This window comes from Microcaecilia unicolor, chromosome 8, assembly GCF_901765095.1.
Source record: "Microcaecilia unicolor chromosome 8, aMicUni1.1, whole genome shotgun sequence".
In the NCBI taxonomy this organism is placed as follows: domain Eukaryota; kingdom Metazoa; phylum Chordata; class Amphibia; order Gymnophiona; family Siphonopidae; genus Microcaecilia; species Microcaecilia unicolor.
Genome location: NC_044038.1, coordinates 170,876,314 through 171,020,492, shown reverse-complemented (window position 1 = coordinate 171,020,492; position 144,179 = coordinate 170,876,314). Strand labels below are relative to the sequence as shown.

The window sequence follows — 144,179 nt, the reverse complement described above, 5'->3', positions numbered from 1 at the left end:
GGTAAGGGCTCCCCCCCCCCCCCCCCCCACACACACACACGAAATGGCCGCAAGGCAAGTGCTTTATTAAAATGGACTTGGGAAAATCCACTGCTTATTTCTGGGATAAGCAGCATAAAATGTATTGTATTGTTTTGGGATCTTGCCAGGTACTTGCGACCTGGATTGGCCACTGTTGGAATCAGGATACTGGGCCTGATGGACCTTTGGTCTGTCCCAGTATGGCAACACTTATGAACCTTGCATCACGTAGCTATAATTTGGGTTCCTCTTTCCCATATGCATCACTTTGCACTTGCTTACATTAAACTTGGATGCCCAGTCTCCCAGTCTTGTAAGGTCCTCTTGTAATTTTTCACAATCCTCTTGAGATTTAACAACTTTGAATAACTTTGTGTCGTCAGCAAATTTAATTACCTCATTAATTACTCCCATCTCTAGATCATTTATAAATATGTTAAAAAGCAGTGGTCCCAGCACAAACCCCTTGGGAACCCCACTATCTACCAGCCCTATCCACTAAATATTTCCTGCCATATAAACATCAAAAGATAAGAGCTTAACTGAATTGGGTCCTTAGTAGCTAAGCATTTGAGTATCTTGTCCCTAGAAACTATGCACTATTTATTATGAAACACAAATGAATAAAAATTAGATTCCATATTTGCAGAGCACTATTTACTATAAGAAGGATGCTTACCCCCACTGTCAGCTTGCTGGCCCCAAATTATTTAGCTCATTATTATCTGTCTACATATTTGCCTTCAAGCCAGTATATTCATTATTTTTTCCCACTTTGTGCTCCATTTCATTATCTTTTAATCTTTACAGCTGTTAATTTCCATTTCATTTACTGTAATGGCAAAAATCACTGGTAGAAAAATGTTATGTTTGAAATATTAATGCAAGTCAAATGGTAATCCTCCGTGATCCAGGCTATTTATATAAACATGATTCTTTCTAGGTGTGGCATTAGAAGACCGTCTTGGAAGTGTTTTTAGTTTACTCTTTATTTACTTAGAAGAGGCCCTTTTACTAAGCTGTGATAAGCATTAAAGCATGCTTATCCGGGTTAAAATCCACTTCCGCAGGGCGTGGTAGTTTCCGGATCTGTGCATGCTTCCCACAATTTTTATCTTTTAATGTTGGGGGAGTGTTTGGGGGCAGAATATGCCTGCCCAGTGCTAATCGGTTAGCGCAGCTACATCACCGAGTGCTATGCAATTAGTGCCTGGTTAACACGGGACCCTTACTGCCTAGTAAATAGTGTCAGTTAGGGATCCCATGCTAATGGCCATGTGCTAATTGGGAAATTAGCATGTGGCCATTAAATAAGGAAATGGAAAATGTGGCCATTTTACAGCCCTGATTATGCCGATTTGGGCGACCCTGAGAGAAGGATGCCCATCTCCCGATTTGTGTCGGAAGATGGGCGCCCTTCTCTTTCGAAAATAAGCCTGTAAGCCACCTCTCCATGAGGGGACCCTTTTATTAAACTGTGCTAAAAAGTGGCCTGCGCTATGACTAGCACGTAGGTTTCTCATGTGCTGAGACCACTGATTATGCCGATTTTGGGCGTCCTCAACTGACCAGATGACCACCGGAGGGTATCGGGGATGACCTCCCCTTACTCCCCCAGTGGTCACCAACCCCCTCCCACCTTTAAAAAAAACTTTAAAAATGTTTTTGCCAGCCTCAAATGTCATACCCAGCTCATGACAGCAGTATGCAGGTCCCTGGAGCAGTTTTAGTGGGTGCAGTGCACTTCAGCCAGGCAGACCCAAGCCCATCCCCCCCTAACTGTTACACTTGTGGCGGTAAGTGTGAGCCCTCCAAAACCCACCCGAAACCCACTGTACCCACATGTAGGTGCCCCCTTCACCCCTTAGGGCTATGGTAGTGGTGTACAGTTGTGGGGAGTGGGTTTTTGGGGGGAGGGGTTGGGGGGCTCAGCACCCAAGGTAAGGGAGCTATGAACCTGGGAGCAATTTGTGAAGTCCACTGCAGTGGCCCCTAGGGTGCCCGATTGGTGTCCTGACATGTCAGGGGGACCAGTGCACTACGAATTCTGGCTCCTTCCATGACCAAAGGGCTTGGATTTGATCATTTTTGAGATGGGTGTCCTCAGTTTCCATTATGGCTGAAAACCGGGGATGATCATCTCTAAGGTCGACCATCTGTAAGGTCGACCTAAAAGTTGAGATTTGGGCGTCCCCGACCGTATTATCGAAACGAAAGATGGACACCCGTCTTGTTTCAATAATATGTGTTTCCCCGCCCCTTTACGGGGCCGTCCTGCGAGAACACCCTCATGAAAACTTGGGCACCCCGTTCGACTATTTATTTATTTATTTATTTTATTGCATTTATATCCCACATTCCCCCACCTCTTTGCAGGTTCAATGTGGCTTACACAGATTTGTTAACATTGTCATTGCAGGATTATGTCCCTCCACGTGGGTCAGTGCACTGGACTTTGATCCTGGGGAACTGGGTTCAATTCCCACTACGGTTCCTTGTGACCTCTAGCAAGTCACTTAACCCTCTGTTGCCTCAGGTACAAATAAGTAAATGTAAACCACCTTGAATGTAGTTGCAAAAACCACAGAAAGGCAGTATGGCAAGTCTCATTCCCTTTCCCCTTTCCATGCTTCTTGGAAAGAAAGCCCAAAATGAGTTGAAATCAAAGTTTAAATTCCACAATCCAAATAACACAAATAAATAACCCCATAATAGTAATAAAGAGAAATTAAATTATCCCACCCACCATAAAACCAATCTTGTTCCCTAAACATCTACCACCCCAATCCGCCTCATAACAACCCTCCCCAACTCCACAGCAGTCTCTTGTCCGCATTACCTCCCATTTCTAGTCCAAACCTTCAAATCCCAACCCACCATCTCCACCACAATCCCTCCCCATCTATCCCACTAAAACACCTCCAGCCTTATTAACCCCCGAAATAAAACAATTCACTAAAAGTAAGTATCTACGATATATAAAAATAACTTTCAAGCAGAACAGACTTCAGCCGGCTTTAGTTACTATAATATCCAGAGGAAATCATGTAGCATTGGTTCCGTTCTTGCATAAAACTGATGGGAAGCACCAAACCCTCAGTCTGTAACACAACATCTAAATTCTCTCTCCAATTGCCTGTGAGAATTTGTAGAATACATAGTAACATAGTAAATGAGGGCAGATAAAGACCTGTACGGTCCACACAGTCTGCCCAACAAGATAAACTCATTTTACATGGTATGTGATACTTTATATGTATACTCGAGTTTGATTTGTCATTGCCATTTTCAGGGCACAGACCGTAGAAGTCTGCCCAGCACTGTTCCTGTACTAAGTATTCTGAAGATTCCAGAATCCCAATTAGTAGCAACATTCCATGTAGAACCCCAAAGAGTAACATAATAACATAGTAAATGAGGGCAGATAAAGACCTGAATGGTCCATCCAGTCTGCCAAACAAGATAAGCTCATATGTGCTACTTTATGTGTATACCTGACCTTGATTTGTATGCCATTTTTGGGGCACAGACCGTAGAAGTCTGCCATAATAGAAATAGAATACTAGCACATATGCAGGTAAGGGTACAGTTACGTGTGTAAGTGCTATCTTAGGGGCCCTTTTATTAAATGGTTGCCACTCTGCAACCTGGAGCTACCGCTGGCCCAACATGACTGCCGGTGGTAGCTCCTCCCTCAGCACATGGCATTTACTACTACTCAACATGTCTATAGTGTTACTAGATATAGGCAGCGCTGTACACCTGAACATGAAGAAACAGTCCCTGCTCGACAGAGCTTACAATCTAATTAGGACAGACAAACAAGAGATAAGGGAATATTAAAGTGAGGATGATAAAATAAGGGTTCAGAACAAGTGAATAAGGGTTAGGAGTTAAAAGCAGCATCAAAAAGGTGGGCTTTTAGCTTAGATTTGAAGACAGCCAGAGATGGAGATAAAATTGCGGCATTGCTGGAAGTTTTGAAAAATGTATATACCACAGGGGGTTACTCGGCAGTAATCAGGCAGCATCACGTGCTGCCTGGTTAGCATAGGAGCCCTTACCACTACCTCAAGTTCTCCCCCTAAAATGTCCACATGGCAAATGCAAACTTACCACACAGCCATTTGTTTTTTCGGGCTTTTTACTTGTTGCAGTAAAAAAGGGCCTTGGCACGTGGCAAAAACCACCACCGCCACTAGCGCAGGGACCCTTTTACCGCAGCTTGGCTTGACAATTAGGACTAGATTCAGTAAGTGGTGCTCAAAATTCGGCACTGAAAAAAAATTGGCATTCATCACTGTTCTATAAAGGGTGCTCCGTGATGGACGTAGCACCGGGATCTGTGCCAAACTTTGGATGCGAGGATTTATACGAACCAGTGTAAATCCTGGCACATAAATTAGGCGCGGAGTTCAGGTACTCTGTAAAACTATAGTAATAGTAATCAGCTGAAATGAGCTAAACTAACCCAATGATTAAAGAGTGTGTGGTGACAAGTGTGTAGCTTTTCTTTTTTTCTGTTTAAAGTGGAGAAAAAGACCTCAGTAGTCACTGCTTGGCAACAATGTACTCAAAGCACTCAAATGCCAGCGTTGTTTTGACTCCGTTTTTATCACTGGTCAAAAAACTCCACTTTTATGTGTAGGTAAGAGCTACGTGTAGGGTTTACTACACCCTGTAAATAATAATCTGAATCGTGATGTTAAACAGTTGCTGAATCACGTAATAATGTTACTTGGCTTTTTTAATCATGCCCAACAGGGCTCACCATTTCACTATATATTGTAAGCTTCCTCAGGGGGCCAAGTAACTGGTGGCAAATCACGATGCCTAAAATCAGAACAATAGTACCACAAAAAAATCACAAACATTTATGGTGAAAGCTGTAGCTAAAAGAAAATCCACGGAGGTAAAAAAAAACCCACAAGTACTAACCTTACACAATGTCGTCCACCACTCATGCCCCTCCCATGACCACACCCCCTTTTCATTTGCTTGCTAAAAGATTTGCTCATGCATCTTTATAAAATGGTGCTTAACAAGATGCATGCGCAAATCCTAATTGGAGTCAATCAACTGCATTAATTGGTTATTAGCTCCCAATTATTGCTAGTTATGAGCTCATTACTGAATTACACACCCAAACCAGGTACTTTCTTGAAGCACTGTGTACAAAGTTTTGACACAGCTGAACAAAGGAACTTATGCTGCCTTGAAAGCACATTTAGATCACATCAGTTCAATACAAAATGGGATAACCTGCAAAGAGTCCAGCCTTGGGCACAACATTTGTAGTTTATTAAGGCATTTTGCCCCGTAAATTTCATTAATATTTTATTTGCTGCACTGGAGCATTATATATTAACTTTCATCTTGCCCATTTGCGTCTTTAGGATCAAAGGAAATTTGTCATGCTAAATGCATTCAATTATATCTTGCCCACAGTCTTCGATTTTTGCTGCAGTTTTGATTTTGAGGGTCTTTGTGGGACTAGACACATCGCAGGCTGTCAGTTTTTAAATTGTTGTCCAGTGCAGAGAAAGCGGAGTTTGGACATCAATGCTGCTAATGCAACATGTTTATTGAACTACATCAGGTTCAAACATTTATAGGAAAACACAAAAGTCAAGCATTTCTCAGTAGGATGCACTTGAGGCCATGATAAGAGAGCAGAGATGGGTAAACTTTGAAGTAACATGGCATTTCTTTTTGGCAAGAGCATTGGCTACGTTAAGACGGCCTCGACAAGAGCTGCTGGAGGTGGTGATGGCATCAGAATTCTAGAAATCACAGGATACGTTCACCAGATCCTTGGCACTGAAAAATTTAGGTGAAAGATAAGGGCAGGAAAGTCCTTCCACAGAAGTCAGTCAGCTAACGGTGGAGGGATGTTCCAAAGAGCAAACAGAGATAAGTAATCTTCCCAGAAAATGTTATCCTCCTCAAAGAGTCACGTATATCTGCTGGGTCCAGCTGGTTTTATTTGTAATTTTTTTAAAGTAATTTTGTAAGTCATCCTGACCTGTCTGTTCAGAAAGGGTGGTACTGCAAATTTTAATAAACATGAACATATGGAATCTGATGCCCAGAGGCCATTTTAGAATTCACGCTCAGTGTGCTGCATTTTGACACCTAATCTTTGGTGTCCTTTATAGAGATGCCCCCACTGCCAGTATCTCTGCTATCAAATACTTCCTGCTGGGTACAGATTATTTCTCTGTGATAATTGTATAGGAAGATCCAAGGAACTTGCTGCATTACAGTAAAAGAGCCCAAATGAGAAAAGATACGCTGACTCAGACCATCAAGCACAGCGTCCTATCTCTAACAGTGGCCAGATCTGGCAGACCCATAGCTCATTTCCATTGATAGGTAATGGTTTTCTCAAGTCTAACTGACTATTCATTTTGATGGACTTTTCCTCCAGAAACTCATCCAAACCTCTTTTAAACCTTGCTATGTTTGTTACTTTGACCATGTTCTCCAATAACTAATTATGCATCCCTGAAAAACTCTTAACATTTGTTTTCAATCAAGTGGTCATTAGTTTTATGGAATGTCCTCCTTCTACCCAAAACACTATACACCAGTGATTCTACAATGGTAGACCCAGGGTGGTCTTCAGGAGCAAGGGAGCTTGGTGAGGGGCTGATACCTTGGGAGAGGTTCCGGTGGGATTGGTAAGACTTCCAGGGGGGCCTTACCAATAGGGGAGCCCTTGAGGTTGACATGTGGTTGGTGGGTGGTCACTAGAGAAGCTTACAGCTTCAGGGGTGCTCTAGCCACTTTTTTAGGGGTGCTTTTACAAAGCTACTGCAAAAGGGGGCCTGCGCTGACTTTGGCATGTGTTTTTGTCGTGCACCAAGGTCCCCTTTACCGCAGCAGGTAAAAGGCAGGGGTTTTTTTTTTAAAGAAATGAATGTGTTGCAAGTGAAGCATTTGCCGTGTGCCCATTTCAGATGGGAGCACTTACTGCCACCCATTGAGGTAGCGGTAAGGACTCCCACGCTACCCTGGCAGTAACCGGGCAGTGATTACTGCTGGGTACACTCTGGTGCTACAAAAATATAAAGTTTTTTGTAACAACAGAAATGGCACATGCTGGAGGTGGAAACTACTGCCAGGCTACAGTGGTAGCCCAGTGGTACTTTCCTTTTAGCGAGCAGTAAGCCTACATTGGGCTTACCGCTACTTAGTAAAAATGCCAGCCCTTTGAGATGAAGTGGCTCACAAGCAGTGTTATTCATTTACTACAGAAGTCAGCAACCTGCAGTGCTGAGGTCTTCATTTTCTATCAAAAGAGACAATATTTTATGGTAGTGGAGTGTTCTGGGTTTATTCTCGTGTGATTTGGGTCCAACTCTAAACCATAATTTGCTTGTTGACAGAAACGAATGTGTGGTTATATTTCTCCGAGAGAAGCTTCACTGGCTCCCCATCAAAGAAAGAATTAATTTCAAAATCCACACAATGATTTATTTATTTATTTATTGCATTTGTATCCCACATTTTCCCACCTCTTTGCAGGCTCAATGTGGCTTACAATACATCACGGATAGTGGAAATAAGAAGAGAATAGACATTTGGTATTACAGAAGGATTTGGGGTTGCATGGTAATGGAATACATGATAGTAATATAACAGAAGGCATTATTAAACATTTCTGGATATATATGTGGGGAGTTTCACATGTGTTGATCTTTGTGGTATATCTTGTCAAAGAGATGGGTCTTCAGTAGTTTACAAGATGTTACACGGAGAAGCCCCCACCTACATGAATGACCTCATCGACCTCCCAACCAGAAACAGTTCGACATCTTCCCGTACTTACCTTAATCTACACCTTCCCAACTGTAAAAGTATTAAGTACAAATCCATCCAATTTTTCCTTTTTGGGTAGCCAGTTTTGGAATGCGCTACCAAGATCCATCCGAACAATTAACGGCCTTTTGCCCTTCAGAAAAGCATTGAAGACCCATCTCTTCAAGAAAGCCTACCCTAATGATTCAACATAACTAAAGCCTGCCCACATGATTCTTACCGATGACTGTTTATACACTGACCATGTCTCCTATTATCCTGTTACTATCCCTTATCTATTCCTTTCCATCTTCCTTACGCCTACCTCCTAACGCTTAATTCCTTACGACTTTGTTATTCTTTATATTGTTATGATGTAAGCCGCATTGAGCCTGCCATGTGTGGGAAAGCGCGGGGTACAAATGTAATAAATAAATAAACATACTGGTCTTTAACGTTACTGAAAACTTTTTTTGAGATGCAAATTTGACACACATAATTACTCAAGTGGAAAGTGTCAGTTCAATCTTTGGTACTTTACACAAACGACTCCAAATACTTGTAAAATAGTTGCCATCAATTGAACATAAATTCCTTCATCAAGACGTCATGCTGCCTTAGCTAAAAGTGTGACTTTTCCACTCAAAGTCATACAAATTTAAACTTGTGCAAAGTTGCTATAATTTCATGCACTTTACTAGAAGAAAAAAAATGAGCATAATAAGCCTAGACTATAATGTAATTTTTATCACTTACTAGTAATGGCATGTGAAAAAAAAATGTTTTGATGCTTTCGCTGCCACCATAAAGGTGCCATCAAGAAAATGGGAACTGATATATAGATAGTAAAGATGTTTCTAGTTACCAAGTGACTCGAAGGAACTTTTTAAAGCAGGTATTAAAAGAGAGCTTTTCCATCTGCTTCTAAAACACCACATCAATTAGCGATAGTACTTTCAAATTGACAGGTACAGAAGAACAGAGGCATGCGTAATGACAACCCTGCTTCGCGGTGTCATATTTTTCTTGAGTTTAAGGGGATGGTGCTCATTTACAACATTAGACCCTGTGATTTATGCACTTTAAGAAAGCTTACTTACCTTTAAATGTTCTAGGCTTTTCGCTCTTGCTGCATGTCTTGTTTCAATGTAATCAATGCACTTTTGTCGTGGGCTGCTATAGGAGAGCAGTTTGTGTTTACGGCAAAATCAATACAAGAATTAATGGATGCCAAAGAAATCAAATTGTAAGAAAGGGAAAGAGGCTTGTAAATGCTCTGTTCCTCTACTGATTCCATTAATGTTAGCTGGCTAAGCTGGGTAGAGATAGATAGATAGATAGATAGATAGATAGATAGATAGATAGATAGATAGATAGATAGATAGATAATTTTTTTTAATCTGATGACCGGGGGTGGGGGGCACCACTTTTCTGCATGGGTAGCTATCTGAAGCCATTGTACTTCACAGAAACATCTTATAGCACATTTCACTTATAGAGATCCACAGTACCCTAACGAGGGACATCTCCCTTAACAAGTTCAGACCTTCAAAGCTTTCTCAATCATTTCCCCGTTAATTTTAACAATATTACTTGTGCTCCAAATACCTCATGTGTAAATAAAAGCCGTGCTTAAACAGGTACTTATCTGGAGCAGCGTTGGACGAAGAGACCAACAGTCAAATCGTTGAAGGTCTGGACACGTTAAGAGAGACACATCCCCTAGAAATGTTCCTTGACCTGTCTTGACTACATGACTCACTGGTCAGTATCCAAAATGATTTAGCCAACCAACAATGGCCACTGACCAGTTAAATTGCTTTTTCAGGGCTATCCACTAATTTTAAGTGGCACTTAACCGATTATCAAGGTTAGCCCTTAAGTGAAAACTGGCTATTTTGGGTGCGTTCCGGGTGCAGAGTCAGCAGTTGGCTAGGTAAGTGGGAATGCTCAGTACTTAACTGGCCATGGTAACCACATAAATGGGACCACAGTACCCCAGAGCTGCTTAAGTTCTGAATATTGATTTAACCTGCTCTACATTAGGGGGCAGATTCTCTATGTGGCACCTAAAAATCAGTGCTGAAATCAGTGCCAAGCGTATTCTATAATCAGTGCACAGATTTAGGTGTCGATTATGAAATACGCTTAGTTGATATTTCAGCGCCTAAATCTGCGTGCATCCATTTATGCCAACTAAAACATGGAGTAAATCCCGGCACGTACATTTAGGTGCACTGGGCCATATTCTATAACTAGGCATGTAAATTTCAGGACACCCATGAAATGCCCATTTCCCCTCCCATAAGCATGCCCCTTTTTACCTGCGCATGCTAGAAGTTTGGCACACATCGTTACAGAATACGCTTAGCGAGTTGTGCACCTAAATTCTAATCAGTGCCTCATTAGTGCTCATTATCACTTGTTAAATGCTGTTATCAGTGCTCATTAGCTCGTTAAGTTACGCGCATTGTTTGGATCTCTAGGCACACTATATAGAGTCTGGGGGTAGCTGGCTATGTATAAATCAGGTTTTAGATGCCAAAGCCCAGACATGGCCTGGTATTGAATATCTAGGACAGGGGCATAGCTAGGTGGGGGCCTGGGGGCCCCAAATTTCATCCAGGCCCCTAGTTTTGCTGGCAGTGGTCCCCAACCCCCACCAGTTGAAGGCTTCTTCAGCGCTGGTCTCTGGCGTGCCGCATTCCCTGCCCTGTGCTCTTCCTTCCTCCTGACATCCTGCATGCTCCTTTAAGTGAAATTGAGCATGCTTAGTTTCACATAAAGGAACATGCACAGGATGTCAGCAAGAAGAAAGACAGAGCAGAGCAGAGAACGAGGCTGCGCAGGAGACCAGCGCTGAATAAGGCTTCAGCTGGCGGGGGTTGGGTATTTGCTTTTTCAGGGGGAGTGACAAGGCAGTGAGGGGAAGCAAAGAGGAGGTGAGGGGGAGCGGCGAGGCGGCAGGGTGGCAGACTAAAATGTGCCTCCCCACCTCAGGCTCTGCCCCCCCCCCCCATGACGTCTGGCTATGCCCCTGATCCAGGAATAGCACCAGTGAGGTCAGTAAAATGCTCACCACCGCCTAAAAAATTAAGGTCAATATTCAGCTGGTGGTGCTCAGCATTTTGCTGATCACCTCTGCTGTTATGCCAAGAAATTCAATGCCGTACCATGTTGGTATTGACTCCACCCCAGAACCCCCCCCCCCCCCCCCCCCAAAAACAAAATAGCCTATTTCAAGTTAGGCACTAACCTCCGGATTTTATATAGCTCACCTAGTGTTCAGCGCCGAAATACAGGCACATTCCATAACTACGCGCATAACTTTTTTGGCTTAATAAGATAATCAACGTTGTTGACAGCACTTAAGCAATAATGAGCACTAATTGGCAATAATTAGAATTTATGGGCAGAACTCCCTAAGCATATTCTGTAATGCACTGAGCCTAAATTTTAATGCACACAGGCAAAAGAGGGAGGGCATGGTTATGGGTGGGGAAATGGGCATTTCATGAGCGTTCTAAAATGTAGATGTGTTCTTATAGAATATGGCCCTCTGCGCCAGGATTTACGCCATATTTTTGTTGGTGTAAATAGATACACATAGTTTTAGACACTGGGATATCAACTAAGGGCCAGATGCACTAAGGTCCTCGGAAGAGCCCTTCCCTTACCGATTCCATAACAAATCGGTAGGGAACAGCCATGCATCAAGGAAATGGAATGCAAATGAGCTGCTCGTTGTAGCTCACTTGCATTCTCTATTCCCTCGGAAGCCAGTCAGCTGGTCGGCCGGTCGAACATGTGCAGAGCAGCCAAACATTAAGCTGGCTGCTCTGTGCATGCCAAATACGTCCAAAAAGGACGTCCCTGATGACATCTGCCTTTTCCGCTTTGCCTGTGGCTGTCCCTGCACCTCCCTGTGCTGCCTGGGAAAGGAAGACGCCGTGCTGCTCACCCCCTCCATGGCCTGCTGCAGGAAAGCTCCGATGCGGCTCGGGTTCCTCCCTTCCGTGATCCTAGCAGGAGAGCGAAGTTGAGGACATCCATTGTCCACGTCTTCGCCACCCGTCCATCTTCCACCCCTAGGTCTCTCTCAGCTGAGCTAAACAGGATCACACAGTGAAGGATGTCCAAAAAGAACGTCTTTTTGTAGTGGGGTTTTTTGTTACAGGCAAAGGACGTCCAAATAGGACGTCTTTTTAGAGGGCTTTTTTTTTTTTTTTTTTTTTTTTTTGAGTGAAGGACGTCCAAAAAGGACGTCCCCGACGACATTTTTTTCTTCCGATTCTTTCCTTTGCCCTGAGAGGTGTAGACTTCCCGTTAGGTTTTCCACGGTAAGGGGATCGTAAAACGGTAGTGCATCTCATTATAATAGCCTTGCAACGGTAGCGCAGCTCATTATAGCAGCCTTTGGATCATTTGCATTCTGTTTTCGTTAGCTGCTACCGTGACAAGAAAATGCCCTTTTGTGCATGTCCCCAGTTTACTACTTGTGCACTAAACTGGCTAGAACCAGTTTAAAACCCACGTTGCTGGCTCCTTAGGTTTAGTGCATCTGGCCCTAAGTGTACTCTATATACCGCACCTAAATCTAGGTGCTGCTCATAGAATACGCTTAGTCGGAAATCTTTTCCATGTGGATTTTTTAAGTGCCATATATAGAATCTGGCCCTAACTGGACATTTTCAGCAACACTAACCAGTTAAATGCTGCTGAAAATAACTAGTTAGCCCCAAACAAGTGACTTACTGGCCAGGAGCTTTGAATATTGACCCATTCAAACTTTTAAAAACAGAAAATAGAGAGAGAATATTTTCTTATGAATGTTTTCTTCATTCAGAATTAAATATTTGTAGTTGTTGCATAAGCATTTGTTTTTGGACTCTCTGGGGTTCTTTTACCAAGCGGTGGTAGGCATTACCACATGCTTCCCATGCACCAAAATGAACTACTGCGTAGCACGCTCAGGCACCCTATAGTAGTTCAGGAATCTGCACGCACTTCCCTGGTGTAAAAAAATTCTTTGTACTTTTTAGCGTCTGGGCCGTTTTGGGGAGCAGAGAGTAGGTATGCCCAGTGCGAATCAGTTAATGCAGCTATATTGCCAAAAACCAACTGATTAGTGCATGGTTAGCGCTTGAGCCCTTTTGCCTACTAAATAGGTGTTGGTACGGGCTCAGGTACTAATGTCATAAGAACATAAAAATAGCTATACTGGGTCAAATCAATAGTCCATCTACCCAGTATCCTGTTTCTAACAGTAGCCAATCCAGGTCACAAGTACCTGGCAGAAACCCAAATAGTAGCAACATTCCGGAATCCCATAGAGTAATAAGATTCCAGAATCTCAGAGTAGCAACATTCTATTCTACCAATCCCAGGGCTAGCAGTTGCTTCCCGTCTGTCTCAATAGCAGACTTTGGACTTTTCCTCCAGGAATTTGTCCAAACCTTTTTAAAACCCAGATACGCTAACTGTGGTTACTACATCCTCTGGCAATGAGTTCCAGAGCTTTTAACTATTCATTAAGTGAAAAAATATTTCCTCCTATTTGTTTTAAAACAATTTCCATGTAACTTTCTTGAGTGTCCCCTTGTCTTTGTACTTTTGGAAAGAGTAAAAAAAATCAATTCACTTCTACTTGTTCTACACCACTCAGGATTTTGTGGACCTCAATCATATCCCCCCTCATCCATCTCTTTGGAAATTAGCACCTGGCCATTAATGGGAAAAATGGAAATGCAGCCATTTTACAGCCACACTGAAAGTGGCCTCAGCATGCGAGGAAATCCAAGTGCTAAACAGAGCAACACTGAATATCCAGGGTTTTTTTGGGGGGGGCTGTTTTAAGATAACCAGCTATGTCGATATTCAGACATAGCCCATTATCTTTAAACTGGCCAAAGATATACCAGGGTTAACGTGGCCAAACATGACCGCCAAAACTGGTTTAAAAATCGGTGGATAGCTAGTTAAGTGCTACTTAACTGGTCGGCATCCATTCTAACCGGTTAAATAGCGCTAAATATCGGGCGGATGGTGACTGCAATACCCATAATGCAACAGTCAAAATGGTGGGCAAGACAAAGTGCATGAACAAGATGAAAATCTTCAATGCCACAACAAAGGAAGTGGATACGAAGAGCTCCTTCTTAAACTATAAGTACGTCTTCATTCTGAACAAGACTAGCATTTTTAGCAATCAGCAGTCTAAAATTAAACATTCAGCAATATGGATTTTGCAAGATTCTTGTTCAGTCTTGTACTTGCTTCACCCATTGTTCTCAGAACAACAGAATGTTTGATGTTTTCTTTTTATAAACTAGATGTGACAAATACCTTCATTTCCCAGGCTATCACACACTGCACAGCAAGCGGTATGCATAAAGAACAGTGCGCTCCTTATTTACAACCCTGATTTGTGATTCACATGTGTAAATACCAGCGTTTACACTTGTGTATTGAATAAACACTGAAAACCTAGAAAGCCAGGATTCACACGTGTATATCTGCTCTACGTGCAGACGGCAAGGGGATAACTGTACACATGTATTTCCCTATGGTTAGGAACAAAGACGTTGGAACAGACACAGTGATAAAAGAAACAGGAGAGTTTATTAGTAAATAAAATAAAAAGTGTGTCTGATACGGCCACGTTTCTCTCATCCTCCCCCCATGCTTCTCCCACTCCCTGATGCACTGGGGTCCATGAGTCCTAGTCTTGCAGTATTACCCAGCTGACAGCTAGGGAACATTGGCACCAGTTTGAAATTAGGTGCCAAACCAGACAGCAGTTGAGGAGGATCGCTGTCACCTGGCCCCATTGCACCATCAATGGGAGAGTGGGAGCTTGAGGGGACGGTTTGCAGTCAAGACAGGGATTTTCTTGTTCCTTAATGGATTTCATTTCCAGTTTTTATGTTATTTAGGGGTCCTTTTACCAAGCTGCAGTAAAAAGGGCCCTGCGCTAGCAGCGACCATTTTTGCCTTGCGCTGCAGCCCTTTTTACCGCAGCAGGTAAAAAAAATGCTGAAAATAGCCATGGTCATGCGGTAGTATTGCTCTTACCGCATGGCCATGCAGGAGGGAGCACTTCTCGCTGCTTAGCAAAAAGGCCTCTTAGTGTTTACTGTAAACTGCCCTGACCTGCTTGGCCAAAGAGGGCACTATAACAAATTTTAATAAACATAAATGCAAGACAGATGCATGGCACAACCTGGAGGAGTAGCCTAGTGGTTAGTGCAGTGGACTTTGATCCTGGGGAACAGAGTTCAATTCCCACTGCAGCTCCTTGTGACTCTGGGCAAGTCACTTAACCCTCCATTGCCCCTTGTACAAAATATGTACCTGAATATATGTAAACTGCTTTGAATGTAGATGCAAAAACCTCGGAAAGGCGGTATATCGTCCCATTTCCCTCTCCCCTGCATTCACTGAATGTGCTTTTCACTTAACACATGTTAATTTTTGTGGTACATGGGCAGTAATTGCAGGTATTACCGTAGTTTAGTAGAAGGGCCCCTAAGGAAGGAAGGAAGGAAGGTAGGTTCCCCCCCCCCCCCCCCCTTAATATTTCAAAGGTCTTTTTTAGCGGACATGTCATGGGTGGAGAATGGGCATTCTTGCAGTAACCAGTTAGCGCATCTACATTACCACAAGCTAACTTTAGCACAAGAAAACCACGTGAGCTCGTACCACCTAGAAAATGGGTGGCGGTAAATGCTCTCGTGGTAATTTTTTTAAATGGCCATGTGCTAATTGCAACACTAGTGCATGGCCATTAATACAAAAAATAGAAAATCGCTCATTTTATGGCTGCAGTAAAAATGGCCTTAGGAGTTGGCCTGCACTGGTGTAGAGACATGCATTGGACGCACACAGGTCCATTTTTCAGCACACCTGCAAAAATAGGCCTTTTTTGGGGGGCTGAAAATGGACGTGCGGCAAAATGAAAATTGGCACATGTCCATTTTGGGCCTGAAACCTCACGCATTAACCAGGTGGTAATCGTCAGCATGCGTACAATGCCGAATACTGCCCAATTAACACTGCGCACCGGAAAATAAAATATATTTTCCAGCATACATAGCAGACACGCGTAAAAAATGAAATTACTGCCCGGGCCACACGGTAGCCAGGAGGCGGTTCTGAATTGGCGTGCTTTGGGCACACGTCAGCGCCTTCGCAGTTTAGTAAAAGTGCCCCTTATGTGTGGGGGAGAGACCTATGTAAAGGAACGCTAAGGCCACTTTTAGCCACAACTTAGTAAAAAGTCCCCTCAAACAGGTAAAGTAATCTTTGTCAAAATTTTCCCTAGTGAAATAGAGTTGGTGATTCTTTAATCTTTCCCGATTGCATGCTTCACAGTACAGGGTTTTCTTTTTCTTTCTTTCTTTTTTTTCACGATTCTTGTAGCTGGAGTTAATGGGTCATACATTTTTAAATACCCAGGAGTTTGTGCAGGCATGCTTGTGTTTAAAGACAAGGTGACAGGGGAAGGTATACACTGCAGTGAGACAATAAAAGTCATCCTCCTTCTCTAGATCTGAATTTCAGTCAGTAAATGAAGTCTCACTGAAATCCTCATAGTCCTGAAACCAGTAGAATACAGCTATTTCTCCTTTGGAGATCTACAATCATAACCATCAACTGACAGAAAACAAATTATGTCAGAACTACGGAAAACACTCTAAGGCTTCACACAAGGAATATAAATACAAATTATATCACAGTGTTACACCATCATGCATTAAGTGTATAATTTTCTTGCGCGTGGCTGCTCTTGCACGAAATGTTCTCTTCATCAACAACTAGTCTACAGGGAGAGATTCACATATTGTAAACGTTTCAGAAGAGAAACACAAATTGGCAGATAAAGACCTGTACAGTCTATCGAGTCTGCCCAAAAAAGGGGCCCTTTTACTAAGCCATGGTAAAAAGTGACCTGAGGCAGTATAGGCGCATGTATTAGGTGTGTGTCGGGCCAGTTTTTACCGCATCTGCAAAAAAGGGTTGTTGTTTTTTTTTAATGTGACGGGAAAAGGGCATGTGGTAAAACTGAAACCAGCATGTGTCTAAAACCGGCCTGAGCCCTTAACGCCACCCATTGATCTAGTGGTAAGTATTCACGCGCAATAAGTGCGGTGACCGGTTGGCATGTGCCAACTGCCAATTACTACTGGAAACAGCGCACGTGAGAGGAAATATATCAATAATTCATCCAGGTGTTATGGGTGCATGTCAAATCTGAATTTACCGCCAGGAGGTGCGCTGGCCTGGCAGTAGTCTCATTTGGGCGTGTGCTGTACGTGCGTAGAGCCGACAGCAGCTTAGTAAAAGGGCCCCAAATTGTTTAGAGTTGTATCTGGCCCTTTGCACAAGTTCCGCTTATGTTCACCCAGTCCTTTCTTAAACCAATCAAAATACAATTGCCTGAGTTATAAATTGCAAATAGATTTACAAGAAGGCATGGAAATTTCCAGGGCATTTTGCCGACTGCCACTGGTATTATCTCTGGAAATTCTATGCCAAGGTCATGTCTGGATATACGCAGGAAGAGGAAACTTAGCTGGTTAAGGGCCTTATTTACTAAGGTGCGCTAGCGTTTTTAGCATACGCTAAACGCTAGAGACACCCATATATTCCTATGGGCACCTCTAGCTTTAGCACATGCTAATTTTTAGAACGCACTAAAATCACTAGTGTGCCTTAGTAAACAGGGCCCTTAGTGATATTCAGCAATTGAGAGGCCTTGGTGAACCGCTAAAAGATAGGATTGTGTTTTATACAATTATATTTATGCAGTTATCCTAGCCAGTTAAGGTGCACTTTTACCAAGCTGTGGGGAAAATGGCCCTGTTCTGGCAACGGGGGCCATTTTTCCTATGCACCAGGGCCCTTTTTACTGCAGTGGGTATAAAAAGCCCCCAGCACACATGGCCATGCGGTAAGAGAACTCTTACCGCATGGCCATGCGACGGGGAGCCCTTACCGTCACCCACTGAGGCGATGCCCAATTGCCACCGGGTTACTGCCACGCAAGCCATTTCCGGGGGGGGGTTCTTTTTTTCCCATGGAAATGGCACGCGCTCAGGGCAGGACTACCACCAGCATCGGGCTGGCGGTAGTCCCAAAAGAGCTTGGGCTTACCGATAGCTATAAAAGAGCCCCTAAGTGCTCTTGACCAGCTAAGTGCCGACTCCGCCCCAGAAATGCCCACAAATTAGCCAGCTCTGGCTTAGGTGTTAACCAGGCATTTTCAGTGGCACTGTTCAATTAAGTGCCACTGAATATGCTCAGTTTATTTATTTGCAGCATTTGTATCCCCCATTTTCCCACACACTAGCAGGCTCAATGTGGCTTACAAGACACCGTATTGGTGAACGCCAAGTACGGCAGGTGTTTAACAAATATAATTAGAAATAGGATCAGGGAAGGTAGGGACAAGTGGGTAAAATAAGTGACAAAGAAATAAGAAATAGCAATGTCCTTTGAATCAGTGCAGAGTCGAGCCAGCTAAGCAGAAGCAGTAGAGTAGGCCTTGCAAAATAGCTAGGTCTATTTCGTCTGAATTCTAGATGGTCATGTATCGTTTTCACACTTTTAGGTTATGCATTCCACATCTGCGTACTCAAGTAGGAGAAATTGGACGCGTAGGACGTTTTATATTTAAGACCAATGCAGTTTGGATAATGAAGGTGGTTCATATAAGTATGAGATGAGCTGGTACTATTCCTGGCCGGCAGATCAATTAGACCAATCATATAACCTGGAGCATCACCGTAGATTTAGACCCGCACAAGTGATTTAAACAGCCAGAAGCCATTTCTGGCCATTTAAATCGCTTTGAATATCTACCCCATAATCAGTCATTAGGTTCCACTGAGAATAACAGTTCATGCATTATTTAAACTGTATTAGATCACACTTGTGCATGTTTTCAGACCTCCAAAACATGAATAGAGCTTCTAAAATAAGGACCTTTGTGAATTTCACCTGGGTTTGAATTTGATGTAATTTTTGGCTTTTTCCCAGACTCATTTAGAGGAGTTTAAAGTTCCCACAGCAAACTCAGGAAAGCTCACCCAGATTTGCCACAGATTTTCTGATTCATTGGAATCTGCACTACTCAAACAGCAAAGATTTGCTGACTCAAGTGGCTTGTACTGGGGACTTATTTTATAAAGCCGCGCTAGTGATTCCTGCGTGGCAAATGAGAGGAAGCCCACAGGAAGGGTTTCCTCTAATTTGCCGCACCAAGAATCAGTAGCGCAGATTTGTAAAAGAAGCCCTGGATTTTTTATTCTTTAAAGTTCAACAAATTAATTCAGCCAACTCCTAAAACAATCTGTCAACATGTGGAACTGGTTCATACCTTTATTTTTAAATTATGAATATTCTATGTCTCATTATGGCACGGCACACAACAAGGTTGTAAATCTTTAGCATTTTTGTAAATGAGTTAAAAAAAAAAAAACAGAAAGCTGAAAGCAAAGCAAAGTAAATCACCCTGAGATAAAAATTATGTTTTACTTATTTTAATTTGGAATTCTGTTCTCATCATTTCCAAAAGTGCCCCTTTAATATTACACAATTTCATTATAACCAACTGCTATGCCAACATTCTACCTTGTTTAATATATTATTAATCAAGTAATATTAATTTCCTGCCTTCAATTAGGGGCCCTTTTAACAAGATGTGCTAAGCCCTGGCGCAGGCTTGGCATGCTGAAAAAGGTTTTGCATAAGACATGCTAGTGTCCTGTGGTAATTTCCCTGTTTGCATATGCTGATCACGCACTATTTATTTTTTTGTACTTCTTTTTTGAAAGGGAATGGGGGTGGAAGCATTATCCAGCTAGTGTGCTTACATTTGCAAAGCAGTGCGTTTCACAGCACGGGAGAATTTTTGGCACTTTTTCTCTCTACCCGCGCAGTTTGTCAAAGTCTTTTCTGTGTATCAAGATTTAACATTCTACATTGATTGTTTGACCATCTTGGAATTCGTGACCTTTGCAAGACTCCTGATGCAGGCAGTTTTGCTGAAACACAGACCGTGTTGGGTCTGATTCCATAAAAAATAGGACCCCTTTTACCAAGCTGCAGCAAAAGGGATCCTGCACTGGCATTGGTGCGTGTTTTTCACGCGCGTTGAGGCCCCCTTTTACCGCAGTGGGTAAAAGGGAAGTCTCTCTTTCCTGGAGGAAATGGCCATGCAGCAAGTGAAGCATTTGCCACGTGGCCATTTCAGGGGGGATAAGGGCTCCCGTTGTAACTCAGTAGTAAACAGGCAGTGCATGACACTACCCATTTACCACCGGGTACACTAGACCAGGGCACTACAATAAGTAAAAGAGGGGAGGAGTCGTGAATGAATGGACTCATGTGGGTGGAGAGAGGCAGAAAAATTGGGGAGGGGATATACATTGGGGGAGAGAGAGAGGGAATCTGGCTTTCTTTGGGGGAGTCAAAGTGACAGGGGTAGGGTGGGGTGTGACAGGAGGCAGGGTAAGGTAGGGTGTGACAGGGGTGGGGTGGTATGTGGCAGGGCATGTGTCCTTTTTTTTTCCTTAGGGCAAATGTGGTAACCCTAAGCTGGGATAAGGTCCTGGTGGAGCTTGTAATTGTCTGTTCATTGTGTTTCTCCCTTTATTTTCTCTCTCTTCCTTTTGTGATATGAATATTTGGCCTTTGTCCTATGAAGTATTTCTTCTATTAAATATTGCAAACCACTTTATTCTGCATGTCAGTGAATGGAGATAAATCACATAAAAATAACCTAACCTAATATCTCAGTCAGTTACATTTATCCAGACCGCAGGCGCTATTATCCAGATAAATGCTTTTGAATATTAATTCACACTTTTTCAAGGAGCACTGGAATCACATAGAAATCAGATACAATCTTAATTCAGTCAGAAGCTTGTTCCAAACAGCTGGCCACAGCCCTGCTAAAGGGACAGCGAAAAGTTGCACTTTTTCAATAATCCTTCAGACCAACATGGAACAGAATCGCACCCTTTGTGTTACGTCTCCTGGCGCCCCCACCCCATGTACCAGGACCAATAATTGAAGTCAATAGTCGGTGCCCCCATCTCACTTGTACCCTGTGCAGCTGCTTTGCTCACACAGCCCTCGGCAAGACCTTGCTTTAGATCTGGTACAGGATACAAAAAACCAACGCTCAACGCTATGATTTCCGGACAAACAGGCAGGCTGGCAAAACACGCCGAGTTGCCTGGCCATGTCCTCAAAAAGGACATCTCCGCGTAAAACCGGACATATGGTAACCCTACACAACTGCCAATTCCTCAGATTTAAATATTTTCCTCCAAATATACGGAGGGCCATTTATTTAAATTTCTATAGACAGCTGAGAGACAGAGCACTGTGACTTGAAGTTTGTTTACCAGGTGAATGTCTGTCCTCAAAGAAATCCATTTTCTCAACACTTTCACAGCTCTTGCAGCATTCAGGAAGAATAACAATGGGTTATTTCTGTTCCATCCAACAAAAGAGCGTCCCCCCCCCCCCCCCCCCCCCCCATGCTTTGATTTCCAATTCTCATCCAGCCATTAGAAGAAACCCATTAATCAAGCCTATCATTTCTGTCTCTGAAAACCTTCAGAATTTAAAAGCTTTTGACTAAGATATAACATATTAATAGGAGTAATAATTTCAAAAGGCCTCAGCTGACCTTCCTGTCTGAAACTGCTTATTTTGCTAAATGCATTTGCCACCCAGTCCTCGGTCAAAAGAGAAGGTGGTTTTAAAGGTCATAAATTGAGAGGCAAATAAATTATAATAAAAGTGTGTAAAAATAAGTTATTAATTCATAATAGCAATTGTACCCATGACCTAGCAGTGGGTTGTTTGAAGGAAGAACATTTGATTAGCATCCCCCTGTACCACAGAACTTCCCCAGTTGCCAGAAGTGCTGTTAAAGCCCTCTTCATGTTATACACAGCGTTTGACTTTACGTATGTGCTGCAAAGTGGGTTATATAATGAGCAAGCACTTGACTATAACAAGAACAAGAACTAAGGGTATAACAAGCAGTAGTTATTTAAGGATTATTTGCAGCTCCATGACGTCTGTGCTGCCTTTAAATCAATTACTGCTACATAAAACAGCACAGCCAGATTGGTCTGATGGTGTGAATTCCTCACATTCACCACCCTAGGTCTCCAAAATAATTAACAGGGCAGTAAACTGCTGTTGAGTGCAGGCTTTGGATTAAAACTGTGGTTATATTGATAAGTTGTTTTTAATCAGGTCTTATGACACATCTAAAATGAAGAAGGAGAAGCTTAAGCTAACAAAAAATCACCAAATCCAGCATAGGGGGTACAGAGGCCGATGCAGGACAGACTTCTACGGTCTATGTCCCGCAAAAGACAAGTGAAGCTTTGGCAACTCCAGTGTTGTAGATCACTTTGTTGTCACATGCTACAAATAAGGGTGCTGTGTAGCTCAGGGGGGAGGGAAAGACATCTTGACTGGTAAATTGAACATTGTCAGCAATACTTGGGAATAATGTATGGTTATAACCAAGACTCCCATCGTGTTTGGCTGTCTGTATGGTTGGCATGGTGGAAACCTGACAACCAATATTTAAGTACGAGTAGCTGGGACCCACACAGAGTGGCAGGCACAGCTCTGGTCACTTTTCTGGGCAGACTGGTTGGAGTCTGCGGGCATTTATCTGCTGTAATTTACTGTGTGAAGGATCATTCAATAACCTAGGTAGGAAGGTCAGCAGAGGCCCAAGTCTCAGCCTGCCAGTCTGACCTTGCTGCCTGGGTGTCTCACCACCATTTGAAACTAAATATGGCCAAGACTGTACTTATCATCTTTCCCCCTAAACCAACCTCTCCTCTTCCCCCATTCTCTATCTCCGTGGATAACACTCTCATCCTCCTTGTCTCATCAGCTTGTAACCTTGGGGTCGTCATGGACTCCTCTCTCTCTTTCTCTGCACGTATCCAACAGACTGCTAAAACCTGTCCCTTCCTTTCTGAACACACTACCAAAACCCTTATCCACACTTTTCACCTCTCGCTTAGAGTACTGCAATTTGCTTCACACAGGTCTCCCACTAAGCCATCTCTCTCCCTTTCAATCTGTTCAAAACTCTGCTGCACGACTTATATTCCACCAGTATCACTACGCTCGTATTAGCCCTCTCAAGTCACTTCATTGACTCCCTATTCATTTCCGCATATAGTTCCAACTCCTCCGCAGCTCCTCAGTACCTCTACACTCTTATCTCTCCCTACACTCCTCCATAGAAACTCCATTCATTGGGTAAATCTCTCTTATCTGTACCCTTCTCCGCCACTGCCATCTCCAGACTCCGTTCCTTTTATCTTGCTGCCCTATATGCCTGGAATAGACTTCTTGAGTCAGTACGTCAAGTTCCATCTCTGGCCGTATTCAAATCTAGGATAAAAGTCCATATTTTTGAGGCTGCTCTTAACCCCTATTCACTTGTTCAGTACCCATGCCTGTTTTATCATTCCCACCATAAGTAATTCCCTTATCCTTTATTTGTCCTATTTGTCTGTCTTGATTAGATTGTTAAGCTCTGGTGTACATTCGAAATCTGTCACTTCTGATCTCCACTGTCTCCAGTAACAGGTTATTTCTAGTCCTGTGAACATCAAGTTATATGCTAAAGGTATTAGCTAACCAACTACATAGTTTTTTTACTTTCTCTCATGGCACCAGATCAAGTAGAATTTATGGAGAGTAGGTGTTCTGCTATCAATATCTGGAAATGTCTGGCGGTATTGGAACAAGCACAAGGTCAAATGACAAGCAGCCGTTATTTAAGGGTAGAGTTGTAGATGTGACATCTGTGCTGCCTTCAGTGAACTTTTTGTAAAATACTTAGGGAAATATGCTCACTCCAACCTGGACATCCCAATTCCCTTGTCAGCACCCAGTGCGTAATTGGACATCATACTGTGCTACCTTGTAAGTTATTTACAGCAGTCCCTCTAAGCCCTGCCCATGCCCATGTCTCCTTTTCAACTATGCAACTTAGAATTTACGCACACCACATTGCAGAATACACTTAGCAAGTTGTATACGTAAATCTTAATGCCAATTGGTGCTGCCAATTGCTTAACATCCAATTAACAGCACTAATTAGCTAGTTAACCACTTAAGTTACATACATTTTTATAGAATACACTTCAATTTCCATGCAAAATTAAGGTGCAATATGTGGAGGGGGCATTTTCAATATGACGTCTAAGTCCAACTTTGGACAATTGGCTTAAGAGGGGATTTTAAGAATCAAAGTATAATATGTTCTCACTTGCAGATAACACCTGATGCTCATTTGGCTCAGTTCCTGCCTCATATAAGGATAGGAGCAACTGCAAAATAATTTTGTTTGAGCCATCAGAATTTCAATACAACCCAAGTGACAGAATGATTATGAAGTTGACGGCTGTTGGAACATTTGAAGCAGGTTTTATGATGGCAATAGACAATGGGGGGAAATGCAATAGAGAGAAACGTCTGCTACAGAGACATGGTTCCATATTAAATCATATTGAAAGCCACAGGCTGCACAGGCGATTATGTTCAAAATATCAAATTTCCCTGTTTCTGGGGGAGATTTTTATTTACACTTTCAGTTCTGATATTTAGTACTTACAGTGTATGAATGTACAGAGATAAAGGTAAAGTATCAAAACAAAAAGTGTTTTATTTTAACAAAAAATAAGATTGCTACTATCCTGTGTGTTGCTTCTGCATTTTTCCTTCACTTCCCAATTCCCCTAGGCTCTTTCTTTCATGAGATGATATGGTTCTGTCTGTTACTTATAGTAACTTATAGTATTACACACAACAAATACACTCCAGAGAATTATGTATCAAAAAAACAAACACACATAAAATAATGCACTGAAATACAACATATCTGTATTATGCTGATATCGTATTATATCTGTTATTTGAATGCTGTCAATTATGGTATTGTATTTGTTCTCACATTTATCATAGTTCTGTTATATGATTGTTCTACAGTGCTGTTAAACGTGTATATTACTGATACTATTTCATGTTATGTGCACTGTTTGCCTAATGTAATATACTAAAACTAGTAAAGAAGGCCCGTTTCTGACACAAATGAAACGGGCGCTAGCAAGGTTTTCTTCGGCTCCCCTGCAGCTACCCATGTCCAGCGACCCTCCTCCCCCTGCAGCCACCCAAGTCCAGCAACCCTCCTCTCCCCCTCCTCCCCCTGCAGCCACCCAAGTCCAGCGACCCTCCTCTCCCCCTGCAGCCACCCATGTCCAGCGAACCTCCTCTCTCCCCTGCCCCCCCTCCAGCCACCCATGTTCAGCGACCCTCCTCTCTCCCCTGCCCCCCCTCCAGCCACCAGTGTCCAGCGACCCTCCTCTGGACATGGATCAGCTGAGGCATGTTTTTTTTTTTTCCCCAGGTTCTGAAGTTGACATCATAATGGCTATGGTGATGTCAGCCTGATCTACGGAGCCTAGCAGACCAACTCGGAAGGAGCCACGGTCCCAGGCAAGACAGAATGTTGGAGGTGAGAATTATTATATAGGATATGCAACCTTCTAGAATAATTTCCTAAACCATAGTGAACCACCCAGGGGATACGACGGTATACAAATGATAAATTGATATAGATATTGATGCTAGTCCTATTATTAGGTTTCAGTTTGTCATTTCAAAGTTTACTGCACTGTTTATTTATGCTTATATTTTGTCATTATACTATTGTTATGCTGTTAACAAGGCGGTATACCTGCTGTTTACCGCCTTGGTTGAATCTCTTCATAAAGGCAGTTAATAAATGATGGGAAGAGTCTGGACAGGGTCCTCACAGAGATTAGCATACACAAAAAATATTCTGGCCTGTGGAAAACAAAATGCAGATTCTATTGGGGTTTTGTTTCCCGTCTACTAATCTGATTTTGCTTAATAATACTCTGTGACTCCACTTATGAAATAATTTCTAGATAATATTGTGAATTAATTATTTTTGTTTCTTTCAAAACTTGACTTTTGGCAAGTTATCTAGAGATGAGATTTTAAAGAGATGAGATTTTAAAACGGGAAAATGCCTCTGTATGTCAGCGGTCTGAATGTTTTTGTCTTAACAGATTTGCTGAACTACTGCTCTCCATTGGCAAAAAAAAAGCCCCGTTTTCTTATCTCTCTTTCTCTTTATAATTTTTTTCTCTATTTTTCTTATTTACTTTGTGTGCTGTTAGCAGCGAGTATAGCTGAATATAAATGTTTTAACCTAAACTTTTCACTTATCTTTAGGTCTTTGCCCGTCTATAGTTTCAACCGTCCAACGGGTCCCATTTCGCCCTTTTATTTATACAGGCTTCATCAGGGAGATGTTTCCCGTCACCAACATTACCATAAAGAAAAAGTTACAGAATTCAAAAACTTTCTAGCCTTTGGGGCTTCAGTAGGGCATCAAACCATTCAGTCTCCTACATCTAAATCCTATCTTTGGACCTTTCAACTGGGTGATCTTGGGCAGGTGCTGCCTTACCAATGTGGCATTTTTAAGAAAATAACTGCATTATTGCAAATGAAGCAGGTACTACTAAAAGGTGTACTTTTAACATTTTCAAAAGAGAAACTTCCTTCATTGCTTCTCTTAGAAAACTAGAAGTGCAAGTAATGCACTCATTAAAGGTGTCTATATGATTTTTACCTGCCTCCTGTGCAATCAAAAGAGGAACTCCAAATAGCACATATACATTGATTATGAGGTAAAAATACTCAGGGTTCCTTTTACAAAGGTGCACTAGTGTGTTTAGCATGCACTAAAAATAAGAATGTGTTAAATGTTAGAGACACCCATATATTTCTATAGGTGTCTCTAGCATTTAGCACACGCTAAAAACACTAGCGTGCCTTTGTAAAAGGACCCCCTAATTACAGACTATATAAATGTCAGATCAAATTAAAATCTCAGGCCTAATCTACCACTTCTAGATTGCTTCATCAACTCAAATCTAGGCCTATCCCATATAATTGTCATGTTAATATAAATGCTTATTTTGTTTTCTGTTCGGTATTCCATTTGGAACTTTGCTGAGTAGGAAGTTGTAAGTTTTGGTTTTTTTTTAAATAGACACAAATATTACAAATCATTTCTTTAAGCAAATCTGATGTACCCCAAGCTGATGTCTACATAACCTTCATCAACTACTCAGCACGGTTTTCACATGTCTCACTCCATAAAAATGTGGATACTGCCCAGCACATTATACTCAATAAACTGTCTTCTTGAATAATTGCACATGGGATTAGGCTTTCCAGTTTCCCTCTTAAGAAGAAACCTGTTCACAGTGCTATCCTTAATTCTGTTCAGAATTTCATCAAGAATGGATGGAATGAAGGAGGGTACTCAATAGAGCATAAGAATAGCCATACTGGGGTAGACCGCTGGTCCATCTAGTCCAATATCCTGCTTCAAGTAGTGGTCAGTTCAGGTCACAGTTATCTGATAGAATCCTAAAGAGTAGCAAGATTCCAGATTCCCAAAAAGTAATCTAGAATCCCAAAGAGTAGCAAGATTCCAGAATCCCAAAGAGTAGCAAGATTCCGCAATCCCCAAAAGTAGCAAGATTCCAGAATCCTGAAGAGCAGCAAGATTCCATGCTACCAATCCCAGGGACATCAGGGCTGAGTTGGTGAGCAGACAGCCTTCATTACTGTTGATGTGTCCCATGTGCCCTGAAGCAGCCTTTGAATTGGCGAAAAACTGGCCATCGTCAGTGGTGGGACCTGACATTCAAATTCTATAAAGCTTGCTCTTTTTGTGCAGTTCTTTAGAACTGTGATGCAGTTTTCTACCATTTAAGTATGGAGATTTTCTGAAGATGGATATTTTGAATTCCATATGAGATTTTAAACATTTAAGCATTTGAAAAATTAGAAACACAGTTTTAAAAAAACAGATTAAAAATATCCTATTTAAATACTGTATTCTTTAAACATATTGCATTCAGTGGAAGGTTTTTATGTTTATGAGCAGTCCCTTGCTAATCTGTGAGAACAGTTGAGTTCTTGATTGGTGTCTGAGGCTTTTCCTTCCTTCAATTTAACTTTATTAGTAATTTTGGTTCATATACAATGGTGGTTTTTTTTATTTTGATTGGACAGCAGTGGCTTCCCCCATTTCTATCTCAGAATAGACTCTCTCTATGCTATTGAAGCATGGTTTCAAAGAATGTTTCAGCCCAGGCGGGCTTAGTGTGCAAGAAAAGGCTTTTTGCAAAACACATTAAAGAATTTTGAAGTAATTTGCTTGTTTACATGTCAATGCCTGTATTATTTTTTTTTAATATTTTTAAACAGGGGGGGCGTGTCATGGCTGGTGAAGCATTAAGCAGCTAGTGCATTAGGATTAGCGCATACTGTTTAATGCTGTGTTAATACAAGAGGCTCTAAGTTTTCCCATATTACTTTTTTGCAGGTTTCACATTCCAATGGACAAATTAATTAAGGACCTAAACTCTGGAATTCATTGCTGGAGAATGTAGTAAAAGCAGTTAGCTTAGTGGGGTTTAAAAAAGGTTTGGATGGCATCCTAAAGGAAAAGTCCATAGACCACTATTAAAATGGACATTGGGAAAATCCACTGCTTATTTCTAGAATAAGCAGCATAAAACGTATTGTACTGTTTTGGGATCCTGCCAGATACTTGTGACCTGGATTGGCCACTGTGGGAAACAGGATGCTGGGTTTGATGGACCTTCAGTCTGTCCCACTGTGGCAATACTTATATAAAACGGGGGGAACCCCCAAAACAAAAGCCCTATTTTACTGTGGTGTTAAAAATGCACTAAGCCCATTTTTAACACATTTTAGGAAAATAAATATGCTATATACGTACGTACATAGCATCAGACAGCTTCAGATCCAGTTACCTGAAATGCCTGATTTGGGTTAACTATTACTCATGGGACCAGGCCTTACACCTTTGAAATTTTACTCTGTGCGATACTGTTTACTAGCCATTACATTCCCTACACAATTAAAATCAAAGTGGTTAATTAAACTTTTCTAATATTAGACAGCCCCCTCTAGATTTTCTAAGGGGTCCTTTTACTAAGCTGCGGTAAAACGTGGCCTGCGGTAGTGCAGGCGCATGTTTTGGGCATGCACTGGGCCATTCTTTACCACAACTGGGGAAAAGGGTTTTTTTTTTTTTTTAATGGGCCAGGAAATGGACTAGCACTGAAATTAAAACCAGAACATGCCTTTTATAGCCTGAGCCCTTACTGCCACCAATTGACTTAGCAGAAAGGGCATTATACGCTACCCACACGGTAACCATGCAGCACGCATCAACTGCTGATTACTGCCGGGAATGCCCCTGTGGTTGAAAATTGAAATTATTTTCTACCACAGGATTCGGTGCATGCCAAACTCAGAATTACCACCAGGCACACGCGTTACCCTTGCGTTAGCCCTCCCGCGTCTTAGTAAAAGGGCCCCTAAGTAAATTTAAAAAATAACTTTTAACAGGTTTCCGGAATTATTTATTCAACCTGCATTCACAAATGAAATGTTATTTGCTCATTCTATGGTGCAGCTACACTGCCCTCTGCTGAATATTTCAGTGAATAAGTAGACTGCATTGGAAAAGTATATTTTTTCCCCGTCATACAATGAATGCTGATCATGGCTCAAATAAATAAATAAATTGAAGGTAGTACAGAATCTTTACCAGAAAGCTTTGACGTAGAAAGGACCCAACCCCCTAGAGGAGAGAAGGAAGAGGGGTATGTTATTAAGTTCTTGCAGAAGCATATACAGTGGGGGAAATAAGTATTTGATCCCTTGCTGATTTTGTAAGTTTGCCCACTGACAAAGACATGAGCAACCCATAATTGAAGGGTAGGTTATTGGTAACAGTGAGAGATAGCACATCACAAATTAAATCCGGAAAATCACATTGTGGAAAGTATATGAATTTATTTGCATTCTGCAGAGGGAAATAAGTATTTAATCCCTCTGGCAAACAAGACCTAATACTTGGTGGCAAAACCCTTGTTGGCAAGCACAGCGGTCAGACGTCTTCTGTAGTTGATGATGAGGTTTGCACACATGTCAGGAGGAATTTTGGTCCACTCCTCTTTGCAGATCATCTCTAAATCATTAAGAGTTCTGGGCTGTCGCTTGGCAACTCGCAGCTTCAGCTCCCTCCATAAGTTTTCAATGGGATTAAGGTCTGGTGACTGGCTAGGCCACTCCATGACCCTAATGTGCTTCTTCCTGAGCCACTCCTTTGTTGCCTTGGCTGTATGTTTTGGGTCATTGTCGTGCTGGAAGACCCAGCCACGACCCATTTTTAAGGCCCTGGCGGAGGGAAGGAGGTTGTCACTCAGAATTGTACGGTACATGGCCCCATCCATTCTCCCATTGATGCGGTGAAGTAGTCCTGTGCCCTTAGCAGAGAAACACCCCCAAAACATATCATTTCCACCTCCATGCTTGACAGTGGGGACGGTGTTCTTTGGGTCATAGGCAGCATTTCTCTTCCTCCAAACACGGCGAGTTGAGTTCATGCCAAAGAGCTCAATTTTTGTCTCATCTGACCACAGCACCTTCTCCCAATCACTCTCGGCATCATCCAGGTGTTCACTGGCAAACTTCAGACGGGCCGTCACATGTGCCTTCCGGAGCAGGGGGACCTTGCGGGCACTGCAGGATTGCAATCCGTTATGTCGTAATGTGTTACCAATGGTTTTCGTGGTGACAGTGGTCCCAGCTGCCTTGAGATCATTGACAAGTTCCCCCCTTGTAGTTGTAGGCTGATTTCTAACCTTCCTCATGATCAAGGATACCCCACGAGGTGAGATTTTGCGTGGAGCCCCAGATCTTTGTCGATTGACAGTCATTTTGTACTTCTTCCATTTTCTTACTATGGCACCAACAGTTGTCTCCTTCTCGCCCAGCGTCTTACTGATGGTTTTGTAGCCCATTCCAGCCTTGTGCAGGTGTATGATCTTGTCCCTGACATCCTTAGACAGCTCCTTGCTCTTGGCCATTTTGTAGAGGTTAGAGTCTGACTGATTCACTGAGTCTGTGGACAGGTGTCTTTCATACAGGTGACCATTGCCGACAGCTGTCTGTCATGCAGGTAACGAGTTGATTTGGAGCATCTACCTGGTCTGTAGGGGCCAGATCTCTTACTGGTTGGTGGGGGATCAAATACTTATTTCCCTCTGCAGAATGCAAATAAATTCATATACTTTCCACAATGTGATTTTCCGGATTTAATTTGTGATGTGCTATCTCTCACTGTTACCAATAACCTACCCTTCAATTATGGGCTGCTCATGTCTTTGTCAGTGGGCAAACTTACAAAATCAGCAAGGGATCAAATACTTATTTCCCCCACTGTATTATGTCTTCTTGAGCCACTCAGGGCATAAAGTAGACAGACCTATCTTCCATAATTGTCGGTCTTCTGTTTCAGCAGCTGCTTCTCACCAATTGTTATCCAGTTCAATGAAGTCCTTGTCAACCAATTGATGCCATATTTCTCTTGGCCTTCCAGGACCTCTTGTCCCTTCTGGTTTCCAAGTCATAGCTTTCCTTGGTATACATTGTGCATCCATTCAGTGAAGGTACCCAAATCATCTGAGTTGCCGTTGCTGTATTCTCGTGTATACTATTCTGGTCAATGTTTATCTTCCTTCTGAGATGGACCCCTTCCAGGATCATGCCAAAACCAACCCTTTGGTTTAGACATTTTCCAGGTAACATAGTAACATACATAGTAGATGACGGCAGAGTTCTACAATCTTTACAATTTTAGTAATACGTGTGGATCGCTGTATCCACAAAAGCTCAGGAATTTCCAGGCAATCCAACCTTTATTCAATGGTTATATGAGTCCCTTGACTTACATTCTTCCAACGTATATCATCTGATATCATCTGTCTTCATTTTACAGTAGGTGGGAGTGGAACCAGCATTATTTTTAAGTTTGTTTCTGTGACATACAATCCAGAGCTGGAAAAACTGAGGAAAATCATAAGAGATCTACAACCTATACTCCAGGAGGATGAATTACTGAAAGAGATATTCCCATCCCCACCAGTACTGGCCTTCCGACAGCCACCCAACTTAAAACACAAGCTAATCAGAAGTAAACTTCCATCACAGACTGAAAAGGAACAGAAGGGCACACTTCCCTGTAATTTATCCAGTTGCAAACTATGCCAAAATATTTCACAGGACCCCAAAGTCATCCACAAAGGAAAGATATTCAACATAAAGGGATCTTTCACTTGCTCATCTTCCAATGTGGTATATATCATTCAGTGTAAAAAATGTAATGAAGGATGCTATATTGGAGAAACAGGCCAGATGCTTAAGCGAAGATTCAATTTACATAGACATCACATGAACAATACTGGTGCCAGTAGGGTTCCCACACCTGTTGGTCAGCGTTTTACAGGACCAGGACACTGTACCAGTGACTTCACAGTGAGAATCCTGAAAGGTAACTTTAAAACCATACAAGAACATAAGACCTTTGAAGTCAGAATGATTGAATATTTTAACACCCAACAGAAAGGACTTAACAAGGATCTGGGGTTCCTAGTCCATTATAAACCATAAAGCTGTATGTCTCTGTTGATCACCCCACCCCTCACCTATCCACACCCATCCTGTTAGAATATCAATGATATGCTTTGATGTCCCCATGCATACCTCCAACCCACCCCTACATCCTCCCACCCTGTCAGACTGTCATAGTAATGCTTGAATGTTTTCACTTATATACACTGTCAGCTAGCACATTTGCTTATTTCCGATCTGACAAAGAAGGGCAACCTTCGAAAGCTAATCAAGAAATATATTAAGTTATGTCCAATAAAAAAGGTATCTTATTTTCTTTTCCATGTTTTATTTTGTTTGATTTCTATTGATAACCTCAAGAGTGGACTAACACGGCTACCACACTCCTCTACTTTCTGTGACAGAAATTTCTTGCTGACAAATGCTTAGCAAGCTAAGGGGCCCTTTAACAATGGCACGGTAGGGCTACCGCAGCATTGCCACAAGCCAATCCAGCACTACCACCAGCCCACTGCGGGAACCGGCGGTAGTGCCGGCCCACAGCTTGCCATTTCTGCCACAACCAGAAACAAGGGCTCCTCCAGGAAATGACCACACAAGTTTGTACTTATCGCACAGCTATTTCCTTTTTAAAAAAAAAAAACCCTGCTGTGGTAAAAGGGGCCTCAGTGCACAGCAAATCTACACACCGATGCCACCACAGGGGCCCTTTTACCACAGCTTGGTAAAAGGGCCCCTAAATGTTAAATGTTGATAATATTAAAGGTTTACAAATAGTCCCTTCATTGCCATGCTAGTATGTTTTCTTTTTTATATATAGGTGGGTGGGAGAGGTTAAGTATATTAAGTACTTACCCCCAAATTCTATAGCGGTCGCTAAAACTTCTATGTGCAAATTTGGGCATGTGGCCAATAAGCGTGTGCAATGTAATTGAATAACGAGCTAATTAGCACCAATAATTGGCCTAATTGGCACAAATTAGATTTAATTGGAACTTATACATGTAAATTTAGGCATGGAATCTATGCCTAAATTTTATACACAAGTTTAAAAAAAAAAGTGTGGAAATGGGAGGACATGGGCAGAACAAGAGTTTTCCTAGCATTTATGCTCATTGTTATATAATAAGAGGGGGATACACACCCAATTTAGGCATGTACTTTTGCAGCACGTTTCAGTTGGTGCAAATGGCCATGCCTAAAGTTGGGAGTAAATGCTTAACTTTAAGTGTGGTTAACAGTACTTTCTGGCACCATATGTAGAACTTTCACCCCTTAGCGACCAACTGCCATAAGGATTAACACACGGGCTTAATACTTAACTCCCTAAGGGGTAAGTCTACTAACAATGCACTAGTAGATGGGCTCAGCATGTGCTAATGCAGGACTTTTCCCACACACTAAGTTTATATTTCCACTGCACCCAGAAAATAAGGTGATTTCTAGTATTTCGCTTTCAGGTTGTGCGTTAATGGTGGTAGCAGTGCCCATAACCTGAAAACAAATTGATGGGGTGCACTAAGAGCTCCAATGTTATGGATGTGCCAACCCGTTAGCACATAGTAATCAGAACATGCTAGGGTGGATAGTGTGTCCACACCCATTCTCTGCCCCCCGCCCCCCCCCCCCAATGCCCCCTGCAAAAAAATACAAAAAATTAATGAGATACCAAGTTACCCACTTCTAGGATGGTGATTTGGGGGCAGCAGTGGTGTACCGAGGGGCAGGGCGGTCCGCCCCGGGTGCACGCCACTGGAGGGGTGCAGAAAGCAGCCGCATGACTGTTGGCTCCGCTAGGTCCCTGCTCCCTCTGCCCCGGAACAGGTTACTTCCTGTTCCAGGGCAGAGGGAGCAGGGAATCAGCGGAACCAACAGCCGAGCGGCTGCTCCCAGCAGGTAAGAATGCACCCCGGGGGGGGGGGGGGGGTCAATGCATCGGGGGTGTCATGCTGCACCCGGGGGGACGGACTCCGCTGCACCCTGTGGGGGGGTGCGCAGCGGCAATCCACCCTGGGTGGCAGCCAACCAAGGATCGCCACTGGGGGGCAGTCTTGGTTTTTGAACTTGCATCCCAAAGCACTGTGGGACTAGTAATGTCTGGTCCTTGAGTACACGCTCCTATGCCTGAAGGCTCCATGTGCTTTTGTTGTTGTTGTTTTTTTTTTTTACTTTAGGTGAGACTTGAAATAATTCTATTGCTTCAAAATCCAAACTAGAACGTGATTATTTCTGTATATCCAATGCTAAGAATACAATGCTATGTTTAGCTACATTAACCATTTAATTAATTTACAAACTGCTGACTCGCTTCACACTTTTGATTTCCCTGATTTAATGTCCTCAGGGAGCTATATGACTCTTCTTGCCATGACTCACCTATAAATCTTTCATGGCTAATAACAGCAGCATACACTAGTCCACTAGTGTAATTGTAGCTTTGATTACCCAGCTGAGAAAGGAAAACAAAAATTAAAAAGCACACACCTTCTGTGATGCATGTTGATGGGGTTGTAAAGCAATCCATTCACCTATCCCTTTTATCTCAGTTGAGATCATCTCCCGTCTTCTGTTTCCTTTCTTCGCTTTGGCTGTACTAGTGTTTTGAAAGCAATAAAATCCGGTAATGGTAAGAGATGAAGATAAATAAAGGCTATAAAGAAGACATTTACTGTGTGCATAATCACAATGCTATGAGAACACTGCAAGAATCTTTCGTTTTAATGTACCGTGAATAATCTAACATGATTTAGCATCACGTTTATGAGCTTCCACTTTACAAGGCTACAATTAGCTCATCTGTGTGTGACTTATCCACTGATCATGCATTGTTAAAATAAGGCATTGAGTCAAGGTCACAATCTTTAGCTTTCAATAAACCCCATCACTTGAATTTCCAGATATAACATTCTCATTTCTCTGTACATATGCTCCTTTGGAAGGGCTTCAGTATCGGAGTAAAGGCAGATTTACCAAGACATGTCTCTTCTCCAAAATGATGAGAAATGTGCCTTATTGACAGGGCAGATAATTTCCAACACAGTACTTCAACATGTCCAGTTAATTTCTCTTGATACAATACTATTTTATTAACTTTACCTTCACTTTAGACACTCCAAGTCCCAGCATTGATTTAGTCATAGAAGTCAGTTGAACCAATGACAAGTAGCTTTCATTTTTCCAGCGCTATAGGGTTAAATTTAGTAAATGGTGCTCATTGTTGATGTTCAATGCTATTCTATCATCGACACTCAAAGATGAGCACCCATTATTGAATAGCATTGAGTGCTGATTTTGGTACCCACATTTGGGAACACATCCCCGGTATTCTAACACACTGCATGCAAATTTTAGGAACACCCCAAACCGCCCCCCATGCACCTCCCATAGACAAACACCCTTTTGTATTGCACGCTATGGCATTTGGGTATGCATTGATATAAAGAATGTGTACCCAAATCCAAATTGATGCCAATTAGCACTAGGACACACATCTTGGATTGGCATCCAAATATCGGCACCCAATTTTGGGTGTCATATATAGAATCTAGGAAGTAGTGACTAATTTTCTGGGAAATATATCCCTCCACTGAAGCACAGTGATCGCATTACATGTATCTTCACTGGCATTGCCTATACAGCTAGCAGTGCTGAACATTCACTTTGTTTAGTTTTGTCACCATGCCAGTTGAATATTGACCCTCTCAAAAGATTTAAGAATGCTCATATTATGGGAGACAGATTGGCTCAATGGATGATTACAGTGAAAAGTCATCTTTTCACATTAGGATCTGTCTCAAGGTGATAGTGACCCCAAGTGATTCTAGAGAAACAAATTGGTAGGCTGTCATCTCTTAAGTGGTGGGGGTCTGCCACTTGAGTGGAAGGTTTGAATCATTATATTCTGTACCATATTCCTAAATTAAAGCATACTTTATAGAATACGCTTCAATTTCCACACGCAATATATAGAATCTAGTCCATAATATATAACGTTTTTACACTTCTGTAGATATTTAAGTGGAGTGGAGGAGTGGCCTAGCGGTTAGGGTGGTGGACTTTGGTCCTGGGGAACTGAGTTCAATTCCCACTTCAGCCACAGGCAACTCCTTGTGACTCTGGGCAAGTCACTTAACCCTCCATTGCCCCATGTAAGCCGCATTGAGCCTGCCATGAGTGGGAAATCGCAGGATACAAATGTAACAAAAAAAAAAAAGTAACTTTTTAAATGGAATCTTCCCACAATCCTTCCCTTTGAAAATCTGAGAACCTGCAGCATCCCAGGTACCGAACATAGTAACATAGTAGATGACGGCAGAAAAAGACCTGCATGGTCCATCCAGTCTGCCCAACAAGATAAACTCATATGTGTATACCTTACCTTGATTTGTACTGCCTTTTTCAGGGCACAGACCGTACAAGTCTGCCAAGCAGTATTTCCCGCCTCCCAACCACCAGTCCCGCCTCCCATCACCGGCTCTGGCACAGACCGTATAAGTCTGCCCTCCACTATCCTCGCCTCCCAACCACCAACCTCTCTTCCCCCACCTGCTCCGCCACCCAATTTCGGCTAAGCTTCTGAGGATCCATTCCTACTGCACAGGATTCCTTTATGCACATCCCACGCATGTTTGAATTCCGTTACCGTTTTCATCTCCAATACCTCCCGCGGGAGGGCATTCCAAGCATCCACCACTCTCTCTGTGAAAAAATACTTCCTGACATCTTTTTTGAGTCTGCCCCCCTTCAATCTCATTTCATGTCCTCTCGTTCTACCGCCTACCCATGGACTGCACACCTGCTTTGTATTGGAGTGGAGGAGTGGCCTAGTGGTTAGTGTGGTGGACTTTGGTCCTGGGGAACTAAGGAACTGAGTTCGATTCCCACTTCGGGCACAGGCAGCTCCTTGTGACTCTGGGCAAGTCACTTAACTCTCCATTGCCCCATGTAAGCCACATTGAGCCTGCCATGAGTGGGAAAGTGCAGGGTACAAATGTAACAAAAATAAAAATAAAATAAAAATAATAAGCGTAAAGTCATAAGCACATAAGCACTGCCATACTGGGAAAAGACCAAGGGTCCATCAAGCCCAGCATCCTGTCTCTGACAGCGGCCAATCCAGGCTTCAAGAATCTGGCAACCCCCCCCCCCCCCCCCCCCCCCACACACACACACAAAAAAAAAAAATTAATAATGTTCAACGGACTTGTCCAAACCCCACTTAAACTCCGTAAGGCCAGCCGCTGCCACCACATTCTCCGGCAACTAGTTCCAGAGTCCAACTACACGCTGAGTAAAGAAAAACTCTCTCCTATTTGTTTTAAATCTACCATATTCTTGCTTCATCGTGTCCCCTGGTTCTATTAAGTATAAACAAACACTTCGCATCTGTCCGATCTATTCCACTCATTATTTTGTAGACTTCTATCATATCACCCCTCAGCCGCCTTTTCTCCAAGCTGAAGAGCCCTATCCTTCGCAACCTTTCCGTTTGACAAAGTACCTCATGAAAGACTCCAGAGAAAACTGGAGAGTCATGGGATAGGATGTAGTGTTCTATTGTGGATTAAAAACTGGTTAAAAGATAGAAAACAGACAGTAGGGTTAAATGGTCAGTATTCTCAATGGAGAAGGGTAGTTAGTGGGGTTCCCCAGGGCTCTGTGCTGGGACCGCTGCTTTTTAACATATTTATAAATGACCTAGAGATGGGAGTAACTAGCGAGGTAATTAAATTTGCTGATGACACAAAGTTATTCAAAGTCGTTAAATCGCGGGAGGATTGTGAAAAATTACAAGCGGACCTTACGGGACTGGGCATCTAAATGGCAGATGACGTTTAATGTGAGCAAGTGCAACGTGATGCATGTGGGAAAGAGGAAAACAAATTATAGCTATGTCATGCAAGGTTCCATGCTAGGAGTCACGCACCAAGAAATGGATCTAGGTGTCGTCATTGATGATACGTTGAAACCTTCTGCTCAGTGTGCTTCTATGTTGAATTGTACAGCGCTGCGTAACCCTAGTAGCGCTTTAGAAATGTTAAACAGTAGTAGTAGTAGTAGTGTGCTGCTGCGGCTAAGAAAGCAAATAGAATGTTAGGTATTATTAGGAAAGGAATGGAAAACAAAAATGAGGATGTTATAACACCTTTGTATTGCTCCATGGTGCGACCGCACCTCGAATAGTGTTTAATTTTGGTCGCCGCATCTCAAAAAAGATATAGTGGAATTAGAAAAGGTACAGAGAAGGGCAACGAAAATGATAAAGGGGATGGGACTACTTCCCTATGAGGAAAGGCTAAAGAGGCTATGGCTCTTCAGCTTGGAGAAAAGGCGGCTGAGGGGAGATATGATAGAGGTCTATAAAATAATGAGTGGAGTTGAACGAGTAGGTGTGAAGCGTCTGTCCACGCTTTCCAAAAATACTAGGACTACGGGGCATGCGATGAAGCTACAATGTAGTAAATTTAAAATGAATCGGAGAAACTTTTTCTTCACTCAATGTGTAATTAAACTAGAATTTGTTGCCAGATAATGTGGTAAAGGCAGTTAGCTTAGCGGAATTTAAAAAAGGTTTGGATGGCTTCCTAAAGGAAAAGTCCATAGACCGTTATTAAATGGACTTGGGGAAAATCCACTATTTCTGGGATAAGCAGTATAAAATGTTTTGTACATTTTTGGGATCTTGCCGGGTATCTGTGACCTGGATTGGCCACTGTTGGAAACAGGATGCTGGGCTCGATGGACCTTTGGTGTTTCCCAGTATGGCAATACTTTACTTATCTTCTTATGACTTCCCTTCACTAAATCCATGCTGAGTTTGTCTCATCAGCCCATGTTTTTGTATGTGCTCTGTAATTTTATTCTTAACAATAGCCTCTACCATTTTGCCCAGTACTGACATCAGACTCACCAATCTATCATTTCCCGGATCTCCTCTGGAACCATTTTTAAAAGTCGGTGTAACATTGGCTACCCTCCAGTCTTCCAAGTACCACAACTGATTTTACAGTAGCTCTACAAGTTCATTCTTCAGTTCTATTAATACTCTGGGATGAATACCATCCGGTCCTAGTGATTTACTACTCTTCAGTTTGCAGAACTGATCCATTACATCCTCCAAGTTTACAGTGAATTTGTTTAGTTTCTCCGACTCGCCTGCTTCAAATACCCTTTCCAGCACCGGTATCCCTCCCAACTCCTCCTCGGTGAAGACCGAAGAAAAGAATTCATTTAATTTCTCCGCTACGGCTCGGTCTTCCCTGATCGCCCCTTTAACACCACTTTCGTCCAGTGGCTCAACCGGTTCTTTAACCGGCTTCCTGCTTTTAATGTATCTAAAAAAAAATGTTACTATATATTTTCGCTTCTAATGCTAACTTTTTTTCAAAGTCCTTTTTAGCCCTCCTTATCTCCGCTTTTCGTTTTTTACTTGGCATTCCTTATGTTTTATCTTATTATTTTCAGTCGGTTCTCTTCTCCATTTTCTGAAGGATTGTTTTTTGGCTTTAATGGCTTCCTTTACCTTACTGTTTATGCACGCTGGCTGACGTTTGGTCTTTTTTCCTCTTTTTCTAATACGCGGAATATATTTGTCCTGTACCTCTAGGATGGTGTTTTTGAAAAGCATCCACGCCTGATGCAAGTTTTTTACCCTGCGAGCTGCTCCTTTTAGTCTTTTTTCACCATTTTTCTCATTTTATCATAATCACCTTTTCTAAAGTTAAACGCTAATGTATTTGATTTCCTAAGTTCACTTCCTTCAATGCCAATTTCAAAACTGATCATACTGTGATCACTGTTATCAAGGACTAAGTCTAGTATTTTTCCTTCTCTTGTCGGCTCCTGAACTAGCTGTTCCATGAAGCTGCCCTTGATTTCATCAAGAAATTTTATCTCCCTGGCGTGTACCGATGTTACATTAACCCAGTCTATATCCGGATAATTCAAATCACCCATTATTATTGCATTGCCCATTTTATTCGCTTCCCTAATTTCCTTTGACACTGCTGCGTCCGTCCGCTCGTCCTGGTCAGGCGGACGGTAGTACACGCCTATCACTATTTTTCCCCTTTTCACGTGGAATTTCGATCCTCAAAGATTCCAATAGGGGTTTTGTATCCTGCAATATTTGCAGCAATATAAAACTACTTATAGGGATTTCAAAATGAGGTTTCTGTGCTTTGACAGTCCTACAATTCCCTCACCCCTTCTGGTGTGGGTTAAAGTCAAACACTTGTTTATCCCAGTTTCACCCTTATTCCATCACAAAGAAATCACAAAACATATCTTATAAAAATTATAAAAGCCTTTTGTTTGTGTACTTTCAATGAACTACACAGAAACCGCATTTAGGTCTCTGTTTACAAAGGTGTACTAGCATTTTTAGCACATGCTAAAAATTAGAAGGTACTAACCATGTAAATGCCCATATTTCTATGGTCATCTACACAGTTAGCGTGCACTAATTTTTATCATGCACTAAAAACGCTAGAGCACCTTTGTAAACAGGACTCTTAATACACATTGAATAATGCAAAGTAAGAATACTTTTCATAACGATAAATGACCTTCATATTTTCATTTTCAAGAAAAAAAGATAATCAAATGCAAAGATAAATTAACATTGGAAAATTACTTAATGCAATAGACCTTGTAATTAAAAACAAGTTTGTGGAAGCTGCTAAGTAATTCTGATAATTATTCAAGAAGCAATTATAGAAAAAATGTCACATTCCACTGCTAATATATTGGAAACAATATACAGTACAGGAGAGGTTATAAAATTAAAACTGATGGACTGAGTGCATTTGCAAACCACTTATTCAAAGGTCTTACGAAGGCTGCTACATTGGAGAAACAAGTCAGATGCTAAAGAAGAGATTTAATTTACATAGACACCATATGAAAAATGCTAGTACCATCAGGATGTCACCACTGTGGGGCAGCACTTTACAAAACCAGAACAGTGTACCAGTGATTTCATGGTAAGAATCCTGAAAGGGAACTTTAAAACAATGCAGGAACTTAAGACCTTTGAAGTCAGAATGATTAAATATTTTGACACCCACCAGACAGGACTTAAAGATCTGGGTTTTCTAGCCTATTATAAACCATAAAATTGTACTGCTTTGTCACTCTCCTATCTCCATGCATATCTCCCTGTCCCTCACCTAACCCACCCTCATCCTGTTAGACTGTCACTGAAATGCTTTGATGTTTCACTTATATATACTGTCATCTACCAACATTTACTTATTTCCGATCTGACGAATGGCTACCTTCGAAAGCTAATCAAGAAATGTATTAAGATATGTCCAAAAAAAAAGGTATCATCTTATTTTCTTTTCCATGTTTTATTTTATTTCTATTGATTACCTTTTTATAACTTGAAACTTTAAAATCATTTATTATATTGTTAGCTCTATAAGCCCTTCCCTGCCTTCTGAAATCTTCCTTGTCAGATTAGTGGGATGTACCAAAGTGATTTCTATGTAGTGTGATGTGTCTCCCTGGTGTAAGTCCACCCACTGCTTGGCCCATAAATAATGGTGGGAAAATGCATGCATCTTTTATATCACTGCCCTACAAATGTCTTCTGGGGGAAATCAACCTAAATTCCATCCAAGAGATGGCCTGTGCTTTTTGCTCCTTGGCATCTTGTTACACTACAAAGTATAGGTGATGTGGAGGGGTATTTTAAAAAGGACATCCAACTCAGTACGTCACAAACAGATGTCCTCCTCACATGTATTTTAGAACAGGATAGAGCCTGTTCTCAAATATATGCGAGATGGGCATTCATGTGCTAGAAAAGTCCAGCATTGGCCACAAATATCCATGTGCAGGAATAGCCTAATGGTTAAAGTAGCCAGCTGAGAGCCAGAGCAGAGAGCCAAAGGTTGCCAGTTCAAGTCTCACTGCAGGTGTGTGTGTGAGTGACACAGATGTCCCTTCCTCTTCTGCAATCAGAGCTGGACATCCATCTTTTGGCCCCTCCCTAGTTCTACCCAAAACACACCCAAACCACTCCCCCCTTGCCATATGGAGGCACTGCAGTGTTAGAAGTTATGAATTTATAAAAATTGGTACTTGGACATCCATGCAATATGGATGTCTAAATACCAGTTGCAGGCGTACAAAACACAGAGCTTCTAAAATCAGCACCATGGTCTCCCTGATCCACCTAGCTACAGGTGCCTTGAACACTGATTCTCCTTTAGAAGGTTCTCCAAAGTGGACAAAGAATATCTGTCCTATGGAAAGACTGAAACACCTCCAAATGTCTACTAATTGCTCTCTGTAGGTCTAGTTGAAGCATTGATTAATCCTTCCCCTCTGCCATCCATTGAACAAAAGCTGGCAACTCAACTGGTTAACGTGGATTAGTGAAACTACCATTGGTAGATGAGAGGGCATAATATACAAGAAAACATTGTCATCATAAATCTTAACACAGGATACACTGAAGTTCTGACGCCCTCCTTGCTGAGCAACTGCCTCCAGCAGAGCAGTATGGTAAAAAAAGAGTGACAAAATTGTTCCTGCGCTGGCCAAAACGGTACTGTCCCAAAAAAACAGGCAAACCACACAGGCTGCTTAAAAAGAATAGTGTACCACCACAGGAGCACTAACCTGAACAGCACAAACCCAACAGAGGGGAAGAATGAATGTTCATACTCACAATTTTGCCGGCCTTACTGACTCCAATCAAGTGGTTGAATCCAGACAGCTGCAGGAGTGCAGACATACCCCCTTCTCCTCCAGAATGCCACATTAAGTAAAAACCTGCTCTTTTCCAGCATTATATTTTTATTCAGTGAGGAGGAAGAAGGAAGTGTGTGTGTGTGTGTGTGGTGTGTGGGGGGGGGGGGAAACAAACCTGGCACTAGTAAATGTACCCCATGTCAGGCACCTCTACTGACCTAGACAACCCCAAACTCAACAGAACCAGGGAACCCAAAACAGGAGCCATAGAAGCAGAAGAAACCATGAGCCTGTGAGAGATTATCCACTGCCTGCTGGAGACAGAGAATACAGACTGACCAAGGAGCGTATCATCCTATGTAGCAGAGTTCAAATTGGTACTCTCTATCTTTACCTGCTAGTAGATGGTCATAACCCACAAGTCTCTGGATTCATCTGCTGCTGATGACGACAAGGAATGCTGTTATACAAGACACATTCCAGGTGAGGATGCAACTAGTCTCCTATGCCAACCATAGGCTCTTGATTCTGCCTTTTTTTTTTTATTTTTTACACACAACTGCTGAAGCATCATCTGACAGTATCTACACTGCTTTCTCCTTTTGAGAAGTGGATATAAGTGCCAAAGTCTCCTCTGACTGGCCTATCTCCAACTTGTTGAGATGGCACTTGAAATCCACCCATGCCCAGAGGCTATAAAGCCAGCTGACCCATGCAGATAGTCCCTAACCTCTGGCAGTTGCACCAGTGGAGATTGGGTGGTCCAAGTCCATTCTTTCCTCAGATTGTTTCCATTAAGATACAACCCAGAGCCCAGTGAAGGAGGCCATAGTTGCAATGGATTAAACAAATATTTTGAATTTTGCATTTGCCCTTTCAGGTGGTCCCTCCAAAATAGTATACAACAGCAGGGGGGGGGGGTGTAGGAAACTTTATAGCGCTGCTTCACAGGATGTACCTTACCTAAGACTTCTCTCTCAGTCAATCCATAAACTTTCATGAGCTACAATTCACTGTTTTAAAAAGGTTACATGTTATTACAATAACTATCAGAAATGTAAAGACATCTGCAATTTATTTAAAAAACCTCTGTTCAAAATATTACATCAAAACTTCAAATGTGATAAAAATTACTGCAAGTAAACTGTCCTGGTGTATCATTTGTGCTTCTACTTTTGATTCTATCCACATGGAATTAATTGCTGTGATGATCTAGATGCTGGACTGCTTCAGCCATTAATATTAAACATGCCCACTGCAACATTTCCCATGCCAGACAGCTTAAATTACAATTCTGATTGTTTCCAAAAGACAATTATAATACTTCAGTACCAAGTCATCCATTATAGTTCAAAATTCAACATTATTTACATTTTTCTCTAATTCTGATTATTTATCACAGGACAGAAAGCATGTACAGAAAACCATGAACCCCAAAAACAGTGTAAACAAAGAAAATTCAAAAAGAGGTAAAAATAAGTACCAAAGGAACTTCATGAATATAAACTCACATTAATATGTCAGATTAATGCCCAGATCAAACTGAATGGCACACTCATTTAAATGCTACTAAGAATCTTTAACAAAATCTTTCAATGATTTATTATTACATTTATATAAAAAAAAAAGTCAAGACTCAAGAGTGCAAGATGTCTACTGCAATTCTAGCAATCAAAGCCAGATCATAAGAGTCTATTAAATGGTAACGATCTGCTGTTAGTCTCTTGCTGGAGATTCTACCTAACTGCTCCTGAAAGATCAAGGGCCCTTTTTTTTACTAATGCTTAACGCACACTAGTAGAATTAACTCACGCTATCTGCTGCCAAGGCCCATCATCACACACTCTCTGTCACTGTGCCCATTACAGCATGCTAAGCATCAGTAAAAAGGAACCCTAAATGTGGTCTTAAAAATGAGTAAAAAAAAAAAAACTTTTGTTTTTGGAGAGGCAGTACCAGGGGCATAGCCAGACCTCGGCGGGAGAAGGGTTCAGAGCCCAAAGTGGGGGGAGCACATTTTAGCCCACCTCCCCCAGCCGCCAACCCCCCCGCCACATATTTAGTGTACAGTGCTGTCTAGTAGTGCTATAAAAATGAGAAGCAGTAATAGTCGACAATTCAGTCTATTTAAAATCAAAGGGCTCCTTTTAGGGTACACTAAATACTAGGCCCATAGGAATATAATGGCCATCTTATCAGTTAGTGGGCATTAAATCTGTTAGCGTGCCTTAGTAAAAGGATCCCAAAGTAAGCTACATAGGGGATGCCTTCCAGGATACATCACTGGAGACCCCATATTCAGGTGACTACCATCGTGTACAAATGCTAGCCTCCACTTTTTATACTCATAGGGATCACTATGTCTTTAATTTGCGCCCAATGCTATGACAAAAGACATTAGGCATTAACATGGACTTGCTAAATATGTAGCATAATAAATATAATTTTGCTTCCAAACTATAAGCAATGTACAAAACAGTCTTATAAAGCATGTTCGTAGGAAGTCTGCCATAATGACCAGCAGTTGCCTACTGAAAGCAATACCTTTGGTAAGGAGAACTTGCTGTCAAATAGTGTTTTGTTGAGAATTTTATTCTACTTAATTTGTTACATTTACTTCCTGGCTGGGTAACATAATGGGGTTGATTAACCAAATAAATGATTAGCACCAGCAGTGTATCACCAGTACTGGATGTCAAATTAAAGAGAAATGTTGTGAAATCATCTGTTTAGAAACTCTTTGCAGAAGGAGGGAGTGGCAAGATGGTGGTCTGAACTTCTGGGGGTGCTTACCATGTCCGACGAATTCCGATGATGATTTGTTCTTTTGTTGCCTTAATCTACTATGTCCCAAACTAAATGAAAAGTGATTGTGAAGATGCAGCCACCACAGACCCAATTATCTTCCCCAGTTCAGTAGACTTTGGACCAATATGTTGCGAGATCTCAACTGGTTAGAACCAGAGACCTGGGCCCTGTAGAGAGCTCAAAGGAGCACCTGGACTCCTGTGGTCCAACACATTGTTGTTGCCTCCAGCAGCCATTCTACTACCGTGTCCGGCAGATGCTTGGGCCAAAGATAGAGTTTTCCCCAAAAGCAGAAGTCGTTGGAATGGAGCTCCAAGGTGGTGGTACCAGACACGAGGTGTTGTCTGCTGAGTGAATCGATGAAGGGATAGCTAAGGATTCTACAGGCCCTGCGGTAGTTACCTTGGATAATATCTGGAAGGCTATTCAAGGGCTTAATGCCACAGTAGCAAAATCAGCCCAAGAAACATCATTGCTTGTAAATAAAGTGGATATGCTTTCTCAAACTTTGGAAAATACCAAGCAAGAATACTTTGCATATTCTGAGCAAACTAACGCTGAAATTAAAGGACTGAAGGAACCGTGGCTGCAATTGTTAAGGATAAAACTATGATTCATTAAGCAAACTGAGAACTTTTAATGGAAGACTAAATCTTTGAGTTTTAAATTTCCCTAGGTCTGTGGTAATAACCCCTGTTGATTTCTTTAAAAAATATCTTAGAGAAGTTTTGAAGATGTCTTCTGCTGCTGTTCCCCTTTAAATAAGGTATATTATTAACCAGTTTCCTATAGGCTTGCAGGGGTACCCTCAGCAAGTGCAGTTCAAACTCAAGAAGGAGGTAATGAGTTACATGACTTGTCTGCTATATTGGAGGACTCTACCAGAAGTGACTGATCGAGCTACACTTCTTGTATCCTTTGTCTTTGAGCAAGATCTCAAGACAGTTATCAGATTATTTTTTTTTAAATTCCCAATTATGTTGTAGTCAAAAAGTATGGATGTACCCAGATGTAACCAACAACGCACAAGACAGAAAAGCATTCTGGGCCTGGAGGGGAGATACCAGGGCTTCTTATTAGCTTACCCATGGAAATAGAAATATGTTTCCTTGTCCCAGAGCAATTGAAGGTCTTCACAAATATGAAGAAAGTCTTCAGTGAGATTGTGACATCAAGTAACTGAAAGGCCTTAGAATGATATAAAGTGGAATGTATTCAGAATAGGGCCTTTAAGGGGTTCACTCTCCCCATAACTGTGGTCTGATAAAGAGTTTTGAGTTCCTTAAGCTTTAAATAATTTCTTATTTCTGCATTTCTACCTCTGAGTTTCTTGTGCAAGTGGGTACTTGTATTATTGTTTCAATCTATTAAAAAAAACTTGAAAAGACTAATAACCAAATAATAGGGAAGTATACTATTTGTTTCAACAAATTAAAATAATTATGAAAGAAAACATAAATGCCCCCTCACCTTACAAAGGGTTCTATGGCAAATCATGGTAAATCTTTTTATATTAATAAGTAATTTGTTCCTTAAACTAGAGATCATTCCCTACATTTACTCTGTAAAAATAAGGCAAAAAGAAATGACCCATTCATCGATTAACTCGACATCGCTGTACTTTTAAAACACATAATCATTGGTAATTTTCAGTGAAGGCATGGCTTCATTTACATTCTGATCCAAACGATGGTATTCAACTGTCTTAGAGCAAAAACCATCTCGCCATCTTCTACTCTGGACCAAGAGGAAGATCTAGAAAAAGCAAAAATTGGCATTTTAGGGTGATACAAAATGTGAAACAATTTCTACTAACCATAATTATATGAAGTCATCAGGGACTGCATGTCTCTCGTTCGCTATTGAAAACGTACACGCCATCAATAAGTTAGTTATATGCTCTCACCACATCCTCCGTGTATTTTCATCACAAGACAAATTTAATGCATCTAAGTCTCCGGCTAATCATAAATCTTCAGTAAAACCCAAATAATTTGGACAACATAACAGAATGGACAAGTTAGCACCAGTGAAAAACCTAACCTGTTAAAACACACTATGTAAGCCACATTGAGCCTGCAAATAGGTGGGAAAATGTGGGATACAAATGTAACAAATAAAAAATAAATAAATATGTTGGTGTCCATATAACCCAAGTTCCTTGTCATCAAGCAGATGAAGCCATTACGTATGGGTTATGTCCATCAACCAGCAGGGGAGATAGAGAGCACTCAAACTTTCACAGTGCCCTCTTGGCCAGCTAGCTCCACTGCCTCTTCAGTATTCTCTATCTCCCCTAGCAGGGTGGCTGCAGCTTGTTCAAGCTCCAGAAAAATCTGCCGGGAGGTGGTTCCTGGCTTGCCAGTTGTTAACCGGGGTGTTGGAGGCTATAGCAGCCTCACTTTAAAGGCACATAGGTTAGCCCTTTCCCTGCCTTACCCATACCTCTGTGGATGTGGACATATTGCTTTGCTTTCCCTGTCCTTACCCACCAACAGTGGATGCAGGCATATAGGTTCGCCCTTTCCCTGCCTTTCCCACTCATCTGAGCCTCCGGAGTCTTCAATACCTCTGCTTTCCTCACAGCTTAAAAAAAAAAAAAAAAAAAAAAAAGTCGCGTCGCGTTTTTAAACGCAGAGACGCTGGAACAGAGGTTTTTGACCTGATTTTCAGCAGGATCGTAGTTGTACACTAGATCCTTTGAGGTAAGAGTGTTTTCCAACTCCTCCGGGGTGGGCCCGCGATCGGGGCGATTTTGGCGCGAAACCGACATTTTGGATTTTACCGCCGTTTTTCGGCGATGGCTGCGGACAATGTAAAGCGCTGTTCCACTTGTGGCAAGTGCAAATCAGCAGCAGGGCTCTGTAAATCGTGCTGTACTGGCGTAGGAGCCGGCCCGAGCATGGCCGGGTGGGTCACCTCGAGATGAGGTTATTTCAGGAGTGGCTAGCACCGGACAGGATTTGGGTGCCCAGGGTGAGATTTTCTCCCCGGATTTTGTGCTTTTGCTGCATAAAGCATACATGATGAAAAGAGCCCTTCCTCAAGGGTCGCCTGAGGTTCCTCTGATTGCCCCCCCCCCCCCCCCCCCCCCCCGATGGATTCTGGCCTGGGACTGCCCAGTGTGGCTTTTTTCCCGGATGCTTGGCCTAAAGATAAGCGCAGAAGGGTTAATTCCCCTTCAGATTGTGGTGCACCTTTTTCCCCCCCATGGTCGGGGTGTGAGGATTCGGAGAACTCTGACAGACGTTCTTGGTCTGAGGAACCAGAGTCAGGTGCGGATTTACCACAGGATCTGGATGATCCCTCCGCGGTGAGGATTTTCCACCGTGATGAGCTGCCAGCGCTTATTTCAGATACCCTGCAGGCCCTCTCGATTGAAGATCCTGACAGTGGCATGACCTCCTCGGGTAATCCCAGGATGGCTAGTACCAAGAAAGCTGCTCGGGCCTTCCCTTTGCATGACTCCATCCTAGAGCTTGTTTCGGCTCAGTGGGCTGACCCCGAGGGACCTTTGAGAGTTTCCAGGGCTATGGGGCAGTTATACCCTCTGCGTGAGGGACATATGGCTCGTTTTTCAGATGCCTACAGTGGATGCCCTAGTCACTGCGGTGACAAAGAGAACTACCCTCCCTGTTGAAGGAGGTGTTGCCCTGAAAGATGCTCAAGACCGTAGGCTGGAAACAGCATTGAAACGGTCCTTTGAAATTGCAGGTCTCACTGTTCGGGCGTCTGCATGCAGCTGTTATGCTGTTAGAGCCTGCCTAGCTTGGCTGCAACAGGCAGTGGCTCAGCCCGGAGATGGAGCAGAGCCCTTCTTGGATGTGGCTCCGCGGATGGAGGTGGCCTTGTCCTTTCTGGCTGATGCCCTTTATGACCTTGTCAGAGCTTCGGCTAAACAAATGGCAGTAGCAGTGGCAGCTCGCCGTCGTCTGTGGCTACGACACTGGGCAGTGGACATGGCCTCTAAGCAAAGGTTGGTGAAGTTGCCTTTTCTTCTCCTATTTGGTGAGGAGTTGGAGAAAATTGTGAAAGGCCTGGGTGATCCAAAAACCCCAGCGCTTGCCCGAAGATAGGCAGAGGCCTTCCTCTAAGGGCCAGGCGGTCCACTCCTCGTACAGACCTCGCTTCCGTGAAGCTAGAAGGTACCGCCCGGGGCGTTCTGCTGGGTTCACTTCACGTGCCCGTGGTCAGCAGAGGAACTCCTTTCGCTCGGACAAGCGTCCCGCAGCTGGTGGCTCAAGACCAGGAGTTCAGGGGTGACCCTCTCAATGATGGTGCGCCGGCCCTCTCCTCGATGCCTGTCATCGGAGGACGGCTTTCCCTCTTTGTCGAGGAGTGGGCCAAGATTTCCTCAGATCAGTGGGTTCTGGACCTGATCAGAAATGGATACAGAATAGAATTCAACGCCCCAGTAAGAGACGTGTTTGTGGAGTCCCGATGCGGTTCTGCCGTCAAACGGGCGGCGGTGGAGGACACTTTACAAGGTCTGATTCAGTTAGGGGCAGTGACCCCGGTGCCTCCCGCCGAGCAAGGCTGCGGCCGATACTCCATCTACTTTGTGGTGCCGCGAAAAGGTGGGTCCTTTCGCCCTATTCTGGACTTAAAAGAAGTGAACAAGTCCCTGAGAGTGCGGCATTTCCACATGGAATCCCTGCGATCCATCATTGCGGCGGTACAGCCAGGAGAGTTTCTCACGTCTCTGGACCTGAAAGAAGCTTACTTGCACATACCGATTTGGCCCCCGCACCAGAAGTTTGTGAGGTTTGCGGTATTGGGGAAACATTTCCAGTTCAGGGCCTTGCCTTTTGGCCTCGCCACAGCTCCCCGAACCTTTTCGAAGGTAATGGTGGTAGTAGCTGCTTTTCTCAGGCAAGAAGGTATCAGGGTTCTCCCGTACCTAGACGACTGGCTCATCAGAGCAGACTCTGCAACAGAGAGCTTACAAGCTACAGCCAGAGTGGTCTCAGTACTGCAATCTCTAGGCTGGGTCGTCAATATGGCCAAAAGTCACCTGTCCCCTTCACAATCTCTAGAGTTTTTGGGGGCCAGGTTCGACACAGTCTCGGGCTATGTGTTCCTACCCGAGCTAAGGCGGTGCAAGCTTCAGAATCAGGTCCGTCTGCTCCTGAGGATGCCCCGCCCGCGAGCTTGGGACATTGTCCAGCTGCTGGGATCGATGACAGCCACGATGGAAGTGGTACCCTGGGCGAGAGTGCACCTGAGACCTCTACAGTATTCCCTACTCCGGAGATGGTCTCCTTTTTCTCAGGATTACCAATGAAGACTTACTTGGCTCCCTGCGGCCCGACTCAGCATGGAGTGGTGGCTCTCAGACAGCATGCTGCGGCGAGGAATGCCGCTGACGCTCCCCGTTTGGTGCCTGGTGGTAACAGATGCCAGCCTGAAGGACTGGGGCGCACACTGCAAGGGGAAGCATACCCAGGGTCTATGGACACCCGAGGAGTCGGAGTGGTCCATCAACCGCCTAGAGTTGAAAGCGGTGTTTCAAGCGCTTCTGGCCTTTCAGGTGACCCTGGAAGGATTGGCTGTCAGAGTGATGTCGGACAACACGACAACGGTGGCCTATATAAATCGACAAGGCGGAACAAGGTGCAGAGCACTAGCCGCGCAGGCCAAACTGATTTGCCACTGGGCCGAGCTGCATCTTCAGTGTCTGTCAGCAGCTCATATTGCAGGTCAGAGCAATGTGCAGGCCAATTACCTGAGCAGGCATCAGATCGATCCAGCAGAATGGAATCTGGCAGACGAAGTATTCCTGCAGATCTGTGCCAAATGGGGCAAGCCCGTGATGGATCTAATGGTGACAAGTGCCAATACCAAAGTCCCGTGCTTCTTCAGCAGACGGAGAGATCCTCGCTCGGCGGGGTTGGATGCCTTGGCTCAACCCTGGCCTCCGGGTCTACTTTATGTGTTTCCCCCATGGCCCTTGATAGGGCGCCTGCTCTTGCGGATTCGGCTGCACCCAGGAGAAGTGGTCCTCATCGCCCCGGATTGGCCAAGGAGACCTTGGTATGCAGAGACCTCCGACAGATGCTCCTGGAGGCTCCTCTGCCGTTACTTCTGGTACCGAACCTGTTGACTCAGGGACCGGTAGCCATGGAGGACGCCAGCCGCTTTAATCTTACGGCATGGCTATTGAGAGGGCGCGATTGAGGAATAAAGGTTGTTCCAATAAAGTTATTTCCACTCTCCTGCAAGCCCACAAGCGGTCCACTTCCGTGGCTTATGCCAGGATTTGGTGCCTGTTTGAGTCTTGGTGTGCTTCCAGAGCCATTGCTCCAATGCGGGCTCCTGTCTCGCCGATTCTGGACTTTTTGCAGGAAGGGGTACAAAAAGGCTTGGCCTATAATTCCCTGCGGGTGCAGGTGGCAGCGTTGGCCTCCCTTCGTGGTAAGGTGGAAGGCGTGACTTTGGCTGCTCACCCAGATGTGGCACGGTTTCTTAGAGGGGTGCTTCGGCTCCGACCTCCAGTGCGAGCACCCTGTCCAGCTTGGAACCTGGGGCTAGTTTTGAAAACCCTGCAGGCATCTCCTTTTGAGCCGCTTCGGCGAGCATCGGAGAAAGATTTGACACTGAAGGCCGTTTTTCTGGTGGCCATTACCTCGGCGAGACGGGTGTCAGAGCTCCAGGCGCTGTCCTGTAGAGACCCATTTCTGCAATTTTCAGAGTCCGGAGTCACGGTTCGGACCGCGCCTTCCTTTATGCCTAAGGTGGTGTCAGCCTTTCACCTAAACCAGCCTATTTGCGTGCCCTCTTTTTCAGAGGAAGAGTTTCCAGAATCTTTTGGGCAGCTGCACCTTTTGGATGTGCGCAGGACTCTGCTGCAGTATCTGCGAGTTACTAACTCTTTCAGGACTTCTGATCATCTGTTTGTTTTGCTATCCGGTTCTCGCAGAGGGTCTCCAGCGTCTAAAGCCACTATTGCCCGCTGGCTCAAAGAAACTATCTTTTCAGCTTATCTGCTGGCCGGCAGGGTTCCGCCTGTAGCCTTTAAGGCACATTCTAGTAGAGCTATTTCTTCCTCTTGGGCTGAAACTGGAGCACTCTCTCTTCAAGAGATATGCAGTGCAGCAACATGGGCTTCTAAGCTCTCCTTTGCCTGACATTACAGGCTGGATGTGGCTGCCAGGAGGGATGCGCGTTTTGGTGCACAAGTGCTAGCGTGTGGTGTGGCTTGTTCCCACCCTATCTAGGGATTGCTTTGTTACATCCCATACGTAATGGCTTCATCTGCTTGATGACAAGGAAGGGAAAATTAGGTTCTTACCTTGGTAATTTTATTTCCTTTAGTCATAGCAGATGAAGCCATGAGCCCTCCCTGTATGATTGTCTGTATGCTGTGAATCTGTTTTTCAGGTTCTGTTCTAATTTCCTGAAGTTCCTTCCTTGGGAGAAAGTTGGAAAACAATCTTCAGGATTCATGTTCAGTTTAAATTTAGGAGGATGTGTTCATTCCCTCCAGCATGTTTTTTTGGAGGATGTGTTGATTCTCTCCAGGAGGCGCGTGTGTTCCCCTCCAGTTCTATAAATAGGAGGATGAGTTTATTCCCTCCAGTGTGTTGGGAGGATGTGTGATTCCCTCCAGGAGGCGCGGGTGTTCCCCTCCACTTATACTATAAGGAGGATGAGTTTATTCCCTCCAGGAGGATGTGCATTCCCTCCTTTATGAGTTCATGCCCTTGTGATGGGCCATCGTTCGCTGTGAGGAAAGCTCTTGTGATTCCCATTGCGGTTTGCCATACTGCTTTGGAAGCTTCAAATACTGAAGAGGCAGTGGAGCTAGCTGGCCAAGAGGGCACTGTGAAAGTTTGAGTGCTCTCTATCTCCCCTGCTGGTTGATGGACATAACCCATACGTAATGGCTTCATCTGCTATGACTAAAGGAAAGAAAATTACCAAGGTAAGAACCTAATTTTCCCATTCTCTCCCCGCGCTTCCTCTGAAATAAAAGTGCCTGCACTCTCTGACTACGTCTGTGACCGACACAGCTTCTGCTCTTGCCTTCCATATGGAGCAGATTCTTATTCTACCTTTACCATCAACTCCAAACCAGCAGCACAAATATCTGGATTATATGACTTGTGAGAATGATTACATTTTTTTCCATAGCGCCCTTCATATGCATTGCTATGAAGACAGTTAAAACAGGTTTATCAGGGGAAAAGAAAATCCATTACCCAGTGTCAACCAACAAATAAGCAGTTTACTCTTTAAGTATTAAGTAACTTGGGTAATTATCCTTCACACCATGGTCATTTGCTTTACAATGAGGTAAATTTTGCAGTTTAACATGAATACATCACTGCAGATTAATAGGATATCTTAAATCACTTTTACAGAATGTTTGTGAAGAGACAGTTAATACTTATCGCGTTAAATTTAAAAAAAAAAAAACTTAAACCTACCTTTCTTTTGTTGTGGTATGTAATGTAAACAACAGCTACTAGAAAAGCTATAATAACAAGATGAAAAAAGAAATGTCCATCTTCATCCAAGCTGGAGGTTGGTTGTTCCTTTATTTTGACATCAAACCCTTTCATGTTGTCATAATTCTTTATGTTATCCAGCTCTTCCTCATTTATTATATCCAGCATGGCATCATCAGTATCTGACTGATCCCTGGTGTCATCTATGACTTCGTAATCCACACCATCATCATCATCTTCATCTTCGTCATCATCGGCATCAGGCTCCACTGTCTCCTTTGTGGTCACTGAACTATCCCGCTGGTCTGGTAGAAGACCTTCTTCTTCAATTGCAGGGTCTTCAGAAGCATCTGAAGTGATTCCTGATGTTTGGGCAAGTGTTGTGGTCTGAGCAGTGATGGTGAGATTTCCTCTGACAGAAGCAGGACTTGGTGTAATGGAGGAAGTTATATTAACCACACTTGAAAGAGCTGGTTTAGTAGTTTCATTCAGAATTTCGTTCACTGATGAACTTCTATTAGTAATTAGACCGATTACACTAGTCAGATTAGTGATCACTGTGTTTCTTTTATCGGTTGTCTGCAGTGGAGTACTTAGAGTACCATTTTCTGAAGTGTCATTTGGTTTTGCTGTAAACAAAGTTGCATTGTCTGAAAGAGAGAAAGAAAATTGTATTGACAGAAATGAAGGCCAAGAAAGTCAACAACCCTATCATTGCATTCACTGCCCACCATTTCTTCCACTTGGCACCATTCTAGTTCAAGTTCCATCTTTATTTAATATACCGCCACAGAGACATGACATCAAGGCTGTTTACAATTCAGGTTGAAAAGAACTGCAACTTTATAGAGAAAGTACATGACAAGAGAGAAAAGATTACTCATCAGTGTATTCAACGGTGGCTGACACCTCCAGACTATGCCCCAACTGCAAACACTTGTTGAAATAAATATGTTTTGAGGGATTTCTTGAATTTTTCATGTGATACCTCCATACAAAGAAAAAGCAGAAGCTGGTTCCATAATGCGGGGCCTGTAACATTAAACATGGTCCCACAATGTGTGTCCAAAATGGCTTGATGAAATAAGGGGACTGTCAAGTGGTTTTGCTGAGATGAAGTTCAAGTGGAGTGGAAGCAGGAACTAGGTAGTAACACAAGAAAAACTGGTCCTGTATGATGAATACTACAAACTAATGTAAGAAACAATGCCCAGACCAGTCCTGGTGCATCCCCAGCAGTTGGATTTTTGGGATATGCACAATGAATATGCATATGAGAGATCATGTGTAATAAAGACACTGCGTGCAAATCTCTACACTTTCAATTTTTACACGCTGAAAACCCAACTGGTTGGGGTCCCCTAGGACAGACTTGGAACCAATATTCTATCTTTTCATGATATTTCCAGATAATAAAACAGTTAACACAACACACTAAGACAATGTATTTGATGCAGTTCAACACATTCAGTGCAGCCATATTACAATAGCAAAATGTATATCACGCTATTCTATTTTAAATCTGGTTTACTGATGACAAATACAGCAGTCAAGAAAAACAATAAAATATGAACAAAGAATTCCAGTCATCCCAGATTTCCAATTTTCTCCCCATCCTCCCATACCATCTCTATACCCCTTCCCAATCCCCCACCTCTACCACAACCCCAAATTCCCTTTATCCCTTCCCAATCCCAACCCAAAATTACTGTCCCAGATTTTATGGGATCTGACACGTGAACACCCCCACCTACTGTAATCAACCCCAAGTAATCATAAAAACAATACTTTAAGCCATATATCCATATCTAGCAAAAGCAATCAAGAAACAGATAAGAATCCAATTTAAGTGTCCTGTCATGCTAGGCTAAATATTCATTCCACAGCGACAAAAAATGCACATCAGCAACCACCTAAGGTCCTCCATCAACTGGGAACTGTCAAATAAAAGTTTTTACTGCCTCCACACTAAAGTGAAAAAAAAGAGTTTGACCAGCAGACACAATCACCCACTCAGCCATATACCATGCACAGAACTCCATCTCCTACACATCCAAAACTAATCTTCAGACACATGCCTACAACTGTCTCCACAGACACACCATACAAGTATTAGCAATAAATTTGAGAGACTGAGATCATGCTCCACATACCCTTGGGCTTAACAGTGTGAGATTCATCAATATAATGGTATGTATAAAAATAACCCATTTGGAGAAATTACCTCCTGATACAAAATTCACTTAAGCCACCAGTCCCCACACAGACTCCATATACTTCTCCCTACTCACTCCCAGTCATCCTATAGCGACACACTTTACCCTGTCTCTTCCCATCAAGTGTCCCACATTGACATGCTTGAATCTATAAATAGAAGAACGATGTCATTGCGTCACACTATAACTCTGTGTTTTCCCTCTTGAAGACTACTGACTGCACTTAAAAACTAGGAGAGCTGACACCTCGGGCCTTATTTTTTAAAAAGGACTTTTACAACACATACCACTTGACTGTGCAATGTTCTGCTCACTGTGGTGGAAATCTAATAATTGGCATCCAGTTAGGCCCAGGATGATCAGCATTCAGCACTATACGTGGAACAACCTTTACAGAATACTAGCTTAGTGTGCATTTCACGCCTAATTTTCGGTGCGAGCATGTATGCCTGCCAAAGGCTAGCATAAATACTCGCACCCAACTGATGGCAGATAGGCATGCAATACGGATATTCTATAACAGTCTAATTTCTCGGAATGACCCTAACCCGCCCATGCCCCCTCTGGAGTTGCACGCTATGAAATTTAGGCATGGAAATTTAGAATACAGCATTGGGCAAATCTACACAACTCCTAATTACTGCTAATTAATTGCTTGTTAACAATAGTTTGTTGATATGGCCCAATTAGTTTATGCACAGATCTAGGTCCAAAATTGTGTGCCCAACTTTGGGTAACCTATATAGAATCTGGTGGTGGTATGAATTGGATTTAGACTTAAGCTGTTTGTCAAATACCATTTTCAATGTGAGTTACATATAATCCAGGTACAATAGAGATTATAAACCCCCAGGCTCATATCTGGGACAAAACAAAAACAAAATGACTTACTCCAGGTCAAAAGGAAGAAGAAAAAAATCAGTTGGAAAAGTGGGATTGAAACTTAAGTTTCCCTGGTTTTTAGGCCATGCCTCCACTTCTACAAAATGTGGATTCTTTGCCAGCTGACAGTTGGGAAAACACAGTTAACAAAGGCAGAAAGGGAGAATGGAAAAAGGGTGGAGCCTGGCTAGGCAAGGCACACAGAAGTCTTGTCAAAATATAACTAACGCTGCAAAGTGGTGTCCAGAATAATCAAAACAAAATACAGCATACAGCAACACATACAGCATAAAGAAACGGTCCCATGTGATTATTCGGTGAATCACGTAGAGAGCAGGAAGATCCTCAAGTATCGAGAAATGCAGTCTCAGACCAAAAAAATGTGGCAGAAAGATACTGAAATATTTCCCATCAGTTTGGGTGCCAAAGGCTTGATTAAAAAGAACTTCCAAGCACAGATGGATAGGATGCTTATGTTACATCTTATGAACTCCAGAAAGCAGCTCTCTTTGGCACAATGCAAATACTACAGCGAACATTAGCAGTAAATTTGAGAGATCGAGATCATACTCCACATGTCTTGGTTTAGGAGTGAGGTTCATTCCTGTCACGGTATATGCAAAACTAACCCACTTGGAGAAACTGTCCACGACATAAACAGCAATGACATCCCACCAGAAATTCCATCCCTTCTCCAATACTTCAAAATCCAGAACCAGAGTAACAAAATGAATCTCCTTAAACAGATTGCATCTGCTATGCTGGCAACTGGTAAGTTCACAACGTTTGTTAATGCTATTTATATTTACATTGCAATCCTAGGCATTTAAAAGTTCAATATCCATGCTAAATATATATGAAACAATGCTTCATTTCAAATCATGTGTTTCCCTTTATCTACTTACTTTCTCTTTTTATTTAAGAAATGGACATCTTTCAAATAAAAGTCAAAGAGGGGAGGAGTCTTCATGAGGATCATCAGTCCAGCATTTCTATCCATGATAAAACCAGCCTGTGACAGTTTCTAGGATTGCCAAAGCTTTTTTTTTTTTGGGGGGGGGGGGGGGGAGGGGGAGGTTGGGGTTTTGTTTTCTAGGAAAAAAAAAAAAACAACTTATGCATTCTAAAATGTTTTCAATTGTTTTCATTCCCATCACTGAATTACTGCAATTTATTTGCTTATAATTAGTAGATTCTGCAGTTAGCAGAAATCAAAGAAAAAGGAAGGTCCCTGGTATTGCCAGTGGAATAGAAGATATTTAATTCAATAACTACAACCTTCTGTTTCATGATTATATATAGTATCATCTCTGCATTTCACAGAAATATGTCACTGCTCTAAGGGGTCCTTTTACTGCAGCTTAGAGCACTCTAATGGCCATGTGGCCCATAGGTATAAAATAGGGCACATAGCATTTAGTTCAAGAGCCCCTAAATGGCCGTGGAAAACAGGAAAACTGTATCTCAACTCCCACCCACCCCCTCCCCCAAAAATATGGCTAAAATATCTGCAACTTCCATGCATGTTTTCCAGAAATCTGCACAATAGCACAACCTATATGACATTAAACCCCCCCCCCCCCCCCCCCCCCCCCATTTTACAAAGTCTCACTAGCAGTTGCCGGTACGGTAATGCCAACACAGCCCATTGAAAGTGAATGGCTGTGTTGGCATTGTCGTGTGGCTTTGTAAAAGGGGGGTTAGCTCTTTAAATTTTTACAAGACCATATGGGGAAAAGAAGATGCAGTTTAATGGGTTGCTCACAGGAGGTGCAAAAAGAATACTTGAACTCCAGTGGACCATCAATAATCAAATAACTTAACAGACTTTCCTGTGCTTTTATATGGAAGTGTGCAAGTACTTAAACCAAAAAAAAAAAAAAAACAAAAGCTGCTATATATGGTCTTAAATGCTTAGGCTGTGCTCACAAAGCAGAAATTACTTAGCACTGAGGCATAATGTAAGAGTAAGGGGTTGTTTTACCAAGCTGCAGAAAAAGGGCCCTGCGGTGGGGGGGGGGGGGGGGGGGCATTTTTGCTGCACTGCAGGTAAAAAGTCAGTAAAAAAAGGGCTATGTGCTAAGATTACTGTTACATGGCCATGCGGTGGGGAGTACTTACCACCACCCATTCAGGTGGCAGTAAGGGCTTCCGCGGTAACCAGGCAGCACAAGGCTCTGCCTGATTACCAGCAGGTTAGCGCCGTGATAAAAATTACAAAAATATTTTTGTTGCACAGGAAATGGTGTGCACTCAAGGCAGAACTACCTCCGGAGACTACGTTGGGCCAGCAGCAAAATGGTCCCTAAAATTACTATGAATGCTTGAAAGGATTTATTCCAAAGCTCTTTTCTGCTTGGGGAGTGTGTGTACTTAAACAATGAGTCCAGTATGATTTTCATGAAGGGAGGCACCCTTTAACGTTGACTGTCTTCAGTTAACATCCTGCTCCACCTCCTCTATTTCAACAAGTAAACATAACTACAAGAAGCTGCTGCAAAAACTGCTTCCTGGAGAACTAGGGTTTTCACGGACATCTACAGCTGCCCACTTTCTCATTTCTGTATGTCTTCCTGCCACTATTCCAAGATTAACAAGATGCAGAGTCAAACTAAAACCATCATGATCAATTTTTAAAAAAATGAAAAAACTCCTGAAGTAAATTAAGTTTTAAGCTACCTTAAACATGATCAGAAAACATTACAGATTTATTTTTGTATAAAAATTGCAGCTACATATAAAAGATACACAGTTGGAAATCTAGAAGCTATAAGATTCACTGTATTCCAGTTCAGACAAGCCAGATGCTACTAAGGGGCTCATTTTCGAATGAGAAAAACATCTAAACAGTGGCATAAAGCAGCATTTGGACACTTTTCTCACCAAAACATCCAATCTGGTATTTTCAAAACCCATTTTCCAGACATTCTTCTATGCAGTTTGTCTGCAGTGCATCCAAATCTCAAGGAGGTGTGTCAGGGGAATGTGAAGGGCGGGATGGTAAAATTATGTCTTACCTGATCATTTTCTTTCCATTAGTCCCAACAGATCAATCCAGAGACGAGTGGGTTGTGTCCCTCTACCAGCAGGTGGAGATAGAACTTCAGAGTTTTACTATATGTAGACACGTGCAGCCATCTTACTCTCAGTATTGTCGATACCAAAGCAAGTGAAGAGCCAAGCAATCCACCATCAAAGTTCACTCCTGCCTCAAGACCACCTTTGCCGGCCCTTCCTCCACCGCACCAGTGAGAGGGAAACCACATAAGTGTGAAATTGTGAACATGAAAGTAGTCCATGGTCCGTAGTTTTCCGCCAGTATCCAACGGTCCCTTAAGAAGGAGAGAACCTAGTGGAGCAAAACAGGAACAAACACCCCTCTGGTGACTATGTACCTTAAGCCAACAAACAATAAAGGGCGGGCCTCTGGATTGATCTGTTGGGACTAATGGAAAGAAAATTATCAGGTAAGACATAATTTTACCTTCCATAGCGTCCCACAGATCAATCCAGAGACAAGTGGGATGTACAAAAGCAGTCCCCAAAGTAGGGTGGGTTCCCCCAAACCGCCAAGGCTCACAAGAAGACTTGACCCAACTCTCAAGACGGAGAACGGAGCATACCCCAACCCCCAAGAGGGCTCACGATCAGACGAAAATAAAGATATGCACCAGAACGTGGAGACAGGAAACCACCAACACTAGAGAACAGCATGGTACCAGGTTCCGGAAACAGCGAAAATCGAACATCCAAATCCTGAGGAAAGGTGCTATTCATCAAGAAGAGAGAAACTTCCCCAATGCCGGACCTACAGAAACATCTGCAAGCCTGAACACACAGCGAAGGATCTAAAGTCAACGTGGAACTGTGGACCTGTGTCCAGAAAAGAGACAAGACGCCAAGCCCCCCGAGGGACGGTGGCAGTACCCAAGAGAAGAAGCTGTGCTTAACTTGCAGCGATAGAGCAGCATTCAACATGCCGCAAAGAACTGCGCTGAAAAGCAGTGATGGAACAGCGCACAAAAGCAGTGATGGAGCTGCGAACAACCTACCGCGAAAAGACTCGTACAGGGATGGAGCCACGCCCAGCTTCCCGGAATGAAGCCGCGCTCATCATCTTACAAAAGCTCCACACCCAACCTACGGAAATGGAGATGTGCTCAACCCAACACTCTGGCGCCGAGCTCAACGGAGAACAATAGAGTTGATCTCAACATGTATCAATAGATTGCCCAACATGCAGCCAAAAAGCTGTGCACAACCTACAGCAAAGAACATATATGAAGCTGGCCAACACGCAACAAAGGCACTGTGCTCAACCTGCAGCCATGGAGCTGAGCTCAACCTGCAGTCATGGAGCTGTGCTAAACCTGCAGCCATGGAGCTGTCCTCAACATGCAGCTGTCCTCAACATGCAGCCATGGAGCTGTCAAGATAGAGGAAAGAACATAGATGGCGTCCCGGAAAAGCAGCCAGAAAAGAAGGCTGTGCCAGGAGAGACCTGACAGCTACTGCCAAGATCCAGAGGAAAATGAAAGTAACACTGAACTAACCTCCTCATACCAAAGGAAGCAATACGCAGCCACAAGGCAGAAAGCAACTTGCCAGGCCAAGACCCAAAAAGAAGCTGGCCCTGAACAGGAAAGCGATGAAGACCAGCTAAGGGAGAGAACCCAAGCGAATCAGAACCTCCCTAGTCAGGGAGGAAACTACTATTAAAAAAAGAAACAAATAGTAGGGGCGTCCCAAACAAGATGCCAGAAGCATCAAAGACCAGACGGCCTGAAAAGGGACTGACCAGCAGCCGCAGAAGACTGACAGGCAAGAAACAATAGACCTGGAGAAAAAAAACGAGGCTGCAGCCTACCCGTAGCCAGCGAGAGACTCCTTCCGTTCGGAACTGACAGGATAAGACCTCCACCTCACAAAGGCACCGATCCCAGAAGGACCCAAGATCAGAATCAGACGCCGAGCAACTTCGCAAGCGCTCCCTAGAAAATCTTGCCTCAAGCAGAACAAGCTGGACGGCCTGAGCCGGAGCAAGGACAACTGCTTCAGCTGAAGCAATGCTCGACGGTCTGAGCCGATCAAAGCTCGATGAAGCTAGCCGTAGCCAGACTCTACGACCTGACTTGTAGCCAGGCCCTGACCTGTGCCCAGAAGCCAAAGTAAATCTCAACGGCCTGAGCCGGAGCCAGGTCGCCGGCCTAAGCCAGGGCAATGTCAATTGCTTCAGCCGAAGAAAGACTCGACAGCCTGCTCCGGAACAAGCCTCGTCGGCCTGAGCCAGAGTCAGATTCGACGTCCGGAGCTAAGGCCCGGTTCAATGGCCTGAACCGGAGAAAAGCTCGACGGCCGCAGCCGAAGCCAAGCTCGACGGCCCAAGCCGGAGCAGAACTCGACGGCCCGAGCCGGAGCAAAGCTCGACGGCCCAAGCCGGAGCAAGGTCAGCAAAAGTGGACGGCCAGAGCTAGACCAACGGTCCACGGGCTGAACTGGAGTGAGACTCGACGGCCAGAGCCAAAGATAGGCTCGACGGGCTGAGCCGAAGATAGGCTCGACGGGCTGAGCCGAAGATAGGCTCGACGGGCTGAGCCGAAGATAGGCTCGACGGGCTGAGCAATGCTCGATGGCCTGCAGCAGAGCAAAACTTAACGGCCCGAGCCGCAGCGGAGCTGAAGCAAGAACCTAGTGCCTCAGCAGAAGCAAGGCCTGACGGCCTGAGCCGGAACAAGGCCCGACGGCCCCAGCCAAAGCTCAGCCTCAGCTACAGCTAATCCCATCGGCTGAAGCCTGAGCCAGGTCCGACGGCCTCAGCCGGAACAAGGCCCGACGGCCTCCACTGGAAACCGACCGTTCCAGCTGTAACAAGACCCAGACGGATAAATGTATCCCATGAAGTCGCCAACAAAACACACTGTCCGTCCAAAAAGGAGATTACAGCAGACAGGAGCAGCGCCTGACTCCTCTAGATAGGGTAAGACCCAATACCCCATAATGGGAAGAAAACAAAGCCACTTGTGAGTCAATGAGTACAGACACAATGACACACAGAACAACAGCTCCCCTGCGCAGCCTACCACCCCTAAGGATGGGAACAAAGGAAGCTAGCAAGCACCAAAGACCCAGGATGCAGCTTGCGGAATATTTCAGCCGCCTGAAAAAAGAACAGCCCACAGTGACAGGATGGAAAAAGTAAGGACTAGAGAATCCATGGTTCCTTCTAAAACACACAGAATCTGTGCTGAAGTAAGCCAGGTAGTGCCATGGAAACACATGTAAAAATATAAAACCCCACTGAGGCTATGCTGAACAGTCCAGACAGCAAAACTGAGGAAAGCAGACACTCTGCCCCTAAAGGCACAATTATCATGGCAACCTGCAGAAAGAAAATAACTGCAGTGAAAAAAATAACAGGCCTCCCAGTACCATGGTGAACAGAAAATGCATATAGCATCCAGGCACATGGAACCTGTATGTCCCTGCATGAAACAGCAGCCTGGACTACAAGATTATTGTCTGCCTGCTTCCTGTAAAAAAAAAAAAAAAAAACCCTAGTAAGAACCAGAAGCCACTCAGTATACAATAGAGACAAAAGTGCCCCGTACCTTCACAAGAAGGGCCAGCAACGTGCACAGCCCAAAAGAAACGAAGAGATCCTACAGCAGGCAAAATCCTACATCGAAAAATAGCAGGAAGAAGAGAACATTCCCCTGCTGCACCAGTCTCGAAAACCGTGACCTCAAGCAACGCAGTAGAGAAACGAGGAGCTGCCCCCAGGCTGTCGCAAAATAGGGTGAAGGCAATTGCCAGCAAAACAGGGCCGCAACAACAGAGACAGAAAAACAAACAGAGCAGCGAGGGGGGTTACCACACACGTTCCTCTTTCCCCAGACGGTCGACGATCAAATTTCCGTGTAGGACCGAAATCCTACCACTCAGAGCACTTTCCCCGCTATGAATCCGAGAAGGTCCGGGGAACAGAGCAGCCTGAAAACCGCGAAGGCCCAAAGCCCTGCACAAGATGGCGTCCCCGACAGTGAAAAGCCCGCCAAAACCACATCTCGGACTAAAAAAATCATAGCGGAGAGTATCACCCCCGCTATGCTAAATCCTTGAATAGTCCCTGGTAACTCGCAATCTCCGCCAGGACCACACGAGGCTCAAGCTCCTAACGAACCGCTCCCCACTATGAAATAAGGAAAAAAACACTCTTACCTTACACAAAGGAGAAAACGAGCCCAAGGGAGGGAATACCAACCATTGCTGCGTCCACACAGAGCTAGTACCATCTCTGCTACTTCATTCGGCTGTCATCCCGTTTTTTTTTTCTTTTTTTTCTTTTTAAAGGCAGGAGTGTCAGGAAAACCATAACTCAGAGCCAAGTTATCACCACAGCATGGAGACAGCGCAGGGGTAGGGGAGGGAACTGGCACCACCAGGTGCACCCCTTACTGGCCCGATCTAGCCACGAACCCCTAGCTCAACAAAACCTGAGGGAACAGGCAAGGAGCAAATTTCAAAGCGCTCAACTAATCCTGAGGGAACAGGGTAGGAGCAAACTCTGAGCTGCACAGGATGTGTCCATCCACCTGTTGAGACAGAGAGAATACCAAGAGTAAGATGGCTGCACATGTCTACATATAGTAAAACTCTGAAGTTCTCTCTATCTCCACCTGCTGGTAGAGGGAAACAACCCACTCGTCTCTGGATTGATCTGTGGGACGCTATGGAATTGGCCATTCTCAAGACCTGGACATTTCTCAGCCATAATGGAATAAAACGAAAATGTCCATGACAAAAACTAAGATGTTTTGAACTAAACCTGTTTTAAATAAAGACTAAGCTACAAAAAAAGTGTCCTAAATTATCAGATGACCACTGGAAGAATAAAGGAATGAGCCTCCTTATTCCCCCAGTGGTAACTGACCCCCCTCCCACCCTCCAAAGATGTAAAAGAACATAGTAACATAGCAGATGATGGCAGTACGGTCCATCTAGTGTGCCCAACAAGATAAACTCATTATACATGGTACATACCAGTTCCTATGACAGCCTCATATGTTATAGCCAGTCCTATTAGAGCAGTAGGCAGGTCCCTGAACTTGCCTAGTGATCGGTGCAGTGCACCAAGAAGGGGGACCTAGGCCAATAATCCACTCTGTTCCACCAAAAAACTACTGTACCCACATATAGGTGACACCTGCAGCCATAATACTGTAGTGGTGTACATTTGGCTACAGTGGGATTTTGGTGAATTTTAGAGGGCTCATTATACAATATAAGGGAGTTAACAGTGAGATGTGCACTAGGTGAAGTCCACTGCAGTGCCCCCTAGGGTGCCCCGCTGTTCTGCTGGGATGTCTGTGTGGCCAGTCTACTAAGAATGCTGGCTCCTCCTACACCCCAATGTAACATAGTAACATAGTAGATGACGGCAAAAAAAAGACCTGCACGGTCCATCCAGTCTGCCCAACAAGATAAACTCATGTGCTACTTTTTGTGTATACCTTACTTTGATTTGTAGCTGCCATTTTCAGGCCACAGACCATAGAAGTCTTGCCCAGCACTAGCCCCGCCTCCCAACCACCCACCTCCCACCAACGGCTCTGCCATCCCCGCCTCCCACCACCAGCTTGATTTTGTGTGTTTCACTTGGACTTTTTATTCTTTCAAAAATGGTCCAAAAAGATAAATGTAGAGCACAAAAACATCTTGCATGTGGCCGTTTTTGGAAAAAAGAGAGACATTTTGCTGTTTCAAAAATGGTTATATTTGCTATTCGGTTTTTTCAGTACAAATAGAGCTTCTTTGAACTAATTTTTGGGATGCTGTAATTCTACGTTTGTCAGAAAACAGAGATTTGGATTTTGTTGCCGACTGGCCTGAAGTTGGAATTTCGGATGAAATAGCTCCTCTTTGTCTATGAGTCAAGTAATTCAGACGGAGCGACAAATGGTTTACCCCCAGAGTTACTGAAGTTAAAGCGTGTATGTAGAAAACTTAAGCATAAATGGTGAAAATCTAAATCTGGCGTGATGCAGTTCATAGTTAAAAAAAAGCTCATGGAAATGGCTAGAAAGAATTCTTACACTGGATTGATTGGTAAGGACGGTTCTAATACAAAACAATTTTCTATTGTGAATTCACTTATTCTGCCTTCAGGTATTCAAAGTTCTGCCTCAGAGCAATCCCCTTCAGCCAACAAACTAGCTGAATACTTCTAGGAGAAATTATGCTGGATTTACTAATATTAATTCTGATTTAATTTTCGGTCCCCCTTCTAGGAAAGGTATTCCTGTCAATTGAACCTGGCATGATTTTAGCCCTAGTCACTGCAATGACTTCTCTAATCTATTTCAGAAATATGCTTCTTCTTACTCTGTTAGATATTTGTCCATCTTATCTTATGAAATTAGCATCTCCGGTGTTTCGTGTTAAGTTACTCTCTTGGACTGAGTCACAATTACTTTTAGGCAATTTTTTCTGAGAGATTGAGCAAAATTATAACTCCGATATTAAAGGACCCAAAACAACCTAAACATTTACTGCCAGATTCTATATATCGCACCTTAATTTCCACGTGGAAATCAAAGCGTATTCTATAACATTAATGCATGAAACTTAATTGGTTAACAAGCTAATCAGCGCCGTTAATCGGCATTAAGATTTACATGCACAACTTGCTAAACATATTCTGTAATTTAGTGCGCATAAATTCTAAGTCACATAGTTGGAAAGAGGGCATGACCATGGGAGTTTCAAAAAAATATGCGCGTTTACATCCACTCTGTGCCTAATTTAGGCATCAGGATTTACGTCAAGTATAACACAGCGTAAAATGACTGTGACTACGTTTGGTCGCGTGGAGAGGCGCTCAGTATATTCTATGTACCACATGGAAATTTAAACTTATTCTATAAATTTAGGTGTACTTTAGAGAATATACTTTGGCATTTTTTTCCCGCATGGAATTTTCAGATGCCATATAAAGAATCTAGCCCTTAATGTCCATATCACTCGATTATCGCATACCCATAAAGCACTCCCCAGCCTGTCACTACAGTGTGCACACAAGACTATACAATGACACTTATTCCTTCTTTAGCTACAAGAAATTCCTCTAGTTGCTTGGGTTCAAAAAATTGAAACTGTTTACCCTGAAATAACAAGACATAAGCAAGGAAATTTCAACACAAAATTGGCACCCAAGGCGAAAATCCTTGGTCGAAAGGTCAAAAAGGCCTTACGCCTTTTCTGTGTTTCTTTTGAAAGATCAGGAATTATTCTAACTTTAGAGACCAGGAACTAAGTACCTAAGGATTTGAAAACAATTGATGAAATAACCAACTTTCATAAATCTCTGAAGACATATCTTTTCAACAAGGCCTACAAAGAAAACCCATAATTCACTGAACACTTCGCCAACCCAACCAGTTAAGACAATTTACCTTCTATACTCACCCACCTTACTCTCTTCTATACCCTCACATTTCTTTACCCTCATTAATCTTAATACATAGAGGCATATTTTCAAAGCACTTTGGGAGGCTAACTTCCATAGGTTTCTATGAAACTTTGGGAGGCTAAGTGCTTTGAAAATGAGCTTGATAGTAACATAGTAGATGACGGCAGAAAAAGACCTGCACGGTCCATCCAGTCTGCCCAACAAGATAACTCATATTTGCTGCTTTTTGTGTATACCCTACTTTGATTTGTACCTGTGCTCTTCAGGGCACAGACCGTATAAGTCTGCCCAGCACTATCCTCACCTCCCAACCACCAGCCCTGCCTCCCAACCACCGGCTCTGGCACAGACCGTACAAGTCTGTCCAGCACTATCCCTGCCTCCCAACCACCAGTCCCGCTTCCCACCACCGGCTTTGGCACAGACCGTATAAGTCTGCCCAGCACTATCCCCGCCTCCCAACCACCAGCCCCGCCTCCCGATCTTGACTAAGCTCCTGAGGATCCATTCCTTCGGCACAGGATTCCTTTATGCTTATCCCACGCATGTTTGAATTCCGTTACCGTTTTCATTTCCACCACATCCCGCGGGAGGGCATTCCAAGCATCCACTACTCTCTCCGTGAAAAAATACTTCCTGACATTTTTCTTGAGTTTGCCCCCCTTCAATCTCATTTCATGTCCTCTCGTTCTACCATCTTCCCATCTCCGGAAAAGGTTCGTTTGCGGATTAATACCTTTCAAATATTTGAACGTCTGTATCATATAACCTCTGTTTCTCCTTTCCTCCAGAGTATACATGTTTAGTTCAGCAAGTCTCTCCTCATACGTCTTGTAACGCAAATCCCATACCATTCTCGTAGTTTTTCTTTGCACCGCTTCAATTCTTTTTACATCCTTAACAAGATACGGCCTCCAAAACTGAACACAATACTCCAGGTGGGGCCTCACCAATGACTTATACAGGGGCATCAACACCCCCTTTCTTCTGCTGGTCACACCTCTCCATACAGCCTAACAACTTTCTAGCTACGGCCACCGCCTTGTCACACTGTTTCGTCGCCTTCAAATCCTCAGATACTATCACCCCAAGATCCCTCTCTCCGCCCGTACCTATCAGACTCTCCCCGCCTAACACATACGTCTCCCGTGGATTTCTATTCCCTAAGTGCATCATTTTGCATTTCTTCGCATTGAATTTTAATTGCCAAACGTTAGACCATTCTTCTAGCTTCCTCAGATCCTTTTTCATATTTTCCACTCCCTCCCGGGTGTCCACTCTGTTACAGATCTTAGTATCATCCGCAAATAGGCAAACTTTACCTTCTAACCGTCCGGCAATGTCACTCACAAATATATTGAACAGAATCGGCCCCAGCACCGATCCCTGAGGCACTTCACTACTCACCTTTCCCTCCTCCGAGCGAATTCCATTCACCACCACCCTCTGGCGTCTGTCCATCAACCAGTTCCTAATCCAACTCACCACTTTATGTCCTATCTTCAGCCCCTCCAGTTTATTTAAGAGCCTCCTGTGGGGAACCGTGTCAAAAGCTTTGCTGAAATCTAAGTAGATTACGTCCATAGCTCGTCCCTGATTCAATTCTCCTGTCACCCAATCAAAGAACTCAATGAGATTCGTTTGGCAAGAGTTACCTTTCGTAAAACCATGTTGTCTCAGATCTTGCAACTTATTGGCTTCCAGGAAATTCACTATCCTTTCCTTCAGCATCGCTTCCATTACTTTTCCAATAACCGAAGTGAGGCTTATCGGCCTGTAGTTTCCAGCTTCTTCCCTATCACCACTTTTGTGAAGAGGGACCACCTCTGCCGTACTCCAATCCCTCGGAACCTTTCCCGTCTGCAAGGATATATTAAACAAATCTTTAAGAGGACCCGCCAAAACCTCTCTGAGCTCCCTCAATATCCTGGGGTGGATCCCATCCGGTCCCATGGCTTTGTCCACCTTTAGCTTTTCAAGTTGTTGATACACACTTTCTTCCGTGAACTGTGCTCTATCCACTTCATTCTCAATTGTACTATTTCCAGTCCCTCGCGGTCCTTCTCCAGGATTTTCCTCTGTGAAAACAGAACAAAAGTATCTATTTATTTTTCTTCATCATTTTCCACATAGCGGTTCGCAGTATCTTTTAGTCATTCTCCTTTCACTAATATACCTGAAGAAATTTTTGTCACCCCTCCTTACATTTCTAGCCATTTGTTCTTCCGCTTATGCTTTTGCCAGTTGTATCTCTCTCTTGGCGTCTTTCATTTTCATCCGGTATTCCTCCATGTGTTCCTTTTCTTGAGTTTTTCTGTATTTCTGGAACGCCAACTCTTTAGCCTTTATTTTCTCAACCACTTGCTTGGAGAACCATATCGGTTTCCTTTTTCTCTTGCTTTTATTTACTTTCCTTACATAAAGGTTTGTGGCCCTATTTATAGCTTCTTTCAGCCTGGACCACTGTCCTTCCACTTCTCGTACTTCCTCCCAGCCCATCATCTCCTTCCTCAGGTATTCCCCCATTTTACTAAAGTCAGCACGCTTGAAATCCAGGACTAAGTTTTGAGTGGCCGCTCTCCACTTTAGCTATTATATCAAACCAAACCGTTTGATGGTCACTGCTGCCCAGGTGGGCACCCACTCGGATATTTGACATGCTATCCCCATTTGTGAGCACCAGATCCAGTGTCGCTCCCTCCCTCGTGGGTTCCATCACCATTTGTCTGAGCAAAACACTTTGGAAAGCATCCACGATCCCTCTACTTCTTTCCGATTCTGCAGACGGAACCTTCCAATCTACATCCGGCAGATTGAAATCTCCCAGCAACAGCACCTCTCTCTTGCTTCCCAACTTTTGAATATCTGCGATCAGGTCTTTATCTAATTCCTCCAGTTGTGTCGGAGGTCTGTAGACAACACCCACGTGGACAGAGGTTCTATCATCTCTTTTTAAGGTGATCCATATCGCTTCTTCCTTTCCCCAGGTCCCTGTCATTTCAGTCGCAGTGATATCATTCCTCACATACAGAGCTACTCCGCCACCTTTACGATCCTCTCTATCCTTCCTAAATAGATTATAGCCTGGTATGTTTGCATCCCAGTCATGGGAACCATTTAGCCACGTCTCTGTGATTGCAACAACATCCAAGTCTGCCTCCAACATCAGGGCCTGAAGGTCATGAACTTTATTGCTTAGACTGCGAGCATCTGTGGTCATCGCTTTCCATCTACATTTCCTGGTATGCGTTTCAACATTAGTGATTTGGGGGTTTCTTTTCTCTTTGGGTACCTTCATATCTTTTTGTTCCACTTTTATTATTTTTTCTTTGGCTTCCGTTCTGTTTACAAGAACATCACAGTGCTGTAATGGAGTAAAAGAATTTTGTAGGGGTAACACTTGTGAGGTCGGATGTTTTCTTGTCACATAACGAAGTCTGCCTGAGCCTACAGTGATCCATCTATTTTTAGGTGGTTTTATCCTTTGTGGTAGTGGTGATAATTTGGTATGATTCTGTGCAGTATGATATTGTGCGGTCCTAGATGCTGCTTTAAGTGCATCTAGTTCCTGTTTTACTTTACTGAGCTCGTGTTTTAATCTAGTGCGTTGCAGACAGATAGGACAAGACTTAAGTCTCCAGATAATTGGTCTTGAAACTAAAGCACCACAATTATTACGGAGAATAAAAGTCATCCTGATTGATTGAAATGGGTATGAACAGGTATGATATAGTGAGAACAGCAGCCTATGGATCTGTTGGCTGAGATTCTTATTATTAGAGCAGTAATCCTTAGCTGATGAGTAGAAGACTGGGGATTCCTGTGATAATGAGGGGTTTTCTTTTCATCACTAATGATATCTGATATTCTGTAATGTTAATGTCATAACAAGACTATGTAAGCCACATTGAGCCTGCCAATAGGTGGGAAAATGTGGGATACAAATGCAATAAATAATAAATGTCTAAATGAAAGTTTCAAAACAGAACTGTGATCCATCCCCAAAGCAAAAGATAACACTATAGTAATTCTCTGAGTAATTACTTCCAACGATGATTACAAAAAGGATGTGAGGTTCATACCATCTCCAGCTTGACCTTGAGGGGTCTGACCAGGAAATCTCCCTGAGACCAGTAAATATTGGGCTCATGTAATAGGTTGTAATGAATCATCTGGCATCTCCAGAACTTCAATTAGATATTTCTTAATCATGTATACAGGTGAGAATAGAAGCGACCTTGGAAAGTTGAGCAGTCTCAAATTATGTCTCCTACCTTGATTTTCCTAATATTCCAACCGATGATGTGTAAAATTCTTATTCTTAATTGAAACTGTACCCAGCGATTCCAAAGTCTGAACTTTAGTCTCTACAGAATTTATTTTAGAAGACTGCTGGGCGGTTTCCTGTGCTTGGAGAAGAGCAGCTTCAGACAAAGATTTTATATCCTTAATATTTTTCAAAGTCAAATTTTTTAAAGAAGAATGCATATTCCTGGGGAACTGAGTTTGATTCCCGGCACAGGCAGCTCCTTGTGACTCTGGGCAAGTCACTTAACCCTCCATTGCCCGCCGCACAGAGCCTGCCATGAGTGGGGAAAGTGTGGGGTACAAATTTAACTAAAATAAAATAAATTTATTTATAACATTTGTAGCCCACATTTTCCCATATGTATATTTATTTATTTATTGCATTTGTAGCCCACATATTTGCAAGCTCTATGTGGCTTATATCAGATGTAAGGTCCCAAAGTGACTCCAATGTCACAACGGTAAGTTTCACAAAAACACGGATAGATACACCAGGAGTAGCCGAATGGGATATCTGGTAAAGACTACTACTACTATTTAGCATTACTATAGCGCTACAAAGCGTACGCAGCGCTGCACAAACATAGAAGAAAGACAGTCCCTGCTCAAAGAGCTTACAATCTAATAGACAAAAAATAAAGCAAGCAAATCAATTAATGTGTAGAGGAAAGAGGAGAGGAGGGTAGGTGGGGACGAATGGTTACAAGTCAAAAGCAATGTTAAAGAGGTGGGCTTTCAATCTAGATTTAAAAATGGTCAAGGATGGGGCAAGACATAGGGGCTCAGGAAGTCTATTCCAGGCATAGGGCACAGCAAGACAGAAGGAGCGAAGTCTGGAGTTGGCAGTAGTGGAGAAGGGAACAAATAAGAAGGATTTATCCATGGAACAGAGTGCACGGGAAGGGGTGTAGGGAAGGACAAGTGTGGAGAGATACTGGGGAGCAGCAGAGTGAGTACATTTATAGGTTAGTAGAAGAAGTTTGAACAGGATGTGAAAACGGATAGGGAGCCAGTGAAGCGACTTGAGGAGAGGGGTAGTATGAGTAAAGCAACCCTGGCGGAAGACGAGACGGGCAGCAGAGTTTTGAACCGACTGGAGAGGGGAGAGGTGACTAACTGGGAGGCCAGCAAAAGAAGCAGATTGCAGTAGTCCAAACGAGAGGTGACAAGGGTGTGGATGAGGGTTTTGGTAGAGTGCTCGGAAAGAAAGGGGCAGATTTTACGGATGTTGTAAAGAAAGAAACGACAGGTCTTGGCAATCTGCTGGATATGAGTAGAGAAGGAGAGAGAAGAGTCAAAGATGACCCCAAGGTTTCGAGCTGAGGAGACAGGGAGAATGAGAGAGCCATCAACAGAAATAGAAAACGGGGGGAGCGGGGAGGTGGGTTTGGGAGGAAAAATGAGAAGCTCGGTTTTGGTCATATTTAATTTCAGGTGGCGTTGAGACATCCAGACAGCAATGTCAGACAAGCACGCTGAAACTTTGGTCTGGATGCAAGGTGAGATATCAGGGGTAGAAAGGTAGATTTGGGAGTCATCAGCATAGAGAAGGTAGAAAAAGCCATGGGATGAGATTAATGAACCAAGGGAAGAAGTGTAGATAGAAAAGAGGAGGGGACCAAGAACAGAACCCTGAGGTACGTCGACAGGCAGAGGAATAGAAGTAGAAGAGGATCCACCAGAGTGAACACTGAAGGTGCGGAGGGAGAGGTAGGAAGAGAACCAGGAAAGGACAGAGCCCTGGAATCCAAGTGAGGACAGGGTATCGAGGAGTATGCTGTGATCGACAGTGTCAAAAGCAGCGGAAAGATCAAGAAGAATGAGGATGGAATAGAGACCTCTGGATTTAGCCAGTAGTAGGTCATTGGAGACTTTAGTAAGCGCAGTTTCGGTTGAGTGGAGAGGGCGAAAACCAGATTGTAGTGGGTCAAGAATAGCATGTGATGAGAGAAACTCAAGGCAGCGGTGGTGGACCGCATGCTCAAGTAATTTGGAGAGAAAAGGGAGGAGGGAAATGGGTCGGTAATTAGAGGGACAAGTAGGGTCGAGTGAAGGCTTCTTAAGGAGAGGTGTGACCACAGCATGTTTAAAGGCAGCAGGGACAGTCGCAGTGGAAAGTGAGAGGTTGAGAATGTGACAGTTAAAAGGAATAAGAGCAGGAGAGATGGCGTTAAGAAGGTGGGTGGGAATGGGATCGGAGGAACAGGCGGTACATTTTGAGGAGGAAAGGAGAAGTGTAGTTTCCTCAATAGTAACTTCAGGAAAGGAGGAAAGGGAATGAGGGGAAGGAGAGAGAGGGGAACGGACTAGTGGAGGGAGAGGTGGCGAGGTAGAGAATGCAAGGTTTATCTTTTGAACCTTGTCATGAAAGAATTCAGTAAGGGTCTGAGGAGATAATGAAGGGGGAGTTGGGGGAGGGGGCACCTTGAGGAGAGAGTTCAATGTGGTGAAGAGAAGTCGAGGGTTCGAGCCAAGAGAGTTAGTCAGTTGGATATAATAATCCTGTTTGGCGCGTGAAAGAGCAGATTGGAAGGAGGTCAGCATGAACTTAAAGTGTACTCACTGTTTGTTGAGGTAAAGTGTGTGCTGCATTCTGTATTATCTCCTGACAAAAAATCAAATTCTCAGCTGCTACGAAAGCATGCCCTCCCTGTTCACCCAGTTCACAGCCGGGGTCAGGACCAAACATAGCTGCATTACTTCCTGGCTGTGGTGGTGCCGCTCACAAAACAGGGCTTAGAGAAGCCCAGTCTACACTGCTTACTAACGCTAAAGCATCAGTTCCAACAGAGAGAGAGAAGACACCTGTATGAGTCCAGCGGGGGGGGGGGGGGGGGGGGGGGGTCGAGGGAAACTCCAAACCTTCCCTCTCTTCTTCTTCCCTATAAGTGAGGAGCAAGGAGCAGCTTCAACCAGTGACTCAAGGTAAAATCTGAGAGCTGCCAGTGCGATAAATTGTCACGACGCAATATTGGATCCCCCTTCAATTCCATTTTTTACTAAACTAATAGAAGACTTGGTGATATTACAGCTGGCTTGTTATCTTCACTTGCATGATATCCTTCCTGCCTCTGTCAGGATTTTGTACTTTTTCTTTAGCACAGAAACAGTTCTGTGCTTTCTTTTATACCATGTTAGGGCACTTTTGAGGGAAGGGAAAAACGCAGTTACTCCAATTTGATTCATCTTCAGCCTTCGAATTAGTGGACCATACTCGTCTCTTACAAAATTTTGAGGGTACGAGAATTATAGAGAATGTTCTAAACTAGTTTAAAGTTTTTTGTGCAGAAGATCATATAGAGTTAATTTGCATGCTGGTTTACCTTCCCATGTGCCTCAAGTTTTCTCTCTCCCCTGTATTTAATGTTTTTGGGGGGTTTTTTTGCGAACTCTGGATTCATTGTTAGATAGAAATGGTTTTCTTCATTATATTTAAGCTGATGATATCTCTGTTCCGATTCCATTACAGTTAGTATTTGATACTGATCTTACAGTTCAATACTGTATTGATTTACTGGAAAATGGATGAATGCCCATAGCTTAATATTTAATAATGACAAAACAAAATTTTTGTGTTTTAACACTAAACCAGAGTGTATTCCCAAAACGATCACTATTAATCAAGATGAATATAACTTTTCTCCTGCTGTTACAATTTTAGGAGTTCACGTTGACAGTACCATCTCTATGGAAGAATAGACTAACGTTAGTCAAGAAAAGCTTTTTTTTTTTTTTAATTGCTTTACTTATATTACACAAGTAATAACTTGTTACATGCAACACAGGGAAATAATACAAATTCAGTATGTCTTCATATACAAAGAAAAAAAGGAGGAAAAAACTTTTTTACTTCATTTTTGTTTCGTATTTAGCCCTTCCTTAGACCACTAACTTGGGGAGTGACCAAAACATTTAAGGAAATCAAAGTGGAATACAATAAACAAGAAAAGGCCCAGCCCACCCTACGTTAAATCATACGGCCTATTTAACAGTTGTTAATTCCCCTGATACCCTCTTCAGGTCTATGAAAGCCCTAAGCTGATCTGGTACAAAAAAACATATTTGATTCCCAAATATTAACAATGCATTTACAAGGGTAAGCTAAAAAGAAAGTAGCCCCCAACAATTTTGTTTCATCTCTTATATCTAAGAAACTTTTCGGTTTGTCTTGAGTAGATCTAGTGACATCTGGGAATATCCTTAATTTTTGACCACAAACTTTTTTATTTTATTTGTAGCATTTGTATCCCACATTTTCCCACCAATTTGCAGGCTCAATGTGGCTTATATTTGCCGCAATGGCGGTTGCCATTTCCGGGTAACAGAATTACAAATGGTAATGCATTTAGGTGCATACATACATGGTAACATACATGGAACAGATCATGGAATATATATATACCATGTGCATACATACATGGTAAGGAAGAATACATTATGGTATTGCATGAAGGTTCCTGAGTAATAAATTGGATTGTAACATACATTAGGTCATCGGCTCTAGAGAGACCCTATTCGACGTAAGGTTTAAAGTGGTAGTGCTTGATCAGTAATAGAAAGGGTTTAAGCAGTCATGCGATAAAAGGTCAATTTTGTTTAAATCGTGTATAATGTTATTATTTAGTATTTAAGATGGATGTTTATGGTATGCCATCTTGAAAAAATCTGTTTACAGTAGTTTTCGGAAGATGGTCAGGTCCTGTGTTGTTTTTATGGCCTTCGGTAGTGTGTTGTGCAGATGTATGAGAAACTGGTCGCGTATGTGGATTTATATTTTAGCCGTTTACAGTTATGCTAGTGGAGATTGAGTAATGTGCATGATGATCTTTTTGCATTCCTAGTAGGCAAGTCTATAAGGTCTGACATGTAGGTCGGGGCTTCCCCGTTGATGATCTTGTGGACTAGGGTGCAAACTTTGAACGTAATTCGTTCTTTTAGTGGGAGCCAGTATAGTTTTTCTCTTAGGGGTTTGGCGCTTTTGTATTTCGCTTTCCCAAATATGATTTGTTCTTTACATCTGACAAATGGCATTGCAGTAGTCTAGATGACTTAGCACCATTGATTATACTAGGCTGTGGAATACTTCCCTTGGGAAGAAAGGTTTGATTCTTTTAAGTTTCCACATTGAGTAGAACATTTTCTTTGCTGTATTTTTCGCATGGTCTTCAAGTGTGAGATTTCGGTCAATTGCGACTCCCATGATTTTCAGGCTGTCTGAGACCGGAAGTGTGTAGTCTGGGGTGTTTATGGTATTGGGCTTGTTTGTGTTGTATTGTGAGGACAAGATGAGACATTGTGTTTTTTCTGCATTTAGCTTTAGTTGGAATGCGTCCGCCCACGAGTTCATTATTTGGAGGCTGTGTGTGATTTCATTTGGTTAACATTCTTAAAGTATAACTTCAAAATGGCATTAAAGTCTTGTTCAAATACAAATGATACCAATAATGTGGCCCTTTTTGTTACTTCTAATAATGATTCCGCCAAAAATCAAGGAAATATTTCTTAAATCATCCAATTTCTCCTCTTCCTGGACCTGTTCCATTTCTTCATAAGAACCTACTTGTCTCTTCTTTTCTGGAAGAAAGAATATCTTATTTATAGGAGGAATATTTTGAGCTGAAATTTTCAAATTTTCAATAAGGCATTTTTAAACAGTTCTAAAGGAAGAATTCCAACAGGCCTTGGGAAGTTCAATATCCTCATATTTAGATGTCTGTTATAATTTTCAATTTGTTCTATTTTTTGACGTATAAACGAATTATCTTCCATAACTGCTGAAATATTGTCCTTAATAGTCACAATGTAGTGTGATACGAGTCTAATCATCAGAATTAAATGTGTAGCATGATATTGTGCTGAATCAGATACAAATATATATATCAACACAAAAATGCAGCTTTAAAAATATATTTGAAGATGCAGCAGAAACTGGCTTTCATTCCAAAGCCCTCTTCCCCCTCCCTTTGGGGAACATTTAAAAGACAAAAGGTACTGCCTGCAAGGAGTTTTCAAACTCTCTGTCCCTCCCTTTTCCTGGGAAACGTTTGGGAACACTTAAAGACAAAAGAGAGATATAGCTTCCTCTGCCCTCCCACCTAAAATTACTATTAACAAAAGCTTGACTAAGGTGGGTACCTGAAGGCTCATCCAGACATCTCCGAAAACCAAAGACCCAAGAGACAGAAAGTCTGGAGAACCCATTGAAGACAAAGACTTCAGAGGAAAAGCATAAACAAAACATTTGCCTGTCATCAGAGGTATACCTGCCCACTCCCATCAGCTATCAGACAAATGGACGCCAGGACATCTGCAGAAAGGCAAGACTTATAATGTGATCATGTGAACAGACTACAATAACCATAATGCCTTGCAAGTTATCCAGTGCAAACCAGGAAGCAGGTGCTGGGACTCTGTGATCATATCCTCCTGCAAGCTTGCAAGAGTATAAAAGATAGAAGCTGTTCCAGACACAAGCAGATGCTTCTCTTCAACTGCAACTCGGATCCATCACTGCAGAAGCCCTGCTCCCTGCTCCTGTGACCACATGGCTCATCACTCTGCTGAATAATAGAACTTTTCCAAAAGACTCTCTCTCTCAGCTTCAACAATCCTACAACAAAGACTGTTCTGTAAGGACTTCCGGTGGAGGCATGGAGCGGTGAAGACGTGAGACAGAACTGCTCCGGGGCGCATATCAAAATCTGCGCTCGTAGAATCAAACACCCACCCAAAAATCGAAACACAAACAAGCAAAGGTATATCGCCCACAAATTGGCGGTTGGTGGCGGCTGAAGCGACGCAGATGGCTGCGAAAACGGCCCGCAAAGATCCAAAAGAAAAAGCCCGCGCCGCGGAGAACAAAATGGCGGACAGGGCCGCGCCAAAATCACCATCGCCAGGCACATCGTGGGCTACAGAAATCACGGAAGAGGTGAGGGCAGCGGTGGAACAAGCGGTGGGCAATAAGCTGCAACTTATATTGGACAAACTAGAAGGGCTGACTGAGAAGCACACACAACTGTTTTCTGAACTTCAGGAGGTGCAGCGTAGAGTTGGGCTGGCGGAGGAGGATATACAAAAGGTCTCAGAAGAACAACCGAGAATGCAGGCGCGCCTTGCGGAGGTGGAGGCAAAGCTCGATGATCTTGAAAATCGTTCGAGACGGAACAATCTGCACCTTGTGGGGCTGCCTGAAACCCTGCCTGAGCGGAATCTATGTGTATTCCTGGAAAAATGGCTACCAGAGGCGCTTAGCAATGAGGAACTGGCGATAGCATTACGGGTGGAAAGAGCGCACAGACTCGGCCAGAGGAGGGAGAATACAGGAAGGCCCCGAGTGGTGATCTTTAGGATCTTGAACTATGCCCACAAAATGCTCATCTTACAAGAACTGCATGCAGGCAAGCAATTGGAATATAAAAACAAAAAAATCCTCTGTTTTCAAGATTATTCCACTGCAGTGTCCACAGCGCGAAAAGGCTTTGCACCGCTGTGCACCAAACTTTTTGGGCTCAAGTATAGATTCAGTCTCCTATACCCAGCTAAGCTCAAACTGCTGGAAAATGGACAAGCAGTCTACTTTGAGAAAGTAGAAGAAGCAACTAAATATGTAGACCGAATGCTGGCCAAAGAGCGTGAGGGCTGAGAACAAGAGGGAGCTCTATCAAGGAGAGAAGAGACTACACTAAGCATCGTTTACAAGTTAATAGTTTCAGTGGAGATGGACTGGTCCATACAAGTGCAAGTTACTGACATGTTCGGGCTACAGGAGTATTATTATGCAAGTTATGCAAGTAGCAAGTTAATAAGTGAGTTTGGCTGGCTCATATCAGGAGATAATGCGAGATGAGCTGTTGCCCACTCTTGTTGTTTGTGTTTTGAGAGTTTACAGTTGGCCCAGTTGTTAGAAGCATTAAGGACACTTGGCACAGCAGACAGCTAATGACAGAGGCAAGACAGAGGAGTAGTGGTCATAAAGGATGTAGACAGCGATTGTTTGAATCTCCACTGAGGATTTATTACGTGCCAAGTACAAGCAAAGTGGATAAATGTGGTGTTCGGGCTAACAGACATGGAAATCCGAGGGCTACAGCCTGCCAAATGATTACGGGCATAGTGAGGGGCTGGCACAGCTGTTAGCCTGAGGAGAACTGAGGGTGCTTACGATGGACATGGACAGAAGGGACATTTTCGTTGGTCTTGTTTAACACAAGAGGCTTGGTGAGAAATCAGTCCTGGTGACGGGTTGGGTGGGTGGGGATAGCCACAGATACATGAGGCGCCCTAGCCTTGGAAAACAGGAAGTTATGCCAATAGGCAAGGGACGACAGATGGTGGGTATAGAGGGGGAAGGGGATACGGGGGGTAGGGGGGGTGGATGGGAGGGAGGGGGAGGGAAGGGGAAATCCCTGTATGCATGGAATTGTAAAGAGAGAAGTATGAAGGAAAACCTAGGGGCGGCCCAAAGGAGAGTGAAGGAGGAATCCCTAGAGAAGGCGGAGGCTGGGACGCTCTCTCTGTGTATAAGAAAGAAGAGTGTAAACAAAGCCTTACAAGTAAGACACAGAACAGAGAGAGGTGTGACATGACAACTTTGCAATGCATAACATAAATGTGGGGGGCATCCACTCGCCGATTAAGAGGCAAAAAATCCTGAAAGTGTTGAATGATAAAAAAGTGTCCATAGCGTTCTTGCAGGAAACGCACCTTGCAAGGGATGAACATGAGAAGTTGAAAACTTGGTGGGTGGGGGAGCTATATGATGCACCAGCAGTTGGGAAAAAGGGAGGAGTGGTGATACTGATAAGGAAAAACTTGAATGTAGAGGTTGAGAAGGTGGTGGCTGATAGAGGGGGGAGATATGTTATAGTCTCAGTGGTTGTGGAGAGACAGTCACTCCTGCTATGCAATATATATGCTCCCAATACCTATGATAGGAAGTTTGTCACTCAAATCACACGTAAACTCCATAGCTTGGGTGACATTCCCTTAGTGGTAGGAGGAGATCTGAATGATGTATTAGACCCGACTTGGGATAGGTCCCACCCAACTGGGAGGGATCTGGCAAGAAGGGAGAGAGGTAACTCTAGAATTTGTGATATGTTAGAACTGGTGGATGTATGGAGAATATTGCACCCGGTAGACAAAGATTTTACACATCTCTCCAGAGCACACCAAACGCTATCTAGAATAGACTATATATGGATCTCCAGAGAGTTACTAACAAAAGTGGAGGAGGCACAGATAGGCCCCATAACGATTTCTGACCATGCTTGGGTGAGAGTTCAGATTAAAGTGGGAGAGGGAGGATTTCAGCTAGGGTCCTGGCGTTTTCCAACCTATCTTTACCGCGACCCCCAGTTCTTGCCCTTCCTGGTGGAGAAATGGAGAGATTATAGCAGTAACAATGAACAACATAGGATAGATCCTATACTCTATTGGGAAGCGGCGAAGGCGGTACTGCGGGGAGATATAATATCCTATCTAGCTTTTAAAAAACGGGTCAGAAATAGGGAAGTGATGAGGCTGGAAAGACAGGTAGTAGCGCTACGGAAGAAATATGGGGTACATCATGAACTGAGACTTAAAAGACAGTTATTGGAGACGCAACAGGCCCTTAATGAACTTTTACATGAGCAAGCACAGAAAACGAACATATATTACAAGTACAAGCTATATAGGTTTGCTAATAAAAGTGGTAGATTTCTAGCTCGAATCGCCCACAGGCGATTCAGTGCCAAAAAAATACTCGCAATGGAGGATAACACGGGAACACGGGTAAATACGGATGAAAGTATAGTCAAAATATTGGGGGACGTTTTTGGCCGCCTATATGCAAAACAAAAAGACCTAGTGAGACCTAGTGAGACTTATCTTCATAGTGTGGACCTGCCACAGATTTCAGAAGAGGATGCAGAGGTATTAAATGCTCCTATTACAGAAGAGGAGGTAGACCTAGTAATTAAAGGGAGCAAACTGGGGAAGGCACCGGGGCCGGATGGCCTGCGGAATGAATTCTACAAGCTCCTTAATAGTGAGATAGGCCCTGTATTGACCGCAGTGTTTAATGACAACATACAACAAGGACAACTGCCTAGGCACCTAAATAGAGCACATATTAGCGTATTGCCAAAACCAGGTAAGCCAGCTGATAAACCAGACTCGTATAGGCCGATCTCGTTGCTGAACACTGAAGTAAAACTCTTAGCAAAGATACTGGCAAATCGGCTAGCCAGATGTTTACCATCTTTAATTATAGATTCACAAGTGGGGTTTACGTGTGGGAGGGTAACAGCTAAGAATATGCGTCGCCCTGGAAAAAATAAGACATGATAGGAGCAAAGCCCTGCTTATTAGTTTCGACGCCGAAAAGGCGTTTGACCGAGTTGATTGGAATTATTTGTTTGCAGTGTTGAAGGCCTATGGGATCACAGGTTTATATGCGAGGGCAATAAGAACTTTGTATACAGATCCGCAGGCTCAGATATTCGCCAACGGTCTACGGTCTGACTGGTTCCCGATAAAGAGAGGCACGAGACAGGGATGTCCACTATCGCCATTACTTTTCATATTGGTGTTGGACCCTCTTCTCAGAGAAATCCAGCATAATACTGATATTCAGGGAGTTACAATACGCGACCATAGTTTTAAAACAGCAGCCTTTGCAGATGATCTGTTGGTATTAATCACTGATCCCAAACGATCTCTGCCACATCTCATGGAAAGTTTAAAGGAGTATGGGGACTACTCAGGATTCAGATTGAACCTCCTGAAATCTGAAGCGCTAGCTAGCAATGCAGAACTCGAGGGGGAGTGGGGAGATAGATTCCCTATAAGGTGGGCAAGGGGTTCCTTTAGATATCTGGGCATACAGCTCCCTATGGATACCAGACAAATTTATGACCTGAATATCGCCAAGTTGCTAAAGGATACTCGGGAACAATTATCCCGTTGGTCTGGGCTACCTGTGTGACTTATGGGTCGGATACAACTATTTCGAATGATAATATTCCCGCGCTGGTTTTATGTACTGCAAGCGTTACCGTTGCGCCTGGGAAGGCGAGAGTTGGTAGCATTGAGAAGACTAGTAGTGAAGTATTGCTGGGCTGGTAGAAAACCTAGGATGAAGTGGCAATATCTAATAGGGAATGGGAGGCAGGGAGGGTTAGGCATTCCAGACATGAGGACATATAATCAGGCATGTCTACTGAGGCATTTGAGGGATTGGGTCCTTGATACAAACACCTACACGGATGTGGATCTAGAAAGGGCACATGAATTACTTAATACATGTTAGGAGAAAAGGACAACTACCCGAAAAAGTTAAAGATAGCATGTTGCTGGGGCCGCTATGGCATATGTGGCGGGAATTGGTACAAAGGTGGGGTCAGGATCCAACGGCTAGCAGACTATTACCTCTTGTTGGGAATAAGGATTTCACACCGGGCAGTGATAACGCAGTGTTTCGCACACTTCAAGGCCAAGGGGTGGAGTTATTGGGTAGTTTTCTCAGTGACGATAACACTGTGATTTCTATAGCTGACTTTCAACGTAAGTGTTCAGGGGGGCCATTGGGGATATTGGCTTACCATCAGCTCGCCCACTACATACATAGCATCCCAAAGGGAGGACTAACTCATAGATTTGAGATTAAGCTGAGGGAGTTCTTGGAAGGGGATGCGTTGGGACAGGTCTCTGTATCTTGGTTTTTTAGAGAGCTAGAGAAAGGGCTACCGGAGAGGCGAGTAACTGAGGTGGCAATGAAATGGGAAACTGAAATTCATAGGAATATCTCTGAACACCATTTACAACAATCATTGAGGGGCATGCAGAAGGTGATACATAGTGCAGAGTTGCAAGAGTGCCAATATAGAATAATACATAGAGCATACCTCTCTCCCAGAAGGGCATTTCATGCATGGGTGACAGAGACGGATGGGTGCCTAAAATGTGGGCAGGGCGGTGCTAATCTAACACACTGTATATGGCAATGTAAGACCATAAAGGCATTCTGGGGGAGAATAGGCCAATTCGTAAGGGAGGTCACGGGCTCCCAAGTTCTTATTACATTTGAAAGAATGCTGCTGAGTGTGCCTGAACAATGGGATGCAGGGACCCAGGGAGAAAGAGTGTTCCTGAGCAAATCTTGTATAGTGGGGAAAAAATGTATTATGAATCACTGGATATTGGACACACACCCCTCTTACTGGTACTGGCGAAATAAGATGCACCAACTGATGTTATGGGAAGCGAGAGGGGCAAGAGTGACACCAAAACGGCAAGTGAGATTTTTGACGGTGTGGGGACAATACATAAATATGATTTCACCGAAAGCAAGAAGCCAGGTGCTTAATGGGTTGCCATGGGGAAATGGAGAGGATAGGTTGAGATAAGGCTGAACCATGCCAATAGGGGAGGGAGAGGGGGAGAAGCATAAGAATTGACCAATAAGATTAAGACTAAGATATGGTTGATGATAAGGGGTCGTAATAGAACCGTCGAATCATCAGCACTTTATATTAAAGGAATGAAAAGGGGGGGTAGGGAGGGCAGAAAAGTGATTGTTAATAATCCAGTTCATGTTATTACAATGTTGATAGCATTATTATAGGAAATGTTGTACAACTGGACTATGTGTTGTATTATTTTGGAGTATATTCAATAAAAATGTTTGAAATAACTAAGTGGGAAGAGAGCCTCCACGGAGAGACAGCAATCTACAACAGAGTGGAATGTTGAAATTGTTGCAATATAAATGCATACCCAGCCATCTGATAGTCGTCTTATATTGTAAAGTTGAAGCTTGGTTAGAGTATAGGATGGTACATAAATAACAGGTTGGACTTATTGTGGTGTATCATCACTCCGTGGGGCAAAATGGTTCTCTATGTATAATTAAGCGATATTAGATTGTAACAAGCCTGGAAAATAAAAATGGTCAATGCTTGATGGAATGTTAAGGGAAGGGGGGTGGGAGGGAGAAAATATAAATGTTTGATGATGCAGCGGAAAAGCTTACTGATGGGCACGATGTGAAACCAATGTCAATGTTATTATGAGAAATTCCAGTTTTGTTTGCTCTGCTGTTCATCAATAAAAACCTTTGAAACATAAGACTGTTCTGTAAGTTATAACTTTTGATCTAGATTTGCTAATTTACTTAAGCACAGATTACCTGTAAAGATCTCTTAAAAGAACTCTCTCGTTTATATGATTGCATTAATCATATTGTAACTTAATAAACCTTTTGAATCTAAATATATAGTGTTCTTGTTCTTTAAACCTGGTAATGCAGGTTAATGCAATCCAATAAATACACTTAATTCCTTTTATTCTTGCAATTGTAAATCATTCTTACCTTATAGGTAAGTGGTGGAGAAACATTAGTGAGTGCTCTAGCTATCCCCAAGTATAAATTAATTCCTTGTAACAACAACATCAGTTTGATATTTTAGTACCTGATCACTTAAGTTCTGCTTTAATTTATCCATCAATTTGGAAAGATGCTCCACCATTGAAACTAGTGTAGTGCTCCTTTTTAATGAGAAAACTATGTATTATTTGGAAATATTTTGAAGTAGATCAGTTTGAGAGCTTAGTGTATGCACTATTACTGTTATATCTTGACTATTGCAATTCAGTGTATATGAGTTGCATGAAGGGGTTATTGAGGAGACTTTAGACCGTGCAAAACACAGCTATATGGTTAATCTTTGGGCTATCTAAATATGACAGTGTTTCCTCATTTTATGTTAGACTCCACTGGCTACCAATTGAAGCCAGAATCCATTTTAAATTTGCTTGTTTTCTTTTTAAAATATTACATGGTTTAATTCCTAGCTACCTTCTTTCTCATTTTTGTTTTGCAGCTTCCTCCAGAACTAGGGAGATGTGATAGTGCTAATTTTTTCACCTTTCCTTCGGTTAAGGGTAAAAGGCGACTATTGCTGTTTGAGAAATCTTTAGCTGTCCAAGCTGACAGATTGTGGAAGGATATTGCTAGAATGTTTTTAATTTCTCAATCCTACCTTGAACATTTTTAAGTTTATATTACAGGCTTGATTGTAATTCTTTAATTGGTTCATGTAATTTCCAGAGGATTGTTCTGGTTTTTTGGTACCTGTGACCCACTTAGAACTGAAAGGTAGCGGGATACAAGTGAAGATGTTAATGTTAAAAGGCAGAACTACAAAATCTAATACAAATCATCTTTACCTTCTATAGTCAAGACTGTTTTACTTGGGTCAGGAATATAAAGTAATAGACACATTCTGAGGCCAATATAAAAGTGTAGAAGGCTTTGGGGCTCGTTTTCAAAGCACTGAGACTTACAAAATCCCATAGGTTACTATGGAACTTTGTACGTCTAAGTGCTTTGAAAATACACATCATTTGTGCACAATTCTGCATGCAACCACATGCACTAGAGGCCGACTGAATTTCAGTAATGGCAAAGAAACGAAACCGATCCGAAATTTTGATTGCATCATGTTATGCCAATGCATTTTCAGCTGAAATCAAAACCGCCCCCCCCCCCCTCCCAAATGACCAAAAGCGCTGCCCTCCTACCACTACTATGTTGTCCTTTAGCCTACCATAAGCGTCCTGTGGTCTAGTGGCCTAACCGGGACAGAAGCCATCCCGAATCGTACCTGCCCCTGCCGTCTCCGCCATCAAAATGGCTGCCAAGACCTACCATGGAAGGACTCAGCAGCCATTTTGACGGTAGAGACAGAAGCAACTAGGGATCACTCCTACCTTGTTTTTTTATTCTGCTCATTCTGAAATCCAAGTAGTAACCTCCCACCACCTCCGTGTAGCAGAAGAAATGACTCATTGTAGACTCTCCTCATTCCAACCTAAACAATTATTTACACTGTTCAATCAGTAAACCAAATGAAACACAGAAGCTGCTTTAACACCTACTAGAGATGTGCATTTTTTTTTAAACATGAGAAACATCTTCCATGTTTGTTTTCAGCATGAAACAAGAACAAATCTGAAATTTAGGTTTTGTGTGTGTGTGTGTTAAAAGAGGGTAGATGCCCCACCTTTTCAAAAGAGGGCACAGAGGGGCACCCTCAGGAAAAGAAGGCACTCTACCAATGATAATGCTCCTGTAACAAAAACAAAAATGAAGGCCCATGAAACAACATTTTTGGGCTACACATACCTAAAAACTACATCTAATTCTTCTCATGTCATCTTTACCTGTTTATCTTGTGATTCAAACGTTAATAGGAGATGTGAGCAATCACTTCATATGGGGCTCTATTTACTAAGGGGTCCTTTGACAAAGCCACGGTAAAAAGTGGCCTGCGGTAGTGTAGGAGCATCTTTCTGGCGCACGCTGGGCCACTTTTTACCGCAGCTGGGAAAATGGCCATTTTTAATCGGCCAGGAAATGGGCGTGCAAAAAAATTAAAACTAGTGAACGCCTATTTATGGCCTGAGCTGTTACCACCAGCCACTGACCCAGCAGTAAGGGCTTGCGCGCTAACCACACAGTAACCATGCAGCATGCATCAATGTGGCTGCGCTGCTGATTACAACCAAGAACACCCCCATGGTTGAAAATAGAAAAAATATTTTCTACCGCTGGATTTGGCGCACACCAAACTCGGAATTACTGCTGAGCATAAGTGCTACCCCGGCGATAGTGATGATTTGGCGTGCGCTACCTGTGCGTTAGCCCTCCAGCGGCTTTGTAAAAGGGCCCCTTAGATACCATGTGTTAATTACCAAATTTAACATATGTTAATCTCAGTTTTGGGTGGGTTTCTCACCCACTATTTAAGTTATCTATAACATGATACAGTTAGTAATATTTACTATGGTGGCTATAACTGTTCTAAGTTAGTAGTAAATACAGGGTAACCACGTCAGGGTCAGCTACAAGGCACACTCCCTGCTCATTGTCCAACTAATTCCACATAAGCTAACACACCAGCTGACATGCCACTTTACCAGTTAACATGTGTTGACCATATGCACCAATAGCTATAGCAGTATATTAAACAGACCTCTTATTTGGGCAGGCTAAAAATGCTCAGGCCTGTGTCAAAGTCTTCTGACTCAAACAGAATATTTTTTTTGTTGTTGTTTTGTTTTTTAACACAGATATCCTCAAAGAGGCAGAAAACAGAAGCAAAGTTGTGCTTAAGGTCTCTAAGCTTATATAAACAGTTGCTATTAGTCTTCCAAAATGCCACCTTGGTAGAAAATGATGGCACAGATTCAGAATTTGAAGTGTTCAAGAATGTATGAAAACCTCGTCATGAGAGCAAACTCAATGGGCACCCTATGCTTGGAACAATATGATTACAGATGACTTTATGAAATAACTTATAAAGGCTGCTCACATGGACCTGGCAGCCCACAGTATACCAAAAGGAAACACATCAAATTACATCTAGGTAAAGTGCTCTGCAGATGTTACCCTGAATTGAGACATTCATAGGGCAGTACAGTCACAAGGCCTTTCAAGCAATCTTATATAGACAGGCCCTTATTTAACTAAGCACACACATACACTTTTGATTCAACTGTTTGCTGATGGTTAATGCAAAAGACAACTAATGCCTTCTGGGACAAATTCCATGGATCTTTTCAGTAAACCCAAATCACATCAGCTATTTGCTACAGTGTCATTTACTATGAGCAAGTTAACATTTTCCATCATACTTTAAAAATTGAACACAGTTTAATTGTTTCTTGACAAAAAGGTTAGAAAGCAAAAATGTGTTAACTATGCCAAAATAAACATATTTACTCTTCAGATTTTCTTGAACTAAAATGTATATAAGCCTTGTTCTGCCAATGTTAAAGAATGACTTTGTACTTCCTCTAAAAAGGAATCGTCCTGAGGCTCGCATACTACAATAAAGATTATCTGATGTAAACAGGACCGAGCCATTGTCAGATAAGTGAAAAGTTGGACAATATGCAAAACAATGGTAACCACATAAAAAATGCACAGAAAACATACTTTATGCATAAATAAAAGGCATAGGGTATCTGTTTTTAAAATACAGTATTGTTTGACAGTAACTAGCAGCATGAAAAACAGGTAGAGAAACCTGCGCAGTTCTTAACACGATGACATCATCTGGGGTCTGTCAGATATGCTGGATAGTCGGATAATTCAGACTGTACTGTATTACAAAAACCTAACATGGTAGATCCCATGAAGAATACTTAGAGAAGCCCCAGATTTTTCCCCCAACACCTCCTCCCCGCCCCCTTATTTGAGTTCGCTGGAGGTCAAAGGCTTCATGTTCACGCCAAACGGATAAATACACTCAAATTTAGTACTGTACTGTGGCTTGAGTTCAACTCTAATAAAAAATAAAATTTGCCTATGTATAGGACAAAACAGGAAATATACTTTATTCTATATTAAGCATCCGTTCTCTCTTTTTTTTAATGTTTTATTTATTTATATTGATTACAATTCAATGAGAAATAATACAGAAATTGGTAATTCAAAATAGTAAAAATAACTTGTCAAAATTAACTACAGATGAAAATTATACAGACTTAGTCCAAAATATATAAGGTAATTTGGATCCAAGATAAGAAAATATGAAATCAAAGAAATATTAAACAAAAATCTAAATTTTTGTAACCCATCAAGCTCTTTCCTTTCTATCACTACAGTGCGCATCTGCAACTCAAACAGTGATATTTATCTCCTCTTTAGCAACCAAAAATTCTTCCAGTTGCTTGGGATCAAAGAATTGAACTTGTTTAGTTTGAAATAATACACAACATATGCAAGGAAATTTAAGCCTCCACTCTCTCTCAATTGTAAACTGGCAGCCAACAATTTTCAAGTCTACACCTAACACCTACAAACGACTTTAAATTTCAATGGCTCTAATATATTTATTAGAAATGCCCCTACAATCCAAGAGCCTCTTTTACCAAGCCACAAATTCCCACACAGCAATGCCGACAAAACCCATCCAAAGAAAATGGGCTTTGTCAGCATTACCACACCGGGGACCACTAGTGCTGCTTGATAAAAGAGGCTCCAAGTATCTAATTTACTACTACTACTACTACTACTACTTAACATTTCTAAAGCGCTACTAGGGTTACGCAGCGCTGTACAGTTTAACATGGAAGGACGGTCCCTGCTCAAAGAGCTTACAATCTAAAAAGACAAATGTACAGTTAATTATATAGGTCAGACAGATTGGGGCAACCTATATGTTCGAAAGGTTAGGTTCGGTTATAACCCACGGATCCAAGTCCAGTCCTCGGGGTCTGCACTCAGTCTGGTTTCCACAATAAATATATACAAGATCTCCACTATACGCCAAAAGATCTGCATATTCATAACGGAAAGCATGAAAACCTGAATAGGATTATATCCTCAAGGGCTGAATTTGTGGACCCTGGCTATAGCTAAAGAGTATGTCATTTATTGGTCACATGTGATCCTTCACCTTTCCATTCCAAGAGCCTTCAGATAACATACATTTAAAAAGTTAATACGGTGGCTCAATAAAAATAAGAAATCTCTCACTAGTTATAATTTTCCTTTATAGATCAACATCTGAAACAAAAGACAACTAATAAAGCCAAAGCAGGTTGTTAGATGAGGCCATTTCACACCATTTCGTGCACAAAAGATATTAACCTCACAAATGTATTGCATGGAAAATTTTTGAAAGACTGAGATTTGCATACAGAACACCATTCCAGTTCATGCACCGGTATAGTTTTTGTGCACAGAACTGTTATCTCCCTTCTGTCTTTTAAAGCTGCAGGAACTTATGGTAGCATTTAAAAAAAAAAAAGGAGAGACCTAGCATGAAATCTGCTCAATTAACCTTTCTATACTGCCTCAGACCTAGTCAAACATTTCTTGCATTGTGTGCACTTTAAAATCACACATTTACCTTCAGTCACTGAGGCAGAATACCTAATGGATTTGTTACCATTCATTTTAATATACTGTGCATACAAGTGTACCATGCAAGTTAACTTCTGTGCTGAATCCCTATGTGCACTGGGTGCTAACATGCGCACACACCTCTCAGTAACCATATGCTTCTGCTAGCAGCCCCCACTTAAGAGAAACAGATGCATCAACACAGAAAAAAAACAATACAAGGGGGAGGGAAACTGGTGTTTTCTACCTATCTAATCAAAGTGGCATAATCTCCACTGGGCAGACTGGATAAGTGGTTTCTGTCTTTTTCAGCAATCATTTACTATGAGGAAAGCTAAGCGGCTAGGGCGCTTCGGCTTACTGAAGAGACAGCTGAGGGGAGATATGATAGAGGTTTATAAAATAGTGAGTGGAGTGGAACAGGTATGTGAATCACTTGTTTACTCTTTACAAAAATACTAGGACTAGGAGGCATACTATGAAGCTGTTAAGTAGTAAATTTAAAACAAACTAGAGAAAATATTTCTTCACTCAACATACAATTAAACTCTGAATTCACTGCCACAGAATGCGGTAAAAGTAGTTAGCATAGCATGGTTTTAAAAAAGTGGAGTGGATGAGTAGACTAGTGGTTAGTGCAGTGGACTTTGATCCTGGGGAACTGAGTTTGATTCCCACTGCAGCTCCTTGTGACTCTGGGCAAGTCACTTAACCTTCCATTGCCCCTGGTACAAAATAAGTACCTGAATATATGTAAACCACTTTGAATGTAGTTGCAAAAACTTCAGAAAGGCGGTATATCAAGTCCTATTTCCCTTCCCCAAGACAGGTTTTGGGAACCTTCTCTATAAACACCTAAAAGTCTCCTCTCTTATCAAGGGCATTAGAAAACAAACCAACTTGGCAGGTAAAGAAAACGGTGCAAATATCTAGCCCAGAAATGTGCAAAATGGTAGGAGCAGTGGGCTGAGAACCAGAGAAGACGAGTTCAAATATCATTGTGGCTCCCCACGATCTTCAGCAAGTCACTTAACTCTCCATTGCCTCGGGACAGAAAAATAGCTACTGTACCATCAGAATGTTAACTCACCTTGAACTATTAACAAATGAATAAGTCGTGTGCTAAATCCAAAATCCCCTCTCACCAAACATATGATGTGAAGTTTAACCACAAAGTTGCCAAAGTGTTGAAATCAGACGTTTTATCCCTGGAATTACTGAAACCAAATTAGTATTTCTTTCTTGCAGAAAGTGGGGCGTACCTGGACGACTACTTGTTTCCCAATCAAGGCTCCGTAAAACGCTACTTAAGCGCACTAATGAGCTTAAGTAGCGCATTAGTGTAGAAATAAGTGCAGAAATGGAAGGTTATTGCACTACCATAACATTTTTGACAAGTTTCAGGCGTTACTGTCTCGTTTTAGTTCAAACCCGGGGGAGGGGAGTGTAAGTTCCATACAAGTGCAGAACCGCTCTTAATTTTGCAAATATGCAAGTGAATGGGCTAACCAAAAAAATCAGGGTCCCCGGGTCCAAGCACGCTGTGAACAGGGCACATTATTCGGTCCTTCTACAGAGCTCGGGGTCGTCACTTTGCTATTTCCCCTGCAGACCGGGGCATCTCGCGCTGAATTTCAGAAACTGTCACCGAGTGGGCGCATTATTTTACCTTTTATACCACCCGTCTCCCTTCCACTGGCCGCTAAAGGACAGCAGAGGCAGGAACGGAAACTACAAACCCCGAAGCGAAGAGAGGGACCCCAGCACGGGAAGGGCTCGGTGCTTCACTTACCGCTATCCACTCCAACGGTGATGAGGAGGAGGAGAAGGGGAAGGGTCAAGTACGGCCTGGACAGGGGCGCCGGGAGGGCTGAGGCAAAGCCACCACAAAACAACTTGCGCGCCGCCATCTTTCTGACGGAACGTGGAAGTTGCTGCTGTTGCTGCTGCTGGGTTGGTTCAACGTCAGATTGGGAGGCCGCTCACGTGACGTTGCGCGAGTCTGGAGGCGGAGCGGGGAATTTCCGACTGGGGAAAGACAGTCTATCCCCCTTCCTTCCCCATAAAGGCGAGGGCGGTGGGATTCTCCTTTTTGCACGTCAGTCCCGCTGAGGCTGTAGTCATAAGAGCCAACTTTTCAAAATTATTTTTTTTGCGGGGTTGCTAATAAACCCAAAACAAATTACCTCGACCTGGACTTTTGTTCAAAATTGGGGGTGCTGAAACACCCACAAAACTGGCGCCTATGCCACTAGTGCCTGCAGCTCCATGGGAAGAGGTCAAACGGGGTGCAGAGAAATTTCCTGAAATCTGAGGCAAATTATTGAAACTACTACTACTACTACTTATCATTTCTATAGCGCTACTAGACATACGCAGCGCTCAACTTAGAGGGGCATAGCTAGCAGCCCATTTTTTTTGGGGGGGGGAACATTCTTCTCTGCTCTCCTCCCTCCCCCTGTAAAGAGTTTACCTTTGTTGGCAGGGATGCCCAAAGCGATCCTGCTGAAGAGCACCGCAGGTCCGCAGCCCAACCCCCCCAGTGCAAAGGCAGCCAGGGCCGGTCTTAGGCAGAGGCGACCGAGGCAGCCACATAGGGCCCCGCGCAGCACGCCTCAACTCTGCCTCACCTTGCGCCTCCGACCTCCGCCGCTGCTCGCCTCATGACCGCATCCACATAATCATCATCACTGGCAGGGTTGCCAAATTAAAAAAAAAATTCCCACACAAAACAGCCCAAAACCCGCCCAAAAACCGCACACACCCCACCCCCGCCGTCATCAACCCCGCCCCTTCTGTCATCACCCCCACCGTCATCAACCTCGCCCCTTCCATCATCACCCCTGCCCCCGCCATCATCAGCCCCACCCCTTCCGTCATCACCCCGCCCCCATCATCGCCCCGCCCAATAAGTCACCAAACCCCACCCAAAACATCACAAACCCCGCCTCTGTCACCATTAGCCCCACCCCCCGCTGGCCAAAAAACCGCCCCAAAATCCGCACAAAAAAAACAAAACGAGCCCAAAAACCGCAACCCGCCACGGGCAAAAGTTTCCCGCAGCGGGTTGCGGAAAACCGCCCAATTGGGCAGGAAAACCGCCCATCTGGCAACCGTGATCACTGGGTCCGCCGTCAGCTCCCGAGAGACTGAGTCCCCGCCTCCCCTGACTAACTGCAGCAAATCCAGCGATGCTAGCGAGCCAGCGACGGCCCTGCCCCTGACAGCGACGATGACTAGGACAGACAGATGGCTCACCTCAGGCTCCAGCTTCCCGCTCAATGTCCTGCCTTCTGAAGTTCTGATGACGTATTTCCTGTTTCCGGACCGCGAGGGCTGGAGTCACTGAGCGGGAAAAGCTGGAGGTGGCGAGGTGAGCCACCGTCGCTGACGCCACCCGTCTCTACTGAGTGCTGTGTGAAGAAGGCTGCTGCTTCTGGAGTGCTGGTAGGCGACGAGATTGGTTTTTGTGATGATGGGATTGGGATATTAGAAAGAAGAGGCAGGCAGTAAAGGGAGAGGGCTGGGGCTTGAGGAGAAAAAGACCTGATGTGATCATGGACCTTTGGGTTGGCAGGTCAGGTGATTGCACTGATTGGTAAAGAGGTAAAAAGGGAATTGTGAAGGGGTGGGGGAGAAAACTGTGATGGCAGGAGGAGAGAAAAAAGGAACCAAGGTTTGAGGGTGAGGGGAAATGGAATGGGCACTAGGAATTGACAGGGAGAGGAGAAACCTGAGGGTGAGCGGATCAGCAGGGACTCAGGGACTACAGGCCTGAGGAGGAAAATGGAAGGGAGAAAAAGTGGCCTTAGCTGGGGATGGCAGAACAGCGATTGGAGGGAGAAAGGGAGACCAGAGGAGAGAAGAGTGAGTGAGATTCAGTGATTGGCAATGGGCTGAGCATGATTTGGACTGGGGACTGGAGGGAGAAAATGTTGTCTTGAAGGAGAGAGTGGAGAGTTGTGCAGGCACTGGCAGTGTGAATGGGAGAGAAGGGCTCTCTCTCCGGGCATAGCCGGCCCTGAAATTTGGGGGAGGGGGGAATACATGCCTCCCTCTCCCCTCCCTTGTGCAGGCACGCCATGGGCGTAGACTGGGGGGGTGAGGGGGGCAATGCCCCCCCCCCCAAACGACGAACACGACAAAGATGACGAAAACAACTTAATCTTTTTTCCCGCAGCGGAGAACGGGCAAGCGTAAAAGCAGCAAGCAAGCGCAGCCAGGCTCAAGTACTCCGTCCTTCGCTTTCTGAATCCTGCCCTCTCAGCGTCCCGCCCGAAAGGAAATGACATCAGAGGAAGGCGGGATGCTGAGAGGGCAGGATTCAGAAAGCGAAGGACGGAGTACTTGAGCCTGGCTGCGCTTGCTTGCTGCTTTTACGCTTGCCCGTTCGCCGCTGCTAGAGAAGAGAAGCATTTATTTAAAAGTAGATGGGGGGGGGTGGAGCTGCAGAACCATGGAGGATATGGGAGGAACAGAGAGAGGGGCTGCCCTGCCCTATGGGGGGAGCTTGAGAGAGAGGCTGTTGCCTGATTGGTAGGTGGTGAGAGAGGGGAAAGCTGCTGGGACCCTGGGGAGGGGGTTAAGAGAGGAGGTGAAGATGCTGGGTCACAGTGTCTGAGAGAGTGGTTCAGAGAGAAGAGAGCTGCCGTATTGGTGCGGGTGAGAGAGAGGGAAGCTGCTGGATGGATGGAGTATTAGAGAGGGAGCTGCTGGATTGTAAGTGTTGGGGGGGAGGCTTGAGAGAGAGGAGAGTTATTAGAATGGGGGGGGGGTTGTTTGAGAGAGGGAGCTACTGAATCACAGGGGCAGGAGGGGTTAAGAGAGGGGGAACTGCTGGATCGCACAGGCTGGGAGTGATTGAGATAGGGGGGAGCTGCTGGATTACAGGCACCTGGGGGTTGAGAGAGAGGAGAACTGTCAAATTGGAGGGGGTCAGAGAGAGGGAAGCTGCCAGATCAGTGGGGGGTGGGGTGAAAGGGGAGAAGCTGTTGAACAAGGGAGGTTGAATGAGCTGAATCAAAAGGCTGGGGGGTGGGGTTGAGAGAGAGAAGGCCTGCAGAATCAGGAGGTGAGAGCAGGGTTGCCAGGTGGAAAATTTTTTTCCCACCCAAACGAGCCCAAATCCAGCCCAAACCCCGCCCCTGACACCCCCACCCCCGCGTCATCACCCCCGCCCACACTGTCATCAACCCCGCCTCCGCCATCATCAGCCCTGCCCCCCATCATCGGCCCCGCCTCCCCCGTCATCAGCCCCGCCTAGAATGTCACTAACCCCGCCCAAAACGTCACTAACCCCACCCCCCGCGGCCGAAAAAACCGCTTTAAAAACCGCCCAAAAGACCCAAAACAAGCCCAAAAAACCGCAACCCCGGGTCGCGGAAAACCGCCAAATTGGGCGGTAAAACCGCCCACCTGGCAACACTGGGTGAGAGGTAGAAGGGTGAGCTGCTGGACAATAGGAGGACAGTTGAGAGAGAGGCCAGCTGCCAAACTGCAGAGGAGGGGTTACTTGAAAGAGAGGGAACTGCAAATTAAGCATACATATCATTTGCGAATAGAAAAACTAAATGATCAGACAACAAAGGTAGAAAAAAGTATTTTATTCAGAATTTATTAATTGGAATATGTCAGCTTTTTGAAATGTGCATCTGTGATATTTTGCATGTAAGTTTCAATTTTTCTGGTATTGCTGCATGCTGAGTCTGACTTCTTCAGTTAACTTTCCAGTATTTTGCCTTCATATTTTTTGATTTCTAGTTCCTTGTGTCATGTGTTTTTCATCTGTGATCAAGGTGCAGTATTCTGCTAGCATGTAGTATTTGCAGCCCTTTTTGTTTTGCTTTTTTTTCACGAGGTAGTGTATTGGTGTTTTAGAGCCTGCCTGGTGTAATTACAGTTCTGCCTTTTCACGCAAGGTTGTAGCTCGTCCTGTCCTTGGAATTAGTGCTGTTATGGTTTAGTAAGGATATGAGTGTGTTTTTGCACAAGTTTGTGTATAGCATTTTGCAGTGGAGAGATTGTGTGTTGGCCTTACTGAGGTGGCACCAAAACATCAGAAAGGGTGTAGAGCGTAAATCATGACACACTGCCTCTTGAAGGCTCTACATATAGAGCCTATGCATTTCTAAGGTCAACACTGGCATGGTATGGGAAAGGCCCCCCAAAATGAAACAGTCAAACTACGCCCATGGGGCACGCTAGGCATACCTTTGCTGAGCCCTACCAGCCAATAAATGGACTGCCTCCATTCTCTGCTGCTTGTTTCTGGCTCTGAGCGGCATGATGGAACCTTCTTGCGTTTGCATGAAAAATCCCAGCCTGATGCTCAGAGTCAGAAACAAGGAGCAGGGAGCAGCAGCAGTCTATTTACTTGGCTGGTGGGGCCAGCATCACTGCCAGCAAAGTAAAAGAGAATTCAGGAGGGGGCCCAAGCCTACATTTTGGGAGTCAGTTGTTAGAATAGCCATGGGGAGGCCTACTTTAACAACCGGCTCCCAAAATTCTTAAAAACTTAACAAACGGCTATCGCAAGCCCGTGAGAGCCCGCTCCAGCACACCACTGGACCCACCCTTGCCTTCAGCAACCCACAATAGTCCCCTTCTTCCCCTTTCAGTCCCTGCCCACCTTTACCCATAGATATTCTTTTAATCATCTTTTACCTCCCTTCTTCAATGCACCTTAATTTTATTAATTCTTCCTTCTGAGCCTTACTCATCCTCCCCTAAGTGGTCCCATATGCCTCATCCTTCCCAAGTCTCACCTGTGTACTCCACACTACACCTCAGTCACCCTCCCAGTATCATTCATTCTCTCACTAGTGCTGCCACACATCCCCATCCATCTTCCTCCCTTAGTGCTCTCCCACTCCAGATCCTGTTATCCTTTCCCAATATTTATGTCCAAGCCTCTCATCTCCCCAGTAGCCTGTATTACAGCCTTAGTCATCCTTGCTACAGTGCTCCCTTAACTTCTTTCATCCTTCCGCTCTCACTCATCCTGCCTCCAAAGTGAATAGAAAAACTAAATAATCAGACAACAAAGGTAGAAAAAACTATTTTATTCAGGATTTATTAATTGGAATATGTCAGTTTTTGAAAATGTGCATCTGTGATATTTTTCGCGTAAGTTTCAATTTTTGTAGTATTGCTGCATGCTGAGTCTGACTTCTTGAGGTAACTTTCCAGTTCAGTATTTTGCCTTCATGTGTTTTTCAGGTGTGATCAAGGAAGGTGCAGTATTCTGCTAGCGTATAGTTTGCAGCCCTTTTTGGGTTTTTTTCACTAGGTTGTGCACTGGTGTTTTAGAGCCCGGTGTAATTACAGTTGCCATTCCACACCACGCATAAGGTTGTAGCTCGTCCTGTCCTTGGAATTAGTGCTGTTTATGGTTTGTTAAGGTTATGAGTGTGTTTTTGCATAAGTTTGTGTATAGTGTTTTGCAGTGAAGAGATTGTGTGTTGCCTACTAAGGTGGCACCAAACATCAGAAAGGGTGTAGAGCCTAAATCATGACACACTACCTCTAAAAGGGTGTTTTGTGGCTCTACATGAGAATTGTGATATTATGATCCCTTGCTAGCTTCATATTGTTGATGGTCTGCATTTTCCATATGGCTGGTATATTGGTGTATAAGGTATTAATTGTGACTATTTTATTTTTACTTATTTTTTTTCTGTGTGTTGTTAGACAATTATGGATGACAGACAGAGTCGGAGTCTTCTTGAGTCAGAGAGTTGTGGTATATATTTTAAAACAATTTTAATACCTTGGTGGTCTATATGTTTTTATATTGTACATTATATTTTACACATCACTTTATTTTATTGTATATCTTTTCATTTCATTTTTATTTTATTGCATATATCTATATTATTTTTGCTTTTATGCTGCTGGGTAAACATTTAATTTTACATTGACTACTGTATCAAATTTTCAGTTTAGTTACAAATTAGAAGTAACCCTGCCTTCCTTATGTCCTTCAGCAAATAAGGAGCATATTATGAGTCAAACAAAGCGAGCTTGAGATGCTGGCAGGAAATACTTAAGTGATGTGTTGTGGTTTTGTCTTTAATGGGAACCTTGCACTTACCTCTTTTTTGGCTATTTGCTTCTCTGGTTTGATGGGTTACAGAGTAATAGGAGGATTTGAAAGTACTGGATCTTTTCTTAATATTTTTCCTTTATTCTCCTTTGTTATGAGAATTGGAACTACTAATTGTAGTGGACTTGAACTGAATAATTTCTGGGGAGGGGATAGCATTCATGATAGCATTGTACTTATTATTTCAATCAGTTTTTTGTACAAGTTTAGCTTCATTTGTCTTTATTTGAAATTTCATAAATAAAAAAATATTCTAAAAATGGAATAATCTTATCAATGGGGTGGAACTAGGGTGGGTGCAGGGCTAGGATGGGGCCCCACCAAATTGGTCTGCATAGGGCCCCGCACTTGCTAAGTCTGGCCCTGAAGGCAGCAGCACACCCCCAAACCATCCTCAAGCTGAAGAAGTCATAAGCTGAAGACCAGCTTTAGCACCCCTTCTGCAGTTTGTGGGGAGGAGTCCGAGGCCAAAGAGGGGGGGGCTCAATATACCCTACCCCCCCATGGCTACACCAATGAATTAGAGATACGAAGGTAGCAGCAAAGGCAGTTTTATGGCTGATAAATGCACTAAAAAAAAAATCAAGGTCTCTTTAAGCCATTCAGACTTGTTCAAACTTGTTCAATAGGAACTCGTAAATCAGAACTAATGGTGGAAAACTTACATACCAGAAATTTTTGAAAAGGAAGAGGCTTTAAATTAGTTTACAAAAATATTTTTCTAGCAATTTTGAGAACATGGGATGAAAATAATTGAATTTCTTACCTGGAGAATCATTGTTATGCATAGATTTGGCCCTGATTTCTATGCCTTGAAACTCTCTGGGCCTGGCCAGGAGACTCGCGGATTTTAAATCTTTTCACTGTGGGCTGCCCAAGCAGAAACACAAAGGAAGGGGCTGGATTAGGGAGCACTGCAGTTTATTTTTTTTAGGTGGGGGCTGTCTCCAACATCACCCTTGTCCCCCTCCCTGCAGGACAGGATGGGAGGGGCTAGATTACAGAACATAATTACCCTCTTCTGTGTGCTTTTACCTTAGTGTCCCTAGAGAGCCATTGGGTGTCCATGTGTGACGAGGAGGCACATGCTGAGGTGGGGAGTGGGGTAGAATGCTGGGATCAGGCCTGAGGGAATGGAGAGGGCATAGACATAGCTTGGAGTGTACATGGGGGGGGGCAGTGCCCCAAACTCCCCCCCCCCCAAAAAAAAAATGCTGAAGGAGCTAATATTCAATTCACACCCCCCCCCCCCCCCCCAATATGACTAACAGGAAAACTGATAGGAAAGAAAGACAATGTTCACATGTAGTGTTGGGGGAATAGAAGAAAGTTGATATGCATCACTGCTTCACTAACCAGTGCTGAATCACTGGGCACCCACAAATCAAAGGTTTACAGGTATACAAATTTGGTATATGGCACTGCTGCTATAAACCAGTATTTCCTTCATGAGACACAGCTCTTGGGGGAGGGAAGAATGGAGAAAGTTACAGCAATTACTCAAGGGTGACATCCAGTGGCTTGATTTAGGCCCTGTGATCACAGGTAGAGAATGACACGGGGACAAAGTTTGGTCATCCTCTGATCACCATGCATATCTCCCTGTCCCCCATCCTCTCAGTCCTCTCTGTTTCTCACCTAGCCCACCCTCCCTCATCCTTTCAGACTGAAATACTTTGATGTTTCACTTGTATATGCTGTTAACAAAATTTGCTTATTTCTGATCTGACGAAGAGCTACCTTCGAAAGCTAATCAAAAAATGTATTGTTAGTCCAATAAAAAAAGGTATCATCTTATTTTCTTTTCTATGTTTTATTTTATTCTATTTCTATTGACTGGCATTCTATTCATGAGAACATGAGAAAAATATCATGGTAAAAAATAGATTAAAAACAAACTTCTGGGGTGCCAAACAACATTGTTCCTCTAACTAGTGACACAGAGACACTAACCAGTGACAAACACAGTACTTGTGATTACTGCCATCTATTTTGCAGCCTGTTGCACTCCCTCTTGGATTTCTCTGTAGACTCCATACTATCTCTCTCCACCGGATTCGTCACTAGGTTCCCTTCACATCATCAGTCAAAACAAGAGCAGGGAGAGCCTCTACACATCAGAAAGACCAAACAGGAGAGAGTAGAGGCTGACAAAAGACGAATCCAACACTGGAGATGTAACAAAAAAATAATTTATTGATGCAAATATTGAGGGACCCGACACCTACATCAGGGGTCAAACAAATAATTCATTGGCAACAGCCTACATACAAAAGATAGCAAATGTCCAACTGGAGAACTGTAATTCCATCAGGCTGACCAAAAATTGTACGCAAATAGACCGGTACAGAAAAACTCCATGGGGTCAGCTTGTGTCTCAAAAAGGATTACAGTTCTCCAGTTGGACATTTGCTATCTTTTGTATATAGGCTGTTGCTGATTGTTTGGCCCCTGATGTAGGCGTTGTGACACGCCAAAACATGGACCGTGTCGGGTCCCTCAATATTTGCATCAATAAAGTATTTTTCCACTACATCTGCAGTGTTGGATTTGTCCTTTAGTCATCCTCTATTCTTTCCCTTCACATCATTTCACCCACTCTGTTACAAAACACCACTGCTCATGCCCACCCTTCAAATCATTCTCCTGGCACTCCCTTCTGCCACTCTTTCCACTGGCAGACAAAGAACTGATGGTCAAACCTTTAACCGCTACATATAAAAGCAGTCTTGCACCTAACTACCTTTCCACTTATCCCTTCCAGGTCTTCCTTTACATTCTCCATAGCAAGCAATCTTCTTTTTCAAGTTGTCTCACCCTTAGGACCTACTTTAAGGAATAAACTCCCTTTATTTGGGATGGCCCAATGGCAGTGGAGACTGGGTTGGCTGAGGATGCTGCGAAGACAACACTCAGAGCTGCTGTGGGGGAGTCAGTCCTAGACCCTCACTCAAAGGCCGATGATCAGAAGTAAACACAGGCGCTAGAGGCCAATATCACCCACATTTGCTCCTGCCCGATTATCAGAGCTGGCGAGCGAGTGTAATAACGCACTCGCCAGCTCTGAATGCTAATTGCATGCAAATGCATGCAAACAAGGGTCTCCTGCATTCCTCCCTCAATATCAGCGGGCAGCGCACCAAACAAGGGCACTGCTCCTGCTGAAAACCCTACGCACTTTAGGGTTTGCCAGCGGAGGCACAGGGAGGGAGGGGGAAGAGACCCACTGAAGAGAGGGTTGACAGGTCTGTTTTCTCCCGAACCTGTCAAACCTAAGCCCGCTCCCCCCTAAACACAAGACCTGGAGGTTTGGTGGACCTGCAGGCCCCCCACCCCCAAAACACAAAAACCCTGGTGGTCCAGTGGGACCACTAGCTTCCCCCCCCCCCCCCCCCCCCCCACACATCAAACAAAAATGCCCTATTGTGTGCTTTCCCTGTTCCTAAGAGACACTACAATTCCTTCCTGCCACGTTTTCCTTCCTCCCTTCTGAGCCCTTATGCCCTCTTGAGGCTCCCTTATGCCATTCTAAATGGAGGGCAGAGGGCTCTAAGCCCCGAGATCACGGCTTAAACACCACAATACGTATAAACTCTATTTCCATTTGCTGCTTCCAATGCATTCAAATAGATCTCATACATATTCAATGTGGAAATCCTGAAAACCAGGCTGCATTGTGAACCTCAAGGACTGGATTTCAGGCCCTCTGGTTTAGAATAATGGCATTAAATGTGCATGTGTGTCACATTCATGCATAAATACAAAATTTTGTAAGCGCTATTCTGTAAATACCCATTTAACTTTATGCATATTTTTTTTACAGGTAGGCATTATACATAGGCAGAATCTGGGCAAGGTATGGGCAGGACTCACATGCACATAACTTTTAGAATACTCTCTATGGCTGGTGTAAATACTCACGCATAACTGCATATGTGTGTATATATCTGGTTACGCTCAGGAGCATAGCGTTGTGGGGCAACGGGGGCATGGGCCCCCTCTGCATTTGACCCCCCCCCCCTCAGCTGCTGACCCTCCCCCATCGCCAGGTACCTTTGCTGGTGGAGGTCCCCAACCCTCGCCAGCCGAAGAGTCTTCTTCAGCGCTGGTCAACTCCGGCGCCTTCGCTGATTATTTCTTTCCGACTCTTTAGGTCCTGCATGCATGTCCTGCACGGGGCTACATACAGGACGTACACGCAGGACGTAAGGAATCAGAAAAAGATCATCAGCAAAGGCGCCAGAGTCAACCAGCGCTGAAGAAGACTTCAGCTGGCAAAAGGTACCTGGCGGCGGTGACGGGGGAGGGTCGCCAGCGGTGGAGGGGTCAGCAGCTGGGGGAGGTGGGCTAAACAGTGCCCCCCCTCCACCTCGGGCTTTGGACCCCCCTCCCTACGCCCCTGGTTACGCTAGTTTTCTATAAAGGAAAATAGGTGCCTTCTATCCTTTATAGAAATAGGCACCACACAGGTGCTCTCCAGGAACCTAAATACAGAATTAACACCATAATGGTCTGGCCAAGAGAAGAGAGGGTGCAGCCACAAACTCTTTTCAGGGCTTAGAAAGAAAGAAACCAATCAAGAGCAATGATTCAATATTTTATTCAAGTTTTTGTTTTAAGTGGTGTCAAATAGAGCATACCGAGGAAAATCTAATTCCACAAAAAAATGGAAGACTGTAAAATCACGCTTATAAAAGAAAACCAAATGGCGAGAATAAAACACGTCACTTTTTTAATTGGTCTTGGCGATGCCACGGTGTTAATACAAGAACAGAAACTCTCTCTTGCATACGGCTCTCTCGCAAACTTGTCCAAAGCAAGTGTTGATGGGTGGGAACCACAACAGACAACATGAATGGCCACAGGCCAAGGCGTCAACCCTTCTCCGCAAAGAGATAGCACAGGGTCTCAAAGGGTAACTAAACAAGAAGGGTTTATGAGCCACCATTTGATTTCAGGCACAGCCTATGTGCCTCGTTATGGGATAAAACTTTGATCATTTAATACAGCTCTTTCTGTTCCTCGCAGCCATCATTCCTAATTGTACTGCAAGTCTCACACATGCTCCATAGAACTTCCATAATTATATTTGTTTCCCATTTTAATTTATAATGCTTCGAATATTGAGAAAAAAAACATGGTAGGTATCATAAAGTTTAATAAAATAGTTCAAAAGGGCCCAAAGTATTCTGGCCCATCCTGGACACTGTAGGGATTACGTTCTCCTTTCTTTTATGCTGATTAAGTGATCTTACTTGACAGCAAGGGTGACCATTTCCAGTGCTTGAGGGCCAGGTGCAGTTCTATTTTTTGTTGTTGATCGGGGGGGTGGAGTTATAATTAGTGTTGTGCAATCCAACACCATTTACATCATAGCTATTTTATGCAAATACAACTCATGAATGTACACTGTATATATATTGAAAACCAGATCAATCTGTGGCCCTTGTAGATGTGGGATTGGCCCAGTGGCTAACTTGTCCCTTGACCAGGATGTTGAACATGATTGACACACAGCATGACACACTGAAAGATACACTAAATTCTCTGAAGGGGACTATGCTGTAAATTGCGTGAAAATGAACGATTGTACAGTTTTGCCTTATTTATGCCTCAAATTCCAGTCCTAGCCCAAGCTTGTGACCACCAGCTTGCACGTTCTTGCCGTCCAGCAAAGCTGACAATGTCAGTTTAATACCTGCATGGAGAAACACAGAGAAAGTGTGATCAGAAATTGAAGGACTGTACTAAGGAGCCCTGTTATCCTGTAGGAAAGCAGATTCTTCTGAGGGATTTAATAGCTCTTGCTGGACCAACGTCACACCTAAAGGACATCCTGAACGCTCATGTACACTGGAACCTTTGTACCATTCTTAAGTTAGACCAATAAGGTTACCGGAATCTGTATTCCAGTAAAAACTAAAATGAAAGTATTCTAACGTAGTGGTTCTCAAGCTGATCCTGGAGTGCTCCCTAGCCAGTCTGGTTTTCAGGATATCCAAATGCTAATTTTTATTAAAAACCCAGATATCGTCTGCATACCATACACTTGTATCAAGTGCTACCATATTAAAAATTCAGATATCGTCTGTATATATTACATTGCAATTATCTCTTTTCATTGCAGAAACTCTGTCAAGTAACCCAATATTTGTATTGTTTATTTTGTATAGTTTATGTGTTTTATGATTTTAGACAATTATGGTGCTTATTTTCAAAGTACACAGACTTACAAGTTCCATAGTAGCCTATGTGCTTTGAAAATGAGCCTCTATGTATGTGTGTTTTGTTTTTAATCCTCCTAAAATTTCAGGGATTGTATAGAAAATATTTTTTTAATAAAAAGTTAAATAAAAATTATACACTCACAGGTTCATTTCAATATGACTAGGTCAGAACTGAAATGAATGTATTCAACATTAAACAACCACCCTCATGAAGTTTTCTCCATATGCATGTCTGTATGCTCACTTATATGGTATTATGATGAAAAGGAAGGGTAAAATTACATTCCTAAGCCAGTGGGCTGATGACAACTATTTAAGAACAATGAAATGTATTATGGTTGCCCATAGATTTTAGAAAGTGTGAATGGTTCTCCGCATGGTAGTGGTTAGGTCTTTTCTACCTGACCTATGGAGTTCCTTTTTATATTTTTGTTATATTTATGTATTTTTTATGTATTGTGAACTGACTTAATATGACCAAGTTAGGCGGTATATAAAGCTCTTAATCATAAATCATCTCTTTATTATATTACATTATACTGGAATATCCCGCTAATACCAAAAATAGTTCCAAGCGGGTTACATGTTAAATAAGAATGAACCACATGTTCAGATGTTACATATTAATCAGCTAATAATTACAGTAAAGTAAAAAAAAATCAACTAAAGACCAATTTCTATGCATTGAAATACTTCTGAAATAAAAAAATGTCTTAAGTGACTTCCTAAAATATAAATAATTTCCTATCAATCACAGTTCTAATGGTAAGGAGTTCCAAAATGATACCGCCTCATAAGAAACAGAAGTAGACAATAATCCCTTAAATCTAACACTATATCCTCTTAAATGAATTCTTACAACCAGTGGAAATATTAACAAATTTTTACAAGATAGTATGAAGCCTACAAAAGATCACAAAGAATCTGAAAATAATGTGACCATATACTTTTGTTACCAACACAAAAGGGCTTAATAAAGATAACGACTTTCTCGCAGACCTCAAGACACAGAACTCTTGGAATTGTAAGGGTTCGTCGTCTCCCTAACTACCTCCACCTCTTCCAGTGTTTCCTATGTAACCAGCAACTTTCTGGCCTGTATGAACAACCTCCAGCCTGGCTGACTTTGCTCAATAACACCCAGATGATCAAAAGCCCTGCGCTGTTCCAAACAGCGCCCTAAAAATAGCGCCGGGACAGCGCAGGGCTTTTCTGCATCGATGATCAAAGATAATGCATGCAAATCTAAGCAGCGCTATTATCTTTGATTATCATGTTTTAGTGCGGGAGAATTGTTCCGAGCATGCACTGAGCACAATCCTCCCGCACTTGTTTGACAGGTCTGGGCTGTCAAAAGCCCAAACCTGTCAAACAGCCTGCCGAGGCCCGAACAATGAGGCCGCCGCCGCCGGGCAAACCATCTCCCACCCTCCTACCCAGCGATGGGGGGTGGGGGCTGGTCCCCCCCCCCCCCCCCCCCACGATCCCCCCCATGTTCACGGAGGGCTGGAGATCCGGTGGGTCTCCAGCCCCCCCAAACCCCCACAAATCGTTGATTGGCCGCCTCCGGCCAAAGGATCGCCCACACGGTGATGTATCGACGGGGGTGGGGCTGGAGGTCCAGTGGACCTCCAGCCCACCCCAACTCCTCCCCCCCAGCGTTTTACTTAGATTCCCTGGTGGTCCGTGGTGTGGTGTCGTGAAACAAATCTATTTACATGGCTGGACTTAACTACCTGGGTTCCAAATGGTGGAACTCAATACCAAAGATCACAAGAAGCATCACAAACAATCCTCAATTCAGAAAAGAACTGAAAACATACCTTTTCAAAAAGTTCTACAACAAATTAACTTAGCAATCAATGTCCATTCTGCAAAATGTCCACAACCATTACACAAATACAAAACCTTAAATATAAACTGCACTTGTAAACCATCACAAAACCTGTAAATGTAAACAAATACTGTAACTGCAAACCAGAATGTGATTTGTAAGCCACTTTGAACCGAAACTCGCTTTTGGATAACAGTGGGATACATGAATGAATGAATGGAATCCTGAACAGCAGACCAGCTAGGGGTGCCTCAGGACTGGCACTGGAGCTACTGCTTTACAAGAACTAAGATGTTTCACCTTTAAAAAACAGAGTAAAATAAGTTATCTTTTAACTCAATTTACTTAAATGATCCTCTCATCCTTCACTTACCGGGCTTTAAAGTCTGAGTATATCCTAATCCAATCAGACTTGAATTATTCACTTTAGCCTGCAAAACAAATCAGTTTAAATAATGTGTATAAATGAAACATCATTAACAATCCTTAACACGGGTTATAAACGTTTATGCTTTGGTTAGGAGCAGATCTAAACACTGCCTCTACTTTGATATGCAGAAGCCACTTTCTGAGATCAGCTGGTTGTTATCCATATTATATGAAGTTATTAGTGTTACAGCAGCGGTATGGCCATATCACTGTGCTCTCCTATGTGGTGAAAGGCATAATTAAAGAGTAAATCAGACAGTAACCATGCCAGGCTGATGGAAGGCGGGAATACCAGAGATAATGCAAATGGACAGCAGGGTCAGTAGCTCTTCTCAGGGTTAATCTAGAGAGCTGTGATCTTTGTGGCACTGCTAGAGATCTTGAGGGAGGGGTGTGCTCGTTTGCAGATATTAGTGGAAGTGGTAAGAGGAGGCTTGGGGGATTGAGAAGTGGTCAGGAATTTGGAGGGTAGACTGCTAGGTAGGGAAGCGAACTGGGAGTGGTCATTTTAGACTCAAAGTGGTCAGTTAATGTGGTGAAGCAGCTGAAAACCCCATCGGTGGGCTTGGGAAGTGTTAAGAGTGAGGGGAAACGTGGTGTTGGTTCTGTGTGGGTGACTTCTGGGACCACGGCTTGGGTGTTGTGCCTTTGTGGGGCTGATGGCGAGGGTGGAGTTCCTGAAAAGCTGCTGAAATGATACAGGACCCGCAATGCAGAGCATGCAGAGAGGGAGGGACGTTATGGTTCTCAGGATTTGCTTGCAATGGTAGATGGGGAATGGTATGGTGGAAGGTTTCAAATATTTGATCGGGTTTGGTGAAAAAAAAGAAGGGGGAAAGTCTTCCATGGAGGGTGGTTCAAGAAAAGGGAACATAAAGGAGGGATAGGAGTGTGCTTCTTTGCTTTGGGGGAGGGGGACAGAGGTGCATGGAGTGGTCTACCGACATGAGTGGTGGTAGCCAAAATGTGAAAATACCTGGCAGGACACAGAGCGCAGGGGTGAAGTGGGGACAGGCACAAGAAATGAGAGATGGACATACCTGATGTAGTTGTGGAGAGCAGGGCTGAAAGGTTGGCTGGGAACCGCTGCTGGCTTAGGTAATGGAAATTTATATGTTCATCTATCCAAAGTGATAGAAAACCAGAGAGAAAGTCTCTCAATCCAAGCAGATTAGATAGGCCAACTGGTCTTTATCTGCTGTCATTTACTACAGTACTATGTTAAAATACAGACTATGCTCGTATACCAGTGAATATTACCTCCAAAATTGAATAGAAAATATTTCGAACAAAGAGCAAAACATCACATTTAGACAAGAACATGCAGGACCTGATTCACAAGACACAGAATGGGAGAAAGGCCTAAATAAATCCGGCCCCTAGGAAAAAGGTTTGGTAAAAAAAATTCCTAGAAGCAGCTGAACTAGCAGCAGAGGCAGCGGAAAGCAATACTATGACAAAATGTAAGCATACTTGGGACGGATCCAGGGGCCCAATTATCAAAGCCCTTCCTGTGGATAAAACTATTTTAAACTGAGAAATAGTCTACTTGAAAACTAACCACCCTATATGCAGTTAAAAAGCAGAAGCAGCCGCGGAAGGGTTAGGTTAAGGGAGAAAACAACATTCACAGTTCTGGAATTTATAGACTGCATGCATTATTTTTGTTGAAAATATATCTGTGTACACACATAGGCAATCTTGCAGACTGTTAACCCTACCATAGTACACCTATTCATACCCATTTCAACCAATCAAGATGACTTTTATTCTCTTTAATAATAATTGTGGTGCTTTAGTTCCCAAGACTTAAGGCTTGTCCTATCTGTCTTCAACTTGCTATTTAAAACAGGAGCTCAGTAAAGTAAAGCAGGAATTGGAAGCACTTAAAGCAGTTTCTATGACTGCACAGAATCACAGCAACTTCTCACCACTGCCTCAAAGGATAAAAACACCTAAGAATAGATGGTTCACGGTACGCTCAGGCAGTCTATATTATGTGGCACAGAAGGATCCGCCCTCACAAGTGTTGCCCCTACAGAATTCTTTTAATCCATTACAGCACTGTGATGTCCCTGAAAATAGAACTGAGGCAGAAGAAAAAGCAATGAGGGGGGAACAAAAGGATATGAAAGTGCCCAAAGAGGAAAGACACCCCCAAATCACTAATGTTGAAACTCATACCAGGAAACTATTGCTACTAGGGGATTCCATTATCAGAGGCATTAACTTTGAAACACAGTTCCAGGGGCCATGCAAAGTGAAATGTCTTCCAGGCTCCTCAGCTACCAGGAGTACCAAGCAAATAATCTCTATAATCAGAGAAGAAACTATGAGTCAGACACTGATGTTGTTATTCACCTGGGAACAAATGACTTGTCCAGTAAGTACCCCACTTGCTGTGCAGAGAGCTTTTCAGGAGCTGGGAGAGGGGTTAAAACCTTTGATACAAACAACAGCTTTCTCTGAAGTACTACCTACCTTTGGAAAGGGAAAGAAAAGATTGCAAAGTACTGAAAATTTCAATAGCTGGCTCAAAGCCTAGTGTCACAAAGAAGGTTTTAGGTACATAGGAGGATGGGGCAATACATGGAAAAACAAAAGACTATATTGTAATGATGGGCTGCATCTCACTGTGACAGGAAAAAAAAGTTGTTGGGGAGAAATTTAGACAATATGCTTGTAGGCATTTAAACTAGATGGCAGAGGTGGCATATGGAGTCAGGTTACTTCAAGTGAACACCCCCAGCTAAAGCTAAAGACAAGTTGTGACACTAAAAAAGAAAGCAATGAAAACAACAATCTTAGTAAATCACTTCTTATCAACACAGCAGAAAGTGAGACTAAACAAAAAACTAAACAGAAGACAAAAATGCCACTGAAATGTAGATGGAAAGCGATGACCACAAATGCTCGCAGTCTAAGCAAAAAAGTTCATGACCTTCAAGCCCTGATGTTAGAGGCAGACATAGACGTTGTTGCAATCACGGAGACATGGCTCAATGATTCCCATGAATGGGATGCAAACATACCAAGCTATAATCTATTTAGGAAGGATAGAGATGGTCAAAAAGGTGGAGGAGTAGCTCTGTATGTGAGAAATGATGTTACAGCGACTGAAATGACAGGGGCCTGAGGAAAGGAAGAAGCGATATGGATCACCTTAAAATCAGATGATGGAACCTCTGTTCACGTGGGTGTTGTCCACAGACCTCCGACACAATCAGAGGAACTAGATAAAGATCTGGTCACAGATATCCATAAGTTTGGAAAGAAGAGAGGTGCTGTTGCTGGGAGATTTCAATCTGCCAGATGTGGATTGGAAAAGTTCCATCTGAGAAATCGGAAAGAAGTAGAAAGATCATGGATGCTTTTCAAAGTGCTCTACTCAGACAAGTGGTGATGGAACCCACGAGAGAAGAAGTGACGCTGGATCTGGTGCTCACAAATGGGGATAGTGTGTCAAATGTCCGAGTGGGTGCCCACCTGGGCAACAGTGAGACATCAAACAGTTTGGTTTGATGTAACAGCTGAAGTTGGGAGCAGCCACTCAAAACTCAAAATCCTGGATTTCAAGCATGCTGACGTTAGTGAAATGGGGGTATACCTGAGGAAGGAGCTCATGGGCTGGGGGAACATACGAGAAGTGGAACGGCAGTGGTCCAGGCTGAAAGAAGCTATAAATATGACCACAAACCTTTATGTAAGGAGAGTAAATAAAAGCAAGAGAAAAAGGAAACCAATATGGTTCTCCAAGCAAGTGGCTGAGAAAATAAAGGCTAAAGAGTTGGTGTTCATGAAATACAGAAAAACTCAAGAAGAGGAACAAGGAGAGGAATACCGGATGAAACTGAAAGAAGCCAAGAGAGAGATATGTCTGGCAAAAGCGGAAGAACAAATGGCTAGAAATGTAATGAGGGGTGACAAAAATTTCTTCAGATATATCAGTGAAAGGAGGAAGACTAAAAATGGAATTGTGAGAATGAAAGATGCTGTGAACCGCTATGTACATAATGATGAAGGAAAAGCAAATTTACTAAACAAATACTTTCTGTTTTCACTGAAGAAAATCCTGGAGAAGGACCACGATTGATTGGCAAAAGTACATATGAGAATGGAGTGGATATAGCACCGTTCACAGAAGCGAGTGTGTATGAACAACTTGAAAATCTAAAGGTGGACAAAGCCATGGGACCGGACGGGATCCACCCCAGGAAATTGAGGGAGCTCAGAGAGGTTCTGGCGGATCCTCTTAAAGATTTGTTTAATAAATCCTTGGAGACAGGAGAGGTTCCGTAGGATTGGAAAGCAGCGGATGTGGTCCCTCTTCACAAAAGTGGTGATAGGGAAGAAGCTGGAAACTACAGGCCGGTAAGCCTCACTTCAGTTACTGGAAAAGTAATGGAAGTGATGCTGAAGGAAAGGATAGTGAATTTCCTGGAAGCCAATAAGTTGCTGCAAGATCCGAGACAACATGGTTTTACCAAAGGTAAATCGTGCCAAACGAATCTCATTGAATTCTTTGACTGGGTGACCAGAGAATTGAATCAGGAACGTGCCATAGATGTAATCTACTTAGATTTCAGCAAAGCTTTTGACACGGTTCCTCACAGGAGGCTCTTGAATAAACTTGACAGGCTGAAGATAGGGCCCGACGTGGTGAACTGGATTAGGAACTGGTTGACGGACAGACGTCAGAGGGTGGTGGTAAATGGAATTCGCTTGGATGAGGGAAAGGTGAGTAGTACAATGCCTCAGGGATTGGTGCTGGGGCCGATTCTGTTCAATATATTTGTGAGCGACATTGCCGAGGGGTTAGAAGGTAAAGTTTGCCTTTTTGCGGATGACACCAAGATTTGGAACAGAGTGGACACCCCGGAGGGAGTGGAAAACATGAAAAAGGATCTGCAGAAGCTAGATGAATGGTCTAATGTTTGGCAATTAAAATTTAATGCGAAGAAATGCAAAGTGATGCACTTAGGGAGTAGAAATCCATGGGAGACGTATGTGTTAGGAGGCGAGAGTCTGATATGTACAGATGGGGAAAGGGATCTTGGGGTGATAGTATCTGAGGATCTGAAGGCGACAAAACAGTATAACAAGGCGGTGGCCATAGCCAGAAGGTTGCTAGGCTGTACAGAGAGAGGTGTGACCAGCAGAAGAAAGGAGGTGTTGATGCCCCTGTACAAGTCGTTGGTGAGGCCCCACCTGGAGTTTTGTGTTCAGTTTTGGAGGCCGAATCTTGCTAAGGATGTAAAAAAAATTGAAGCTGTGCAAAGAAAAGCTACAAAAATGGTATGGGATTTGCATTACAAAATGTATGAGGAGAGACTTGCTGACCTGAACATGTATACCCTGGAGGAAAGGAGAAACAGGGGTGATATGATACAGACATTCCAATATTTGAAAGGTATTAATCCGCAAACGAACCTTTTCCGGAGATGGGAAGGCGGTAGAACTAGAGGACATGAAATAAGGTTGAAGGGGGGCAGACTCAAGAAAAATATTAGGAAGTATTTTTTCACGGAGAGAGTGGTGGATACTTGGAATGCCCTCCTGCGGGAGGTGGTAGAGATGAAAACGGTAATGGAATTCAAAAATGCGTGGGATAAACATAAAGGAATCCTTTTCAGAAGGAATGGATCCTCAGAAGCTTAGCGGAGATTGGGTGGCAGAGCTGGTGGTGGGAGGCGGGGTTAGTGCTGGGCAGACTTCTAGGGTCTGTGCCCTGAAAATGGTAGAAACAAATCAAGGTCAGGTATACATATAAAGTAGTGCAAATGGGTTTATATTGTTGGGCAGACTGGATGGACCGTACAGGTCTTTTTCTGCCATCACTTACTATGTTACTATGTAGGCACACACTTAGGCAGCAGCCTAGGGGAACGAATACACACACTTCCAGTTTGAAAACCACTGCAAAGTGCCTACCTACTTTATAGCAGCAGTGGATGCTTGAAAAACTGTACTCAGAGAGGCCAGGGATAGGCACAAGTTTAATGCAATCACCCAGGTCCCAACAGGAACAGGAGACACACAGACCCTAGTGCCAGGCCCCTCCCCCCTTAGAGGCCAAGAAGGAGAAGAGACAGGATTCTAAACTGGGTCCTCTGGTTTGGCTGTCGAGAGTCCCCAAGCCCCACCAGCAGAAGCCTTCCTCCAGTGTTGTTCTCCGCCGCACTGCCTGCCCTGCGGCTGCTTCCCCTCACATCACACATGCTGAATTTTACCAAAAACGAGAATGCGTGATGTGAAGGGAAGCAGGGAGGGCAGGCAATACAGCTAACGGCGCTGGAGGATGGCTTTTACTGGCTGGGCTTGGGGACCCCCGCCAGCCAATCCAGGGGCTCCAATTTAGAATCCTGTGTCTGCTCCTCACCGGCATGTAAGGGGGCCCAGCGCCGGGGGTCTGTCTCTCTCCTGCTCCTGTCAGGACCTGGGTGATTGCGTTAACACGATTACCTGGATCCCATCAGGTGCAGGAGAGAGACAGACCCCAGCACAGGCCCCCTTTGGAGGCTGGACCCGGGGGAAATCTTGCCCCCCCCCCCCCCCCCCCCCACACACACACACTCTCTCGGCGGCCCTGCCGATTATATCCCATTTTCTCTTTGGTCTAAGTCACCAAGAAGATTCTCTCCTGCAGCACAACTACAGGTGTACTCACAGAGAAAGATGCATCGGGGTCAATCTGATATTTGGCTGCTATCCCAAAACGAGTGTTGCTATTTCCAGCGGTCCAGGCCAGATTCACCGCAGTTTCCAATTTGTCATTTACTTTCTGATAAATGGAGCCACCAAATTCTGTTCCATCGTTCCTTTAACGATATTCAAATATTAATCAAAACAAAAAAAAACACTAAGGTGTCAGTTCTATAAATTAGCAGCAAGATTTAAGTGCCCCCAATGCTGTGCGCTTACTGCCGAATTCTATTAAGGGCACCTAGCATTCCCCGCCGGAATCTAAGCGTATTCCATAACTTAATTGGCTTAACAAGCTAATCAGCGTTGATAGCAGCACCTAACAAGCAATAATGACCACTAATTGACAAACTCTAACATAGTTCAAAAGGGGCGTGGCTATGGGTGGGCAAATGGGTGTTCCAAAATGAACACATGCTTTTATAGAACATGGCCCGGTGCGCGTAAATGTACTACGCGCAGGGATTTACGCCATGTTTTTGTTGGTGTAAATGGACAAGTGTAGTTTTAGGTGTTGGGATATCAACTAAGCGTATTCTATATACCGCGCCTAAATCTAGGCGCCGCTTATAGAATACACGGAGGCAGAAATGTTTACCTCGTGGATTTTATTTTAGGCGCCGTATATAGAATCTGGCCCTTGGCTCCAATTTTTAGTTCAAGCTCCTACCCTCTGAAATAGTCTACCACCCGATCTCCCTCCTCTGTGTCCCAATATAAATCCAATCTCTTTCTTTTGAATGACACTTATGGCTGAATATGGACTCCTGGGTAGTGTACTGCGTGACTCAGTCTCCCTCCTGCGTTTTCCATCCTTCCAACAGTGGCCAATCATAAGAGCATAAGTGTTGCAACACTGGGACAGACCGAAGGTCCATCAAGTCCAATATCCTGTTTCCAATAGTGGCCAATCCAGGTCACAAGTACCTGGCAGAAACCCAATTAGTCGCACCATTCCATGCTACCAATCCCAAAGTAAACAGTGGCTTACCCATGTCCATCTCAATAACAGACTATGGACTTTTCCTCCAGCAACTTGCCCAAACCTTTTTTAAACCCAGATACGCTAACCGCTGTTACCACATTCTCTGGAGCTTAACTATTCTTTGAGTAAAAAAATATTTAATCCTATTTGTTTTAAAAGCATTTCCATGTAATTTCATCGAGTGCCCCCTGGTCTTTGTGCTTTTTGAAAAAGAGTGAAAAATTGATTCAGTTTTACCCATTCTACACTACTCAGGATTTTGTAGACATCATAATATTGTAGTTCCTCCCCTCTCTCCCGTTGTCACAAGTCTAGTGTGTCTTTCCCCTCTCTTTCTTCTCATTTTAGTCTGTAAGCCATTCAGCTACTCGTTTGATAGACAAGATAGCAAATTCCTTAAATAAACTTGATAAACTTTATAGAATAGCACGTAACCCGATTCCCGCACCCAACTCTGGGCATCAGTTGGGCGTGGAGATCCATTATTCTATAATACTGCACGTAACTTTTTGGAATACTCTTGACCTATCTGTGCCCCTCCCATGGCCATGCCCCCTTCTGGGTGGTACATTAGGTGCTCAGCATTATAGAACAGCGTGTAGTCAGATGTGCATGCAAATCCTAATTAGTGCCAATTAATGTTGGTAATGGTTAGCATCCAATTATTGTTCGTTAATGGCTCATTAGCCAATTAAGTCACACACACCAACTCGTAAGAACACCCAAATTTGGGCACCATATATAGAATCCAGGGGTGATTTTGGCGTGTTGGTTATACAATAGCACCTATGCGCATAAAATAACAATATGAGGCACCAATCATGCGTATAATTATTCTAAACCTGCCCTATCTTTAGGTGCCAATTTACAGAATTGCCCTTTATGGTCTTAAGCCTTGAAGGACTACTTTAGCTTTCTACTCTGAGGTTAGCTAAGATCCTCAATATATATGAAATCATAGCATTCACACAATACAGAGCTCGACAGAATTTATGGAGCAATGTGCTGTGGACTGGCCAAACATTCTTCAGATACAGTTGACATAATTTATTCTCTTTCTATAAATGTCTAATGCCCCGTATAAGCATTTCAACCTATCCAACTTTTGAGATGTTAAGGGTGAACTGTAAAAAGAAACATATGACTATAACACAGCTCATCAAAAAGTCAACTATGCTAAAGTCTGTGTAGCCCTACGGTTCTTGCTACAGTCTTTCTTGAGACTGCCTACAGCTACGAGCGTGAAGCATTATTTCAAGGTGTTACAGTCTTTTTTGAGGTTGCACACAGCTATGAGTGTGTAGCATTACTTTAAAGTTGTTGCTACAGTCAATTTTGAAATTGTGTATACTAGAACAGAATCGCTTGTTTACTCTTTCCAAAAATACTAGGACAGTCACTTCACTTGCTCCCTGTCCGCTTCCACATTCAGTTTAAACTTCTCGTACTGACCTTTAAATGCATCCACTCTGCAGCCCATTACCTCTCCACTCTCATCTCACCCTACATTCCTCCCCGTGAACTCCGCTCACTGGACAAATCTCTCTTGTCGTCCCCCTTCTCCTCCACTGCTAACTCCAGACTTCACTCCTTTTCTCTCGCGGCACCTTATGCCTGGAATAGACTTCCTGGACCTATACGTCTAGCTCCATCTCTACCTATTTTCAAATCTATGCTGAAAACCCACCCTTTCACTGCTGCTTTTTAGCTCCTAGCCACTACTTAATTGCCCTCCCCTTGTCCCTTCCTTCTCACCCATTACTTCCCTCACCCGTAACTGTCTTGTCTGTCTGTATTATTTAGATTGTAAGCTCTTTTGAGCAAGGACTGTCTCTTTGTATCAGGTGTTCAGCACTGCATGCGTCTGGTAGCGCTATACAAATGCTAATAATAATGACTAGGGGGCACGCAATGAAGCTACAAAGTAGTACATTTAAAACAAGTCGGAGAAAATATTTCTTCACTCAACGTGTAATTAAACTCATTGAGTGACGAAATTCTACATTCTCTGGAATTCGTTGCCAGAGAATGTAGTAAAAGAAGTTAGCTTAGTGGGGTTTAAAAAAGGTTTGGATGGCTTCCTAAAGGAAAAGTCCATAGACCATTATTAAAATGGACTTGGGGAAAATCCACTGCTTATTCTAGGATAAGCAGCATAAAATGTATTGTATTATTTTGGGATCTTGCCAGGTACTTGTGGCCTGGATTGGCCACTGTTGGAAACAGGATGCTGGGCTTGATGGACCTTTGGTCTATCCCAGTATGGCAATACTTATATACTTAAAAGACTGCAATGACATTATCCAAACCTAACCTGTTTTATTGAATGCTGTCAGTCCAGCATCTCTATCGAGTGTTAAATTAACTCAAGAAAGAAACACAACTTAAAGATAAGACCAATACAATATTGAAGGATGTGCAAGACTCTCGGAGAGAAGAGACAATGGGGAGAGAGTTGGGAGGATTAAAAAAAAAACATGGACTTACACATTTGTGTGAAGCTGGAATTCATCAGTTTTATAACCAACAGCAAAATTGCTCTGAGAAACTCTGGACTTTATTGTTTCAAAGGTCATTTGGTAACCAGCCAGCCAGCCTTCGTATCCAAACACCATGGCCCCCTGAATTGAAGTCCCAGCAATATCAAAATTCATGTCGCAGCCCAAGTTAATGTGCTCCCGTTTATACGCCGTCTTGAACTTAGCATTTTTCTTCCTAAAGAAATCCCCAAATTAAGCAAAAACTTTTATTAAAATAATTCAAAAAGCACATCAAAATCATATAACTTTTCCGATTCAAAATGGAGAATGCCTTCTGCAAGCTTATCATGAATGTAGGAGCCCATGTGCTTTTGAGGATAGCTAGATGCCATCTGAACAAGGGACTTCTGTCATCTCAAAAGCTCACACTGAAATGTCTGGATTATTCTTCAGTAAGACCAACTTGTAAATATTCCAGTTTTCTCCAGAACCAATATGGCATCATAGATTCTTTGCTATAAACAGTGGGTAAAGACCAAGAAGGTTTAATAAGACAGGAGACAGCATGGCATCAAAAAGTTGAAGTCAGTTTCCTCCAGCAGCCGCCACACTGGTGTAACCAAAACAAACCCACCGAAAACTCCCCAACCCCTCCCCCTTCCATCTCCCCTCCTAACAGAAAGAAAGCAAAACCAAGGAGGTTTAACAAAACAATCAACCTCACAAGTTTGCTGTTGTTTTTCAATTGCATCTGTGAATGTTTTGGGTCACTTGATACGGCGGCAAGATTCAACTCATGCCGTCTCCTGTCTTATTAAACCTCCTTGGTAAAGACCCAGTGATTTCACCATTTGTCTGTCATTTTCTACAGGCCTAAAATTAAGCAAAAGAAACTCAGAGAAAATGTGGTGGGGGGTGGGGGCAGTAAACTCTGAAGCCACTGCTTGTAGTAGCACAAAATTATTACAAAAAACTTTACAAAATTTATACTGGTTTTTGCCATGGATTAAACTTGGAAGCCTATCCAGCTCGATGTGAGCAATACTCTGCATGAATTATTAAATAATAAAAGGGAAATTGTATCCCTGCTGGACAAGCCACTATATGATTCGTTCTGAATTTGGGAGACGGGTGTGACAGGGAATGGGTAAGGGATGCCACTGTTTTTGTTTTCTCTTCTCTTAAGATTACTTTTGTGCTCTACAGGAAATGGTTTATCTGGAAACCTCATTGTTCCCTGAAGGTTTTCTTTTTATCCAACCTTGTCTCTGGCTATTGTTACCAGACATTTATATGTGAATTGCTTTGCATGTATTTTTGAAAACTGTTAAATGACAGAAAAAATTATCACTCTGTAGAAATAGGGTGAGGGGAGAAAAGATGAGTTGCAAGAGATTTTAGGTTAGTTTTTCTATATTAGATTCAAAATGTTTCCGGTAAACACAACCCTGCAATCATCTTTTGTTGACTGTACGTAAGCAGAAATAAATACCTGATATTGCTTTTGACAACAACAATTAAATTGACTGAAACAGGACATCACTATATAAATACAAATTATTATTAGTGTGGCACGCAGCCACGCTGTGCCTGGGAATCTCAAACAGATATAAAAGAAAACCATTCAATAATGGATAAGAAAACTCACATTTTATATTACCCAATCAAATGCATTCACTTCTTACCCAGTATTAGGTGAGAATGAAGTGTCAAAGGTGAGCTTCAGGCCTTGTGCCAGCTACACAGAGCACAAAAACACAAAAAAGATAAATTGATTTTTTTTAAAAACACAAAAAAAAAAGCCATACAAATTTGTGCATAAATCCAAAGTAAAAAAAAAAAAAAAAGATTTGGAAAGGCAGAAACACATTTCACCAAATTTTACCATCACAGAATTTAGTCTACAATTTTTTGGTGAACCAGGAGGAAAGGGTGAAATTTACTGAAGACTATTCGAAAGTCATGTGCAGATCTAGCAGTATTTACTACTTTGTACAGTGTGCTGGCACATTGTACTATGTTGACGTGTTTTTCGTTGTTGTTGTTTTGTTTTTTCAAATATGCACCCCCTAATGTTTACATTTCACTCATCCTCAGGGCAAAGTGAGGCTTTTACCTGGTCTTCAACTGTAATCTCAGTTCCTAGAGTGTTATCCGTGTTCCATTTCTCCGTGAATGTCATGCCATACTCTTTCCACTTATACTTGGTTTCTAGACTGCCAGTGACTTTGGTCGTCTCTGAATTTGCTGAACCCGAGCTTTTAAATTCCTTAAAGAATAAGATAAATATCAGTAAATATACTTTTACTAAAATGTCATTAGGAAAATAAATAAGAACAATAATGTGAAAGCCTCAGCTATTATCATAGAACCTGGACCCTTCGGTGGTTCTTACACCTTGCCAATGGATTTTCTGGTTAAATACCACTAGGACACTCAAGTAGGAAAAAGTGAAAAAAAAAAAAACCTGACTGCTTATAAATTACTTTAAGCCTATGGCAGTGCTTCTCAGCCCCTCTCCTGGAAGCACGCCTAGCCAGTCAGGCTTTGATGAGTATCAGAATGAATATGCATAAGACAGATTAGCATACATTGGAGATATTACATGCAAATCTATCTCATGCATACTGACTATAGTAATCCTGAAAACCTGACTGGCTAGGTGTGCCTCCTGGAGAGGATTGAAAAGAACTGGCCTAGGGGCACACGATAACATTAGAACTGTAGGGAAAGTCCTACCTGTTTTTTGTTTGGCTGAGTTCTCTTATTTGGTTATTTATCTACATTTCTTTTTTCTTATAGCTTATAAGAATGGTGCAATCTAAAACCAGTAGACAGTGCTCCAAAATACTACACACAAGTTATAATTTCACGGTAGTATATGGTGTTCTGTACAACCAGAATCTATTTACCCTTGATCGGCCTGTCCTTCTTACTCAGAAGAGCTTAGAATATTACTCCCAGTTGACAAGAGGTAAAATCAATTTCTCCGATTCTCAGATAAGCAGCTTCTCTCCCTAATGAGCCACCCCTGTCATTGGCTTCAGCTTGAGTTTAGAAACTGTTTTTTGCCATATCACAATGATTTTGGCTTAGTCACGTACAGGACAATTCTATAAATTGGCACTATTAATCGACAGGCGCTATCCCCGTAATTCTATAAAAGTCACCAAAAATTGCATGCGCAAATTTACGCATGCGTCCAATTTGCACATGGAATTTAACTGAATGAGCCAATTAGTACCAATAATTGGCTTAATTAATGATTCTGTTAGATTTAATTAGAACTTGCGTGCCTAAATTTTACACTTGAGTAAAAACAAAAAGGAGTGCAGAAATAGGAGGGTCATGGGCGGAACGGTAGTGTTCCTCGCATTTACGTGCGTCGTTATAAATGGGGATATGCGTCTAATTTAGGCGCATATATTTGCACCATGTTTCAATGGGTACAAATGGCCATGCCCGGGTGTAAGCGCTATTCTATAAACCGCAACTAACTTTAAGCGCGACTTATAGAGTAGTGCTTTTTCGCCACCATATATAGAATTCACCCCTACGTGCAATAGGCGCTGTTCTATGAGGTAGCACCTAACCGCAAGAGGGTGTACATATGAGTAGACCATGGACGTCTCTCCCATTTACGCATATTGTTTATAGAATACTATGAACTACACGATTCACTTGGCGCGCCAACTTACGCCTGCCATTGGACATGGTATAAGAGGGCACACGTAAACGCGGGCATGGCAATGCGCATACGATAATATTCTAGAATATAATCTTGGCACCCAGATGCCATTATACAATTAGTACTACACCATGGCACTGGACATCTAAACTGAGGCATCAATTTATAAAATTGGCCTGGTACTGCTTAAATGAGCTGAAAATGTTGGTGTAAAAAAAAAACCCCAAACCTGCCATTTACAAAGAAATGCCCCTGGACGGCAGCAACGATAGGCCTTTTGTAACCAATACCACCACACTTAAAAACATGTGGCATGAATACCGTGCACTGTCCCACTGCATACCAATCAATGCATCATTCACAATCCCTACCAGATTTGGTCTGTAAAATCTAGCCTATCCTAAATGCCCCATAGAATGGAAATAAAGCACAGAACAACGTTCCCCTTCCCCAGCTCTCATGCTGTTTTAATGGCGTTTCAGATAGGCCAATCTCTTCTCATACAACTTGGCAATGCAAACTTTACTCCTCATAATTATTCAGCCTCCTTTCCCCTGCGCAAAGGATGTAGAAGTGAAGGTACATAATTGCTTTGATATTAGCTGAAGTTTATTATTAGGGACAAACAAAAATCCACATTTGGGCTCGTCTGATTCAAACTTACCAGTCCATTTGCAGACTTTGTTTTCAGATCAAGTTTTATTAACCCAAAACCTACAAAAAGAAAAAAGAAAAATATTTTGTACATTTATCTTCCAATATGACCTGTGGAGGCCTAGTTGTACAATCTTCTATAAACAATTCATGTCTGTGCATATATTATATATACACGAAGAGAGTAAGCTGATAAAAGGGCACTTATTTTTAAGCGTCATGTGCCCATTTTAGAGACTATTCTATGAAGATAAAAAACAGGCACCCACTTTTCTTTATAGCAGTGTTTCCCAAGTCTGTCCTGGAGTACCCCTTGCCAGTCAGGTTTTCAAGATATCCACAATCAATATGCATGAAAGAGCTCTGCATACAATGGAGGCAGTGTATGCAAATCAATCTGATGCATATTCATTGTGGAGATCCTGAAAACCTGACCGGCAAGGGGGTACTCCAGGCCCGACTTGGGAAACACCGCTTTATAGAATACCAGGGTAACCAATCACATGCCTGTTTTTACAAGTGAGCACTTACAGCAGGCCATAGAGCGGATGTATGTATGTATGTATGTATTTGTCACATTTGTACCCCACATTTTTCCACCTATTTGCAGGCTCAATGTGGCTTACATAGTACCGTAACGGCATTCGCCAATTCGGTTGATAACAAATACAGGTAGTATTGTGGTCTGATGAGGTAGGTGTGTATTAGGCAGCAGGAGGGCTGAAGGGAATGTAGATTATATATTGTCCAGTAAGATCATGGTTATGCTGTGTTGCTGGGTTTGGGGATTTATGGTGGGGTAAGCCTTTTTGAAGAGGTTGGTTTTTAGATATTTCCTGAAGTTTAAATGGTGATAGATTGTTTTCACAGCTTCTCACCTGCTTTCAATACAAGATCTATGAATTTAGAGTTTGTGATTTTATTATTTTACTGGGAATTAATAATGATATTCCTTTTCTACCTAAACTATGTAATCTGTAGGCATCAAGGATTTTGTGATGTTCAAAACTGTACATTAATAAATACTTTCATCGGTATGATTATGTTTTATTTTTAGGAATATACTTCTTTTATATTTAGTAGTACTAACAAGTGCTTCCAAATTTGAATTTTTATATCCAACAAATTGGAAAAGTTAAATTTATAATTTCTTCCCACTAAAATAATAAAATTACACACAAGGACATCGTGTCACTCTGCAAAAATCTTAGCAACCTGGTAAGGTGTGGGTGTGTTTTGGGGGGGGGGGGGGGGCTTTCCTTCCTTCCTCTACCGTATCCATATGCAAGACCTCCATAGATTCCTGTAAACAGTATTTACCATATCCCTTGGTGAAAACATCTCGGGCAGCTTTTCCTAAGTCAACGTAAGCTGGTGGCACTGCCATTTCCTGTCAATAAAAAAAGGCAAAATCAAAATCAGGAAAAAGCTACAAAGTAGAAAAAATAAAGCCACTTTACCCTAATTCCATTTAGATGGGACTTCAACCAGTTCTGACCTGCTGATAGTGAGGGAATCTTGTCATGAGCTGTTAGTACGTGATAAAGAATCCACCACACCCTTGAAAGTACAGCAAGGCTCAGTCATAAAACAAACACATTCTGGACTGAACAGGAATAGCTTAGAAGCAAACTCAACCGTCCGGGGCTCTACAGAGCCTAAGAATCAGTGAATATTTAGAATAACTATGAACACAGCCAATTGTCAGATACCTACAGATAGCAGACAAAAGCAACACCTTAAGGTAAAAAAGTAGCTTAATCTATGAAGGTGGTTCTTCCTTTCCATTAAAGCACATATTTAAATGATGATTTCCTTTATTTTATCTTCATGTGGCTGCCTGCTCTGCGCTGCAGAGGCTATGAAAACAGCAGATAGACAAACTCAGTTGTATTCTCCAGAAGAGATGCAGCACTAAACATCCAAGCTAAAAGATTCACACTCAGCTGATCAAAACCCTGCGCTGTTCCAAACAGCGCTCCAAAAATAGCGCTGGAACAGCGCGGGGCGTTATTAGACCTATGATCAGAGATAATTGCATGCAAATTTACGCACACAATTATCTCTGATCATGGGGTAGAAGTGCGGGAGAATTGTGCCTGAGCATGCGCTCAGCACAATCCTCATGCACTTGTTTGCCAGGTCTGGGCTGTCAAAAACCCAAACCTGTCAAACAAAGGGACTGGAGGTCCATGGGACCACCAGGCCCCAATTACCCCTGCCCCGAGCAATGGGGGCTGGAGGTCCGGTGGACCTCCGGTCACCCCCCCCCCCCCCCCCGACGATCACCCCCCTCCCCCAAGGTTCAGGGAGGGCTGGAAATCCAGTGGGCCTCCAGCCCCCCAACTCCCCTCAACGAACAGTCCCTGGTGGCCTAGTGGGCGACCAACCAACCAACCAACCCCCCCCCCCCCCCCAGCGACAGAGGCTAGCCCTCCCTAAACCTGGGGGGGGGGGGGGGATTGTCGGGGGGACCTGAGGTCTGCCGGACCTCCAGCCCCCTGTCGCTGGGGGGGTCCAAGTTTGCTTTGTTGGGGGGATTGGGGGCCTGCCAGCATGCAAGTTGGTCAGTTTCCTCCAGCAGCCGCCATACTGGTGTACCCAAAACAAATCCATCAAATACTCCCCAACCCCTCCCCCTTCCAACTCCCTTCCTAACAGAAAGAATGCAAAACCAAGGATGTTTAACAAAACAATCAACCTCACAAGGTTCCTCCCCAATGATCTGCAAACCCTAACGCCAGCTCGGAGTTGGCTTAGGGTTTGCTGCGGCCTGCGACCCAATCTTTGGCGCGCTGGTCGTTGATCATTGGGGATGAATATGTTTAGCCCTGTTTTGCATGCTAGTTGCGTTCAGAGCCCTCAAGCGCATTGTTTCACGCGCTCGAGGGCTCCTCATGGAGCGGTAGCAAACGCCAACGCTAACAGCCTCTAGTGCCAGCGTTTGCTTCTGATCATCCCCCTGTCAGGGAGTGGAAGAGTAGAGTAGTCTACTGGTTGGAGCAGTAGGCTGAGAAACAGGGAAGCCAAGGTTCAAACCCCATTGCTGCTCCTTGTGAACTTGGGCAAGCCATTTAACCCTCCATAGCCTCAGATACAAACTCAGGGGACAGGGAAATACTGCTCAAAATGTAACATCAGGAAAATGGAATATTTTACCCCAATGCCTACGTCTCCCCACCATCACCCACCACTTCAGAGCTCCAGCAAGTCACAACATAACATTTTCTTATCATAACTTACTGCAACCAGAAATGTAGAATCATGACATAAGAATAGCCATACTGGGTCAGACCAGTGGTCCATCTAGCCCAATAACCTGTTTCCAACAGTGGCCAAGCCAGGTCACAAGTACCTGGCAGAAACCCAAAGAGTAGCAACATTCCAGTTAGAATCTCGAAAAGTAATAAGATTCCAGAATCCCAAAGAGTAACAAGATTTCAGAATCTCAGATAGTAGCAACATTCCATTCCACCAATCCCAGGGCAAGCAGTGACTTCTCCATAGCAGACTATGGACTTTTCCACCAGTAACTTGTCCAAAACATTTTAAACCTAAATACGCTAACTGCTGTTACTACATCCTCCGTCAGGCAGCTGAAATACTCTACTATGATTTCAAAAAGTCATTTTATTCACAACACAATACAAAAATTCATTAAAAAGTAGTATTGGGCACTTTTGCCCTAAATTATTAAATTTAAGAAACACAAAGACATTTCCCGGTGTTTTTCTGTGAGTTATTTGGTTATAGGATTGATTTCTGTAAACTTCTCTCGCTCTTCCAGAAATGAAACACATGAACACCAGATGTGCTCTTCCAAACTTGAGCACGTGAACTGACTGGCAGTGTCTGGAGATCTGGATTTAGCTCAAGGTGAATTATATTCAGGTAAAGAAGGAATTTTCCTGTCCCTGGAGGATTCATAATCTTAAGTTTTTACTTGAGGCAATGGAGGGTTAAGTGATTTGCCCAAAATCACAAGGAGTGATCTTGCCTCAAGTTTTTATTTTTTTTATTTATTTATAATTTTCAAAATAAATGACAAGTAATATATTACAATGTCAAAGAAAAACAGCACCATATTGAACATTAAATATAAAATAATGATTAATCCCAATTTTAAGGAAAAAAAACTTGCCTCAAGTTTTTATTAATCCACAGACATTTTCCAGAGACAGGAAGATGGAAGAACTAGAACACATGAATTAAGGTTGAAAAGGGGCCAACTCAGGAATATGTCAGGAAGCATTTTTTCACTGAGAAGATGGTAGATACCTGAATGCCCTTCCGGCGGGAGGTGGTGGAGATGCAAAGAGTAACGGAGTTCAAAAATGAATGGGACAAAAGCAAAGGAATCCTGTTAAGGAAAGGATCCAAAGAAGTTTAGCAGAGATTAGCTAGGAATGCCAGTTCAAGGAAGACTTCTATGGTCTGTACCCTGATCGAAGATGAAATAGATTTGGATGGGCTGGAATGGAGTTTTTCAGGGGCATTGACAACTTCAGAAATTTTAGAACAAGGCCAGTGTCGGGCAGAGTTCTATGGTCTATTGCCTAAAATTGGCAAGGATAAATCAAGATCAGGAATACATATGTTGTAACACATCATACCATATGTAAAGTTTATCTTGTTGGGCAGACTGGATGGACAGTACAGGTCTTTATCTGCGATAATCTACTATGTTACCATGAGTGCGGCAGCAGGATTTGAGCTTGGCTCTCAGCCTACTGCTCCAAATTTAAGTCTAGCTCAGTTACCATTAGCTATGCGTCAGTCAGCATCTGCTCCCCAATTCAAGAAATTGCTAAAAATCTGGCTAGTTTCTAGGGCATTTGGCTGATAAGGGTTTCTGGGTTTTTAGAGTTTGTGATTTGTAAGATTGTGTATTGTTTGTGGGGGTTTTTTAATGAGTATTTTATTGTACCTCACCTAGATGTTAGGATAGGCAAATTATAAATGTACTAGTAAAAAAGGCCCGTTTCTGTCACAAATGAAACGGGCGCTAGCAAGGTTTTCCTCGGAGTGTGTATGTTTGAGAGAGTGTATGTGAGAGTGACTGTGTGTGAGAGAGAGAGTGAATGTGCGAGTGTGCGTGTGTGTGAGAGAGAGAGAGTGAGTCTGGGTGCGAGTATGTCTGTGTGAGAGAGTGTGTGTGTGAGAATGAGAGTGTGTGCATGTGAGACACAGTGTGAGAGAGTGTGTTTCACACAGATACAGAGTGTGCGAGAGAGAGTGTGTGTGAGACACAGATTCACTGTGAGACTGAGTGTATGAGACCAAGAGAGTGTGAGTGACTGTGTGACACATAGAGAGTGAATGTGATACAGTGTGAGACAGAGTTTGTGAGAGTGAGAGAGAAAGACATTGACTGTGAGAGAGAGAGTGTGTGTGTGTGTGTGACAGAGATACCTCCCCCCCCCCCCCCCCCCCCTCTCTGGTGTCTGAGCATTACTGTGCAGGACGCTGAGCTCTGGCTGTGCTTCAAGGAACTGACCAATCCTATTTAATAGAATGCACCTCCAACATTCTGAAGCCGAGAAACCTCGTGTGGTTGGTCACTTCTGCTTGTGACAAACCCGGAAGTACGTGATGTCAATTCAGGAGATGGATACAGAGAGCAGGAATGCCTCTGCCATGCAGTCAGCTTCAGAATGTTGGAGGTGCGTTTTATTATATAGGATTAAATAAATAAGAAACTTGAGTTTGTGTGTACAGTTAAAGCTTAGGGTATACACCCCCAGCAAAAGGACTCCCAGTTTTGCATCTTCTTAATGATCGTTAGTTATATAGACCCATCATCCCCAGTCAGCTACTTGGTCTCTAATTTGTAGGTTAATATGATGCTCCTTTTCTGCTCTGTACAGATGAGATTTTATAATGTGTATATCAATGAAGGCAAGTTTTAGAGCGCTGATGTAAATTTCAGATGATGTATTAACTGCCATGATTAAGGAGCATGATATTTTATTACTGCTATTAGATTCGAGTTTGGCATTTGATGTGCTGAAACTCTAGTGCCAGAAGTCTTGAAGTGATTGCAGTTGCTCTTGAGTGAGAGAAGCCAAAGGATATGTGAAGTCTGATCCAAATCCAGTTGTTAGTATGGCACCCTAAGGGTCCAATCCATGCCATTGGGAATGATGACTGAGCAAATTACTATCAAGTACACAAATTGGGCCAGAGTCTATAAATAGCACTCAAAAAATGGGTGCTGGAAAACATCAGCGCCAAGGGCAATTCCATAAAGGGCACATGCGCATTATAGAAATCACGCTTGGTGTCAGACTTATGCCAGCTGAAATGCTGGTGCCTAAGTTGGGCATACTAATCCATTCTTCAGTAACAATGTGTGCAACTTTCTGGAATGCACCCGACATGGCCATGCCTCTCCCATTTTGAAATACATGCTAGGAATGTAGACGCCCAACGTTATAGAACAGCATGCAGCCAGATGCGTGCGCAAATCCTAATTGATGCCAATTAACATCAATTATTGGTTGTTAGTACCCAAAAACTGATGGTTAAGAGCTCATTAGCCAATTAAGTTGCACAAGCATCTTGGGAGCACACCATATATAGAATCCAGGGGAATACTTGGAAGATATTCAGTTGTTTATACTGGTAAAGTAGTACCAAGCGGAGGGACTGGCCAATTTAGCATCATGCATGCATGAGATTAAAGTAAAGATAGAAACCAACTGAAGCTAAATAGATGTGTGAAAGTCAGACTCGCAGGAATTGGGGCCAGTGGTGCTGATATGTTTAGTTAAATAGTACATATGGAAATTATGGATTCATATGGATGCTGGTCTATGTATTTACACATACACAAATGCATTCTCTAGTTACTCTTTCTATCTGTAGTTGATTGGACTGCTACAATTGATATTGAATAAGAAAAACATGAATTCTTAGAGTAATGAAATATTAGTAGAATTGACTATGGCAGCTCATTATTTATTGGGATAGCTGAAAGACTTCTCCATGGCCTACAGACAACTCAACAAGAGGTAGCCCAGATTGCCATGGTGAGGGTTTAAGGTAAAGAATGACCCCCACAGGGGCAGATCTCCACTGGCTACCTAATGTGCAGAAATTACAGTTTTTGTCTAGCCCGTAAAGCCTTGCATAGTGAAGGCAGTAGGATATCTGAGGGACTGACTAATTGGTATGTGCCCGATCAGGTTCTACACACATTGCAACACATTTTTGATAAGTTATTTCTGTTGTGCATGAGATTAGTTTATAGGTAACAAGACAAAGGGCATTTGAGACTGTGATCCTACAGACAAGAAATTACCAGTGGAAGTCCATTTTTAGGAATATTTTATGAGGAAATGATGAAGACAATTTTATGTGAGGCTTTTAACTAATAGAGAATGATTTAGGTAGGTATATTCAAAGATTCAACTTGTTCAAGCTGTGGTATGTTCAACATCATATGGATGCAAAACTTGGTAAGTGAAGGACATAAGAAGGTTAAGTACAGACATACTGAGACAGACCGAAGGTCCATCAAGCCCAGCATCTTGTTTCCAACAGTGGCCAATCCAGGTTACAAGTACCTGGCAAGATTCCAAAACAGTACAATACATTTTATGCTGCTTAACCTAGAAATAAGTAGTGAGTTTTCCCCAAGTCCACTTTAATAATGGCTTATGGACTTTTCTTTTAGGAAGCTATCCAACCCTTTTTAAAACCCCACTAAGCTAACTGCTTTTACTACATTCTCTGGCAATGAATTCCAGAGTTTAATTGCACGTTGAGTGAAGAAATAATTTTCTCCAATGCGTTTTAAATTTACTACTTTGTAGCTTCATTGTGCGCCCCCTAGTCCTGGAAGAAAACTGATGCCTTTGAATTATAGCGCTGTCAAAGAATACTCCTTAAACCATGGACTAACTGAAGAACAAAACAAGATCAAATCTAAGCTATCCTTGGAAGCTCAAACGACAAGACCCCGACTTTCATATTCTGGATACATTAAGCAATTAGATAAAGACATCATGCTTTGCAAAGCAGAAGATCAACACTAAGCAACAGATAGATACACCACCACCATCTCTGGATGTCAGTTTATCAATGATCAGCAGCCTGACTGAAGATCAAACACAGTTCAGGGCAATATCTACAGCAGCCCAGTCCTCGGGATACACCCAGCCAGTCAGGTTTTCAAGACATCCACAACGAATATGCATGAGATAAATTTACATACACTGCCTCCATTATATGCAAATCTCTTTCATGCATATTCATTGTGGATATCCTGAAAACCTGACAGGCTGGGTATGTCCCGAGGACTGGGTCGAGAACCCCTGAACTATCGGGTCACCATGATTTGACAGCAACTCAATGGCACATAACAAAATGCATCTATATTTTATCTTCATGTGTTGGTTTGAATTCTTGTTGTGCTCTATTTTAAACTGTTATAATTTGCCAGTTTGGTTAGTAAGCAAAATGTAAATAAATATACTTGTTACATAGTATTCATGCTGGACAGTATCTGGAAAAATGCACTGTCCTTTTGCTTGCAGGGCAAAGCTAACTGTTCTTTGGAAATTACTGCAAGGTCCATGCAGATCCTGAAGCCTCTTTGCCTATGTGAGTATATTTCTGGCTGTTGTCACTGGCACTGTTACAACACACAACAAATGACAACTATTAAAGCTCTATCACAGTAAATCATAGCAGATGTATTGCCAGACTAAAGCATCTTATCTTAATGGCATGCTTGGGTGGCAGAAAATTTACACTGAAAACACTGAACTATACAAGGAGAGATAGAGAAACCTGCTGCATCAGTGAACTATAACCATGACTTTACCATTGCAGTACAGATGCATCATGCAAGCATAACTAGACCTGCAAATGCCTAGTAACAGAGATGCTAAAAATTGGGCAAAACAGGTGTTAAACATTTGAGTAAAAGTTAATATTTTGATGGGATACAAAATGGCACCTTTAGTGCTCAGAACAGAGTGTGAAGCTGGAAGATTTAGACTGCAGTTCGCATTGGACTAGAGCAGAGCTTTCCAATTGGGGTTGCGACCTGGGTGGGCCTTCCAGAGAAACATCATCAGCTCGCACTTCTGGGGGTTGTGTGCTTTAATGGGTTTGTGGCCATAGAATGTTTGATAAGTACAGTAGTAGAGAAGCATCAGCTAAACCAGAGTTTCCCAAGTCCGGTCCTGGAGTACCCCTTGCCAGTCAAGTTTTCAGGATATCCACAATGAATACGCATGAAACAGATTTGCATATAATGGAGGCAGTGGATGCAAATCAAGTTTATGCATATTCTTTGTGAATATCCTGAAAACCTGACTGGCAAAGGGTACTGCAGGACTGGACTTGGGAAACACTGAGCTAAACTGTGGAAGAACAGAGTCAGCAGGGTTGTAACCATCCCCTCCCCTTTTGTTTAGGTTTGTAACTGCTGCTCCGTGCAGGGTACCCACACTCCATATGCCTCTTTTGAGCTATCACACCTACTGAACATTTATAAACCAATCAGAGCTCTGTGATCTCAGGGTACATAGTGTTTGACCTTTCTAATGAACTTTAAGATACATTTTTCTGATACATGGCTTTGAGCCTTTTCTGTGGAAGGATCTCAGGAGTAGAACAAATTGCCATCAGAACCGAGATTGATCTCGAAATAGAATGCATTTAAGAAACAGTTGAACGCACATTTGTTCAGCCAGGCCTTTTCATGATTTGTTTAAACACTTTGTTTTACAGTTTTATTCAAGTTTGATATACCGCTTTCCCACAACAGCGACCTAAGCGGTTTACAATAAAAATCTCTACTATAATAAAAAGCACCTCCAACGTTGTGAAGCTGACTCCGTGGCTTCACTGAAGTGAAGGGTTCATAAGGTTCGTCAGATTTGTCAGACTGTCACCATCTCTCTCGGCCCCGCCCTCGCGTCAAAACGTGATGACGTCGAGGGCGGCGGACCTATCAGAGGCACGAGGGTGGGGCCGAGAAAGATGGTGACAGACTGACAAATCTGAACCCTTCACTTCAGTGAAGCCACGGAGTCAGCTTCACAACGTTGAAGGTGCGTTTTATTACACTACACAGCTCTCTAATTTTGCAGTTAAACATCGCAGGGTGGCTGGAGAGGGGGGGGAAGAGGGGGCAACGACCCTCGAACTGGGTGGGTGGGAGGGGGGCAACAACCCTGGAACTGGGTGGGTGGGAGGGAGGGGGGGCGGACCCTGGAACTGGGAGGGGGGGTGACCCTGAAACTGGGAGGGAGGAGGAGAGGGCTGACCCTGCAACTGGAAGAGAGGGGGACCCCTGGCACACACTCTCGCACCCAGTCTCTCTCTGTCACACACACTCACACATTCACTCTCTCTCTATCACACACTCACTGTCACACACACTCTGTAAAACACACACACTCCGAGGAAAACCTTGCTAGCACCCGTTTTATTTGTGTCAGAAACGGGCCTTTTTTCCTAGTATAAAATAATACTAGAGAAAAAAGAACTCCATTAAAAGATAGGACAGCACAACCATGCAAGACCACCAACCATCTATAAGAAAACATTCTTACTGTTGAAAAAAAAAAAAGAAGAGAGACCCTAATCAAATCAAGAGTTGCCCAACTCAAGACTTGCCTACTTGGAATCTACAAATCGTAGAGCCTTTTTCTTTCTAACACCCCACACTTGGAATAATCTCCTAACTTTAAGACTTGAAAAGTTTGTATTGTTTTTATTGTACTTATTTTAGGTTGTTTTTTTCGAATTGTGAATGTATTTTTGTACACTGCTTAGAATTGTTGATAATGCAGTTTATAAACCCCCGCTATAAATAAATAAATAATCCTTCGTAGTAATCTCTCTTTCAGGAATTTTAAGATAGAACTTAAAGCTTGACTCTTTCAAATAGCTTATGGACACACAGTGTGATTGAATTTACCAGCTGTATTTGCATAGGCTGACTACCCTCTTTTCCCCTCTCCCTTTCTTCCCTTCTTATTTCCCCACCTTGGTGCATTCCTATATTTTCATGGCGTTCCTTTCTTGTTTCCACATGTAGCCTGTACACTGCTCTGCTCGTCAGAGCGGTATAGAAAGTCTTCCAAATAAATAAATAAATGTGTTTGGAGTTTTTGTTTTAAAGTTGGTTGGCTTTTGCGAGTTATACTTTAATCTGTTTAGGAATATATGCAGAATACTTTATCTATTTGTTTTTTATTAAATATTTTACTGCTTCTATTGTGATTTGTTTTTTGTTTTTTTTGTTACATTTGTACCCCGCGCTTTCCCACTCACGGCAGGCTCAATGCGGCTTACATGGGGCAATGGAGGGTTAAGTGACTTGCCCAGAGTCACAAGGAGCTGCCTGTGCCTGAAGTGGGAATCAAACTCAGTTCCCCAGGATCAAAGTCCACCACCCTAACCACTGGGCCACTCCTCCACTCATCTAACTTGTTCACATAAAGCAGAATATCAAATTCACTGTGATGGTGACGGAGCATGATAGGAGTGGAGGAGTGACCTAGTGGTTAGAGCACCAGTCTTGAAATCCAAAGGTGGCCGGTTCAAATCCCACTGCTGCTCCTTGTGATCTAGGGCAAGTCACTTAATCCTCCATTGCCTCAGGTACAAACTTAGATTGTGAGCCCTCCTGGGACAGAGAAATATTCAGAGTACCTGAATGTAACTCACCTTGAGCTACTACTGAATAAGGTGTGAGCAAAAATCCAAATAAATAAATATATAGAGCAAAGAGTTGAACTTGAAAATGCCAGTTTCTTTTAAAATTGCACATTAATACAGATCATCCTGGTGAACTACCAATAAGGGTTAATATGCCTCAGATAACGATGTCTCCATATGTAAACAGACTATAGGGTCTTACAATACTGGAAGTTAAGGATCAAGGGGTTGAGCAAGCAAAGGAATGAACAGGCCTCTCTGTAGAATACTAAAATACTCTTTAGGAATATATCCATGTGTTCCGGCCTTTTGCACCATTCCCCTGATTTTACATACCTGTACTTTGGTTTCTATCAGGAATTACTTAAAGCTAAGATGAGAATTTGGGAAATGCTAAGTATTCATTATGGACAGAAGATGGGGGGGGGGGGGGCAGGATAATTCCCTTTAGCCTGTAAAGCACTGTGTCTGTAAACAGGTCATGGCAAAAATAAAATCACAAGAGTATTTACTCTTTCTGTAAGTCAAAATGTAGGTGTTTACAAACAATTTCTCAGGAGTAGAATATGAAATGCACACTAGTCATGCAGGAAAGGTATTGAAAAATATTTAAGGATTTCACCCCTTCTGTATAATGATGTAGTGATGGGTCACGGCTGAGCAGATTGCTCATAAGTGATATGCCTACAGGTACCACCACCAGCAGTCCTGGCTCAGCATATTAAACACATGGTGTAGGTACACAATAAGCATCCTAGAGACTGTTACAGGAAGGCACAAGGTGGCACATCTCATTCATTGGAAACGCTGTAAACATTACATTGCTATACTGGAAAAGCACTGGGATCAGCACCCTATAAGAATTATGGAGAATGAAGGAGCTTAGCCGAGATTGGGTGGCAGAGCTGGTGGCGGGAGGCGGGGCTGGTGGTTGGGAGGCGGGGATAGTGCTGGGCAGAATTACACGGTCTGTGCCCTGAAAAGGACAGGTACAAATCAAGGTAAGGTATACACAAAAAGTAGCACATATGAGTTTATCTTGTTGGGCAGACTGGATGGACCATGCAGGTCTTTTTCTGCCATCATCTACTATGTTACTATGAAGAGGTTATGATTACCTGGGACATAACCATTCCAACCAATAAAAAACTGGATGCAAAGAAACCAGTCATAACGGTAAAGAGAAAAACACCAGAATGGCATTACACTGAATCATGTGGAGAGAAAGAAGATAACTCACGTACCAAGAAATGAAGTTGAGATCAAGAAAATATGGCAGAAAGATACAGAATTACTGCCCCATCATTTTGGGTGCCACATGCTTGATTAAAGGAATTTTCAATCACATCTGGACAGGTTGCCTATAACTTATGAACTCCAAAAGGAAGCTCTCTCTGGCAGGATGCAAGTACTACAGTGAACACACCTTGCCTACACATACCATACCCTCTAAACAACAAAAGAATGCAAGGGGATGGGATTTGATATACTGCCTTTCTGTGGTAACAATCAAAGTGGTTTACATAGTATATACAGGTACTTATTTTGTACCTGGGGCAATGGAGGTTAAGTGAGTTGCCAAGAGTCACAAGGGATTTGCAGTGGGAATTGAACCCAGTTCCCCTGGTTCTCAGCCCACTGCACTAATCATTAGTCTACCCCTCCACGCCACACAAGTATTAATTTAAACCCTAACTGTAAACTTAGACTATACCAACACACACTTCTTGAAAACAGAGGTTCATTCCTCTCATGAATCCATTTGGAGACACTTTCCCAAGAGCTGACCCAATCCACAGCAATACTCTACACTTATCAACAGAACACAGTATCTTCAAGAAACCCATTATCTCTGTTGCAAGACTTGCCAAGAAGCACTAACTGGTTACAGGGATGTAACAAGGCACAGTTTGCTGAGGTGCTGCAAGGCTGCCTTTGGCTGTTCAGCCTCCTAGAGCTGAGTATGTCTAGAAAGGATAAAAATCAGACATCTGCCAAAAGCAAATTCTCAGGGAGAAAAATGACAACATACCAGTGCCAACAAACAGAATAAATGGAAAGACTAGATGATGGCAAGAAAAAAAAAATCATCTGGTATGCTGCTATGCAATCTCCCCTTAACCATGGAATTTCAGGTTAAAACCTCAAATATAATACCTGAAGTTGTTATAGGAGCCTTTTTACTAAAAGTCAATAAACGCTAAATGCTGCGCATTCTATTTTCTACCTACAATGTGGCACTTGGCATACACTAATGTCTGTTAATATGCTAAGCTGTAGTAAAAGGGCCTCTTAGAAAATGATGGCAGATATAAAGACCAGGATGGCGCATGCATTCTGCCCAACATGATAGCCAGAATTGTACCTGCAGCTCCATGCAAGTTACATCTCAGTCCTGTTATTTGTCTCAGCACAGAGCCATACTAACTAGCACAGATGTTGGTATTGTTTTGCTAATAAATACACTTAAATTCCCTCTATACAACAGTAGCTGCTGCTGCTTCTTTCCCAGCCTGTCTTTTGCTGGTAAATCGATCCATAAAGACTTGAACTGAGGGGACAGCAACCTTATTAGGTGTATGTGGGCTTTAATTTTTGCTAGTATAGCAGAAGCTCACACTTAAGATGATGCCACATCCAACTGGACCATGCGACACACAAAATGCATGCAATATTCAGGAATCCATAATACTAGCCTCTAGTTTTCTATGTACTAACACTGAATCAACTGCTCTATTTTTTAAAGAAAAATGCAAATCTCGGTTATTTCTGCTGAAGCCTCAAAACCCATGGTTTCCTAAAAATATTGTTCAGCCATCTTCAACATGCTCTCTTTAAACTTACCATAGTATTGCTTTAATAGAATACAATTAACTACATAGTGCTGTTCTCCAAAATATCAGCTCAGAAACCGTGGCCCAAATACTTGTAAAGTAGCCAGTGCTTACAAAAAATTGAATTAAATGCAAAGGCTCCCTATTCCCCTTGATCCTGATCATCCTTCTAAAGGTCACCCTTCTAAGGTCACTACGAGATGAAACAGGCTTATTCGTGTCCTTGCTGTCATTGAAAGCTGGGGACAGGACGCACAAAAATACCAAGACATACACATTCGGTTGCCCTCTCACTCACATGCCGGCCGACCGACCACCCTCCTCCCCCCTCCCCCTAAAATGCATTCATTGACCGGTTTCCCCTCCCCGTGATCTGCCATCTCTCCCTCTCTTTCGCTCTCCTCGGTCTAGCATGTCTCCCCTACCTGCCCGCGAGCCGGCATCTCTCCCTTAAACATCCTACCCCACCGTCAAACTCATACCAGAGGATGCCCACCAACAATGCCGCAGCTTTCCTTCTCCGGTGCCCCGTCCCCTATGACACAGCTTCTCTGAGTTCTCTCCCTCCGAGGCGTCCCACCTTGCCGGAAACAGGAAGTTGTGTCAGAGGAGGGCGGGACGCCGGAGCGGGAAAGCTGTAGGGGCCTCGGTCACGGGCCAGCGGCGCGCGATGCGATCTAAAGGACAAGTTGCACGGTGGGTGGGGAACGGGATTTGCTCCCTCTTCTTGGTGACCACAGACTTCTCCTAGACGTCCGAGTACCACTTCCTCCTCCCTTCAAGAATTCAGCACAGCACTTACTCTCTACCCGGACTGCTGCAGCCAGGCTTACATAGAGGGACCGCTCAGAGATTACTTAGAGGCATATTTTCAAAGCACTTTGGGAGGCTAAGTTCCATAGGTTTCTATGGAACTTTGGGAGGCTAAGTGCTTTGAAAATATGCCTCTTAGTCTACTGGCGCATGCGAGTGGCGACCTCCACGTGCAGCCAGGCGCTGCATGTGGAGGTCGCACTACACCCAAGAGGTTTGATTGAGAACAGGAGCCGGCATGACGTCAAAAAGTTGAAGCCACTTAGGTTGGTCTATGTTTCCCCTTCCCCACGCAGCCGTCGTTCTGCAAACAAACCTATGAGCTGCTGCACCCACATTATTGTTCTTTATTGTTGGTAGCATTTTTATTTAATCTCACTTAGATTTTCAAACATTACAGCTGCTTGTGCAGCATAGGGATGTACACAGAGGAAGTATAATAACAGAATAACTTTTCATAGGTAGAGTAGTAATTTGTTGTAATTAGTGAGGGCTCCTTTTATTAAGCGGCAGTAAGCCCAATGCAGGCTTACCACTCACTATACAGGAAGCACCACCAGGCTACCGCAGCAGCCCGGCAGTACTTCCCACCACTGGTGCGCCGGTTACTGCCGGGTTAACACGGGAGCCTTACTTGCCGCATGGCCATTTCCTGCAGGAAGTCCAACTGTGGTAAAAGGGGCCTTGGCGAGTATGTAAAGCATGCGCCGACGCTAGTGCCAGCCCCCTTTTGCTACAGCTTGGTAAAAGGAGCCCTGAGTCTGTAAGCTCTTTGAGCAGGGACTGTCTCTCTTTGTTAAATTGTACAGCGCTGCGTAACCCTAGTAGCGCTCTAGAAATGTTAAGTAGTAGTAGTAGTAGTAGTGAGTCATTTGGAGGGGCTGGTTATAGGTACACCCTAGCATGTGTTATATTCGTGCAGAGATTTTTGTCTCCTGGTGAAGGGCCACTAAAACAGACATCACATTATGAGAATCAGGTGCTCAACATTCATAGTTTCTATCTATCTATGTATTTACTTATTTATAGCAATTATATCCCACATTAAACATGAATTAGGTTGAAACCTGAGAGCATTTAAAAATATATATTTTCTTGTGCCTAGATCAAAAGAGAAAGATGGTTTGTGGGAACTTTCTCCTTTGGTTTTGTAGAATACATTGGCATATTATAAAAATGCACTTAATATTGTTTATTACTACTATTTAAGAGAAAGATATTAAATAATGAGGGCAGAGCTACCTTCATGCAGAAGTCCAGAGTCAGTCTAAATGTGCAAACTTTTTCCAGTTCAGTGATATATATTTATTCCTTCTTTAAGTCAGTTTTCAACATCATTTCCTCAGTTATTACCCAAATGCAAACACAATTATAATGTTAATTAATAAGTTTTGGATGTTACCGATTTCTGTTATTCTGTCTCACTGTATTTCCAGTTTTGGCACACTATAAGTCATCACAAGGACAAAATATAAGAAAACCAATGAACTGTATTAGGGACTATAGCCCATTTAGTTATGTTTAAAGAAATGAGAGATCTGCATGAAAGAAAATATTTATTTTTATTAGTTTGACTAATGAAAATCACTTGTCCCTGAAACATGCTCAAAACAGAATAATCCATTTGTACAAAAGAGATGAGGTGAAGATGTGATTCCATGTGGCCCAATGAAAGAAGAGTTTAATTTTATTTCCAATCTTTATAACACCAGGCTTCCCAAGGCAGATTACAATAAAAGCTAAGGTGAACCCCTCAATAAACGGGATATCCACACTGAAATTTGACCATGTATTACTGTATTATATAGAAGAACAGTGTAGAAAAATGAACATAAAATACAGCCTTTATTAGTGCTGTTTCCACCAGCTCCAATAATTGTTTTCAGCCGTTTTAGTGATATTCAATTTTGATTTCATGATATTTATATCTACATATGGGACACTTTCAAATAAATTTTAAAAAATATCTTTTGTCCTCCACCTTTTAAGGCATTGCCTATCCAACTGGAACAGCTTTTGACTTTTTACAGATGGGCCATGCATAGACAGTCCATTATTTCTAATAATCTTTTGCTAATGCTTTCAATAGTGTTTTCTATTGTTTTGGGTGTACCTATTGCCAGCAAGCTCCACCTACTGACTTCAACCCATATAATGTGCTAGATAGCCTTGTACCGTCTCATGTTCTCAATCTAACTCCTTGGCTACACCCACGCGCCAGTGGATCAGGTTTTGACTTCTCATGTCCAGCCTGGGCAGAGAGCAGTGCGGCTGTTCTGAAATATTGAAGTGAGGACTCCTAGGACTTCTTGCACAGTGCTATGTTTGCCATGGAGAGTTATTTTCTTCTTTTTCTTTCTGGTTTTTGTTTTTTTAATTTGCGTTGGTTTTACAAATAATTTTATGCATAAACCCCCGGATTCTATATTGTGCCGAGATTTCTACACAGAAATCAAAGTGTATTCCATAACAATGCGACGCTGGATCTGGTGCTCACGAATGGGTATGTCAAATGTCTGAGTGGGTGCCCACCTGAGCAGCAGTGACCATCAAACAGTTTGGTTTGATATGACAGCTGAACTGGAGGGCAGCCACTCAAAACTCAAAGTCCTGGATTTCAAGCATGCTGACGTTAGTAAAATGGGGGACTACCTGAGGAAGGAGCTGATGGGCTGGGAGGACGTACGAGAAGTGGAAGGACAGTGGTCCAGGCTGAAAGAAGCTATAAATATGGCCACAAACCTTTATGTAAGGAGAGTAAATAAAAGCAAGAGAAAAAGAAAACCGATATGGTTCTCCAAGCAAGTGGCTGAGAAAATAACGGCTAAAGAGTTAGCGTTCCTGAAATACAGAAAAACTCAAGAAGAGGAACATGGAGAGGAATACCAGATGAAATTGAAAGAAGCCAAGAGATACATCTGGCAAAAGCACAAGTGGAAAAACAAATGGCTAGAAATGTAAAGAGGGGTGACAAAAATTTATTCAGGTATATTAGTGAAAGAAGACTAAAAAGGGAATTGTGAGACTGAAAGATGCTGCAAACCACTATGTAGATACTGATGAAGAAAAAGCAATTTTTCTAAATTGATACTTTTGTTCTGTTTTCACAGAAGAAAATCCTGGAGAAGGACTGCGATTGACTGGCAAAAGTACATATGAGAATGGAGTGGATATAGCACTGTTCACGGAAGCGAGTGTGTATGAACAACTTGAAAATCTAAAGGTGGCCAAAGCCATGGGACCAGACGGGATCCACCCCAGGATATTGAGGGAGCTCAGAGAGGTTCTGGTGGGTCCTCTTAAAGATTTGTTTAATAAATCCTTGGAGACGGGAGAGGTTCCGTGGGATTGGAAAACAGCAGATGTGGTCCCTCTTCACAAAAGTGGTGATAGGGAAGAAGCTGGAAACTACAGGCCGGTAAGCCTCACTTCAGTTATTGGAAAAGTAATGGAAGCGATGCTGAAGGAAAGGATAGTGAATTTCCTGGAAGCCAATAAGTTGCAAGATCCGAGACAACATGGTTTTACCAAAGGTAAATCGTGCCAAATGAATCTCATTTAATTCTTTGAGTGGGTGACCGGAGAATTGAATCATGGACATGCTATAGACATAATCTACTTAGATTTCAGCAAAGCTTTTGACACGGTTCCCCACAGGAGGCTCTTGAATAAACTTGACAGAATGAAGATAGGACCCGACGTGGTGAACTGGATTAGGAACTGGTTGACTGACAGACGCCAGAGGGTGGTGGTAAATGGAATTCGCTTGGATGAGGGAAAGGTGAGTAGTGAAGTGCCTCAGGGATCGGTGCTGGGACCGATTCTGTTCAATATATTTGTGAGTGACGTTGCCGAAGGGTTAGAAGGTAAAGTTTGCCTTTTTGCGGATGATACTAAGATTTGTAACAGAGTGGACACCCAGGAGGGAGTGGAAAACATGAAAAAGGATCTGCAGAAGCTAGAAGAATGGTCTAAGGTTTGGCTATTAAAATTCAATGCGAAGAAATGCAAAGTGATGCACATATGGAGTAGAAATCCACGGGAGACGTATGTGTTAGGCGGTGAGAGTCTGATATGTACAGACGGGGAGAGGGATCTTGGGGTGATAGTATCTGAGGATCTGAAGGCGACGAAACTGTGTGACAAGGCAGTGGCCGTAGCTAGAAGGTTGCTAGGATGTATAGAGAGAGGTGTGACCAGCAGGAGAAAGGAGGTGTTGATGCCCCTGTATAAGTCGTTGGTGAGGCCCCACCTGGAGTATTGTGCTCAGTTTTGGAGGACGAATCTTGCTAAGGATGTAAAAAAAATTGAAGCTGTGCAAAGAAAAGCTACAAAAATGGTATGGGATTTGCATTACAAAACGTATGAGGAGAGACTTGCTGACCTGAACATGTATACTCTGGAGGAAAGGAGAAACAGGGATGATATGATACAGACGTTCAAATATTTGAAAGGTATTAATCCGCAAACAAACCTTTTCTGTAGATGGGAAGGCGGTAGAACTAGAGGACATGAAATGAGGTTGAAGGGGGCAGACTCAAGAAAAATGTCAGGAAGTATTTTTTCACGGAGAGAGTGTTGGATACTTGGAATGCCCTCCCGCGGGAGATGGTGGAGATGAATGCTGTAACAGAATTCAAAAATGTGTGGGATAAACATAAAGGAATCCTGTTCAGAAGGAATGGATCCTCAGAAGCTTAGCGAAGATTGGGTGGCAGAGCCGGTGGTGGGAGGCAGAGCTAGTGGTTGGGAGGCGGGGCTAGTGCTGGGCAGACTTCATCTGAAAATGGCAGATACAAATCAAGGTCAGGTATACACATAAAGTAGCACATATGAGTTTCTCTTGTGGGCAGACTGGATGGACCATACAGATCTTTCTCTGCCAACATCTACTATGTTACTATAACCTAATTGGTTAACAAGCTAATCAGCGCTGATAATTGCCAATTAACAAGCTATTACTGACACTAATTGCCATTAATTCGAATTTTCACACAGAACTGTCTAGGCGTATTCTGTAACATGCTGTGCATAAATTCTGAGGGCCCTGTTTACTAAGCCGTGCTAGCGTTTTTAGCGTGCACTAAAATTAGTGCGCACTAAACACTAAAGTCACCCATATGTTCCTATGGGTGACTTAGCGTTTAGTGCGTTCTAATCAATGTGCAAAAAATATGTGCACTTAGCGCTGTTTAGTAAACAGGGCTCTAAGTCGCATAGTTGAAAAGGGGATGTGCATCATGGGCATTTCTAAAAATCTATTTGTTGTTATAGAATATACCCGGACAGCGCCTAATTTAGGCATCAGCATTTACACCAGGTTTTACTTAGCGTAACTGCCTGTGCACAGGCGCGCAGCGTATTCTATAAACCGCATGGAAATGTAGGCTTATTCTATAAAGTGCGCAAAAATTGAGGCGTACTTTATAGAATGCGCTTAATTGAATTTCATTTCGCTGCCGAATTTTTAGGAGTCATATATAGAATCTAGTCCAAAACATTTGCATAGACTTGGAGACGGAGTTAAGGGCAGACTGGGGGTCAGCCTAGGTTATAGGTGGAGCATGAAATTAAGCTGCTCTGAATATAACTTAAGCCAACTAAATAAAAGCTCTGCCTTATATGCAGGAATGGTGACAAACTTACCACTTTAAAACAAAAAAAAAGTATCACATTCTTTTGGTTTCTCTGTTTCCATACTTTAAAATACACTAACAGGCAATCAATCCACTTTACTACTACTACTACTATTTATCATTTCTATAGTGCTACTAGATGTGTGCAGCGCTATACACTTGAAAATGAAGAGACAGTCCCCGCTCAACAGAGTTTACAATCTAATCAGGACAGACAAGCAGGACAAATAAGGGATAAAGGAATTACATTATCCATGTAGGATGAGTGTAGCAATTTAGATGAATGAAGCTACTGAATAAGAGCTAGTGGTGCAGAAGAAATAATTTATTTTAAAAAAATAATAGTAACAGTAAAATGAATGTATAAAGGCAAAGACATTATAGTTATTGTTCCTGCTCAGATTATAGTACTGATCTGCTGGCAGGATCCAACATTTTTTATTGCTATATCTACTGTACCTCCAGTTTCTGTAGGTTTAAGGATTTGGGGCCTGTTTTATCAAGCCGTGCGAATATATCTCATACAGAATCCTGAAAACTCAGTGGGGAAGGAGTGGCTGAGGACCCCTGAAGCACGCTGTTCTAGTTGACAATAATTCATATGGAAAGCTGAGATGTTACCATCTTTACAACAACTTCCATAAAAAAAATATAGCACAATGCAAACTACAGTGAGTGGAAAATGAGTTCTGGTCTGTCCCTGTCTCCCCGAACCCAAGTGTCTCTGCTGCATTCAGACAGAGATCGACTATAGCAGCTGTTTAAATTCTCTTGAAAGTTTGACATCAAGCACTGAGCACCTGTTCTCTAGACATGCTTCATGGAAGATTCCAGAAATAATATGCCTCCCCTGGTAAATAGAAGCAGGTCAGACCACTCTTCCAGGGTTCTCATTCTGTTTATAATTCCACACAAATAGCAATGGGGTTGCC

At 43.0% G+C, this 144,179-nt stretch overlaps 2 protein-coding genes across 4 annotated transcripts; both read right to left on the bottom strand.

Annotated features, from left to right (window-relative positions):
• Positions 1-45,786: 45,786 nt before the first annotated feature.
• On the bottom strand, positions 45,787-93,133 carry C8H5orf15 (chromosome 8 C5orf15 homolog). The gene is made up of 3 exons (XM_030212263.1): positions 92,972-93,133; positions 54,384-55,054; positions 45,787-47,709 (listed from the first exon to the last, which is right to left on the bottom strand). Exons 1-3 carry the CDS (start codon positions 93,087-93,089, stop codon positions 47,578-47,580), a joined length of 921 nt encoding a protein of 306 aa, XP_030068123.1. The 5' UTR covers positions 93,090-93,133; the 3' UTR covers positions 45,787-47,577.
• Positions 93,134-103,867: 10,734 nt separating this feature from the next.
• VDAC1 (voltage dependent anion channel 1) lies at positions 103,868-137,787 on the bottom strand. Of its 3 annotated transcripts, XM_030212016.1 has the most exons (10): positions 137,782-137,787; positions 137,601-137,603; positions 123,603-123,672; positions 122,293-122,342; positions 120,057-120,209; positions 119,626-119,678; positions 117,948-118,175; positions 114,441-114,591; positions 107,718-107,775; positions 103,868-104,981 (listed from the first exon to the last, which is right to left on the bottom strand). In XM_030212016.1, the coding sequence occupies exons 3-10, from the start codon at positions 123,667-123,669 to the stop codon at positions 104,890-104,892; spliced, it is 852 nt and encodes a 283-aa protein (XP_030067876.1). In that variant the 5' UTR covers positions 123,670-123,672; positions 137,601-137,603; positions 137,782-137,787; the 3' UTR covers positions 103,868-104,889. The 3 variants fall into 3 exon arrangements, with proteins under 3 accessions (XP_030067876.1, XP_030067875.1, XP_030067874.1); XM_030212015.1 differs by lacking the exons at positions 137,601-137,603; positions 137,782-137,787 and adding an exon at positions 137,295-137,407; XM_030212014.1 differs by lacking the exons at positions 137,601-137,603; positions 137,782-137,787 and adding an exon at positions 137,281-137,395.
• Positions 137,788-144,179: the final 6,392 nt, after the last annotated feature.

Excerpts from the sequence above, each read along its gene's own strand:
- VDAC1 (XM_030212016.1), bottom strand. The coding sequence starts at position 123,669 with ATGGCAGTGCCACCAGCTTACGTTGACTTAGGAAAAGCTGCCCGAGAT. Across the intron at positions 119,679-120,056 it reads AGATTACAGTTGAAGACCAG|CTGGCACAAGGCCTGAAGCT; the intron begins GTAAAAGCCTCA and ends TGCTCTGTGTAG. Across the intron at positions 114,592-117,947 it reads TTCCAGCTTCACACAAATGT|GAACGATGGAACAGAATTTG; the intron begins GTAAGTCCATGT and ends ATATCGTTAAAG.
- C8H5orf15 (XM_030212263.1), bottom strand. The coding sequence starts at position 93,089 with ATGGCGGCGCGCAAGTTGTTTTGTGGTGGCTTTGCCTCAGCCCTCCCG. Across the intron at positions 55,055-92,971 it reads CACCGTTGGAGTGGATAGCG|ACAATGCAACTTTGTTTACA; the intron begins GTAAGTGAAGCA and ends TCTCTCTTTCAG. Across the intron at positions 47,710-54,383 it reads CATACCACAACAAAAGAAAG|ATCTTCCTCTTGGTCCAGAG; the intron begins GTAGGTTTAAGT and ends TGCTTTTTCTAG.